Here is a 144,179-nt window from a genome sequence, read left to right as displayed (position 1 = left end):
GAATTGAAATCCCTATCCCTCCCTATTTTTGAGGTCTCAAGGTTGGAAAGTGTGACACCGGCTGATGTTACAGCTGCACAGCATGCAAGTCTCAGTTGTAACAGCGTGAACTACGGCTGTAACAAACAGCATTAAACAAATAGTTTTCATGGCAAATCAGCAGTATTTCAATCAAGCAACTGTTTCGACATTGATTTCATGTGAAGGATGTGATCAGATACTGTTATTATGAAAACATATGGGATACACCAGGCAGCATATTTGCATCTTTCCTTTTTGGCAGTACACTGATTAAACCTACTTTTTTAGCAAATCTGATGGATGGAAGTTGTAAAAATACTATATAACCCTGATCTGATTTAGAATATAACTGTGACGTCTGAGTTAGCACAGAGCAGATTATTGGCCAGTACAGCTCATGTTGTTTTTGGGAAACCCAGAATAATTACGCACTGACCCTGTTTTACAAATGAGCTGCTTTTTGTGCGCATGCTTTGGCGTCCCTTACAGATCAGACCTACCTTGCTTGACATGTGCAAACTACACTAACTGATGAGGAACAGATACATGCAGCCAACTGTGAGGATTTTAGCTGGACCTTAATTTTTAATTAAGTTTTGCTAAACCAGTTTTCTGGCTGCCATTCCCTGCAGAGTGGACCAGTCCTGTTGATATATTTCAGGGATGTTTAGTACTACACTGGCTCTTACACAGCAAGAGGAAACCTGTGTGTTACAACTGTAACACGTTACATTTTGTGTGCCTGGAGAGTAACAGATTACCTGTAACAGAGTTACATAACTGGGATACAAAAAAGCTAAATATATTCCATTACAGTTACAGAAAAATAAATCATAAACAAATTACAGTTACACTCAGTAAAATGGGGATTATTTGCATGATTGCAGTTTTCTACACAGCTCCTCTCTGCTCAGTGGTGCAGCTTAGTGTTTGTCTGCCTGTGACACAGTGTGTCTGTGTTGACTGGCTTGTGCTCGTGACCTCTAACCAATCAGATAGTGCTATGGGCGGGACTACAGAGTGTAGTAGTGTACTATACTGTAGAGTGTATAATTAGCTACAGTATTATATGTGCTATAGTATATACATAGTACTGTATAATACAGTATAGTATTCAAAGTATGCTGTAGAGTATTATTATTATTACAGTGTAATATATACACACACACCTCTTTTTTTCTTTTTTGCTGATCTAAAAAATGATCCGATCCGTGACTCAAAACTGTGACGCGATCCAAACCAGGAATTTTGTGATATGAAGTTATTGAGTACTCATACCCGCCCCTATATACTACCATGCACTATGCCACAAATGTTAGCTACACAAACCAGCTGCTAATGTTAGCTACACAGAAGTACATTTACATGCGCATACTCACAGCTATTAAAGTGTATATTCACACATGGACAAACAATTAATCATGAATTATGAAATATTATACAAAGTGAAAGAAACTTCATATGGTTTTGCGGTGATCCAAAATTAGTGGAAAGTAATCAAGTTATATTACTTTAATAATGTAATACTTTGATTAGGTTACTGACAACATTTTTAACAGTTAATTAGTAACTGTATTTGACATGGTATTGTACATTTTTCAAGTAACCCTCCCAACCCTTACAATTAAGGCGACTCTCCTCTACTGTAGGCTCATATCAGTTGCAGACATTTTCTTCATCTCTTCATTCCCTTATTTATCTCACTGCCCTCCCTGTTTTCTTCAAGTTTGAAATCCCCACAAGACAACGGGAGATTGACGTTTGTTCAGCAGAGTTCACGGTGGAGGAGCTGGCGTGATGCACTGAGCCCACCCAAAACTGTCAAGGCCGACAAACAGCTCGTCTCCTCGCCGACGCCAGCTGAGATATCACCACGCGTGTCACTGCAAATGGACCACATCCTCTGTGTGTGTGTGTGATAAGGCCACTCACCTCCATATGACCTGATCTCTCTTCTCCTGGCTCCCTCTGTCTTCCTCCCTCATCCTACATCCCCTACTTTTTGTCACTTTAATTCAATATGCCCTCCCTCCTCCCCTCCCTCCCTCCTCCTCGCCGCTCCACGCTGCTGCTCCTGTCGCACGCACACACACATGCAAATGTTTAAAACTTCTAAACCTCTTAGATAAGACTCCCCATGCCAATCACCCCTCGCTACTTTTACTCGCCGTGACAACCTTCTGTCCATCAAACGCCACAATTGTCGCCTTATGTCTGATGGTGTTCGGTGTCACACACCAGCTTTAGCTTGTCACACTGCATCTGTCTGTCAGCCTGTCGCTCCTCTGTGGCCCCGCTTTCAATCAAGCCTGTCAGTCAGCTTGTCCCCGAGCCGTCTTTTTGGTCTCCCCGTCCGTCAACCGCCAATTTAATTTGTTCATCAGTTTCTGAGTCCTTTCGCCGCTTTCCTCTCAGTATCATGGGACCTACTTGAAAACAACCATACGCGAGCGCTTACATAACGGGGGCGCAGAGCTACCAGGTAGCTCAGAGCACAGGCAGGCGCTGACTGACACCCCATGATTGAACCTATTCAGCGGTGACATGTCCCAGGCTACCTTGATCTCACGGCTGGTTTGGGAAGTGATGGAAGTGGGCGGGAGGAAAACTTCATTCCCTTTCTCTCTCTCTCTCTCTCACCCCGTCTCTCTCTTATTCTGTCTCTCTCAGTCTCTTTTTTTAATCTAACTTTGCGTGTCAAAACGTCAATTCCACACCAAGGGGATGTGACAAGCTCCAGGGCCCGGGGGGGACGGCTCCAAATAGAGGGCCCTGGTACAAATTGATTTTGATTTTCCTCCAAATCAGTCAAAGTGTTTAGCTTTAATGCGAGCTGATCAGAGAGCCACTTGGAGCACGACAGGACGAGGAGAGTGGGACAGTAACCGGGGAGATTAGCCCTGTCACTCCAGAGATCAGTGCCCGTCACTGCTGCTCACACACACACACAGGGACACACACGCTAAACATTCTTGATTTCTCAAAAAAAAATACCCTCACACATCCAGTAGCACACATGACATTGTGATTAGTTACACCTATGGTTTTAGCGCTCTTGTCCAGTAAAGATGCACACAAATATTGTGATTTTAAATTCACACGACTGCATACTTACACAAGCACACACTTTCTCTTCTTATCACTGTATCTGTCAGCTGTGTAGTGCAGACAACAAGGTAGAGCAGTTTCCAAAACCCTACTGGATCTTTTACATAACACCACTTAAAACTGCAGAAGAGTCATGCACACAAACACACACACTGTCAATGCAGAAGACATTGGGTAAAGTAAGTGAGCAGAGTATAGCACTGCTGACATTGTCATCCATATTCAGAGAACGCTTATCTTGTAAGAGTAGTTTGTTTATACGGAGAGTCCACATGAACACATTTAATGCTTTATTTAACCCTGCAGGTGTATTCAGAGAGCATTCTCACAACACTGCTGTGTTCATTCATTTTGAACTGTGTTCAGGTTTCAGACTGTTTACTGTCTCACTCTTCTGATAAAACGCGATCAGAAATGTAAACCAAAAACTGTTTACAACAGTGGTACCCTAACATTTCTTGCCAGGGGCCACATGGAGAAAAACAAAAAGTGTTTAGCCCTGGGCCATTAGCCTTTTATTTTAAGAGACGATCTTAATGAGTGAGTTTTAAGCACTTCCTGCTGTACACTTGATTCTGCACTTTATCAGTATTAAAGTTCACTCACCAGTAAATATCACCCCTAGTCAGAATAAGTGATGCCGAGGTTTGAGCTGCTATCAGGTCAGATGTAAGTTTTGTTGTTGTTATTTGACGTACATCACGGTGGTCAGTTATCTTGAATGTCAGTCCACTTTTTCATTTTCGTGAGAAAAAATGTTTGCTCACATATTTATGTGCAGGCAAATAAATTAAGCACAACTTGGTGCGTCCTCGGGGGAAATCTGGACTTTACCCCTGTAGAACTGACAGTGAGAGCTGCTGGTGGCGACTTTGAAGTGTATCATCACATTTCATTTCAACAAACTCTGCCAGCAAGTCCTCTTAATTTAGATTTAGATTTAGATTTTTTTTTAACTTTTAACCTTGTTAGCCCAACTGGGTTGTTCTTCCTTGAGTCCTGGACAAAAGAACATAACTTTAGTGACATACACAGAAAAAAAGCACTTGTACAAGTACAACAGAGTACAACAATTAAAATCCAGCAGAACACCCCATGAAACATCATCAAGTCTATCTCAGTGGAAGCTAAATCTTAAAAGAACATTGAATATCATGCTGCTGACTAATCATCTCGGTATTTCTAAATGCAAGGTAGTTCCTTGAACAATGAAAATGATGCTTTCCTTTCATTCTTCTCAGTGGTAAGCACACAAATTCTGCATGTTGTGGCCTTAAAGACTTTGGATTGGTTCTGCTTTGCTGCTTTTTAAACATTCTGATTGTCTCCACCCAGTTTTAACAACACAAGCTGGGAGATTGTCCTCAGTTTCTGTTGAGGGAAGTCTTAAGAGACAGACTTGTGAGTCTAGAAATTTTGCTTTATTGCAGTCACTGATTTACCACTCAAAAAGTCAAAGCTTCAGAAATAAATAATTTCATGTGTGCATACACTTGTGCCAACCCCAGCTTTTCTTGTAAGTTTTTTTCAATGTGGTCGAACATTGCTCAGATCAACAAAAAGATAACTCAGGGTTGCTCAGTTCAGAACAGCTATGACCTTTTTCTTTCAAAAAGAAAGATCTCAGTGAATAGAACCACTCCAGAACTGTCCCACGACTGAGCCAGCAAACATCTGAGGAGTAGATTACCACCCCATACTGCACATCAACTTGCAACAAAAAAGCCCAGAACACTGGTGATTAAGTGCTCTTGATCTGATGAGAGTAATAGTCACCCAGCAGTGGATAATGCAGTGCAATTTCACAGTTTCTCCTCCGGACCCCCTTAACTTTATGTACACCAGGGATGCCACACCATTCCCTTCACTTGTCATGGTGCGATCAATTGTAACCCCACACTCTGTAGTCATTTTGCCACCATGTCTGGAATCTCTTGCATTCACTGGCCACTTTTCAACTCTCTTGGTACTGTCACTGTGTCTAGTGTCTGTGCCTGGCAAAGAGCATGTTTCCACAGACGCAGATGACTTCAGCTGAACAATGTCGACATGAGGTTTTCATCCAATTCAAGAATGCTTGGTTATTTTCATTGGAACTAACCAGGGAACTGTGATGGTCTCATACTATATAGCTAATCAACAACAACTGGTCAAAACTTTGTGGGTCTAACTTGCACTCCAGAATTTCAGTTGCATGCTTGCAAGTACTTAGATATTACTAGATGATTTTGACAGAACAGGACATACTGATCCAAACCTCCAATACCAAATGGTTCTGGATAAATACATGTACTGTTACCGTTGGTGTCCATGTTTCCTATAAACTCCATTAAAACACGCAAGTTAGAAGACCTTTATCTGAAATTCTCAATACTTGAACTCCATTTGTACCAGAAAACAGAGCACACTTCCTTCCTTGTGCCATTCTTTAACTAATTCTTGCCGTGAAGTATATTCTATGTCACACAATACAAAATGAACTCTAGAAAGAACTACATTTCATCAACTGATTCATGAGGTAAAGACCTTCCCTCTGAATCCTTCATTCCTAGTAGAAGGCGCATGACTGATTGCAGCATACCATCGCTCTGTAGCTGAGAAAGTTTAGCGTCGGGCATGGGGACGGACAAGATGCCCCTGGCCTCACCACTCGGTACATCTCCCTGCGCCGGTGTCTGCTCATTTGCAAGAGCTTGATGGCCTTGAACTCTCTGAGTGGATGGGAAGTGACAGCATCAAAGCCTGAGCTGAGCCAGTCAAACTTCACAGCCCCTCCTGTCAGCAAGAAAATCCCACGGGGAGGGAGGGAGGCAAGGAAAGAGAGAGGGAAAGAGAGAGATAGAGACAAAGGAGAAGTTTTCCAGGGAGGCAGCAAAGCTCAGCCCATCATTACAGTGCATCAAGCAACCCCTTCCCATTACCACGGACCGTGCCAACTTAGTGGCCTTCAAAGACTAAGAGGTAAAAAGCCTCTTGCGTAACAATAACACTGCTCTTTGAATATATGCATACATATTTATGCATATACAGCCATATATTTCTTACTCCTGCCCCTGATCTCACTTTCATGCCAGTTTAAGTCGTGTTATGTTTTTTATAGACTTTAAAAGGCCGGAGAGAGGATCAGAGGCCTGTTTCCCATGAGGTCAGCACTTTCCTACAGCACCAGGGATGGGCTTTAAGGTGCCTTGTAATGTGCAAGGAGACGGGACCTAATAGATTGATACACAGGTTTTGACATGCTATTTGAGCGTGCAGGCCCGCTGTAATTGGCCACGTCATCATGCATTAAATTAACGATATATAGAGGAGTGCCCTGAGACGAGTGTCTTGGCCCGATCCGTCAGCCATCAGTGCAAAGTGCATGTGACAGGCCTCTCTGAGAGGAGGAAGAGGGAGGAGGAGGGAGGTGCTTTTTTAAAGTATTACTCTGATGGACATCTGAGCTCAAACTCTCTTTCTACAATCGCTGGCTCTCTTTCTAGTCATCTAGAAGCCATCCAGCCATCAGGGACTCTTTCACACCTAGCACGCCTGAATAATGCACTTCACTTGCTTGGAGGGTAGAAAGCCAGAGGTATTTTCAGTCTTTAGGAACTACTTCAACTGCTTAGTTCAATCCCGAAACTCAAATGCCAGTATTTCACTTTAAGTTCACTCAACACTTTCAGTTAGTTTGTGGTTTTACTGGTTGAAAGCTTCAAGATGACACAAGGTGATGGTCTTGACTAGAATGTTCTGTGTGGAACACTTATGTAAAGGAGGGTTCTTTAAAGGATTTTTTGCACTTCTGATCAATGGTGCAGTTATGATAACATTGTACTCAACAAACCTATTTCTGGACCCTTAGAATGGTGTGACGATCAGATGATCGCACATGTTGAAATCCCCCAGGTTAGTCAGAAATATCTGAAGGGGAAAATGAGGATGAACAGTAAAATTACAACCTAAACTCAGCGAGTGAAATGTCCCCCATGTCAGACAGCCTGACCTTACGGACTTGACATGGTTTTGCACACGTGGTTATCCTGTACAGCAAAGGAATATTAGTGCATTACAGGTGCGTTCACCTTTGGTGGTTAGATAATACAATCTTGACTTGTTTTCTGCCCTCTGTCAGGGGCCACCAGAAATTTGACTTGCCTTTATACCAGTGCTTGAGCTGAGTATCTTCTGCTGTGCTGCTTATGTTTTCTTTCATTGCTAGGGGCATCATGAATAACCTCACTGCTGTCCTTTTAGAGCTCAGATTCAGACTTCTGATAAGCATGAATTATTTGCATTCGTGGCTTCTACATGCTTGCACATGATGTTGCTGTTATGCTGCTGAATCTGTATTTATTTTTAATATATGTATTCATTTGGATCAATGTTGTTAAAAAAAAAAAAAGAAAGATATATGGACATGTTGAATTTAAATTTTTTTGTGGTGTTGCCTGCAACCTTGTTACTAAAGCCCAAAGTGATAATTTGAATACCCCTGCATGGGATTAATTGGTCTTCAGCCTATATGCAAGCTATTTAGCTAATCAGTAATGAATACTTTACTCAAACTTAGTATGGGTGTATCATAATGGAATCCAATGCTGAACACTTGCTTATTGCTAATTTGGTTTGCTTTAAGAGGGGAAAAGAGGTCTGGCCTTAACCCTCTATGGTACGCATTATGCTGCCACTGAGAGAAAAAATGTTTGGAGTGGTTTTATGTCTCAAAATAGACTAAATAAACATAATCTGAAGAAATTTTGTTTTTATTTTTATTTTTGGAAGTTTTTGGGGTTCGTTGCCTGTAGGCAACATTGTACCATAATGGTGCATAAGTGAAAAAGAACGTTCTTTTTCCAATTTGAACATTATTTATTTCATAAACATATGCAAAAATATTCAATAACATCCAGAAGTCACAATTCATTTTAAATTTTAAATAAAAAAAAGTATAAAAAGAATTTAAAAGGTTTCTTGGCTAAATATTGCCTGTAGGCAACATTGTACCATTTAGGAACAACCCATTGAAATAAATGTGTAAAGTGTAATTGTAGTGAAAAGTGTAAAACTTTAAACTACTTAAATCAACAAAGATAACCATTTGAAAAACAAAAACAAGTGTCAAATTCCAGTGTTTGATCATCACTGCTTCATTTCAGTGCATGTTTTGTGTCAGTCCCCTGTGTCTTTCCTGACATGTGTTGCCATCACTTGTGGTGTTGCTGCTCACTGCTTATGGAACTCCATGAAGAAGTTTTTTTCAGGAGTGAAGCACAGGCAGGTGACACATTTTGTGCACTGCAATTTCACTATACCCTTACATCCAGGGTATTTGCATCTGCCCTTTTTCTCCACCCAAATAGGCCAGTGGTCAGTGTTGTGTTTGCTATAGTGATTCCATAATGGTTCACTGTTGCCTAAAGGCAACATTGCAATTTTCCATGATGGCACGTTGTTGCCTCAGGGCAACAGCTACATTTGAACAAGTTTCCACTATTGAATTAGTAAATAAGTTGCATGAAACTATCAAAACTTAAAGTTTACTCACCTATTAGTGTGAAGACATTTTTTTCCAGGTGGAAAAGGGACAAGAAATAACTTTTTGAGAGTCTTTTTTTACAGCAAGATAGCAGAGCTGTCTCCTTAGAAAAAGCCCGCCAAGAAGGGTTTCAAAATCGTTTCCTGGAGGTCATGTGACAAATTAAAGCATTGTTAATGGTTCCCTATGTTTTTTCCTCTTTTTTAAAGTATTGCATCATTTAAAGGGATGCATTGTGGAGATGTGACAGGGCAAAAATGGGTTTGTTGCCTGAGGGCAACACGGTACCATAGAGGGCCGGTGTCTCTGTACATTTTATACTTTATATAATGTAGGTATATTTTAGTTCTGCAATATTTCCCTTGTATCAAAATACTGTTTATATCTTGAAGTATGTTCATCTAATTGTCATCAATAATATTGAGTGAGGTGAGTAGTGCTTTGCTAACAAAGGAAAATGTAACATTCTTGTTGCTAATATGTCAGTTTAGAATATTTCCCTTGAATTGAGATACTTATCTGAATAAATGTTCATCTGATTCTGTCTGAGCTACTTCTCAGATAAGGTAGGCTTTGCTAGTAGTTAAGGGGAATTACTGTTGCTTCTAGGTACATTTATTATTTAATCAGGATACTAGCATCCCGCTGCGGGGTTATCTGAGGTATTCATTCTCAGATGAGAAAGACTTTGCTGGCATTCAGGCAGAACTGCAGCATGCTGCTGCTTCATATACTTTAGGTAAAAATTATTTAAGAACTTTTCCTTTGTATCATGATACTGTTAGAATCCTGCAGCATGATTATATTAGAGCAGCCAGGATGTTGTCTGAGCCACTTCTAAGATGAATAGGGCCTTGATAGCATTCAAGGGGAAGTGATTGTTGTATAGATTCGGGATGGTAGATTGCAGTGGCTCTGTTGTTTTGGGGGTTCTAATGCACTCCCTGGTAATACTTATTAAGCAGGAAGTAATCGTTTTGTTTTGGGGGCGTTAGCTCTCTCAATAGAACCACTTCACTGCTCAGTTTCACTGAGAGCTTCCTCAAAGATGGTCAATTTTGTGATGTAAGTGTCTGACTGAAATGAAGCATAGTGTTAGTTCAGGCAGAGCTCTGAAGTTGTGCTTGTATTGGCTCACTGACATCAGCTGTTCGCAACAAGCTTTACAATGATTGGCTCATTCACAGCTGCGTGGGTAACATCCAATTTTAGTCATGTGGGTGTGCAGTACTCACATTTCCCAGACACTCATCACTGTTACTCTGATGACCATGCCGCCCCAAACTCCCTCTTATGTTGTATTTTGTGCTGTTGATTTAATTAAGACGTGTTCTGACTCCCAACTTGTCAAATACGGCAGCTTGGCAAGTGGCCCTGCACTTCAAACTGTGACACTATAAGTACCCCTCTAGCCTCCCTTTGGCACGTGCAGGGCTCTGTGGTCAAGCTGGCAACATCCGGGTAGACCTATAATTAAAGGCACTAAAACTACTTGGTTAGCTTTAGGAAAAGATCATGGTTTGGGTTAAAATAGATGCATTATTAATTTGCTCAGTAGCCCTAATGTTATACAAGTTAATAAGAAGTCAGCATGGACTATTGGTTGTCTGTGTTTGTTTGGCCCATCTGTCCAGCCCACTGTTATAGAGGCACTGACCAAGTTTGGACACTTCATAAGACAGCATAGAAGCACTGACCAAACTGCCATATTTGATGCACTGGGGATAAGAATGGGCTGGTATATTAGGGGGCTGCTGCTCTCTCAGCAAAATCCTCATTGCTACTCTGACTCATTGAGAGCTCCTTCAAACACCAGACTCTTTTCCACCAAACCAAACCATTTGCCATAAATGGTAAATTTGCTGACATAAGTGTTGCTGACTGACATATTTTATTTCTTTAGATGACCTGTCTGACTTGGCTTCTGAACTTCTTCTTTTCTAAAATGAGCGCACAGATTCAGATATCATTGAGCTGGCCCGTTTACAGCAACACCTGACCCCGGTCTGGCCTCTATGAACCCCCACTGTGCCTTTCCACCCGTGACTGTATTTTCAACATTATTCTTTTAATGGTGACTGTCTGAGTGACTAACATGCCCACATTCCCAATAGTACAGCAATGCAATATGGCATTCCTGGATCACGGCTATATCACTTCTTACGGTTTAATTTCACTAGTGTCTTTTTCTAGCTGAGCAATGGCTGACCTGAATCAATGACATGAAAATTCTGCTACCAATAGTTTAGGGATGCATATGGTAGAATGTCTTTCCGAGCCAGACTGTGTCATCTCACCTTTTGCTTGTGTTCCCTTCATTGTGTTCTTCTGAAACTCAATTGTGAATTTAAGCCAAGTTTCGACCCGAAGTAACTGGAACTTTTAGTCACAGGAACTACTTTTCAAGAAACTAAAAGGCTCCTTCAGCCCAGGGTTGTTTGCATTTCCACCACAGTCCAAAGATCCACAAAGATTAAGCCAATTAGTCTGCTGACGTATGAAGTGATTGCTCTTTATATATGTTGTTACTGTGTGTGGCTATGCAACAAAATGCGATGAACAGGTCATTCCGGGTTGCCGTTTCCAATTCCTGCTGGATTTCAGCATCAGTCCATCTGTCATAGGGTATTCTTTTTTGTATTACGCAATGGTGATGTGTTGAACCACCTGCAGATTTTTAAAATTGGTGTCTGAAATAAAATGCTGTGAGTACTCAACCAATCAGAGATGTTCAGAGCTGCAAGCCCCACCCCTAAAATTTGAGTACTTTTGGAAAGTACTACCTTTTACACAGGGACATTTTCAGGGTAAAATAATGTTCTGGAAACTTAATTTAGACTCTGGTCTTCTCCAAAGGCTCCTATACCCTGGAGAAAGTTCAGCTATTGTTGAGTGCAGAAATTTTGGCATTTTGGGGGTCCTGTTGTGTGCCTGTTGGGTACCTTTAAGTGAGTCAAGCTTTCCATTGACTTGGATGATGTATTAAAATGCAATGGCTGCTTTTATATGTCATTTTGTGTGTGGCTATACAAAATGATGATTCCATTTCAAATGATGAACAGGTCATTCAGTTCCCACTGGATTCCATCCTCAGCATAAGTGCTCAAGAAGGCCAGGACTCTGTCATCAGTCCATCTCTTGTATGCGTTCTTCTGTAACTCCAAGTTGATGCATTGGAGCACAAAAAAGAAACTGATTTGCCACTGCCACCCTTAAAGTTCTTGTACTTTTTGAAAGTACTATCTCTCATGCACACTGAGTTCCTCCAAAGTTCCATAGTCCCTGAGGATTGTTGCCTTGGTTGAAAAGTAGCTTTTGTTGAGGACAGAAATGTAGTTTTTTGGGGGGGCTATTGGGTTCTACAACAAAATCAAGTACTTTTAAGTAAGTCAAAGTTTCCATTAAGTTAGCAACTGATACTACTAGCTTGTGAAAGTTTCATTAGGCTCTCACACCAATCAATGACAACATCTGGAGCTTCTCAGCATGGGCAGCTTTTAATGACATTCTAATCCGTCAAACAAGGCCTCAATTCAAGGAAAAGAATGGAAATTCTATCATTAGCTGCAATGGGAATTAGAGTTGGACTTTGCTCAGGTATGTGCAAATGGCACTCAGATTAGTTTGCACGGGTGAAGAAATGATTAAAAAGTCTCACCTTGGGCCCCTTCTCGCCTACGGCCCGCTGCTTTATGTGAATGGCGCATGTGCGTGTCCATACGTGTGCGTGCATATATGCCCACCCAATTGTGTGTGTATGTGTGTGCGAGTGTGATGGAAACACTGACTCTTCTAATCTTTAAATTACCTCCGAAAAAGAGAGCGCTGACCTTTACACAGAAGTTATATAAAGTTCAATTTAACAAGCCTCTCCTCTATGATTTATTAACCTGAAATCTGAAGTGGAGCCTATTTCTTTACTGCTGCACCACTCGCTTTGCTGCAAGAACTCTTGTGCAGAGAGAAAAGTATCACCTGTGGAGAACTGTTTGCCGCTCATTCCAAGTTTGCATCGGTGTGAGTTACATGCGCTCATTTTGGTTTTGTCTCAGCTATTCCCCGGTCGAACATTAGCGCTTGTATATTAGCTCGAGTGGCAGCTCAAAAATGACTCAGGCATTGAAAAGCAATCATGAAAAGTGAGTCATGCTTCTGTGCCGTATGTGTCAGTTCATTTCCCCCTCTTTGGTCTTTGGTTTTCTTTGGCTGCTGGTGTCATTTCATCCCCTCACCTCTTTACCCACTCCCCTCTCGTTAAAAAAACTCCTCCCACCCTCCCTCCTCGTCCCTCTCACTGTACAGCTCGAGCTCAAAAGAGCAGGTTTATTTTCTTAAGACGGGAGGAAAAGGAGGGGCACGCTCCTAGAAATAAGGGTTCCAAAAAAGTTTGTTCTGAAGGGCTGAGGATCTGCCCAGAACCATTTGTTTCTGAAGAACCGCTTTTTTTGGAAGAAAGGGCTTGTGAAAGGTTTTTTCTGCAGGACCAAGGGCTGCATAAAGAATCCTTTTCATCCATAGAACCATTTTTGGAGGAAAATATTCTTCAAAGGCTGTTGAAATTATTGAGGAACTCCTTCATCAAAGGTTTTTTTGACTATAACATAAATGGGTTCCCAGTAGAATCCTCTGGGTGGGTTCTAGATAAAACATTTGGGATGTCACAGAGTTCTCAGTAGAACCCCCAAGGGTGGGTTCTAGATAAAACCCTTCAATATAAAAGTGTTCTTGGTAGGACCACCTGGGTGAGTTCAAGATAAATCCCTTGGAAAATAAGAGCTCTTGACAGAACCTCGTGGGTGGGTTCTAGCTAAAACCCTTGGAATATAAAAAGGTTCTCTGTAGAATCCACTGAGTGTGTTCAAAATAAAACCTCTTGAATATAAAACGGTTCTCTGTAGTACCCCCTGGGTACATTCTAGATAAAACCCTTGGAATATAAAAAGGTTCCTGGTAGAACCCCCTGATTGTATAATATAAAAGGGTTCTTGATAGCATCTCATAAGTGGGTTCTACAGAAAACACTTGGAATCTAAAAAGGTTGACCTCTCTCTCTTTATAAAAAAGTTCTCATTAGAATATTCTGGGTGGGTTCTTGTTAGCACCATTTCAAGGTGGAAGGAAAGGGTTCTGGACTGAACCATTGCACCAAGGTTTATCTGTGGAACTTCTTTTAGGCGGTTCTGGATGAAACCTGTCATGGATGGTTGTACAACCCTTGATGTGGGAACTCTTCAGGATTACAAGTAGGACCTTTATTAAAGGTTCTACCAGGAACCATGAAGTGTTCCCCTATGGAGACAAGCCGACGAACGCTTTGTGGTTCCAGTTATCACTTTTATCTCTAAGAGTGCAGTTGTGGAAACAAGTAAGAGGCAGTGAGACTGAGCGAAAAGGACAGAGGTAAACAATTGAGATGAGAGGGTGAATGACACGGAGAGAAAGAGAAAGATGGAGAAAAGGGGAGGGGGGTGGAATGGGAGGAGGGTGATCTCCACAGAGCAGCCGTGCGGTGTTTGAAGCAGGAAGCTGGCTAGACAACAGAGGCAGCTTTATTCCACAGACACAATGAGCGAGCGCCACAATGGGAGTCATGCCGAGAGCAGGCCTGCACTACACCGCGCCGCGCACGCAGGATTAAAGCGAGCACACACTTCAAGATCCACCCCATGAAAGGAAAAGGGAGGGGATATATCTTACACGCAGACACCAACAGAGAAAATAGAACACAAAACGCTATCTGGGGAGCTTCTTTTGATGAAGACATTTTGTGAATAGTGTGATGTTTGCTCACCCTTTCATAATAGCTGTAGGTACATTGTGTCTGCCAAGCACCTTTTTTGGCGCTCGGAGAGATGATCCCAGCATTAGGGTGAATGGAAGGAGGGAAAAAAAAGAGAGCAAACGTCAGAGGTGCTTAAACAAACCTCTTGTCCAAATCGGCTGTTTGTCATTTGGCTGGGACTTTTATTCATTTTTCTTATCCTCCTTCACCTCAGTACACTCTTAGAAATTAAGGTGTGCAGTAGAACCATACAAGGTTCTTTGGCTTGTCCTGATAGGAAAACCTTTTTATAAAGAATTCACTTGGAGCCATTTCAGAGAGTTCTACCTAGAACACAACATAAAGAGTTATACCTTCTCTGGGGTTTCTATCAAGAACATTTCAACCTTCTGAGAGCTACAAGAAACCATCCATCCATCCAGAGGGTTCTACTGAGAACCTTTTTATATTCCAAAGGTTTTATGTAGAACCCACCGAAGAGGTTCTACAAGAATGCTTTTTTTATTCCAACGGTTTTAACTGGAAGCCACTCAAAGAGTACTACTGAGAGCCCTTTTATATTCCATAGGTATTTATATACCAAAGGCCATATCTAGAACCCACCCAGGGGCTTCTACAAGAATCCCATTAAATTCCAAAGTTTTTATGTAGAACCTGTCCTTGGGGATTCTTCTCGGAACTCTTTTATATTCCAAATGATTTATCTAGAATGCTGCTGAGGGGTGCTACCAACAACCTTTTTATATTTCACAGTTTTATCTAGAACCCTCTCAAGGTGTACTACAGAGAACCATTTTATATTTTATATAGTTAAGGTTAGAAGCAACCCAGGAGAGAAACCCAGGGGGTTCTACCATACACCCTTTTGTACACCAAAGGTTTTATCTTGAACCCTCCTGAGAGGTTACTTTGCAAGGCAGCTGGATTTGCAAGAATCCATCCTGCCAGGCTTTAAGTTATCCATTTGTGCCCACATCAGAAGTGGTGCAGCCAATCAGCATCCTAGGAGGAATTATTTGCAGCTTTGAGGGTGGTTTCAGGTGTGACGACAGCGAGAACCATCCATGGTGGTTCATCTGGCATTTTAGCATAGATACTGTGATAGCATCACTTATATCAGAACTGAAGAGTGTTTCCTCGTTGAAAGAAGCGCAAAGAATGACACTGACGGCTTTTCTCCATGGAAAAGACGTTTTCGCTCTCATCCCGACTGGCTTTGGCGAGAGTTTGATTTACCAACTGGCTCCATTGGTCGATCTAATTATTTGAAGTTAGCCTGTGTTAGAGGTGATAGACAGATGGTTCATCCCATCATCTGCAAAGTGTTTTTTGAAAGTGCTTGCCCTTTTCCAATCGGTTTCCAAGGATGCCTTCCCAGATGGTTCAGTGTAACAGAACTTACAAAAGAGGATCCTTTCCTTAAAACATGGGTCTTCAGAAGCAAATGCTTCTGGGTAGAACCCTCAACCCTTCAGGAACAACCCTTTTTGGAACCATTGTGTCTAAGAGTGTGCACCTGGGCCTTGATGCCACTCTCCTGCTCTGTGTCTAAAGCTGTCGAGACAAATTTGCATAGAAAAGCCCTTTGCATATCAAACAGCTGGGACACAGAGCTCACATCATCTCTCATTGATTTACAGGGAGATGCATGTTGTGCTGACACGCTGGAGTGCATGTCCCCTTTACCTCCATCTGCCCTTTGTAGGCATATCTTAAACGATCACCGGTGGCTGTGGCGAGAGCGTGTGTTTGTGCGCGTGTGTCTATCCCGCCATGGTGCAACAACGCGTATGCTCTCCTGCAATAGAGGACGTGTGTGTGTGTGTGTGTGTGTGTGTGTGTGTGAACGCTACCTCTCTCTCACACACACACGCACGCACACACACACTCCCGGTCAGCCCTCTTCTTGACAGGGTGCAGTGTGGCTGCTAATAAGGGTATTCGTCACGCCAGCAGCTCGCCGTGACAGCGCTCTCTCCGACCGGCCGCCTCACAATTGTCCCTCAAATATGAACTTATCATTTAATTACACTTGGGGAGGGACTTGATTGCCTTGTCAAGATGCAGGTTAGTTAAGAGGAGAGAGATCTCGGCTGGCGACGACCTCGCCGTCCTGACAAGCACTCTGCTCGTCACAGGATCATCTGAGCTTCACGTCCCACCCCGCAGTGAGATCTCATTTCTCCGCCTCTTCTTCCTCTCCTGCTCTATAGTTACTCTTAATAGCATGGTTTTTAATCATCACCCTTTTAGCTGGCTCTAAAGGGGTAGTTTGAATTATTTGAAGTGGGTTTATATGAGGTACTTCTCAATAGTCAGTGAAACTGAAGATGAACTTAGCTCGAGTCGTGCAGCAGTAAAACAGTTAAGAAACACTTCCATTTCCTATATATTCTTCAGAATGAAAGTTCCCTGTTATTTTGATATTAAAACATTTTTATTGTGAAATCAACAAATCAGGAAATTTGGGGTTTTCATCAGCAGTAACTTAACACAACAGCAATGCAGGAGAGAAATTAAACTTCAGACCACAGAGATTCAGTTAGAAGCTTCAAAAGTCCTGAGAGCTGAACACACATACTTCAAAATGTGACTTTCTGTCTGCTCTGTTGCTGCACATACATGAGTTGAGTCTCAACACCCGCTTGTTTGAGGGGGAGAAAGGGGTGTTGTCATGGGTCGGCCGCAGCTGGCGAGACTGCTTGGCGGTGGGTCGGGCGCGCTTTGGCCCCACTCCAGAGAAGGTCCATCTCAGGCACGACTTGGCACAGCTCAGCGCGATAAGAATAATAATGGAAGTGCTAATCAGTGCAGCACAGACGCGGCCAAAAGTGGCAATGGATGAGCTCCAAGAATCACAAGCTTGCCCACAATGCATCCTGGTACATGTAGTCATAGCTGAATGACTCTGTTAGTAGAAAAAAACAAAAACTCAGTTTTCTTGGTCAATATAGCACATGCTGAGAATTTTATTGCTTCAATTTACTACATTTAACAAAAATACTCACTCTATTTGGAACATTTTCACTGCTTTACTTTGTCACCAGACAGCTTTTTCTGATGGTAAAACCACATTTACATGAGCCAAATATCATTCTCTCCAAACTACACATACGTCATTGGCAAAATCAGTCATTTTACCACACAGAACACAGGGGTTGCTGGTTTACCACTTCAATGATCTATTAGTTTGTTGGTGTTATTGTGTGACTTCTGTGAATCCGAACTAACCTTTTAAAACACTAAGTCACACAATAATGCAAACTAACAAATCAAGCCAGTGGTAGAACAGCACTGCAAGGTAAAATTCACACATACAACAATACAACATACAACCACACATCAAATAATCTGAATCAGACCTGGAATTTCATAATTTTAAGGGCAAAGCCACTTGGTCTTTGGTGCTGTCTTTTTTTTTGTTTTGTTTTTTTGTTTGTTCTTTTGCGAGCAAGCAAGTCCATCACATATAACTATGATTCTAAGCCAACAGAAAAAATGGAAATAATTTATGATGATAATGTTATGATAGTAATTAAACTTAAGGGTTGAGTTAGTTAGAAATAGGCCTAAAATGTTATGCCAGCTCCTGAGTCAGAAGTCCATGCTCTGCCCTGGACTAATCAGAATCAGTGGACTCATTTGAAGATGGTGATGGGGAGTCAGAGCGACTAGCATTACGTTTGCTAACATTAATGCTACAAACATGAGGTTATAATAGTTGTGAGGCTCATAACACTTCTTTGGCCACCTTTGAAATCTGACTGGCAACCCTAAGTGCCCCATTATCCTCAAGTATGATTGGTTATTGTCCAGTGAAAGGCAGGTCCTTAATTTGAAACAACTGTTTGATGTGTATTTTTAAATATGCTTTGTTTTTGTTTTTATGTAGCCTTTTAAATTTTTTACAATGTTAATTTATTCAATAATAAATTATAGAAATAAAAGTGATTTTCATGGCTGAGAATGGATGAATTAAGTCTCACAGCCTGAGGAAATAGGAACAATGGAGGTATTTTTTTCGGGGGGGGGGGACTTAATAACCTTATAACCTTTAATTATCTCTAACACAATTTTAAACACAGGTATGTAAGAAACTGTAAGATACTGTAAAGTTATTAATTAAATTAAAGGGCCTCACTTGGGCCACTCCATTCACAAAAGTGTAGAAACACCCCTGTACTACTGGTTATTTGCAGTGTTTCACATGATGTCGTCCAATAGGAATTCAGAATCTCAACAAGAAGCACTGGTGTCGTACCAGAAAGAGACAGAGAAGGAAACGATGAAATCAGCTGTGGCAGTGAGAGCAGGGCTTTACGGCCACAGTGGCCTCAGGGTGTATCATTTTTTGAGGGGGCACAGCAGCCACGACCTTCACGGCCTCCGTGAAATTCCTGCCCTGATCCGAACTATCCCTTTAAGAGAAGTTGCCCCCAGGACGTGTGTCGGTCGAGCGTATTTTCCATTGTACCTCCGTGCACTTTCATATCCCCCCATTTGTTTTCATTTATGAATGCAGTTTTGTCTGAATTCAGAGTTGTGCAGTTTGCTGCTGGGTAAGTGTGCGCTGTTTTGCATGTTGAAATCCCATTCCTTTGCTTGCCCTAAATTAGTCCAGTGTCTGAGGTAATGAAATCACTCACGACATTAGGAAGTAACTTGGCATTCCTTTTTATTTCCTGTGCACTGCTTAACAGTCCTCCTGGGGGAAACGGGCTCTTGCCAATGAAAGTTCCACCCTGGCACGAGCAGAGCCTTCACAAATGAAGACATATGTCACTAAGAGAGAGAGAGACTGGAGCAAAAAGGCCTGGAGAACTTTTTAATCCGGCACATACCTCTCTGTTAACAAAAAGGCCTCATAAATTCAACCTTTCCAATGAGACACAAATGAAATTTGGAGCCTGAAGTTTTGGCCATTTCTCTCCTGGATGATTGGAATGAATATGGGGTAGTTAAAGTTTAATATCCTATTATGTGTGTCTGTTTAACTTGCCTGGTTGCCTGGACTGTCAGGGACCTCTCTCTCTCTTTTTTTTCTTTGTCTCTCGCTCTCGGGGATTTTTCAATATTTTCCAGGGCTTATGAACGTTTGTAACAGCCCAAATATGCTTTTTCATTCAACACGTTGAGCCGCCAGGGTAAGATTTGTGTCATTTAGAGGGGTTGAGTCTGCAGCCGCTGGTGTGACAGAAGTGCATGATATGTAAACCAGATCAAAATGTGCAGCTATGTTTCAATTGAAAAATGGAAAATATTACACAATAACTGACAGAATGTATAAAAATTACAACAAACAATCCACAGCAGAAACTGAACAGAAATGCATCTTATTTGATAAAACAACTGTGATAAAAATAACTGTTATATGCATTACACTTTTCAAAACAATCTTATAAAATGCTTCACAAAAAAATAAACAAACAAAAACAACCTACGCACAAAGATTAATATAGAAAAAGTGATTAGTACAATATTAAGCAGAAGATAAAAGTAACATAGCATGTCAAGACCACTTTATGATGAAAAGAAGAGAGAAAATTAGTTTTTAAGTGGCGATTTAAAGGACTGTTCTGCAGTTTTTAAGGCTCTTTCAGGAGACTGCTTGCACCATTTTTGTGTGATATCTGATGCTGAGTTCAGATGTATTTCCACACAAAAGATTACAAACGTGTGCTGGAGACAGAACATAAAAATGCTTTAAAAGTAATGAGTGACCACTTTAAATCTAAAGTCAACTGGAGGTCAATGCAAAGAGGCTAAAATATGTGTGTGAGAGAGTGATCTCTCTTGTTTGTTTTGAAAAGTATGATGCATATGATTTTTTTAATATCACCATGGCTGTCTTATCCTACAAGTTAAACACAAGGCTGCAGGCATACTGTTGACTTGAACAATTTAAAAAAATAAACACACTAAAACCAACCCACACATGAAGATAACAGAGCAGAAATGATGAGTACAACATTAGGTAGAAGTTAAATGTGTATGGCGCATGAAGACCACTTAATGAAGAGATAAACGCAGGTTCTAACAATGCATTTTTAGTCAAACGTTAAAGGACTATTTCACAGTTTGGGGCCCTGACAATGCGTGCACTTGCCTTAAGTTTTAAGTCTAGATCAGGGGACTGCTAGCAAAGTTCTATTGCAAAATATGAGGTTGAGTGCAGGTACATATGAGCAGAAAAGCTGACAAATGTGTGCTGGAGCAGGACCATGGAGTGCTTTGAAAGTAATTAATAAAATCTTAAAATCAAATCTAAAATCAATTGGAGGTCAATGCAAAGAGGCTAAAATGTGTGTGCGCCTTATCTCTTGTGTTTGCTCAAGTTAACAAACTGCCTGTGACATTGTGTGTAACTTCTGGATACAACTTGTTTGATTTATTTGAATGATATCATGATATCTTCTCTTAAATATGAAATATGGAATTCTGTGGAACTATGTAGTGACCAAAATATGTGAAAACAATGCAAAATATATTTTGCTTTTTAAGAATCTAAAATAAAAAAGATTCTCACAAATTGTTATCTATACCTTCAATGTATGCTTACAACTGTTTGTCATCAGATTTTTTTCTTTGTGTGACAGCAGAGTGTCAGAATCATTACATATAGCAATTTAACACAGCAGACTTGTTATTTCATTAATGATAGGACTAATACTGAAAGTGAAAATAAGTAGGCTGCAGAAGTATGAAGGATGTATCTATTTTCACAGCTGACTTTTGTAAACTTCAAATGCATTTGTGTTCTAAGGAAAACGATAAAATAAGACATTGTTCTAAACTAAGGTACAGAAATCTGATTACTGACCTAATGTGTGTGTGGATTTACTACAGTGCAAGTAACTTCATTTTTCATGTGCATGTAAATGCACTCATATGCCAATACCAATGTTCAGCTCCAGCTCGACTTATTGTGTCAAAGTTAAAGCAGCCTAATGGTGTGTTGAGACCAAACGTGAAGGGAATTTTTCACATGGCAAGATTACATTAAGGCATGGATAGAACTGTGCAATGTGAATGACACGTATATGCAAGACACATGTGACGCTGTGTCGTGGAAGCCTATCGGCACCGAGGTTCTCCCTCTTTCCCTAATCTTGACTGATCCAAACTCCATACAGAAAAGAAGCATTTTAAAAGTTGTTTGCTTGTCATGTTGCAGACAAGCCTGACAAAGCATGAATTCAGATTTTTTATAAATGGGCTTCAGGATGTAGTTATTTCAGCATCCTTTTGATACATGTATTGCAATGAAATCACAGCAAAATCAAAGTGTGCACATATACAATTTAAACACAAATGATCCTGAGCACCTCCGTGGCCCAAGAACAGAGGCCGAGTACCAGCCATGGGTCCCATTCCAGCCTGTCAACCTTCTCCTGCATGTCTGCCTCCCTTTTCGTGTCTATCTACAGCTGCCATATCAAAGACAAAAAGCCTAAAAAATAATCTTCAAAATAAAAAAAATACAAATGATCTTGAGTCAAACTGGTGCAAACAACACATTCGCTGTATGTTGTGTCTGAGCACACCTTAGCTTGTCTCTTAATTGATGGGCGGACAAGAGTTATTCTTGTTGTTATTCTTATTATTCTTCAGACACTCCTAACGTATTAACGCTGTCTTCTCATTTCTTGTAATTAATTCTTTTTTATATATATACCTGGGCCTCTTCCCTCTCCCCACCATGACTGTGATAAACCTGGTAATGCGCTGAATGCACCGTACACACATTCCACATCTGCATCACATTCTGATGTGACAAGCGTGGAGGAGTAATTGATTACATTAATAGCTAATTGCTGGCTCATAATTGGATCTGACTCAATTAAAAAACCTCTGGGTGATAGTAATGAAACAGGGCGCTGCGGCTGAGCGGGCGGCGTCGCGACTGCGCTAGCTGGTGTGCCACAGGCAGAGAACGAGGGAGAGGGAGAGACGAGGGGGGGTGGAGGAGAGAGTGAGCTCTTGATACACCTGCAATGCTAAATCATAAGCGCCTCGCTAGATAGAGGCTGGCCTGGGAATGCTTTGTGCTGTTTTTGCAATTCCTCAATGCGGATTTATATCTTTTGCTTTGGGAAAGGTTGTAATATTTCACCGGGTGTGCGGCGGTGGGAGTGCACATGCAAGGATTTGGAGTGGGGGGTGGGTGCGGGAGGGGTCGGGGCTGCTGAAATACGGTATCAGCATATATTGTAATTTCATTTTGATAAGGCCATGCTTATAGCCTGGTAAGGCTCATCTTGAGCGGAGTGAAGCGGGTGTTATTTTACATATTCCCCCAGCTCAGGGACACTGCTGCCATCATTAGCACGGCTGCACTAAAAGGGGATAGGATCTGCAAATTAGGACAGGTGCTCAGCTAGCGTCGCTAGCACAACATGCTGGGATGCTGTGATAACACACAAAACTGGCTTAAAGTCAGTGTATTTCCTGAAATGCAGATTTGATGTGTTCTGATATTTATCTCTGTACATGTTTAGCTGAGTTTGCATGCAAATAGGTAGACGTTAATATTCCTGCACAAGTGTGTATCTTGTGTCTTAATCTTTACGTGCGTGTCAATGTGTGTATTTCTGTGTCTTCCATTCTGTCTGCATGCATGCATGCGTGCGCGTGTGTGTTGCGTTCCCTACCTCCGCCGCCCTGTCAGAATTTCTTTTCAAAGCCGTCTGATCGGGTCGGGCCTCGTCAGCCTGTCACCGAGGCCGGCGTTTCATTAGGGCTGCCGCTCTCCGTCCGTCCGCCCCGCCAAGCACAAGAGCTCAAACACATGCGCAAATTAAATCGACATCCAAACTCACTCCCATACACAAAGCAATTTAAATGATATTCATTAGAGCGATGACAAGTCCTGATGAGCCTTTCAGTACTGCAGAGAGGAAGGGAGAGGGAGACGGAGAGACAGAGAGAGTGAGGGGATGGAGGACTCTTTTTTTTTTTCCCATCAGCTTTTTGCCAGCTCTGTTTCATGGGCGCTCAGGCGTGGCGCCCATCAACGCACCTCCACTTAAATAAAAGAAGAGACAAAAAAAAAAGGAAAAAGAAAAGCAGATGCAAAAAGAGCTTCCATGTTCATCTCAGGTACTCTCAACTGTCCACCTCATTCCATCTGAGCCTCTCATTTCATCCTGCAATGTCTTCATTTCTTTGCATTGAGCGGCATTTCCTAAAAACTTATCCTCAAGCTCATTGGTTCTTACAGAATATTTAAAACGTCAGAGTATTGTGTCGCGCACCTTTCAGGCCACAAAACACGCTTATGTGATCCAATATTTTTAAAAAAATGAGCTGCACAAAGAAAATTAAGAAATGCCTTTACCAAACTTACTGTTACTTATTTTAACAATTAGTAAATACAAATCTTCAAACATGTATGTTTTATCAGTTGTAGAAATAAAAAGTGACCTCAAAACAAGTATAATTAAATTAAACTGTCAACCAAACTGCAGCGATGAATCTTGCTAAAAGTCTGCAAGGCTAACAAGCTAAAAGCCCATCTGACTCCATGGTACCTGTATTACCTCAGAAGCGGTTTCTTCGGTATTCTTCCTCTTGCGGGCTGCAGGTCAGCATGTCCAGGAAGTGCTGCAGCAGCTGAGTCAGGTCAGTTTGAGTCGAGCGTATGGGTTTGGAGTATTGAACTGAGTTGTTGTTTAGTGTGGCTTCTAATGTCATTTGTATCTGCTAGAGACAGTAAACTTTACAACTTCACTTCGATGTTAATCAAAGACATACACCAATTCAGATGTCCGGTGTGTAAGATTTAGGCAGGGCTCTGCAACCTTTACTCTCAAAAGAGCTGTTGTGGTCAAAAAACTAAAGACAAATCTGTCTGAAGCCACAATTATTTTTATATTTTCCTTGGACTGTCCTTTATTTGGATTTGGCATCCATATCTAGTCTACGAAGACTAAAGACTAGCCACCAGCAAAATGTAGCGGACAAGGCACCAAGCCATGGATGCAGGCTATAACGGACATTTTAGTAGATGAAATATTAAAACAAATTTTCAATATTTGGTCTACAGGCTGCATATTTTTTCTCAAAAGTGAGAAAGAACCCCAAGGCACTCTCTTTTAAAACAATTTTTTTGTTACAGCATGGTTATGTTAGACCTCAACACTTTAAGGTGCCCCTATCCAAAGAACACTGAAAAATGCACTTCAAGTCCAGGACATTTTTCTGATTTACACTTTTTTTTACAATTGGGGAATGTAATAATTATTTTAGACCTACAACAATTATAAAGAAAAATTTAAATAAAAAAAAAATAATGTTATTTATTTCCATATTATTTTTTGTCAGAGCCGCAGGATAAGGGCAAAAGAGCCACATGTGGCTCTGGAGCCGCAGGTTTGCAGACCCTTGATTTAGGGGGATCTATTGGCAGAATATGGTAGAAATTGAATATAATGTTCCTAAGTATGTTTCCATTGTGTCACCTGAAAATAAGTATCACTGAGTTATTTATGTTTGCATAGGGCACAGGCACATGATGGTGAAGTGCCATGTTTCTATGGTTGCCCAGAATGGACAAACCAAACATTGGCTCTAGTTTGGGTCTTCCATGTTTTTCACAAGTTTTGTGGCTACCATAGTTTCTTTAGTTGGTTAATCCACAACCACACTGGTGGTTGCCACTAAATCTTACACAGTGGTTGTTTTAAGAGTTGTTTTTTTTTTTTTCAACTAACAGCACCCTGTGCAGATGTGTCAATGGCCTCCACACTTTTCGCTGTTTATTGCTGCTCATAAGAAGGTGGTGTTGAGCAAAAGAGTAACACCTGCATGCTAGTCGGTGTGCACCCATTGATCTTTTCATTTATGCTGCTTTCCAACATCCTCGCACCTACATTTGTTATGTGTGTATAATTACGCGGCAAGGTGATGTCCTTCTTTTCATCTACAAAACTTGAAGTGGATTGTTTGGTTTTCCAACCATGCAAAGTGTCTTCATTGAGTACAACACCAGACCTATTTGGAACGATAATTACTACCTTGTGGTCAAGTCGGGTCAAGTTGCAGTTCACATCCTTGTTTGTCTAGACTTATATAATGTAGATAGTGAAGACTTCTTTTTTTTTGGCAAAATGGAAATTATCACTATAATGTGTGGTTCCAGTTAATAATTTCCACTGAGAAACATGCTATTTTTACATAAAGACTATATTTAGGACAGAGGACTGATGGTGAGCTGATCATTATGATATCACAGTGAAGTTGACCTTTGAACTTATTTTATCCCATTAGATATTTGTGTGAAATTTTGCCAGAATTACCTCATGAATTTTTGAGTTTATGTTCACAAGAATAGGACAGACAGACATACAAAAAAACCCAAAAACAAACTGCCTCCAGCCACAACTGATACCAGCGCAGAGGCATAACAATTGGAAAAGTGAGGGGCAAGGCCTGGTCCAAGGTCTGGTGTCTGATACCTCTTGAACTAGGCTAGTGCCAGTGGGGCAGGGTGGTGTTTGTGGGACTAACTCAAAATAAACTACACAACAGTGTGATGTGGACAACATTGAACCTCTCTGGCACAGAGGAATAAGATGCATCAGGCTCTGGATAAGCACATAATAGTTAGTGGGTTTGGTGCTTTTGGTCTTTCCATGAAATTTGTTGGCAATATTAAATAATAGGGAATATTTCCAGCCTTGTCCTTTAACATCTGCAAGTCATTTCTGCCCATCAAACACTACTGATAATTATCATACATACATACATAGTTATAGCCATGGCAAGTCAACACTGTCAGCTGATTCTGATGTATGAAAACGTCACAACCAGTCTCTCTCCCCCTCTATTATTTTCTCTGTCTTTTCAGGCACAAGCCAATTAATTCAGTCCTCTCCTCACAGCCCCTAATTAACCCCTTCAGGACTGAAATTATGCTTAACACTGGTGATTGAGGCCAAGCCTGAAATTACCCATCCTGCTCCGTCGTAATGACAAAATTCATGTCCTCGGTTTGAAGTGTGTGTCTGTGTGTGTGTGTGTGTGTGTGTGTGTGTGTGTGTGTGTGTGTGTGTGTTTGTGCTGCCACGCAGGCGCTTGTCTTTTTGTGTTTGTGTCTGATACCTCTCGATTACCACTATCCCTTTGTTAAAGCTACACACACATGCATTACCTCCCCTCTCTCATTAGCATGTGCACAGAAGACATGCACACACACAGACACACACCGGGGGTAGTATGCTATACATTGTGTGGCATATGTAATATGTTCCTGCTGCCATTAGAGGCCTGCAGGCCCCACTGAGGGCCAATCGCCTTTTGTTCCTGCACAGGCCAGCCACACACACGCACTGGCTCTGATGTTGTAATCAATTTGTGCCAGACGTGGTCTGGACGTGTGTGTTAATTAACGTTCTTGTGGGAGGAAATAATTTAACCGCAATAATGAGCTTGAAGCAGAGCAGTGAGAGGGGTGTGATCTCTGGGATATCAGGCAAACAGAATAGGGAGCGCCCTCACCCTCCTCCTCCTGACTTCAGCTGATCATGAGGAGCACATGAGAGGTGAGTTTGGAAAGTGGCTGCAAATAAAAACTGGCAGTATTATTATTTATTTTATTTTTTTCATGGTTGTATTAATGCTAAATTGTCAAAAAGATAGCAATGTTTTTCATCTGGTTAAGGCAAAAATAGCAGAAATTTTAAGAAGATGGGAAGTTTGCTCCCTCCATGTATTTTCTGGGCCTCTCTGGGTCTCCTTTACCTTGCGAGGCAGCTGGATTCATCTCAAAGACAACTAGAGAAACTCACGCACAGTGTCTCATTTTCTGCTGATGTATTTATTAAATATCGATGTTTTGGTCCAAAGGACATTCATAAAGTATATTTGAGTTGAATTTTCCTCTGATGCATCTGTCACACATTCAGGCATGCAGAGTCTGCGTTCTTTTCTCGTTTTTCAGGCAGCTGGATTTGCCGTCATGCAAGAATCCATCTTGCCAGACTCCAAGTTTGTGTTTCTGTTTGTGTCTGCACCAAAAGTGATGCAGCCAATAGGAGGGACAACTGGCAGCTACAGGGGTGGTTACAGGTGTGACGACAGTGACAAACGTCTCATCTCGAGCAAACAATGGCAGCTCTTGAAAAGTTTAGCGTAGATAATGTGATAGCATCAGTTATATCAGAACTGGAGAGTATTTCTTCATTGAAAGAATATCAAAGAACGACACCGAGGGCTTTTCTCAGTGGAAAAGACATTTTAGCTCTTTTTCCGACCAGCTTTGGCAAAAGTTTGATTCACTAGCTGGCTTCACTGGTTGATCTGATTGGTTAAAGTTAGCCCATGTTGGGGGTCACAGACAGATGGTTCATCCAAATACCTGCCATGTGAGTTTTGACTGCATATTTTGGCCTTTTCCAGATAGTTTCTAGAGACGACTTCCCAGATGGTTCTGTGTAACAAACCATCTGGCATATCAAGTTAGGGTCTCCTATTACTTGGCCATATCTGGAGCACCTCTGCAGAAGGGTAAGATAAGACAAAATTGTATTATTCCTTAAGGAGATTGCTTTAAATTTACAATGCCATAGGAATAAAAACAGTAAAACAGTATTGATATAATATATATAATATATATATATATATATATATATATACACACATGTATATATGTATATGAACGCTATATTGAACGCTTGGCCGCCACAAGCCAGTTATCCCTGTAGTAACTTTTCTGACTGTCTAGTGGACGTCCAGGTATTTGTATTCCTCAACAATGTCCAACTGTTTCCTTGATGCTGACTGGATGCAGACAGGTTCTTTTCTTCCTAAAATCACCCACCAACTCCTTAGTCTTCGTGATGTTGAATCGCAGGTGATTCAGTTCACACCACTCCATAAAACTGCCCACAACTGAACTGTGCTGTTCAGATGATCAAACCACCTGAACTTGTTCCTTTAAGCAGAAGTTCTGCTCTCTGCACCTTTCAGATATTTATGCTCCCCTGTCCATAAGAGTGAGCCCAGATTTCCTAAGAAGACAGCCGATTTTGGCTGCTTGAAACTGTCACTTTATTCTTTAGTTTCACTACACAAACCTGTGACTTTGAACGTATCTCTCATATCAACATGACAGTCAATCTGCTTGTGGATCTCATGATCCTTCGTAACTCCCACCCAAGAAGACACTGGAGGGTGTGGACTTTAGTCACATGACTCGGACTCGAGTCAGACTTGAGTGACAAATGTGATGACTTTAGACTCAATTTGGCAAAATCAAAAAAGACTCAGACTTGAACACCAGTGACTCGTGGTTTCACTTAGACTTGAGCCTTTTGACTTAAGAGACTCTATGTTGCCCCAAACCCAAAGATTAAAAAGTCAGTTATTTAAAAAGTGTGCCAAGAATCAATTAATTTCCCTTCATTTCCTGAATCAATTAACATTAATGCTATTCATTTCCACCACGTCGACACTTATTCCCAGATCCACTTTGTTTGAACCAATCCAACAGCAGCCAATCCAGCTGCAGGAGAGAACCATGAGGAACTAACCTTGCGTTACTGAGCACCACTTCATAAGAATGATATAAAGATAAAAAATGCAAGTGTCAAAAATAACAGACATTTGACATTTGAAGCTGTACAAAGAAATGGCAAGTTGAAGCTCTGTTGTTAAAATGGCATTACATTTGATGAAGACTTGATGAAGCATTATGACTTGTTTAGTACTTTAAACTCATAGTTTAGGACTTGAGACTTGACTTGGTCCCATTTCTGGCATGAACCAGTTCATTCGAGAACTCATTCAAAGGATCATAAGTGTTAGATATCACAAGTTCATTCATGACCACCTGAGATAGCAGATTATCTGACTTCTGATTATTTTCAGTTTTGATCTGAATTTCTCTGCAGCAACCTCATGACTCATGTCTGCATGAGAGATAATCATTGCATAAAAATGCTTGGAAAATATTGGGAAAGAAGTGATTTTCCTTTTGTCCCAGACCAAACAGACACCCAACAAATTCAAGTGGGCCAAGTCTTTTCAGTTTTACTTTCTTCTCCTCCTCATTTTTACATGAGTAGTTAAAATGTTGTTTGCAATACACAAAAAATATCCCATGTGAGATCATGGTTGTAGTTTCATCACAGTTTTCCAGTGCCGCTTCATTTTCTTCACTGATAATGATTCTTACTTCTCAAGTTGCCTTAACTGATTAGCCTTAGCTTAGCTTTAGCGCTGTTCACTTGTTGGTACATTTTTTACATCATTTTTGCGTTATTAAAATGTTGTTGTCATTATGTCTTTTACGTAATTTTATCATGTCAATGTCTTTCACTTTTTTTTGTCTTGTTACATCTTCACTTATTTAATGTTGTTATCATCACGTCATTCTTTTTTGTTGTTTTGGTCTGTTACAACATGTTTGTTGTTTCATCTTTGATGTCATTTTATCTTGTTCATGTCTTTCATGTCTTTTTTGTTTGGTTTCTTCTTTTATGTTGTTTTTATCCTGTTACATCTTTTACGCACTGATGAATACAATATTAACATCTTTTCTGTGTTATTGTCACATCCATTTAGGTTGAAATTGGTCTTGATGTTAAAAGTAATCAAAATGAATCAATAATTCCCTTCAAATGCATTAAAAATAATATAAGAGCCTGTTTTGAAAATGTAAGGAATAAAAAGTGCAGATATGTGTTAAAATGTAGGGAGTACAGATCTGTGAAAAATCTACTGAAGTACAGTAACAAAGTATTTGTACTTAGTTTTCAGGATTTGATCAGATGTGGGAAGTAACTGTCTGTTGTTCCTAATGTACCTCCTTCTCCTCCCATTCTCGATTGCAACACCACCTTCTAACCTCAGATAATTTGCTGATCACACAGATCAAAGCAGTGTGTTTTTATGTTTTTTCACCTCAGGGCTACCTACTAATAATCAAAACTAAACTAATCAATATCCACTCAGATCTTCTCTCCCTACCTTCAAATGAACTCCCATAACAGCATTTAGAACATGCATTTGTTTCAATCTTAATGCAGGAATTTCCTTTTAATGACAAACTACAAACTTGATAAATTAAATTTCAAGATTAGAGCAAATCTAATTTGCACTAATCTGCTGATATCGCAGAGAACGCCAGTCTGAGCATGAAGCGGGGGCTCTGTTGTGTCTATTAAAGGAAAACACAGCTCATCCTTTTGAATGGGGTCACACATTTGACCTCATAATGCAGCTGCACTATCAGTGCCGAGGGCTCTGCTCGGGGAGGTCGAGGTCCTTGAGGACAGCTATATATACACACACACAGACACACACATATGCATTTACAAACACGTTCACGCATGAGCACATACATGTAACACTGGGGGCAGACCTGACCACTGATGTGATCTTATTGAGGGTCACTTATAATGACACTAAGCACTTTCTCTTATCACCAGGGCCAGTTTGTTTCACCTTTGACCCTATTAGATACTTCCATCATCAGAGGCTGAATGGCATCATCACAATGCTGAAGAGAGTTTAAGACCAAACAGCTAGCAATACTAGCTATTCCCGAGTGACCATCAGCACTGGGACTGAGGCCAAGGCAGATGAGGTGTGTGAAAGTCTGTGTGAAACAATAAATATGTGTTCTGAGTTTGTTACACCACAGAAACATGTGTTTTTAACCAGTCTGGCACATTTGAATGATTCAAAAATCCTGAAGTATATAAAATTAGGTATCAGATTATTAGAACTGAAGTGACAGGTACCTGCTGGAACTTAAACACATCACACAACTGGGTCGACTACCATGAACAGCCACAGCAGGGACAGAGCAGGAGGCAAAGGGAAGAACAAAGGCCAGCAGGTGCCTTATATTGCCTGGCCCTGATTAGTGTTTAAGCTGGGGGAGGAGTCAGGCCAAGGCTGCATTCACCCACTACACAACACATCACCTGCACTAAGATAATATTCCCCATCACATGTGTATGTCCACTGAGAAATTACCCTCACCTGTTTTAGGGGAGAGTCTGGGATGCCCCTGTGAGAAAACATGTCGGCAATGTTTCTCAAGTCTGCCTTCTGCCACCTTTCAGGTCACTCTGGTCTGACTCTCCACATACTCGAACATTATATTTTGAATAAACCACTTCGCCAAAGAACTACAGAGCTATATTCATGTGGTGGTAAGGTTTAACACACATACAAACAACACACAACCATTACAGCTTATCTGATGAGTACCATAGCAAACCAATCCAAGAGCAAGGAACGCTTACACATCCTCTCTATTGTTCTTGTAGGACCTGGGACAGATAGCATCTCCACAGAGAACAGATTATATTTGGTAATGGATAGGGTCTGAGCTCACTTACCTGCAACCCTCCCTCACTCAGGACAGCTGTATTCCTGATTACACCATAACTGCAGATAAAACGGCACAGAGTAATCTTTTACAGCATCCCAGCATCTAAATATCGTTTAAGTTGAGGAATCTTTCAAGTCTTAGACATTCACGTACATTCTAAAATGACATAATTCATTCAGAAACATTTGTGTGTTTTTGGTTATAAATCTTTTCAGTTTTTGTTTTCAGACCAGGTTTGACACCCAAACCGATGTCCCAGGCTTTTCATTTGTCTTTAATGTAAACCCATCCATGGCTGTATTGGACACCACAGGCTGTTGACATAGTATAAAGAGGGAGACTACACATGGAGGAGGTGCCTTTTGTCACATGACTTTCGTGTTGTGAGTCAGTCTTCAGTGACATCACGTGACATGCCTAACATAACATAGTCTTGGTAACCCTAAACATGGTCTTATCCTAAGCCTAGCCAGGTAGTTGTTTGTGCTCAAGCCTAACCAGGTGCTTTTAGCGCTGAAACCTAACCAAACTGTGACCCTTTCATAGTGTTAATCACATGTTTAAAACAGCTTTCTGATTGTGTCAGACACAGCAGCCAAAGGTACCTTCTGCGTCAGTATCAGACGCTGAGGGACGTTGAAACTCGTCACTATGTGACAAGTTGGGATGAGCGCTGGAGATTTAGAGCATCTTCAGGAGTCAGATTAAACTTATTTCATACTTTTATATCTGTTATATGTGTGCTTATGTGCGTGTGACAGCTAACACTTTTGTTTGTCTTAATATTGTTATACTTAACTACTCTGGTGAGGAGAGGAGCAGGACTGTCAGCTGATCAACACCTGGTGGTAGCTGGGTCAGATGGAGGAGAGGCTGCCAGACAGACCTGGTAAACCCAAACATGTAGTGATGGTGAACTGGTAACATCTGACTGAGGCCCCAGTTACTGCAGCATCACACTACTTAACCTCCCTGGGACTGGCTTATTCCAGGGTGCTGGAAAGGAGGCTCCAACCATTTGTTGAACAATTCACAATCCAGATTCCATCCTGGTTGTGGAATAGGACTCATGCAGAATTACTGGAGGGTAATTAAAATTGTCCGTCTAGTCCTTATATAACGAGCTGTGTATGTATTTTCAGCAGAAAGTCACTGATGCTATTTGTGAGTCTCAAGGCACACCCAGGAGGAGGAGGGTGTCTGATTTGAGGACCTCAGAACTGCATCCCTGCTCTTTGCAGATGATGTGGTTTTGTTAACTTCATCAGCCCGTGACCTCTGGGCTGGCAGGCACTGGAGTGATGTGCAATCAAGTGTGAAGTGGTCGGGAGGCCATGGTTCTTTGCTGGAAAATGGTGGATTGCTCCCTCTGGGTTGGGAGTGTGTTACTGCCCCAAGTAAAGGAGTTCAAGTATCTCCAGGCCTTGTTTATGAGTGAGGGTACAATTGAGTGTAAGACTGACAGACCAGTGCAGCATCAGCAATAATGCAGACATTGTACTAGACAATGAATGAGAGTGAGTACAAGTGAAATTTCCTTTCATGAAGTGGCTGGGCTCACCCTCAGAGATGGGGTGAAGGAGCTCAAATATCTGGGGGCTTCTTTTCATCAAGAGGAACCAGTTGAGATGCTTGCAGCGTCTGATCAGGATGCTTCCTGGGTGTCTTCCTGCAGAGGTTTGATTAGAGACACTGAGGTATAGGCCTATCCAGAACACACTGGAGAGATTGTACATCTGGAATGTCTGGACTTCCTTGTTTAGCCTGATGCCACCTCAACCCAACCCTAGATAAGTGTTAGAAGATGGATGGATGGATAGATGGATGACGTAGACCTGCAAAATTACACATGCAGTGCCTGAAAACACAGACACACACACACAGAGTAAATTCAGTCATTGTCTCTCAACCATTCACACACACACAAGCACACACAGTGCACACATTCAGCATACATCTTCTTGAGTGTATGTGTGTCAGAGCGTGTGACTAGGATTCTATTTGTGTCGGTGAAGTGGCTGAGCTGTGTTTGTAGCGTTTAGAGGAAATTACCCTGCGAGCGTTGCCTCGGCCACAGTAGATAGCGGGTCGCCTCTCTAGGCTGCATGGCATATTGATTTCTTGTTGTGAGGAGTGCTGTTCAAGCCCCATTTAAGATTTCCATCCAGCCCACAGCCCTGAGTACGGCAGCCAGCCGTAAATTAGGGAAATTGCACATTCATCACACGCGTTATTTTAAGATACTTTGGAAACGTGGGGGTCCAGAGAAGATCTACGGTGTTGCAGGTAACAGCATACACAATGACTGACTGACTCTTCATTAGAGCAGTGAAGCATGCATTAAAATTCATATGACAGGATATCTTGAAACATGGTAGTTAGCAGGAGAAGTGATAGCTGTCATGGAAGAAAAAAAAATCAGGGGATAAACACCTAGCAACAAATATGGAGGCAAAGTTTCCAAAGAGCTTTTGTGAATTATTTGCCCCAAAATTCCCCTCGCTATGCCCCACCTCCAAACAGCAACTGTCCAATCATAGCTTAGCAACCGTAACTAGAGCTGTCAAGCTTTCCATTTCTCTACATGTTGAAACAGTTTGCAGGAGGCTCTGACAAGAGCAATACTCCACATTTCATGAGTCTGGACAGTGAAGTCTTCTCTGTAGTTTCTCAAAAATGTGAAACACCAGAGCGGTGTGGTGAATGGATTAAACTCTGTCTTCATCTACTCTAACTTAAGCTGCAAAAGTTAGTATGTCCGGCTAACTAACACTAGCTTATTAGCTGCAGTAACTTTACCTCCAGCCAAACTTGTTACATACCACTTCATCTGCATTTGTTCTGTGTTGGGGGTTTGAGGAGGAGGATGTGGGCTGATACATAATCAAAGTGGGCTGATGATAATTCATCTCACTCTGGCTCATCGTCTCAGGTCTAAGCCGGGTTAGTTTAGCTCTTATCCCAGCTGTCTTCTGCGATCGCGGTCCGGCTGGGTGAAGGTCTCAAAGTCCTTGCTCTTCCTTTTCCCACATTAATGAGTGTATTCCTGTCATCTATCATGTAGATATACCTGCCATATTTCACCATCCAACCAATGTTTGCTGAGATGTAAGCTAGCTTTAGTCTTAGTCTTTTAACTTTGTTATATCATGCACACAACTCTCAGGTAACTTTACATTTATACTTTCTCAGTATTCTTGTTTTAAAATGTGTCAGATGGAAACATTAAAATGTCAACTTGTTGACGGACTTTTTGGCCGACTCATGGAATTAGCAGTATCAGCCAGCTACACTTATAAATCTGCTTGTGTGTCATTATCTTAGCCGACAAAATCCACCATCATCGGATAGAAATGAGAAGCTGCTTTTGTTTACATCCGTAAGGATTCAAAGACCTCGTGTTTCAACAATGACCCCCAATTTTGATGTTAAATCTGCAACCATTATCACTGTAAACTACATAAATGCAGAGCGAGAATGGACGGTTTGGCAGGCTAGCAACAGTAACTAAGGAGGGCAGTGCTTAGCAAAGGGTCAGTTGCACATCAAAGTTCACCAAGAGCTAACCCCCCCCAACAAAAAAAGGGATATATAGCCTTTATATACAGGCCTAATGACATTATGATGATACATCATCCAAATATAATATATAAAATAACATTCAACAAACTATATTGTGTATATGTGTTTGGATAATGTAAATAAGTATGTTGGCCCGTTTCTGTTCTTTCTCTAATGTGCACCAAAAACAGTCCAAGAAGCACTAGGGCATGAAACCTTAAAATTAACCCTTGTAAGGATTCTTTAAATATTATATTTTTTAAAAAGGCAAGTAAATGTCATGTTTCTACCTTCCAGCTGCTTCTGATGTTTGACTTTGATGTGCAACTTCCCAGTCTCTTGGCACACTTCCCATAGTCTTCTTAAGGAATCTCGCCCAAGAACCTCCTCAGACAGAATTTACATATGCCATTCCCATGATCTGAGACATCACTGGTTGTACAAATGAATACCTCTCTCCCAAAGCAAGACATTAGCAAATCAAGGCCCCGGTAATGTTACCAAGAAGAGTTGTTCTGGTGAATTAACGACGAAGAGACTTGAAGATGGAATCAGAGTTTTTTTGGGGGGGTTGGGGGGATCTCATAGAATGTTTCTTTGATGTTTTACAGCCGAATGAGCTCAATTTGAACGGCAGGTTGTTATTGTAAATCAAGTTTTGGCATATACAAGCAGATTAGTCACAAATCATCTGTTCATGAGAATTGGGACAAACCAAAAAACTTTAAAAATGATTAATACCAGCACTCTAATCCCAGATTTGGTGAAAAAGTATTCTTGAAGAATTTATAAAATGTTTTGGTTTACATTATTTTAAGTTCTAAATTTGATCTGTGTCAGAAAATACACTTGTCCCAAACAAGAATTTGCAACTTCAAACAATTTAACAATGTGTTAAAATCTAAAACAAACTACTTATTGATAACTTAGGTGTCAAAGTGTAATTATCTTTGTTTTAAATCATTTTTTATGAAAATGTTGGTCCTTTATAGATTTCCATTTGCACAAAACATAAAGCATAAAAGAGCATAAGAACACAAGCACAAGCATAAAAAGAGTTAGCTATACCCTAAGGACCCCTGTCTGACTTCCTGGTTTAAAAAAAAAGTCAGGAATTCTACTCAAGCACAGGTAAACTTTCAGGTTTCTGCAAATTAATTAAATTATATTTCTATCAGATGTGTCTCAACCATAACATGTCAACTCTTTAGCCATTCTAAATTAAAGCTAAATAGGAATTATGGTTTAAAAACGTGTATTTTGATTAGCATTAAGAGATCTCTTTGAAAAAAAATAAAATGGCTGCTCACTACGACTATGCTGTGAAATGAAAAACTAACATTTTGACAACTCTGTAAGACATCAACTCCAAAAGATAAGTTTAATCACTGGCAGTTTGATCCGTTATAAGGTTTAATAGCCAAGAGTTTTATCTTTTGAAATATTTTAACTTTCCCAGCATAATTAAAGAGTAAAACTCAAAATACACTTTTATTTAAATTCTTAAGAATGAGTGAAATATAATTTAGGCTTAACTTTTTCTTACAATAAAGTGCCAGCAACAGTGGAATGGCTGCAGTGTTTGCAGCCTGTATTGAAAAACTTTTGCAAGTCAAGATGCCAAATGGGAGAAATCAGTGACCACAAAGTATTTCCACATGTTCTACTTGTAATTATCACTAAACTGACATAAACTCTTTCCCCAATTGACAACTTGTATTTATGGAATTTTGGATATGATTAAACACAGCATCATGGCTCATATCTCTATATTTATATAATTAGCGTGTGCTGTCAGTGCATCCCCAGAAAAGTCCCTGTGATGACACAGCCTGAGAATTCTGGTTTTGTTTGATTGTAGATGGTGTAGGATGAGGTTGTTACAGTCCATGGCCAGATCCATGGCACTACATGTGAATTTTAGGAGAATGCCTTTAAGTAAAAACAAACTGAAAATCAATCTGGATCATTTCAGGTCAGAGAGTAGACCAGTTGAATCTGATGGTGAAGCAAGTCAGACTACCCTTTTACAGCCTCTTGGCAGATATTTGTTAGGAGGCCCTCTTTGAGTTGAAACTCCAGTCAATCAATATCAACTGAATATACAGGTTAGTTCAAGCTGCATTTTCTTTACCTTTATGGAGAGTAAAGGCTCAATAAAGTGAGGGGGGCCGTCAAAATATTAAGTTTTCCGTGGCAAGCATAAGGGTGGTGACTGCAGCGACGACTTGTGATGTTATGTGTTTCCTTCTTACCGTCACTGTATCTCCCTGGTTACAAAATCCCAAACGTATCTCCACAACACTGGAAGTGTCTCCTTCTCAGAATAATGTTTTGTTTGACTGACATTGTTGGCAAAGAGCCAGAGCAGCTGTAAATTGAAAGAAATCCTGCCCCTCAATGCGTGCCTGAGTGCGAGTGTGTGTAACTGTTGTGATTTTGGCTGTAATATGTGTGATATGCACACATAGTACTGATACTTGTTATTTTTAATAGCCCCAACAATCGCTCTTTCATGCAAGAACTGGCTTGTGAGAGTCATGAGACTGAAAACCTAGTCCCCAATTCACCTTTATATTATTATGATGGAATCCTATGGACAAAAATGCCAAAGTTAGACTGAGTTTTGTTATTTAGCTTGTTCACAATGTGTCAGACTGCATCTACACAGCCCTGATGAAACAGATACACTGAGTTTTTAAATTAACAGCTGTGGATGTTTATTTCTGAAGTTTAACTTTGTTGCTTATGTAGTCATAAATATTTTATGCTGCAGTGAAATTTTTAAGATATTAAATTTTAAGCGTTTTAGAGGCTTTTACAGCCATGCAAGTGGCTTTGTGAGTAGTGAGATGTCATCAAGCCAATGTGCTCCCAATGACAATGCTAATATGCTGATATGTAGCAGCTATAATATTTAACATGTTTAATATGGTAGTTTCGGGTGTTAGCATGCAGGCATTTGCTAAGCAGCACAAAACATGAAGTACAGCTGAAGCTGAGGAGAATGCTATTAGGTTTGCAGTTATTTGATCCTAAACCAAAGAATTGGACAAAATAAAAACTGGACCTGATGATAGTGCTAGAGGAAAGATCAGGGGTTTAGAAAAGTTATTGGGATCATGTGGGCATCACAGATATTGAAAGTTTCATGGTAATCCATCCAATAGATTTTGAAGTATTTTAGGTGGATCGGCCGTCTGTTCAGTAGACTAACATTACCATCCCTAGGGCCATGCTGATGTTTCTTGGCAGAAAAAGATCTGTCATGACTTAGTGATAGACCACTGGGAGAAGTTAACATTCAAGGCTCTCTGCCAGAAAGCCTCTCCTGGTTATATTTAGGGTGGAAAAAATTTATGGTTTAGGTTAAAGTACTAAATGCCAGAAAGGGCTATCTGGCACAAAGTCCTGATGGCCAACATATGCAGAAAAAAAGGTAGTTTTTCTTTTAAACATATTGCTGAAAACATGTGAAAAGACTGAGAACTATGTAGTTAGACTGTTAAACAGTTTTTCATGATTTCTGTGTTCAGGAGTTTTTGAGTGGACCGTGGAGCCATGTTACCCAAACGCTATACAAGCCCTCTGAACCAACACATGAACAACACCGCCTCCCCTCCCCTCACCCTCACTAACGGTCAGTTACAAACAAACTATCAGCAACCCTTCCAGTCCAGATCAGCCCAGCAGCTCACTTCAGTTCCAACAACCCGACACAGAAGAAAAAATACCATCCTATCACCATCCTCTGGCTCTGGTGATCCAAACATGACTGAATGTGTCCAATAAAGCTGCTACACAGAGCCTCCATGTTTTACGTTGTTTTCATGACGTAGTGGTGTTTGATTCTGATTTTGAGACTGAATTTTATATATTTAATGATTTTTAATCATTCAAATTTGGCTGGGTGGTTGATTACACATTTCTGTTGTGTAACAACTTCAAAACACATATATTGTTGCTTTCTTTAACCCTTTCCTCTAACCCTTCTAGCAGAAAGGCCCAAAGCTTTCTGGCAGAAAGGCCCAAAGGCAAACTTCTCCCACAGGACATTTCATCAAAATATCTACTGATTGAGTTTAGTGATCTTTTCTTTTCCTTTTCAGGAACTGGTTGTCTTTGTCAACTGGTAATGGAATCAGCCAATTAGACCTGCTCCTACAAGAGATGGATGAGGCCCGCTCGGAAAATGTTCCATTATTTGTTTTTTCACACTAAATGGCATAAAATATTTCCAATAACAACTATATAATGTTTAAGGAAAACAAATAATAGGATGTGTGAGGTAGGGGCCTAGTCTGCCTATAGGTAGTGGTATGTCTGTGTTACTGTCTGTGTGGAAGTGAAAGAAAGAACAGGAGAGAAGAAATGGGAACAGAAAAAGAAATGGAGAGAAAGTGAGATGGACAGGGTGCTCTCGGTGTGTCTTTGTGTGAGGAGTGTGCTTGCTTGTACCCCGGCTTTATTTGTGTTATGCCGTGTGATTCCATTGTGTGGAGTAGATCCACCGAGCTTGTATTCCCACCCTCCCACCAGCCCCCTGCTTTAGATAAAGCTATCTGGATCTGCAGCACACCTTCCTCAAATGCATGTGAGCAGCTTACTGTTGTGGAGGCTCCCTCTATGTTCCTGGGGGATTCTGACGGTTGCATTGTGCGGGCTACAATGAGGGTGTGGTATGTTGGCACATAGCACCATCTCCAAAACCACTATTAAGATGTTAATGTTCACTGGCATTGCCGGCTTCAGGCAGTGCAGTCTTTTTACATCTCCGAAAGTCTACTTCCCATTGAAAATTCTACATAGCTCACAGAGTGGGGCAATCATGTTTAATTGCTATGCATTTTTCAAAGCACTTGCACATATTATTGGCTTCCTTAGGACAGGGATAGAGCTGCAACTAATGACCTTTTATTATCTGTTAAGCTTTTGATTATTGTTGTTTTAATTTCATATCTAATAATAACGAAACTGTTTACAGCCATGTAGTGGTTCTGCTAAAATGTGCACAGTGAACATGCTAACATGATGATGTGTTACAGTTTTAATGTTTGTTATGTAAATCGTTGCAGGTATCTGCTAGTTAGTGACCTGGAGGAGGGGTTTCATACTCAAGTTCGTCTCAGCCACTTCAGCATTATAATTGCATATGTTATTGCATTAGTAATAAGTTAATAATTAATAGTTAGCTCCGCAAGCAAAAGGCAAGGAAAAATATTGGTAAGCAGACACCGAAGTTTACAGCTATTATACAACTTATTGAATTAAGTATTAAGTATTATAAGTAATGCAGTCAAAATAACAATAAGGATTGTTTCAGTTTGTGAAGTTTGCGAGTGAGGTTTCGAATGCAAAATGCAATTTGCTTAAAAATGAAGTGACAGAAGTTGTTTTTAACCTTGCAAGTGTAACACATGAATACAGCTACATGACCCTGCCCTATGAGGCCTGGTTCTCCAGCTGAATGGAAACTGTGCCCTCTCTTACTAGAAGTCCCTGGTTCAAGTCCCAGTCTTCACATTCCTTGATGTTTTGACCCTCAGCTTTTCGGGGTGGGGGTTCTAACCAAGCTCAGACACTTCATTGATGGCAGCAGTGGGATCTCTCCTGTGATGTTGCGGATTTCCCCCACTTCAGTCTCACTCCTGGCGAACGTGGACATGCGTCTAGCACAGGATGTATGTAACACATGAATACAGACCCTTCGCTGAATGAATACTGCTGCTGACTGTTCAATTTCATGTTTACACATCCCTTGAAGGTTTGGCTCTTTGGGGTGAGCTCTAACCAAGCCAACGCTACACTAGCTACTGCTGATTGGCTAGAGTGCCATTGGTGGCTGGATGCCATCAGTGTGTGGATAAAATGGGACCGTACTTCCATAACACGTCATAGAATTGTATTGCACGGATTATGTTATTTGTCAGCTCTCACAGGCTGCACAAATGGAGTTGTCGGGCTGGATTCAGCCCACAGGCCTTGAGTTTGGCACGTGTGTGTTTGAGGAAGATTTAGGAGATCAATAAAAAGAATCCAGTTCAGCCTAAGAAGGATGTAATTGTCTGTATGAAAATGTATGGCAGTCCATCCAACAGTTGTCATGATATTTCACAAATATTTACCTCATGTTGTCTTTCAGGAAAAGTCAGTTGATCTCCAAAGTCAGCCGGATTCATTCTCTGGATATTTGTACAAAATTTCACAGTAATCCATCTAAAAATTCTTGAGATATTTCAGTCTGGACTAAAGTGGTAAACTGACGGACAGACTGACATTACCTTCCAAAGAGCAAAGCTGCTAGCATTGCTAGTAAAGTCCTGAAAGCTTTAAGGTACCAAGTTTCTGATGGGGGTTAAAAGCAAAAATTGAAATGCTTGGACCAGCCAATGTTTGGCATTTTGAGCTACTATTGCTACTGTCTGTCTTTTTACTTCGCAGATTAATCACTTGTCTTAATTAATCAAATAATTGACTAATTGTTTCAGCATTAGACACATGCTTGTAGCTGTGGATGACGTGGACCCCTCTACAGTCAAGTTAAATGCAAAATATTTAGGATGCCCAACACATTAAACCCATTTCTTCATTATTTATGGTCAACATTTTTCGAGCAAAAACATACAGTATGTATTGTATTCACATTACGTAAAGTTTCCTGTAATATAACCTCCTAGCCCACTGCTTGTTTGCACTGTAATCAGAAAACATTTGCTCTGCATTTCTGACTTCAGCATAAAGGTGTGTTAACTTCCCCTCGTTGGGGCAAGCGTTATTTTAACTGCAACTGTAGCAGTAACCACAAGTGTTTTCAAATCAACCAGGACTAGATTCTTCAAGATTTTTATTTTAACTTCCCCTTTTTTGTATTAATTTGGATGATAATCACTATTATCTACATTAATGGAGCACATATTACCTAATATTACACAGAGGATGGCCTTTAGAGTGCTATCTAGTGGGCCACAGGGGCAGTGGTACTATCAAATTGTTATTTTTTTTTTTTTTTCTTTTTTGATTAAAAAGAACTATCAAATTGAAATGCATAATTGCAATGGTCAGCTATGGTAAAAATTCAACATGCCAATGATCAAAAATCCTGTTACAACCCATTTTATTGTCTCTGCTTTGTTTCATTTAATTTAATTTTATTTGTTAATTGTTTTGTCAGGTTATGTTTTTTTCCCTTTGTGGTGGAAGGTGGTCTTCAGACATTTTTTACCAATCAGAAGTGGGCCCTCTATTACAAAAGGTTGAGAACCCCCTGGTCTAGACCTGCTCTATATGAACAGTGCCCTTAGATCACTTCTGTTTGGGTTTGGCACTATACACATAAAACTGACTTGACTTGACCTGACACAATGGTGTTGTGTTAAACTGAGATGAAGTGAAGTTGTATGAGTATAGAGTGCTTTAAAGAAAAAAAATGCGTCAGGATGAACGGTGTCTGGAAGTGAGCATTTACTCATCATTTTACTTCACTGACTGTAACCAATGCGGTTTAGTGGACGTTATGATTATACTGCGATACATACGTAGTAAATGCATTAATGCGAAAATGTTTCTCTGTGTGTGTCTGTGTGTAGTGTACACATCCCAGTGGTGGTGCCCATTGTCTCCCGCAGACTAGCTTTGAACCTTAATAAGCCCTTGCCTGTGCTCGTCGGATGTGAAGGCAGGGGGAGAGAAAATGGCTTTCTTACACTTCAATTTCACGCATATTTTCTTTGAGGCTAATGAGAGCCTTAAATACGGTGCCAGACTTCAGGCTGCACTGTTGAAGGCTGACATTTTCACACAAAGTGGCACCTTGTCACTGCGGATGAAGTCCTTCTACCTGGCTGTTGAGAGGTGTGTGTGTGTCCTGGCCTTTTGTGCGTCTATGTGTGAAGAAAAGAAGATCATTTGGTACAGTGGTCTGTACAATGAAGAGTCGCTGTGTGTTTGTGCTGCGTGCAGGTGTGTGTACTTGACCATGCATTGTTTCCTTCTGCATTGTGTATTCAGTGGGAGAACGTAGTGGGAACAGACGGCACTGTCTCACTTTGCTATGCATTCTTAGCAATAAAGGTCCCAACTAGAACCATAAAGGGTTCTTTGACTTGTACCCATAGGAGAGCCCTTGTTGGTCCCCTTTTATTAAGGTTCCACCTGGAACCATCTCTGAACGGTTTCACCCAGAAATCCCTATGAGAGCTTCTACAGAGAACCCTTCTCTGATTAAATGGGTCTACCCAGAACCCTGGAGGTGTTAGCCAGAACCTTTCCACCTTCTAGGGGTGGTAACAAGAACCCACCAAGGGTGTTCGTCCAAGAACCCTTTCATTTTTAAGAGATTTCATCTAGAACCTGCCCAGGGTAATCTCTGGAGAACCTTTATACCACCCATGGGGTTATTATATTCCACTGTTTTAATTTAGAACCCTACTGGGGTGTTCAACCAAGAATCCTTTTATTTTCCAGTTGTTTCATCAAAGAACCAACCCAGGGAGTCCTAACAAGAATCCTTTTATATTCCAGTGGTTTCATCCAGAACCCTCCCACAGTGTTCAGCTGAAAACCCTTTTATATTCTAGTGGTTGCATTTAGAACCTACCCAGGGTGTTCTACCAAACACTCTATATATGTCAAGGATTTCATCTAGAACCCAACCAAGGTGTTCAACTGAGAAGCTTTATATATTGCAAAAGTTTCATCTAGAACCTACCCCAGTGGAGGTAAAAATATATTTTATAAAGATTTCAGCTTTCAGCTTCTTTGGATGAAAAGGTTTCTTGATGGAACACCTAGTCTTACGAAGAACCGTTGATGAACCCTTTCTTCCAGTACAGGTTCTTCAGTAGCAAATACTTCTGGGTAGAACCTCAGCCCTTCAGAAAGAATCCTTATTTCTCAGTCTATTATGTGTGTGCTGTGTATGTTTAGGCAATTCACTTGTTTGAGCAAATTTGCATGTATTTTGATAATAAATGTTCTAGTTCTTGAACATTTCTTTCTCCAGCTACCAATATATTCTCACTCCCTTATCTGTCCTGAACATATACTGATTCTCTCGTAGATCTCCAGACAGAAAGCAGCTCTCGTAGGTCTCCTCCTCCTGCTGTAGGCTTCAACTCTTCGCTTTATCTATATCATACTGTTGTGCAGCACATATCATCAAATTGATAGCGATACAATTCCTATTTAATCACGGCTCTGGACAGGAAAAATTATGAATAAATAAACACTTGAAAGGACCTGCTCATCTTGTCAGCATTGTTGTCATCTCCCATGAAGCCTAAACAAATATGCCTGCCAGGTTTCTTACCTTGCGGAGAGTAGTCACAAAATGGACGTTGGAGGTAATTATAGAGCTGGAGATATGGAAGGGAAACTTGTGTGTATGTGCGTGTTTGTGTGTCTTTACACAGAGAAAGAAGGTGACTATGGAGCTCAGTTGCTCTCTGGTTATTTGATTGCTCCACTGCCCCCTTACAATGGGTGAAATAACTTTTTGTCATCTGATTGTTAACTGTTTCTGAGGCTGTTTCTTTTGTTGCAGACTCAGTCTTATATAGTTTATGCAGTCTAAGCCACTAGGACAGCAGAGGAGGCTACTGGGAGAGCCCAACAATGAGGTGTCTGTTTGCATATAAGTGTGTGTGTGCGTATGTGCGTGTGTGTGTGTGTTTGTCTCCCACACGGCCCCACTACTGCCACTCACTGTAAACTAGTCTGCAGCTCGTCACAGACAGACGCTGACACACTCCCAGTCTAATGTGCTCATTAGGGACTGCACAGCACACACATAATTGATAGCCATGACACAAGATGCACACACACACATTATTGCAAAAAACTGTTTCCTTTTTTTAATGCTGCAGTAGAAAACAAGGTTATATGAAGTCATATAATGGGGGTTCATTGTCAAGAACAACAACAACAGAAAAACGAGAGAACGAAATGAAAAAGACTAACGGCACAGAATGCATTACAGTATCTGTGCTGTTTACATGCCGATATTTTACACATAAGGATTTTTTTTTTTTATTTCTCTACACTGGCAGCTGTCAGTTACTTCAGCAAATTAACTGCCAAAAATGTAGCAGAACTTGTCACTCAAGAGGTTAGTGTAACCATGGTTACCTTTCATATCCCAAAAAGATAAAGCTGCAGTGTGGAATCATGGCAGAGTAATTAGACAGAACAAAAAAAAAAAAGAAAAAAGAAAAACAAAATAGGACCAATCGAAAAAGGCATTCAACAATATGAAACAACCAAGAGTGCTTATAAATAACAGTTTACATGTGAAATATCTTCATAAAGTAACATCTTTTTTGTACAACCTTTAATATCTTTTTAGTGTTCATACAGCGGCACATGTAGAGTAGTGTCTGGTAAAAAGAGTCTTTAACCCTTTGAGCACGAGTTGGGAATAAAAAGATTCACCTGTTGTCGTCCTTTTGCTACCTGTCTTTTTTTGTATCCTTTGATTAAATAACACATTTATAAAACTATTGTGCAAAACAATTTTATTTATGTCTTCATATACTGTGCACCAGCAGATAGTCATAATCCTTTTAAATTAAAAATATAGAAATGATGCATAATTTAGACAGGAATTAGTTAATATGTTTTTATATACATATTTTACACAGACCTGAATTAATATAGGTCCCTGATCGACCAAAGTAAAAGACTTCAGATTTTTTTCTTTCTTAACATATACTGTAGCTACAATGCTTGTGTCAAGTCCCATGAGCATCTCCGAGTCAAATATTAAGCCCAAGATGAAAACCTCGCAGTGAAGAGAGAGATGCTTTCATGTCTAGGATTAGACTCAACATACTGTATGTCTGGGAAACAGGCATTGCAGACACAATGCACACACTGTCCATCTAATTCTCAAAATAGCTTCAGTAATTCCCAATCTTAAATCTTGCGTCGATAATGTTTGGATCTTAGGTGTAGAAGTGCTTTGACGTACTCAGAGGGTTAAATTTTTAAATGCTGACTCCAGCACAAATAAAAGAAAGAAAAACAAGATAGAGCGAGCGGAAGAGTGGAAAAAAAAGAAAAGAAATCATGGAAAGTGCACCAGATTTAGTTATAAAATGTTTAACTAAACTGTTTCATTTATGCATGCAGCTTATCACACCCCAGTGATGCCAAAATATAAAGGACCTTAATTCCATTTACACAAGTTTCAAAATACACACCACTTCATTTTAGAATCTCTTTTTTTAAACCTTCATATACTATATCTTCTCCAATGACAACAGCCCCGATCTGCACATTTTGAAAAAAGTCACTATTCCTGTCCTGTCTTGGGCCAGAGTGAGTCTACCTCACACAAAAACAAAAGAAAAAAAAAAAAACAACTGCTACAACACAAAATTTAAAACCATGTGCCAAAACTCAAAGCAGTAGTTGTATGTCGTCTTTGTGCAGTTCCTTCACGTCAATAATCCTTTCTTTCCTTTTGAAAGAAATGTCCGTGAAATGCTTAAGAGAGACAGGGCAAGAGAGAGTGAGCCATTACAAAAGAATGCAGCATTGTCCACAGTCAGTGCTACTGTTTCTCCAGCTCACACACGTACATGAGGTGGTCCTCGGGGGACTTCCCATGAGTCTTGCTCAGGTGAAGCTTGACCGCGTGCTTGCTCGCAAAAGTCCGGTTGCAGAGCTTGCACTGGTACATGGCCCCACTTTCGTCGTCGTTGTCCGGGGAGGGTGACGGAGATTCAGCCGAGGGCAGGGAGGTGGTTAAGGACGAGGGAAGGGAGATGGGTAAGGAAGACGGTAGGGACGTGGGTAGGGAGGAGGGTAAGGGGTGGCTGGTTGGGTGAAGATTAGAGAGCAGTTTTTCAGATAGTCCTTTGGTGTGACGTTGATGATGTTGCTGTGATATCTGGCTGAGCAGCTGCTCCCCGGAAAGCTTGGCCAGATCTCGCAGACGGAAGCCCAAGTGGGATTCCAAGTGGCTGACATAGGTGGACGGTGAGCGGATCTGAGAGGCGCAGTCGCTACAGAAGAAAACTGGGTGACCTGAATCCAAGTTTTTCAAGAACTTGGTGCCACCGGTTCTCCTCAGCTGGTACTTGACATTAGCCAACCAGTGGGATATTGTAGTCATTGAGAGGCCAGTGAATCGGGAGATGTGCATTCTCTCCTGCGGGCTCAGGTCCGACATCATGTACTTTCCATCACTTGTTTGTCTCAGACTCGAAGCAAACTGGGCTTGTAGGATGAGGAGGTGTTGAGGGTTCCAGTTGGACTGGCGGCCTTTACGTTTCTGGGCTGGTGAAACGTCCTCTGTCTCCTCCTGTGTGACACCTTCAATATCAGAGCGCTCAGACAGGCTGGTAGGCGTGGAGGCCTTGGAGACCACCTGACTCTCCGTCAGGTTCCTCAACATATCAGAGATGTCTGACAGCGCATTTTCTCTCAAAGGTGAGGTGGCCATAAAGGACGCTACTGCAGCTGAGGCTTTGGTCATAGTGACAGTGGAGGAAGGAGAAATTGAGGATGGGGTGGAGATGGTAGAAGAAAGAGCTGCTGAACCCAAAGAACCACTACTGCTGTTTTTGTCAGCATTTTTGCCTTTGGTGAGATCTATGGGTTGGTCGTTGTTTAGGTGTTGCTGGTAAAAGTAGCGGTCTAAGTGGTCATTACTGGGCTTTTTGGTCTGTGCTGGTGGGGTGGAAGCAGCCACTGCTGCTTTCTCAGCCAGGCTGTTGCTCATCTTGAACAGCATGCTCATGGGGTCAAGGGAGGGCAGGGCAGGTTTAGCGGCCTTCCCCAGGTGGACGTTCATTACTGACTGCAGTGCGCTGAGAGGGTTGACAAATGGTTGTTCTGGAGGTGGATGATCTGTGATGATAGCTGTGCTGCCACAGAGTGAGGCAGGCAGGGGGGAAGTCACAGCAGTGGACTCCACTCCATTCTCCACAGACTCTTTTATGGAAATATCTCCATTTGAATCTCTGTGATTGGTTCCACCTCCATCACCAACTACCTTTTCCACTCCAGTTGTATTCTCAGGAGTTTTACAGCCTCCTGTTCTATTGTCTTTGGGGGACTCTCCTCGTGCTGAGTCCCCTGCCTCACTGTTGCAGGGTGAGGGTGTAGTACGTCTCAGAGGTGATCCCCTCACTACACTGCTGGGGTCTCTCATTTTCTCCTCGACCTTGGCCACTTTCTCTGTCACTTTCTTGACCAGTTCCTCCATCGCATGGAAGTTGTTTTTTGGCAGCGGGGAGGTCTGGCGGCTGGAAGGGGACATCAGAGGCTGACTCTTTCCAGTGGGGGAGAGGATCTCCCCTCCAGGGAACATGTATTTTAGGGGAGAGCTCTTCCCGGAGTTGCCTAAAGAGAGCTTCATTATGTTTGGGAGCTGGTAGGCAGCATGGATGCTGGGATATCCACCCCAGCTTGGAGCTCCATTCTGTGCCTTGTTGATGGCTGAGGTCACTGTGTTCTCCAAGGACTTTAGGATGTCAAGACCACCTTTTGGACTTTCATCCAGATCCTCCTCAGTCAGATAAGTGTATTTTGATGAAATATCAAACTTCTCCTCTGCCTCCTCCTCACCTGCTGCTTTTTTCTCCTTGTTGAGATTGCTACCATTGTTGATGGTGGACTCTTTAGTGCATTCTTCTTCCTTCTCCTCCTTTTTTATCTCCACAACCATGGCAGTGGGGGAGATGCTGGTTGGAGGAGGCACTGGTGCAGGCGGAGGGGAAAAGGTTGTGGCAGCCAAGGGAACAGACTGGACCTTTTCTTCCGCTGTTGGATTAGACGTGGGGGCAGGGGTGGATGACTCTGTAATGGGTTTGCCTTTCTTAATGGCAGAGTTGGTGACTTTAATAAAGTGTCCTGTCACCATCATGTGAGCGGTTAGCTCCTGCAGTGTGTCATGAGAGCTGCCACACTCCATGCATTTGAGGATTTGTGACTTCCTGGATTCAAACTGCCAGGCGTAGCTGGCACCATTCTGGTGTCCATAGCGGTTGTTAGGTGTGATGTAAGGGTTGGTGACCTTCTGGAGTATGTCATTAGAGTCACTGAGGGAGGTGGGCTTAGGTGTGGTGCCTCCATTTGAGTCAGGCGAGCTAGGGAGGTCTAGGTCTATAGGGGCTCTCTTTCGAGCCGAGGAGATAATCTTAGCTGCCACTGGGGTAACAGGCTCTTTCAGAGGCACTTTCTGGTAGTGTTTCGTCTTGATCATATGGACGCTTAGATCCTGAAGGGATTCAAAGGAGTGTCCACAATACATGCACTTCAGAACTTTCTGTGCATCTTCCTTCCCCTCCATCTCCAGCAAGGAACGCTTTCTGGGTTTTGACCACCGTTTAGCACCCTCACCATCTGTCTCGTGGTTATCATCGCGGTAGTGGCCTGTCTCATTCATGTGCACCGTGAGCTCCACCAGTGTGTCGTAGGCCGCACTGCAGTCCTTACAGCGGAACTTGCTGGCACCAGTGAATATAGAGCCATACAGCTTGGAGCTCTGCCGGTACAGCTGGACGGTACTAAAGAGGTTGGGTTCTGTAGATGCTGTGGATACAGCCACTGGGGGATGTTGGACCAGGCCCAGTCTGTTTTGGTGGTTCTGTGAGGCTTGCTGGAGGGTTTTAGCCATGGCTGTCTGGTGCCAGTCATAGCCTCCACTTCCACAGCTACTGCTACTGCTGCTACTGCTGCTGCTGCTGTGACTGCGAGGGGGTTTTTCTGCAGGGGGCTGGCTCAGGTTCAGGTTCAGTGTGGACCAATAGGAATTGGTCAGGAAAGAGGTGTAAATGGCCTTCATCTTCTCCAGGCTGTCAGCCACCGACCCAGTTGGGGCTAATACGGCCTCATCTCCACTTACTGGGGTAGTGGCATTGGCAACAGCCATCATGGCAGAGGAGGAAGACAGGGACAGGGCGTTTGAGGGGTCTTTAGAGAGGAGGACATCCTCCTCATTTTTAAGCGAGGAGCTCTCGAAGTCAGACATTCTGTCACTGGATTCGCTCAGGTGAGACTCACTGTCCAGCTCCTGACCAGAAAAGTCAGCAGGGTTAGGGGAGTCATGGAAGCCAGTGGATCCTGGCCTGTCCTGACATAGGAACTTGGCAGCAGGCTCCTCCCCTTCCTGAGCCGAGTCATCTCCATCCAGGTCCTCATCCAGCAGGGCTGCTTCCTTCTCATCTTCAGGGACGTATGCTGCACAGACAGAGACAAGAAGAAAGAAAAAGAGATTTGTTAGAACTATACTGACAGCATACATAATGATGGAGACTCTCTTGTCCTGTTTCCTTAACAAGATACAGGCATTCACATATTCTCCACAGGAAACAGAGGAATCATTAGGGCTGGGTATCATTAAAAAAATACTATACCAGTACCAATACCAGCACCCTTAAAGCAATACTGGTATCAATGGAGTACTTCTTGTGTTAGCTTTTTTTTTTTTTTTTTTTTCTTGAAGGTTCTTCCTTATGAAGGCCATACAGTCATTTCTTTCTAGATCGGGGTACCAAATACTTCTTGGTACTGGGTTATTTCAATCCGTTACTTAAGGTACTGAGTGCCGATAGCCAGCCCTAGCAATCATCCACTGACATTCACAGACAAAGTATTTCCTCTCATAAACAGTTGGAGTAATTCTGTTCTTTCCTTTTACATTGACATTGTTTTCAAATTGGAATCAAGTCTCCACCCCCTACCGTTCTCCCTCCACCCCCAGGTCTTTGTTCTGTACTGCAGAAAATCAGAGACAGCCAGAGAGAGAGAGATGGAGGATGGAAAGAGAAAGATAGAGGGAGGGAGAGGGGAAAAATGTCTCTTCAAACAGAAGTTGCCACCTTATTCTTCTCAAGGGGCAACAGCTTGAAATTAAAACTAAATTTGAAATTAATGAAGCACATTCTGGCGGTGGCATTCGTTTCTGAAGTAATAAATTACTTGTATCAACCTCGGAGACAGCGGTTCCTGTCTGTCAATTAATATGTCTTACGCTTCTTCTGCAGACTCTAATGCATTCCCTAGCAGACACACTCGCCATTTAAATTAAGCATGCATTTTCACTCATTACACTGCTCAGCCCTCGCCTCCTCGTAAATAAAAATGAATGTATGTACGTTTGCCTGCAACAAATCTCTCCCCGCAAAACCCATTTGCTTCAATTACCAAAGATTAGAAAAAGTTTAGAGTTATTATTTACAGTTTAGCTTCGGGGAGTGGGCTTGAGGCTTTCAATTTATATTCAAATCCCTCTAGTTTAAGTATAATACAATGGAAATCATACAGAGAAAATATGTATCAAGACAAATCACAGTCTCGCCTCTTTGTACATCTATGAATGTTTTCTTTTGTTAATAAGTCTATCAAAAGGATAAAACAGCATCAGATGAGAAATGCTGCATGTTCACACTTTGTGATTAAGGCTGGATTTCTGAATAACAATTGTAGCACACACACACACACACACACACACAGTAGGCACACAGATACGCAAGCCTTGTTTTAGCAACTACCATGGCAAAGATGATGAGCGTGTGTGTGAACGTCAGTGGCCTTGTGCCTAGCATTCCTTTCTGCAACAGGCCATCACTCATCTAAGCTGGTATGTAAACAGAGTAAGCCGGTCAGTGAGATGGGTGTGGCACGGAAGCACATATTCTATCACAATCTACCACTTCAAAGGACGCACAAAGGTTAAATAAAAGGGGGGGGGGGGGGGTGGGGTTGTGTTATCTATGGTGGAAATGTACAGTTGAATTTCTGATTAAGCTTTAACTGGTGTCTGTATTCTGGTGGATAGGGTCATTTGACAGATTAGTGGACGGAAGCATTAAGTGGATGAACTTTATTCCACTGAAGGGGAGATGAGTCATGTACTCAGGTCATGTGACCTCATGCCAACATTGAAAACTATGCTCATCATTTGTATCAAATCTTCAAAATGGAAAGGAAGGTAGACAAAAACACTAACCAAGATTTAAGATGTTTTCATAACTTTGATTATCAGACTTTGAATGTTTGTAGGATACACTGCCCAAATAAGGATATAAAACAGGGACAATCACTTATAGATAAATGTATGTTTTGAGGCCAGTACTCAGATAATCAATAATATAAAGGTGTGAAATATTGATTGCGTTTTATTTCACTCATAAATGTGTGTTATTGATTAATTCACCAGCATACGCATATTTTTGCATGGTCTCTGGTCCCAGTGCTCACAACCTTCTCCTGTTTGCTCACCTTCCATTGCCTATAAGATCATGTTAGTGTAGAGGAACTATACAGGAAATGGTCAAACAAAAACAGGAATATGATGTTTTGGTTTATTATGCCATGATTCAAAACTTATGTGAAAAACTATTGTTCAATTTTCCACTTTCAAAAGTTTTTATGCAAAACATGGAAGAAAGTAACTAATTATTTGTTTATACAGTGTTTTAAAAGTTGCCAAATTAAGTTTTGGTTTTTTTTTAAATAAGGAAGAATGTTAAATTTATACTATAACTGAGAAATGAATCTTGGGAGATACAGAGAGTAAATTGTAAACTAAAGTCACATTTTAAAAGAGGAAAAATCATGAGATTTTGTTATTTTAGCCTTGCTACATTTGGACATAGCAGTTCATTAATTTTCCAAAATATTTATATGTGACTGCCAATTTAAGGATTAACAAAATAAAGAAGAAACATGCGCAAGGCAACAAGATTGAAAACAAAGCTACCGAAAATATTGGCTTGAAAATGCATACTTAAATGAGTAATATTTAAAGAACTTGCCAGCCATATCATACAACAAACCTCCATCTCTAACTGAACATTGTGTGTGTGTGTGTGTGTGTGTGTGTGTGTGTGTGTGTGTGTGTGTGTGTGTGTGTGTGTGTGTAATTTGAACTTTGCTGACTTGCCCAAATTTTTAGAAACTTATAATTTTGAATAGTTTGAAGCAGTCTGGAAACTATTCCCTGCTGTTATTTTATTTACTTATTTATTTATTTATTTATTTATTCATTTGTTTATTATGCTAGGGTTATTGGTTGTAGGCACAATGTTGGTTAAATGTTAATGTTTATATTTAGAGGATCATTGTGCAAAATGTATCTAGATTTATTGGCAGAATATGTCAGAAATTAATATATTAATAAGTATATTTTTATTTGTGTGTAATCACCTGAAAATAGGAATCATTATGTTTTCGTTAAGAAGAACCTTTAATGTCTGCTGTTTCATGGAGGTTTCCATGTTGCACCACCATGTTTCTACAGTAGCTCAAAATGGACAGATTAAAAAATTCCTTATTGGCAACAGAAAAGAAAAACTAGTCAAGGTAACTAGATTAAAAGCAAAACTCCAAATCATGCCTACAGTTTTGTGAAAATACAGGCATGAAAACACAAGGAAATATGTGCTTCCCCTGTGTGTGTGTGTGTGTGTGTGTGTGTGTGTGTGTGTGTGTGTGTGTGTGTGTGTGTGTGTGTGTGTGTGTATTTGTGCATGTGCTAGCAGCAACACAGAAAGGAGTCTCTGTCATTGTTAGGCCACTGGTTGCCATCGGCGATGATACAACACCGCCGTGGGACAAACATATGCACGGAGACACAGATATCCCAGAGCCCATCACACACATGCACACACACACAGACACACACTGGCACACACCAGTTGTACTGTAACTGCTGTAGTCTAACAACTCTTTGCCTTCAGGCGATTTCAGGAGCTTGTGTGTTGAACATGCAGTCTGTTCCAGCGTTCAGTTGAACAAAAAGGATCCATTTGAACCACTTCAAACACGTTATCTTATATTAGACGCCGTTACATGTGATTCAAAACTGCAGGGTCATGTGACCATCAGCCACGCAATGCATGAGGCTGTCTTTTATCCCACTGAAGTACAACTATTCTAAAACCTTGGTGATCCATTTTAAATGCATGTTTTAACATTTATGGATATCAAACACACACACATACCTACATCCCCGCCTTTCTCAGTGCTTCCCCATCCCTCCCCCCGTCTCTCCCTCTCCCCCACTCTGTCTCGGAGACACATCCACCCGCCCGCACATACGTGCAGCCGAGCAAACCCACATGTACATGCCATCTGTTCTGAATCAGCCAAAACGACAGCTGTTTAAGAGAACAATGCTCTGGCTGAGGAAACAGGCGAACACAGCAGCCCGGCGCTCTCATCAAGGCCAAACATCAATGTGAAATCTCCGTTAAAACACAACGTACACACTCCACTTCAAATTAGCTGCCTTTGTGTGACAAGAGCACGGTGTGTGTTTGTGTGTGTGTGGGTGCCCATCTGTGTACCTGCAAGTGTGTGATATGTATAGAGACGCATGCAGAGGATCAGGGAGAAAATAGTGTTTGCCAGCAGGACCGGTATGTGCTGAATGAAACCTTGGTGTGTAGGAACATCCACCTACATGAGCATGAGGCGCACGACTGATTTCTGGACTTGTTTGAGGCACAGGATGCTGAAATACCGGAAACATTTTGACATTTAATAGGTGCAGCGTTACAATGAATTGACACAATGGCTCGCATTCAATATGCTGCACAGACAGTTTAGGTTCAGCTACAGCTGTCTGCATTATTTGTGACATCATGAAATAAATAGCCTGTTGACTGCAGTTTCAGCAGCGTCAGTTTTAATATAAATATCTAATATTGGATCAGATATTCAACTTTTGTGTTTTTTAATTGTTTCCTAACCTTTTTTTTGTCTAACAACCCTGTTAGATGAGCTCAAGTACCCCAGTACCCCCAGTGTTACAGTGTAACAACTAGTTACATATAATTAAAATACAAAATAAACTATTTTTAATTGTGATTTTCATCCATCACAGTTACTCAAGAAAAATTTAATTAAATTACAGTTAAACAGTCTAACAAAGGGGTTATATCTGAATATATTATTTTCAGTAAAAAGTTTTTATGTAGAATATAACATTCATTCTGTGGCTTTGAATCTTTTTGGACAACAAGGGTCAGGAAAGTTGTTGGGGAAAACAGCAAATATGGTAGGATGGCTTAAAAGGAGACGTCTGGACAGGCTCCATTCACTGGGCTCAAACTTTGCTCCTCGTCTGCCAATCAGATAAATGCACATTTCTTTGAGCAAACAGTGCCAAAAATTTACCGATTGTGTTCCTTATTATATCAGGAAAGTGCTCTAACATTACTATACAGTATAACGTTTGTTTCTTTGTTTGTTTGGAAAGATTTATGACAAACTAGAGGGAACTTTACACATGAATTAATGTAACTGCAATCAGCCACATCAAATAAAGTTGTTAAGTTTACACTACCTGGTTTAAATGTATGATTTTAGGACTTTTCTTTAGTTTTATTGCCCAGTTTAAAACATTTGAAAAGTTATCAAAAAGTAATGTGGTGCTCAACTGAAAACAAAGGAAGAAAATCTCCAAACGTGCTGATTAGCCAAATCTGTTTTGATGACAACACAATTATTTTGATTTTTTTGTAACAAATCAGAATTTCTATCTTTCTTGAATTAGTTACTGTCTGGGAGCTGCAGAAGTACCCCATGGTTGAGAATCGCACACTAGCTAGTTTTGCCCTAATAAAAACCTCACTGTAACGGGAGTGACTGGTTCATTGTCTCACTCTCAGGTCTTTGGGTCAAACTTTGCACAACATGGTCTCACTGTGTTTGTGTGTGAGGAGTGAAAGACGGGGGAAAGGGTCACTCTATTATCACCTTATCCATGACTGTATTTATTGTTGTGGCTAATGCAGTCAAATAAAAGTAAGGCTGAATTTATAAACCAAAGAGAAGAAGGAGACATGAATAAATGTGGTGGAAGGAGAAGAGACTGAGGGGAGAAGAGAAGGAGGAGGAGGAGGAGGAGGAGGGAGGCAGGAGGCAGGGCTTGGAAGGAAGTCAAGACTGGGGCCACACACACACACACACACACACACACACACACACACACACACACCAAACATGAACATGCAGAGATGATCCCCAAGGCCACTGGCTTAGGTCCAGGCTGTGAGGTTCACAACACTATAACCCCGGATACTGAGATAAATATGGAGATAAACACACACACACACACACACACACACACACACACACACACAGAAAACCGCTGGAGTAGAAGCAGCCGGGGCCGAACACACACCAGGTATACAGGTGCTCTTTTAATTAGCAGAGAGAGAGAGGGAGAGAGAGTTCCAGATGAATTGTCAGCAGGGTGGAGGAGGTGGTTTGATCTCATTTTCGGGCCGGGAGAGATCGCTGATTTTGAAACCAAGCAGGCGCGGTTGTTTGTGGGAGAACTAGAAGGGCCTGGAAATGATTCCTGACATCTGAACAAAACTACTAATCCCTGCTATTATAGTAGATCACAAATCGTGTCCTACCATATTTAAAAAATCATTAAGACTAACACTGAAAATTTATTCTTTAAGGATTTATATGTACATGAAATATATGTAAGTTAAGAAATGTTTTGGTTTGCTTTATTATTGTAAGTTTAAAAATGTGTGAAAGGCTTTCAAAAACTAAAACTAGCAATACTTAATGATAACATGGGAATAAAAATGTGCTATTTTAATCATCTCTATCTTAAAATTCTTTTTATGATAATGTTGGCCCTTTAAAGTTGTGTCACAGGTTTCTATCAACTCTTTTCAACAACTTTTTCAGGCATAAAAAGGTTTAGCTACACCCTAAGGACCCCTGTCTCACTTCCTGGTTTACAAAAAGACTGTTTAAGGAAACTGTTTAAGTACTGGTAAACTTTCTACTTTTTACAAGTTTATTGAATAAAATTACTTTTAGGTGTGTCTTAACCATAACGTGCCAACTCTGTAGCCCTTCTAAATCAAAGATAAAAACAGAAATATGGTTTAAAAATTTTGATTATTTATTTTGATTAGCTTTTAGAGAACATGACTCCTCACTACGATGATGCTGTGAAATTAAAAAATGTAACATTTTGTCAACTCTGTCAGATTTTCCACCACAACTGAAGAGTAAAAATCAAAACCCCTTGAAGATATGGTTTTGTCCCAATTCTTAAGAATGAGTGAAAAAATTCTAATAATAGCGGTAAAATGGAAAGAAATGGAAATTTTTGGATTTACAGTCACATCACAACACTTAAATAGAAAGATTGTGGTTCTGAACTGTGTCTGTGTTCCTGTGTGTGTGTAAAGTGAGGAAATGCTTCTGCTCTCTGCAGATGTTATGATGTTAGGAAACAGTTTATCATGCTTATATAACCACTTAACAGCCCTATCAGACACACAGGCACGTCAGAGCTGTCTGTTTACACTTCTGCTGCTCGGACCGTGCTGTTTCTGTGTGTGTGTGTGTGTGTGTATGTGTGTGTGTGTGTGTGTGTGTGTGTGTGTGAGAGAGAGAGAGAGAGAGAGAGGGACAGGCTGTCCACATCAGTCTCATGCAGGGCAACATTTTTCTTAAGAAAAAGCTGAAGGCCTGAGATGAAAGCAACCCCCATCCTGATTCTCTCTCATGATTTACCCTGTGTGTGTGTCTGTAAGTGTGTGTATACATATTTGTGTGTTCCATGCATCCATCCACCCCCCTGCCATTCCCCACTTGATGAGATCCTATAATCTCCACCCTCACCTCCCTCCCTCTTTTCCATCCCTCCCCAATCACCAGTGCAACCCACGTTAATGAAGTTAATTGAATCCGAGATCGATAATGCTTAATTATTGTGATTTGACATACACAGACAAATTGGTGGGATGGCTTCTCTGTGTGTGTGCGCGTGTGCGCAGCGAGGGTGGTTAAAGGGGCATGGCTGTCTGCAGTGACTGCCTTGGGATTGGCGAGGCGTGCTATCGATCCCAGGAGGTGTTCGATCGACCCAGACGCCTGACGAATGGAGCTCTTCCTCCGACCAGCTACATGGCTTACCAGAATTGTAACATATTTACAGTATCTTTGGAATATGACGCACTAATTACTTCTCCACTGGCACGCCATGTTGCCTGAAACATCACCGCAAATATTGTATAATGACTCGTGACCAAATCACCACAAAAACTAGACTGTGTATGTGGTAATCAAAAGTAACATTGCAGTTACTCTACTCAGGTTTTTATGACCTGAATACTTGAATATTCTTGTAATACTACTCAAAGCATTTGAAATGTACTCTACAGTGTTCTTAGAGTCATATATAGATTTCTACTTTGTTTTACGTACTCACTTAACCCCTTATAGTGACTGTATTGTACTAATCTTGCACGATTTTATAGGCTGAAATCTGATATTTAAAAATATTAATAAGCTGGTATTTACTGTGACTAAGGATAAGAATAAAAGGGAAAAGTATGAGCATAAACTGTATTCTTACACTGATATATATCTTGAGAAATGTTCTTTTTAATTTGAGGCAAACTGCTATTTTGTCAGGTATAAATTGTACTTTTATGGCTTCAAATGCACACACTACAACAAGTATTGAGCTAACTTTTTCTTCACACAATATGTGATTTTATGTCAAAATATTAAAAGAAATTTTACCAACAACTTCAAGGAAAAATCTGGATAATTAATTTAAGAAAGATAATAAATACAGATGCCTCAATGGGCACCAGAGGTCACTGAATAGTTTGTTGAAAATTATGTTAATCTTATACTTTGGCTGTTGTCTCCATGTAACAAAAGTCAACACTTATGGGAGATTTTGCACTCCACTGTTATCATAAGCACAAAATAAGGGAATATACAGAATAGTGTTTGTTCGTCCAGCAGAAGTCCAGAGACAGTCTGTGCCAAGGAGAGTTAAAGCTCTTCTGGCAGCAGGCGGTGGCTCAACACCTCACTGAGACACTTCATGTTGTTTTTCCTTTAACTGTCACCCATGTGTTTGTCATGACATGATAAATCTCTTGGAAAAACTGTTCAGGAATCAGTAGTTTCAAATGAAGTCAAGTATTTAATCACTAATCAATCAACACACACCAAAACTGATGTAGAAAATTATTGCAGTATTGTCCACAAAATAATATTAAAGGGAAAGATACCACAGAATATATGGTGTGGCAAAATCTCTAACAGCACATGATACTGTATTATCTCATGTATCGCCCACTCACAGTAGGCTCAGTGCTAGAAATCTGTCAATTGGAGTATAATGCAAAATTTTATCATAGTGATTAAACAAACCTTGTCATATCATTCTTCAGTGTCCTACAGTATCAGTTTCCCTGCAAGTAGCAACAGTTTTCTATGCAACACTGAGTTAATTCCTTAAAATGAATGATGCACAAACACTGATTTATACTTTTCAGGTACAGACCATTTGACTTAAGGGCTTCAATGCTGAACTATTTTGATAATCGATTAATCAGTTCAAGAAATGTTCTGAGAAAAAAAAGTGAAAACTCTCTAACTTTAGCTTCTTAAATGTGAATATTTCCTAATTTCTTTACTCCTCTCTGACAATAAACTGAACATCTTTGGCTTGTGAGTAAATCAAGACATCTGAGGACGTCATTGTAGACTTTGGGAAACACTGATCAACATTTTTCTCCATTTTCTGACATTTTAAAAACAAGAAATAATCGTTAGTCGAAGCTCTATTTGAGCTAAAATTTCCTGGGGAAAGCCCTTCATCAGGATAAAAGACTTGTAATCTTGTGGTAAACACATTAATAAAATAATATAATAATAAAAATATATTTCCTACAGTCATATAGATTAATACCTAATGCAGTTATTGATGTTTATCAATACACTGTATATGCATGCCCATAAGCTTCTGTTGTAGTTTTACTTATAGCTGTGTTTTTATTTTTTTCCTTGTAATAACATGGACATAGAAATAAAAATTCAAACTAACAAATGGATTTTCTCAAAACTTTCTTTTCTTGGTTCAGTTTGACTTTTATTACCTGTAACAGCTGTTAGATACATCTGTATGTAAATAAACTGTATGTTTTTTTTTCTTTCTCAGGCCTGTATCTGTATATATGTAGGTTATATGAATTATTTTTCTGTGGAACTTGCTCCGTGCTGATAAGTGGTAATGAACAGCACGATAGTCCGAAATATGCAAAAAGCCTTTCAAAAACGCTGCGATAATATTAGCATATACAGCACATAGTGGCAGTGGTGTTGGAGACGGAGAGGAGGATGAGAGAGCAGAGATTAGATTTGGAGTGGCAACAGTTAGTGTGTCTGTCTGCAGCACACTGAAATACTGCCATTATTCACAAACACACACGCTGTTGTTGCACGCTCATAAATGTTTGTGTGTGTGAACGGTGTTAGCCTGGCTAATCATCTCCCCATGCCACTCAGCTGGGGAGCTGCTGACAGTGTATTTACATGCTGCTGTTACAGTGCCAATACAAGAGTGTGTGTCTGGGATAGAGAGCTGCTGACACACTCGCTGATGTGTGCGTGCGCGAGTGTGTGTGTGCTGTATTTACGCGTGTGCAGTATTTATTCAACCAAACAGATGCAGTTTTGTACAAATCAAATGCAGCACGGTTTGAAATTAGTTTGCCTGCTAGATGAAGTCAACTTACCACAGAAGCACTGACTTTTATCTGTGGGAATTAGTGTGCAAGCAGCCATGTTTGGTTATTTATAAAATATGGAAACAAAAGTGTAAAAACTGTGTGCCAACTAATTATCAAGTCAGTATTTCCAGCTATGTCTGAGTCTTGGCGTCCTAAACACACATGAGAGAGGTGAATATTTTACACCCTCTCACACACACATACACTCTTGTCATCAGTAGCGCTGAGCCTGTATGTGACCTCACTCTGACTGTAAAGCCGCTATAGTTAATTATGGAGGAGCTGTAAAGGAATAAGTCAAACAGTATAAAAAAAAAAGAGTCTAATTTACAGAATAGTGGATGAGAAATCAATCAAGAGGTGGACAGAACAAATATGACAAATGCAACACAAAATAGATTCATGCTTTTAAAGGTAATTAGTCTGACTGAGTCTGACAAATTCAGATGATGCTCCTCGGCTATATTATAAATGTCAGGCTTGCTATGGAAAGTGAAATTGTGACGAGGCTAGCGCCAGCGTGTTGGCTGCAAGAAACCTCTTTCCCGGGTTCAGAGAATGCTGTAGTGTTTAAAAAAAAAAATAAAAAGAATTCTTAATTACTTTTTTTTTTGCTTTTTTGTCTTTACAGCTGAAGTGAGGACAGGAGAGGGGGGACAGAGAGTGGAGGCTGATACGCAGCAATGGGCCACAGACGGGAGTCAAACCCACAGCCGCTGCTCAGGAACAGTCCACATGTTAACAGGGAGCTGCAGTTCAACTTACAGTAAGTTCATCTTCATTTACTAGCACTTCACACGGACAACTAGCATTAGCAGTATCCAAGCCACAAATTTAATGCTTGAAGTGGCATTTAGCACAAAATATGGGTGTAAGAAAATATTGATACACTTGACTATCATGGTATTATGTTCTGTGATACTGTATCGATTCTCAAAATACTGCATCATGATATTGTGGCACTTTGTGTTCTTTCTACCAATCAGTCAATCAATGACTGTTCTGATTGCATAAAAAAGCAAACTTTTGACTCAGATTTCCGTGCATATGGTGGTGTGTTCTTTATACTATGAGAATTGTCCTCGATTTAAAAGTCACAATATTTCACCCTGCTTGTTGCGAAATACTGAATCGAACCTGTGTGTCGTGATACATGTGGCGTCACCACATTCTCGCAGATACACATCAATAACACAAATCGTGCAAAAGAATTGCTCTTTTGATCTCAAACTCAATGTAATCAATGTATGCCAATGATCGAGAAATGTACCCCTGACACCTCTGAAGGCATCTCTGCAGAAAGACGTTTTTTGAGAAAGCTGTTAAAGCCAACTGAAGCTCACACAGCTCCACATTTTTGCCTCCTCTTCTGGATTGCTTTAGCAGGAAACTTGCTCAGCATTTGCAATGACTGCATCAAGTGTATCTGCATTAGAGTTGTGAGTGAGTCAGAAAGTGTGCAGCGTTCAGTCGGACAGAAATAGAATATAAGATACTTTGTAGTGTTGAACACTGGACCAATTAAAGCACTGAACAACATAATGTATCCTAAATGTTAGCACAGAACTACCTGCGCATTTTTATATTTTCCACTTTTGTGTTTTCATTTTTTGTTTTAGTTTAAGTTCAGTTTTGTATTTGAGGGTTAAGACTTGGTTTTAGGTTTAGAGTTAGGTTTAGGTTAGAGGGCTAGAAGTATCACCCAAAAGAGTCATAATATTGCTCTGGTTCAGGTCATAATCATGATAATAATTATTATTTTTTTGTTTATGTGCAGCCCCTGTGACATCATGTTCAAAAGGAAAAATGAAAAAAAAAAAAATAAAAAAGAGACAGGGGAAAAAAAGATTATGTTTAGTATTTTCAGAGAATGAGAACTGGACTTAAAAAGAAAAAGGTTTATGCTGAAATAAATCAATTTTTGAGATATTATTAAAGTTGACTCACTGCTGACAAGTTATTCCCACATTCAAAAAGAGGGTAAAGGTTACAGAAAGTGTAAGAAGCACAATGGTTAGGTTTAGGGAAGTAGCTAATAATTTTCTCCACCCCCCTTTACAAGGTGAAGGTTAGAAAAAAAAAACAGGATTAGACTCTGAAATATAAATATAACACTGACAGAAATCAACTGATGGTAATCTAGATGACATTAGGTTTAGACATGATTTTTGATATTAAAGATGATTTCCTCAGAAGTCATTCCCACACTCAAAAACAGGGTTAGGGAGTTCATTATGTTAGTGACAGGTACCATAATAAAACAAAATAAAATGTGCTTAAAGTATAGATAAATACAATGTATGTGCATGTGTGTGAACACACACAGAGGCACACACAGAACAATATCTTGCTCGCGCTACACAAATATTATTAGTAGGTAACTTTGTCAGTAAATGATCCTCTGACTGTCCTTTGCGATTCAGATAACTTGCACTTGGAGTCTTCACTCAGGGCAACCTGGGGTCATGAGCGCTTGTCCCAGGGGATGAGTGGAGTGTGTGTGTGAAGGTGTGATTGTGTGTGTGCAGAAGGGAAAAAAAAAAAACAGCGGGATGTGCAGAGTTAGCCAAGCAGAGCTGAGCAAGATCCATCATTTCCACCATCTCCCATTTGTTTCTCCTCTCTGAACTCCCTCCGTCCTTACCTCCCACCTCCTCTGCTCTTCCTCTTACTGCCCCTTTCCTGCCTCCTCCTCTCTCTCTCCCCTTCTGCGTCCATCATCTCAAGTCCCCCTCACACACACACACACACACACACACACACACACACACACACACACACACACACACACACACACACAGGCCTGCTCTTTTATCTTTCACTTTCGCTAATTAGTTCCTTTGTTTTTGCTTTACTTTTGCTTTCATATTTTGTCACAGGCCTGAGTACCAAGGAGGCACACAACAACACAAGAAAATACTATAATGCAGGGATTCAAACAATGCGTTTAACACACACATACACACACAGTTTGCAAAGGCAACTGCAGCTGTGTGTCAGCCACAATTATGCAGTAATGTCAGTGCTTTTGCACTTTGAGCAAGATTTGCTAAAATAGAGAGTAGAAATGTCTGTGTTTTCTGTCCCCCCGCACACAAGCGCTCATGCACGCTATCAGAAACACACACATACATTCACACAGTCTTTGCAGTGCAGTCTGGTTAGTTGCCGGGTATCTATTACCTGCCAGTCTGCTCTGATCTCTTTGGACAGCTCTGATCAAAAGATGTCATCCGACCTACTCGACCGGGCTCGCTGGGGAAGTTAGCAAGGGGGAACGTTTGTGTACGTGTGTGCGTGCGCATGTGTGTTTGGGAGTAAATCACACAGTGGTCTGGGTGTAAATAAAATGACAGGATCACTTTAAGGTCCTGTCAAGTAGGCAGGAGGCGATTATGATAACGCCCGCTCTGTTCCAACGCAAACGGGCACACTTAAATTCACCGGCCGCCGGAGCATAATATACATGATATAGCTCTTTTTCTGTCTCTTCCTGCCTCCTGCCTCTGTCGCCTTTTTCTTTTCCTTTCTTTTTCCTCCATCTCTTGTGCACTAATACCTTTTCTTCTTTGTTATCACTTGTACAGGCCTGACGTGCCTCTGCTGAGAACTGATTGAAAGCAATTGTCAGTCAAATGCATATTCAGCCTTTAAAGATAGTTCAGATTATATTTTTCACGTACTGTATATACTTTACAATACTTACTATGCTTATTGATATACCTATTCACACACCAGTACTAGTATTAGTATTGCTATGATCTGTTCTTTATTATTTATTTATTTATTTTCGTCTCATACCTCTGCTGCTGTGAGACTGAAATTTCCCCACAGGGGTAAATAAAGAACTACCTGTGTAGAAAAGCCTAACAAGGGACTGTGGTTGAAGAGGTCGTCTTGGCAAGAACCCCTACATGCAATACATCTGTACCTTGTTATCCTAACCTGCTACAGTGTTTCTTGTATTGTTCCTGGCATACAAACATATAAAAAAAATAATTAAATGTGATGTAAGATTGTATGAGGCGCTAATTAATCTAATCAGCATGCTCCCTGTTTGAAGAAGCAGAGAGAGACACCAGCTCAGAAGCCAAGGGTCTGCAACAAAAGGTATTTTAGCCACATACAAAAGGTCTGCCTACAGAAATCAGTATTAGTTTAAGTGTCCACTATATTAAGAATACTTCCACCACTTTACTTTGCCATCAAATGGCCTTTTTTTCCAAAAGGAAACCACTGTTATATGAGGCTAATATGATTTTCTCCAAACCAACCAAACTCCATAGGCAAAATCAGTCATTCTAACTCACAGAGCACAGGAATTCCCAGGCTACAACTTCCTCAATCTTCCTGTTTTTGTGCTGTTGTGTGACTTGGGTGAATCCAAACTAACCCTTTAAAACACTTACGTCACATGATAACACAAACAATGTAAAAGATTGAGGCAGCAGTGGACCAACAACTCATGTTCTGGAAGGTAAAATTACTGATTTCGCCTCTGGAGTTTGGTTGATTTGGAGAGAGCAGTATTTGGCTTATATAACAGTGGTTTCCTGTCTAAGGTGGACATTTTTTATACCTTTTGATCTCATACATTGCTTAGCATCTATGCTGCTACTGCTCTCTGCTTCTCCAAACTGACCACCATCTATTGTACATAATACACTACACAACTATATGGATACATACCTCATACAACCACACATCAGACAGCCCAAACTATTCCTTTAAATCTGCATGAGGCAAGAGGGATACATATGTGTCAACTCATCATCCACACACAGACATTTAGATTTACATGTAGACACATGCTCTCACTGCAAACATCCAAAAATTCAATGCATCTCCTCCACGAAAGAGAAATAAAGAGAATTCCCCAAAAATGAATTTGTAAAACAAAGCGAACACAGATGTAAAAGAGCAGAGGCGAAGCTCTGTCTGAGCAATAAAAGGTGTAAATTGTGAGGGGTTTTAGAGGAAAGAAAAACGGCTGGCAATAAAGCTGGAAAACAGCACTGCTCCGAGGCAATTTAGACTGCAAAACACAAACCATTAAGTTTGTGCATTATCTTTTAATTTAATCTTGAATGATTTATAATCCATCACGCAAGGCTTCAACCATATCCAATTATTCTCTGCTGCTTGATTGACAACAAAGGTGATTTATTAAGCTAATAAAAACTGATGTGCTCTCTCCACTGAAAATAACCAGCCGGACCGAGAGCTTAAAGACACACTCACCCACAAACGCACCTACACACACCTCCCTCCGTAAGAGGTAAAAGATCAATACCTTGTGTGTGCATTCTGAAGTGTGTGTTCTTGTGTACGGGCTTGTGGGAACCCTTTGAACAATCACTTAAGTATCTCTTTACTTAAAAGAGAAATCAGTCTCCATCTGTCCCTGCCGCTCTCTTGTTGTGCCAGAAACGTCGGAAATCAAAATGTCAGGCGTAGTGACGAGCGATGGTTTTTCCCTATGCAAGGCCGAGTGATTATATTAGGCTTTAATTCCTCCATCCACGGCATATATGTCATCTTAGTCTCCGCTTTATCTGCTAATGTTACGCTCAATCACTTGATATTAATGGAAAAGAGAGCCAGGGGGCCCCGTAATGGTGGCGAGTGTGCGTGCGTGCGTGCGGGTGTGTGCGGGTCTTTGTTGATGAGCGGCGGGGTGGGGTGGGGTGGAGGGGGTTAACAGCCCCAGAGTTCACATGCATATCAATGTAGGAGAGTGCCATTAAGAAATATTAGCATGTTTACAGCGCCGAGCCATGTATGAGACTCATTTAATGAGGCTTAGAGTCACATTCACACATGTTTTAATGTGGCGCTACACACACACACACACACACACACACACACACACACACACACACACACAAACACACACTACATGGCCTGTTTTCACTGACACTTTTTTCTTTTTTTAAACATTCAGGTATCGTCTTCATGTGTGCTGACATGTTTGCAAATGTAGACTTCATGAAGTTGGGGTTTTGTATATTACTCTCTTATGTTTTTATATTTTATTAGAGTTTTTTCTTGCATATATTTTCTATATTCTCCATTATTCTATAGATTTTATATTAGATATATAGAGAGTGAGACTGATCTTTAATTTTGTAGAGTATTCCTAGGATTTTCTTATACAATGTACTCAACAATTTTTGTTTTGTTATATGTTGGGGTTTATTTTTCTATCTATTTTTCTGTTTTGGTGTTTATGAATATATTCACTGTATACTTACTGTCTACGTGCTTTGTAAGATATTCTTAATTAGTCCCACAATGGGGAAATTTACAAAAAAAATATCTGATGACTTGCTGCAGCAATATCAGAATTTCCCACTTTGGGATCAATACAGTACCATCTACCTATCTAGTTAACATTTTGGACATATTTTCAAAAATATTTTGCATATATTTTCCATATATGACTGTCAATTTTTGCATTTTATTTTATTTTAAAGATCTGTTTGATACTTTAAGACTTGGTTGGACTTGGTTAGGGTTAGGCACTTAGTTGTGATAGGTAGGTTTAGGGCAAGCTGCTAGGGGCCCATGAAGTATATAGAATTCATGAATCATTGTCAAGTTTGTTCATTTGGACTTCATGAAGTTGGATTTTAGGGCATCTGTCTAAGTTACATTTGAAATTCTAAACAAATGTTCTCAAAAGTGGATCAGGATGAGAATAATCATATAACAAGAGGGAAGTTTGCCTCTCCAGAACTGTAAAGAATCATTTTTTAGATTTGAGACAAGGTTTGAATATCTTAATATATGTACAACGGTATTGCGATGTGAAGGTAATCCAAAAACCTACCTGACTCTACACAGACACATAATGACCGATTACCTGGCTGATGTGACAGAGCTGACAAAAATCTTGACAAGAGCCAGACACAGTGAATATTTTCTCTGTTCACTGTTCCCACAGTTCCTTTTCTTTCTAAACTGCACACATCACCAAACAGTAACAATCATATATTTTCAAAGATTTCAAAATAAACCTGGTCACCATGTAAAGCCATATAATGATGACCAGGCAGAGAGGACTACTGATGCCATGGATACAGACAAAACACCATCATTTCATCATTCTCCAACATCAGTTGTTGAATTGAGTCTTTGTACTCATTCACGCCCTCACAATTATTTTCTAAATGTATCACATATGATATATGTATCATATAAGACACTTTGTCTTTAGGCATACGTTGAAATGTCCATAGTGACATCACCTGCCGGTCAACGCACTCAGCCAACACACACACTTCTTTGCAGTTGGTTGAGGCTAGGCTTGTCATGATAGCAGGATTATAAACTTCAATACTACAATATTAGCATGCTAGTATAATATAATGATTCTTGGTACCTTTTCCCATACCACAACTAAAAGAAAAAGAAGTCCTAGGCACACAAAATAGATTTTTTTAAAGTAACAATGTGCACACAGTGCTGGTACAGAAAGTTACTGAACACAGTCAGGTTTTGCTGTAAAACAAATTTCAGGACAATAAAAACTGAACTGAGGTCTTGACTGAGCACTTATAGATCATATTTTCATAGCTTCTGTACTTTCCATACTATGAAATGTTGGTATTGTATTGTTTTAAGCATGTGGCATTTAAAAATGATCTGTACTCAAACACTTTTGACAACTTTAGTTGAGGCTGTGACTTCACTGATCCAAGTTTAACTCCAAGATGCAAATTTGAGCATGTGTGATCACACCCCAACTTTCAGAGACGAGCAGCAATAGAAAAACACAATTAAAAAAGACAAAATAAATTAGATAAATATGATTAGGCAGCATCCTCTATCTATATATCATAAATAAAGGCCTTGGTCTTCAACATGGGGTCCACTAACCTTAGGGCTGTCCTCAGAGTTGCTGCAATTTCTTCTCCAAAATTAAAATACGTCAAAAAATACACAAAAACATAACCCAACATATTACTTGCAAACACACATTGGCCTATCCGTAAAGACAACGAGAAAAACAAAACATTTAATATATACAATATTGACAAAGGCTATCCATGAATCTTCATGCAATAATTTGAGCATGCTAACATGCTAAATCACTGTGTGGCAGCTATCCACAATAGCAAATGAAATAACTATGAATTATTGAAACATATTGACCAGTTAGCTATATTATTATCCCAAGTGGTTCATTTTGTAACTTCACAAGCAAGAAACCCTCACATCAGACGTACGCTCACATCAGAAACCACCAGTGATATCAGTGTGAGGCTAACGCAGCTAACATTAGCCATGCTAAAACTGCTGCTGACTTAGCAGCTGCAGGTAAGAGCAAACAAGTGAACATATTTGATGCAAAGTATTTACTAGGGAATCCCTGCTTTGTCTCTCGATCTTAAAGCAGCGGTTCTCAACCTGAGGTTGGGGGCAAGCAGCGCTTAGTGACATCAGTCCCTCAAAGACTTTCAACTTAAATGACAAACACTAAAAATAAAATGGAGCTTAGTACCTTTCATGAGTTATACAATAGTCTCTAAACAATTTCTGGCAGACAGAGAGGGTCACGAACACTAACCTGATTATTTTTTTTGGGGGGTGGCACCTTGAAAAGGTTGAGAAAGAATGAACTAAGTGTTCCATAGCCTGATAAACGTTGAAGCCCCCCAAATAAAGGCAAATATAACATAAATGCTATTTATTCTTGTGTTTAGATTTGGCAACAAACACTGCTGCATATGTCAAGCCAATAAACAGAACATAAATTACAGAGATACAAGAAGCTGCATCCTGAAATGGAACAAAATAATTGAAAAGTTGCCACAGTGAGTTTCTATGACTACTTATAACACACATACACACACTCAACACAAAGATACTGACACATGCAGCATCATTTGGTCCTAACACTGTTCTACAATGGCATTTCAGCACATTTTAAAGCTGAATTTCAAAACCTGAGGCCTTCATTTAGATTAAAATATCAGAGGGGATTTCATAAAATGCAATCCCACAAAGTCGTCTGTCTCTTTTATATTGTTCCATAGTTTCAATAAAAGTTTTTATTAGATGTTGATACTGCAGCTCTGGGACCTTCTGTACGTCTCCCTCCATCAAAGGCTTTCATTTGACTTCTTATAACTTCTCCCCTTCTTCATCTTTGTACTAACATGAAATTAAAATGTAATCTGAGAGTTAAAACAGGTCCGTTCCCTGGCTTTGATTTGTAGTTAGTGTGTTGTTTGCATATTAGTGTGACTGCACGCACGTCACATGATGTATGTCTGGCCCTCGCCAAGCCATCAACACCTTTCCTCTTGTCCATGGGGTGCAGAGTGTGTGTCAGGGGGAAAGATGGGTTTTCAGTTTCAAAGCACTGGATTTGTGTGTCTGCGACTGTGTGTGTGTGTGTGTGTGTGTGTGCATTTCCAGCAGGGCGGTAAACACACAGACAGCAATGAATTATGCCAGGAAGGAGACCGCCATTTTAAATCATGTAATTAGAACCGAAGACCAGCAAAAAGGAAAAGAACTGTCTTTTATGTCATGCAAAAAATGTCAAAAATGCTACCAGTGATGTGTCTATGTGTGTGTGTGTGTGTGTGTGTGTGTGTGTGTGTGTGTCCATCTGTGTTTATCTGTAAAAACACCTCAGTATACCAAAGAACCCCCAAGACATGTCACCCAGGTCCTGTCTAACTACACAACCTCAGAGTGCTGTTATGGCAACCGAACCTTAAGAGAATACAGACGTGCACATGAAAACACACACACACACACACACACACAAACACACACACATACAAGAGATTAAAGAGCTTAAAATACATAGAGAGATGTTGAGAAGGTGTGAATGAAATTGTGCCTGTCTCGTCTTTAAAATACTGTCAGTTTTTTTTTGTTTGTTTTTTTAATTCCTGGTCATTCTTTTCCGAAACACTTTCTATTTCTATGGCTATGGTGCATTATAAACATACTTGGAATGATTTATAATCTGCTATGATTATAGCATAAGCACTCCTTGCAAAAAAATGCCAGTGAGTGACCAGCAATTATGAAGGCATCATAAAATTCTTTATATGCAATAAAGCATAATTAAAACTTATCAGTGCTTAAAACTATAATTATATAGTGCTATAAGCAGATTATAACACATTAAGTAAGTATAAGTGTGTTTAAAATAGGGTGACAACTACTTGCAACAGCAATTATGGATTTATGTTATTGTGTTTTGTCCATAAAATGCCAGAAAATGATGAAAAATGTCAATCAGTGATTCCTAAAATCCAAGATGACATCCTCAAATGTCTTTTTTTGTCCACAACACAAAGGTGTTCAGTTTTCTTGTCACAGAGGAGTAAAGAAATCAGAAAATATTCACATTTTAAGAAGCTGAAATCAGAGAATTTTGACTTTTTAAAAAAAAAATAAATAAAAAGTGACTGAAAAAAATGTTTTAAAACTCAATTACTAATCAGTTACTTGATTTATTGTTGCAGCTCTGGGTTATAATGCATTAGAGACACAGACATCAGAAAGTGTACTACCCCATGTACTGAGGCTGATGTCCTCTGCAGCAGCCCAGGTTCAATTTTGACCTGCAGCCCTTTGCTGCGCGTCATACCCCTGTCTCTGTCCTCCCACTTTCCTGTCTACCTTTGGCTGCTCTGTCAAATAAAGGCTCACCCCCAAAGACCCGGGTCGAATGTGCACCTCTGGCAACACAACTGGTGCCGGCCGGCTCTCTCCATAAAACTGGCATAGAACTGCCACTGTTTGGCATTTCACACTTTTATATATTAATGGTTTCATTCTTTAGATTTATTATTGAAAACACACACACTTACATCAGAACTGTCACAGACGCCCAGTTAGTGAGTGGATAAATGAATGTTTACTTATTTCAGATATACTGATATTTCATTACTAAACTGATATATTTTTGTGGAAAAATGTTACAACAAGAAGCAGGTCTGAGCACTTTTTTTGTTAAAGATTTTTGGTATAAAATGACTTGATTTTGCAATTTATGTGAACAAATACACTTTAAAAGTACTTTAGTACATTGCTACATCTATTAGATGCAACTAATGACATTTAGAATGAATTGTTAAAATAAAGCTTTGAATATTTGCCATTTAATCCAAAATAAAATCCTCTCAACATCGAGAGACAACACTCTGAATATGTGTTTGTGTGCCCCTTAGAATAAAACAGCAGCTTAAGTGGAAGCTCCAAGGAGAAAGCGGTCACTGTATGCATGTTTGACTGCAAATGTCTTCCAGGAATAAGTCATTACACTAGTGACACTAAGCTAACCCTAACCCTGATGGGCCATAGAGCGACTGCAGTTGGGCCGTGGATGGCCAGGGGAAAAATGTGGAGTGAAGAAAAGTTGAATAAATATGATTTTATGGAGAGAAAATTAACAAACAAGAGTTTGTTCATGCTATCATGCTGACCTTTATTTCACTAAAATTCAGCTGGGATCTTTTTTTTATTTGTTGCTTTCTAAATTATTGTTAATTATTGGGAGAAAAAATTTGGCTTCTTTAGGGGTTGCATGCCAGAAAAAAGTTTGAGAACCACTGAGTAAAATCCTTAATGACAATACATAGTGTACATGGTGAATGAATGTACAGAGATTCATATTAAAACATGCAAACTGACTGTGTGTGTGTGTATGTGTGATGTGTGTGTGACCGAGTCAGCTCTTAACTGTATATCAAACCATTTCAGCGCTGCACCGTATCATATCATGAGGATCCTCCATGTTACAGCCTCGCGCAACTTACGCACACACACATCAACACAATACATGCAGTAACCATGGTGTTGGAGACACATAACTGTGATTTGTGACAGCTGTGAGCAGGACATCATGTGACAGCTGCACAAACACACGAATGCACACGCACACACATACACACACACACGTTCCCTCAATGTAAAACAGACCGTCCGTGATGTCTGGCATGCCTTGACACAGGCCACAATTGATTAGTGTGATTTACAACATGTCTCCCTCACACACAGACACACAGTGCACACACATGCAGACTCTTTCTGTTAGTGTGTGTGTTTGCATGAGTGTGATCGTGTGTGTGTGTGCTGATCTGCCTTTGTATCAGGCCTGTGGAATCCATAAACACTGCGTCTTGTCAAGACTTTGCCTACAGTGTTTCCTCTATCGACGGGAAGTGACAAACTTTACTCTCTGTCTTGCGCGCACACACACACACACACACACACACACACACAGAGTCACCAGTCACATCCCTGCAACGCTGCTAAAAAGCCTGTTTATAAAAATCAGTTCCCATGCAGGTTTTATTTTGAAAAATAACCCCTTTGTGTGTTTCTAATTACAGACACAAAAGTCCTGCGGCAATATTACTCTTTTAAAGGGATAGTTCAGGTTTTTGAAGTGGGGGTGTATTATCTACAGTCAGTGTGTTACCTACAGTAGATGGCAGTCAGCACGCGCTCAGTTTGGAGAAGCCATACAAGTACTAGTGTAGGAAGTTACACTGCTATAGACAGGGTGGGCAAAGAACACATTTCAGCCACCTGAAAAATCAGTATCGGTTAAAGGTAAAATCTGCAACATTTTCCTAAAGTAAACAATATATAGATTCATATTACATAATCCCTTTCAATAATCACTTATGACACACTGTATTTCCTTACTTTTTCCCATTGTTTTGCTGTGCTCGGGACATTTCGCAAACCCAAAACATTGGGAACACTGGGATGTCCTGATGCGTATCCGAACAACTCGGATAAATCCTACTGACTCTACCTTTAAGTGTCCAACACTAAGAATATTTTCTCTGTTTTACCTTGCCATCAGACAGCCTTTTCTGACAGGAAAGTGCTGTTATGTAAGCCAAAAATCACACTCTCATTCATTTCACTAGTCTACTGCTGCCCCATCTATTATTTTTTTGTGTGTGCTGTGTGACTTTGGTGGAGCCAAACCAACTTTTAAAACACTGTTTCAGGCCTGTAGAATCCACAAGCAGCATAGCGGTAGACCTTCGATTCCTGTGTTCTATGAGGTAAAGTTACTGTTTTTACCAATGGAGTCTGGTTGCTTTGGAGAGAGCGATATTTTGCTTGTATAACGGAGGTTTCCTGTCCAAAAAGGCTGCCTGATGGTAAGGTAAAGTCGTGAAAATATTCTTAATACAGTGTACACTTAAAGATTGTGTAAAGCAACAAAAAATGTGTATTCTGAGTTTGTTGCACCACAGAAACATGTGTTATTAGCCACCCAGCTGAATCTGAATGTTTAAGTGTATAAAATTAGCAGTAGCAGTTTTCTCTGCTCTGAAACACTGGTGGCGTGTCCACTCCGCTGCCTCAGTGTCAAACACCACTACAGCCTGAAAGCAACCTGAAACATGGACGTTCCGTCTAGCAGCTTTATTGGACATGTCCAAAAATGTTTGAGCCGCCAGATCCAGAGGACGGAGACGGGATGTTTTTTTTCTTCTGTGTTGGGTAGTTGGAACTGAAGTGAGCTAAAAGTCCCTTTTTCCTTTACATGGACTTTAAACGGACAGAAGTACATTGCTTAGCTTCCTACACCGGTGCTCCTGCTGCTTCTCCAATCTAGGGTCATGCCAACCTCTAATGTACTACACAAAAACTGACTATGAATGAGTTGAATACCTCATACAACCCCACTTTAAAAAACAATCACATGGTGTTTAACCAAAAATTCCTCAATTAAACTAAGTTTTTACAGATTTGATCACATTTTCTGGACAAGTGGGGGAAAAAAAATCCAACACCAACACCACACAAAACTACATTTGTGCCCCATCACCCTGGGCGCTGGGAACAAAACAATGGGTGGTATTTACGGAGAGATCTCGCAAAATTTGACTGGACAGCTTAAAAAAAAACAGCGGCTGCATCAAAAGGAGGCAATTTAGGATCTTTGGATAAGCTCAAATTGAAGGGATGTGATGTTACAGATGTTGCTGAATGAGACGTTTCATTCAAAAGCTGAACTTAATTTGGGGGGGGACATGGTTTGACGTAGCTTCTGTCATTTCAAAGAGTGCCAGAAGTCTTTTTAATTTTATGCTTTGTGCACTAGCAAACAAAACTATCTCATAGTCAGTGCTCATTAATTTTAATATACAAATATTTACATCTTGTACGTTAAAGCCTCGAGATGCTCCATAACTTCAATCACATTTCACAGTGAGTTTAACTTTGAGTCTGGCTATCATTTTCCCTGAATTTTTTCCAAATAATGGATATCTCATTTCTCTTTCATTCCAAAGTGACACAGCTCCAGTTCCCCATGATGGAAGTCAGAGTAGATGAATCCATCAGTCTTAATCGCAGGCTGAGATATGCAATGGTTGCTTTGGCTTAAGCCACGTGGTGACGATCCATAGAGAACAGCCAAGTGAAATGAAGCCCATATGACATAAGGGAGTCGTTTAACACACATTATTGAGATTGTTTATTTTAAAAATCATGACAGATAAGAGTTCAGGAATGCTGAACGATTAATAGATTCTTCAGAAACACACACTTTTTTTGTAGTTTCAACAACTTGGTCTGAGAAAATATTTAATTCAGAGACAGAATCTAGAGGAAGATTTCTTTTTTCTTATGGAAGCTAGTTTCCACCAGTACAAATTAAAAAAAAAAAATCCCCATGGTAAGTCATCAGTATGAAATAGATTAATGGCCAAAATTATGAGATTCAAAGTCATAATTATGAGACAGACATTCATAATTATGAGGTAAGAAGTCATAATTATGAGATAAATATTAAAAATTATTAGATACAAAGTCATAAATTGTGACAAAAAGTCATAATTGTGAGATACAAAATCACATTTATGAGACACAAAATCATATTTTTGAGATTAAAAATCATAATTGTACCATATAAAATCATATTTGTGAAAAAAGTATTAATAGTGAGATCAAAACTCAACATTATGAGATACAAAGTGATAACAATGTGATAAAAAGTCATAATTATGAGATTATAGGTCTAAATTATGAGATGCAGTCTTATTTATGAGATAAAAAGTCATAATTGTGAGAAACAAAGTAATATTTAAGAGAAAAAATCATAATTATCATATAAAGAGGCAAAATTATTCGATAAAAAGTCAGATTTAAAGGAAATTGACTTTTCATCTCATAGTTTTGACTTTTTTAATCTCTCTTTTTTAGATATGTTGACTTTTTCATCTCACATTTTCAACTTTTTTTTAATCTCATAATTATCATGGCGATGTTTTTTTCATTTACTGGCAAGAATTGGCTTCCATATTTTTTAGAGGTTTGGAGAGAAAAAAAAAAAGTCAAAGTGAAAGAGACACGCAACCGTAAATGTTTTCTATTTCCAGGCCTTCAGATGCGACTGTGAAGTGTTTCAGAGTTAATTCCACTCATACAGTTACACTTGTAGCTGTGTATTGGGAGGCGTTTAACACTCGAGCTTATAATGGTCGATGAATCAATAGCTACATGTTAACCAATCAAGTGTCTATTGACTGGGTTATAAGTGCTAATGAAAGGCACACACACTCACACACCCCTCCTTCCTCTTTCTGCTCCCCCAACTGTGGATTCGGTGCTCGTGATTCAGTGCGACAACGTGCCTTTAAATAGCCTGTGTTCCTTCATTTAGTTCAATCAAAACAGAGACTTTCATTTCTGTGTCGCTGGGTTGTGTGATGTTTACGAGGGAGAGTGTGTGAGTGTAAGAGACAGAGAAAGGGGGGTGGATGGAGGGCAGAGAGAGACAGAGAGTGAGAGCTGTGAGACTGGATATAACCTGGGGCAAGACTCCAGGCTAAATCATTCCTGGAAGAGTGGCAGAAAAGGTAGAAAGCAAAATGTTAAATGCTGACTGATGCTCTGTCTGCTGCTCCCATCTCTGCCGCTCCCTCTGTCTCCTCCCTGCTCTGTGTATTTCTGTAGCTGCACGTCTTCCTTCCATTCTCTCCCTCTCTCCCTAAGTCTCTGTCAATCTGTCCCCCTATCTGTCTCCGTGTCTTCATACCCACCATACTGTCTTATCCGCACTGCAAAATGTTTGTATCACCAAAATCAGCCTACACACTTTAACTCAAGATTAGTTTAGACATTTATTTCTGCACTTGTATTTAATTTTTCTAGTCCTAACAAACCCAGACAAACTTAATAATCAATGTACACTATAAAAGTGATAACCATCCCATATGGAAAAGAAATACTACAAGACTGCCTATAATAGTTATTGTTGTTTTTTATATTGTATAAGACTTATATGGTCCTACTGTGATTTAGAGCTGCAACAATTAGTCGATTAAGATAAAAAGTCAAAACTATGAGATGAAAAGTCCAAATTATGAGATAAAAAGTCATAATTATGAGAAAAAAGGTTTATATCATGAGATAAAAACTCGTAATTATAAGATTCAAAGTCATAACTATGTAACAAAAAAAGTCATAATTATTTGATGAAAAGTCAAAATGATGAGTCATATTTGTGGGATAATTATGAGATAAAAGGTGGAATTATGAAACAAAAGATTTAAAAGACAAAAATATGTGTAAGAAATATACTTTTCATCTCATAAACTTTTTTGTTTCATAATTTCACTTTTTTTAGATTAGAATATTGACTTATCTCCTCTTTTTGACTTTTTTATTGATTTAATTGATTGGTTGATTGCAAGAAAACTGATTGTCAAGTAATAATAAATAACTGATGAATCATTTCAGTCACTTTTCAAGCAGGAATTCAGTCATTTATGACAGAAAATGAAGAATCTTTGGGTTTTGGACTGTTAAGAAACAATTTGAAGATGTCACCTACTATGATTTACTCATGAAGGAAGCCACTTTTTCATTTTTCTCATGAAACATAATTAGAAGAATTATGTATGAATCAAGTAAATAATATCTTGTTTTTAAGTGAAGTGCATGGCAAATTATGTTTTCTGTACATATTTAAACATATATCACTTATAAAAACTCAAACATCCTTTTTAGATCTAAATATATACAATTATGTTCTTTGTTTTTTATTTGTATGTCTCATAAGTGATATCTTACATGTCTCGTGAGGTTTTCAAACTAATATTTAAGATTTAATATTTGACTTGATACTTACAAGATATGAGTTTCATTAACGGTTGCCAAACTCAGAAGTTTGACATTATTTTTCTGTGCGCTGGCAATTTGTTTTGTTTTATTTTGTTCTGCTTCATTGTGTCTATTTTTGTTGTCTGTGTTGTGGGAAAAAAAGAAAATGCTCATAAGAAAAATATTGAAAAAAAACAAGAATATTGTTGATGCTTTGACAGTCAGATACATCACCTATAAGTCCCCGCATTATAAAAGTTTCATGTTACACAGATTTACTATGGATCTTTTGCCTGGTTTTACTGTCATATATATTACTTCCCTATATAAACTTCAAGTTAGTAAAATATATAGTTATCTTTTCTATCCCATCTTTGGGTGTTTAAGTCTGTTGGTAAGTACTTTAACAATGACTAAAAATGTAAAATCATTTAAATAAAGTCACGTCAAACTATGTGAACAGCCCTTGACATGACATATGAACCAGCTGGAAGTTGGACTACCCCCAACCCCCTCCCTTTTGAAACACTTGCTACTGGATAAAGAAAAAATATGAGCACTTAAAATATAACAAGTTATGCAGCTATATCAATTTTCACAACTTGTAAATGTAGTGTTAAACTTAAAAACAGAAAATCCATACTAATATTTAAAAAAAAATCAGAATAAATCTAATTTTAAATTGAGTTATTTACCAATAAATAAGAAACAGTGAAGATGAAATTCCCACAACTCAGTTTTACCGCTTTAATGAAGATAATGATGGCAGCTTGAACATTTCTAAAACTTTCAGCTCAATCACAGCTCTGCTAATCTGCTGTCCTTCATTCTGGATTTGCTCTCACTCTTCCCTGTCATGTTCTTGTAAGTGCTCCTTTTCTTGACCCTCAGACATCTTTTAGCTCTCACCTTCTTTTAACATGACACTTCATGACAGCTCACTTCTTGGCACTTGACAGTTGATTCTGTTCCTGAGCTGAGACGATTCTTTTGTGCGAACACTACGGGCTACACTGCACTTACTGGACACCGCTGATGGTGACAAACTTTAGTATAACTGTACACAGACAGATAGAAAAGACAGATAGAAAATAGCTCGTTTGGCAACATTTAGGCTTAAAACAACCCCTAAAACACTCCTTTAAAGTAACTCAATGCAACACACAAAACACACTTGTAACATAAAAAAAATCTCATATAATATAAGACGACACCAGTTATTTCAAACATAACAGAAAAACGACTAATCCCTGCAGGCAAGAACACCTTCACACAAAAGTTAAGTTAGTAACTGAGGTAAACACTACTGTTTTTGAGAGAATTATACCTTTAATTTCTATCTGTTCATCTGATCAAGGAATTTGATGATATTTTCATAGCTACGTCATTCATATATTGCATTTGATAAATATTTATTGCAGTAATGTCCTGCTTCAAGCTAACGTCTGCTAACAAATTCTGAAAAAAAATCCCTTTTTTAGTAAAAAAAATTATAAATGATCTCCTATCGCTCTCCCATGGTGTTGTTATGTCTCAAACCGCAGCTGGTTGTGTGTATAGAACGTTTGGTTCCACCGGTGTGCTCGCTCTGTATAAACTCCAGATAATAAATGGTGGTGAGGGACGTCAAAACACACGGGGACTGAGCCTGGAGGATCAAAGATGTGACGTGAAGGAGACGGCTATAGAGATCCTGTCTTCACCGCTGATGGAAACGCACACGTGAAGGCTAAGAGGAGCACGCAGGCAAAGTGCACACACCAGAAACATGCAGGAACAGATTGAAAAATCTTGATAAAGTGACTCTTTTCTGTTTATTATCAATCTGCAAGTCATTCTTATTCGTAAAAATACCAATATAATCAGATAATTTCACCATAACCAACGCAAATCACCTTGTTTTATGACATTAATGTCTTTTGGAAACAAGGTTTTTGGGTGAAATATAGTACAACAAATGTGTTTCATCGAAGACAACCAATAAAAGAGTTTTTAAACATTTACCAACTTACTAAAAAGTTGGTAAATGTGCAGTACTTAATTTCTGCAGCTAGGAGCCTCCTAAGTAAAACGATAACAAATCGGGGGATCATGGGAGTTGCGGTCTTCATAAACAACCGTCATAGCTAATGAAAATCTGACTCACTCAGAAGTCACGTTCACTTATGAGGCAATGTATTCAGATTACATTTAGTCATGTTCACTGGTTTCCTTTGTCACTCTTTGATGTATCCTGTGTTTTCCTGTAAGTTATAAGCAGCTCTAACCTCTAACCATCACCCTAAAGAGGAGGGGGTCATGTGATGTGATGCTATTGACAGACGACCAAACGAAACATAATCCTACCTTGAATTAAATTCCAGATTTCTCTGGGTTTGAACATTGTTAAAAAAAATTGGGATAATGTAAGTTAACAACTCAACAATTAATATATTACATAGATATGGTTATTTTTAGATATTTTAAAGCAGAAATGTTATATATTATAGCTTTAAATAAAGACTATTTCCCACAAGCCCTAGATAGTTGCAGGTTTAACATCACCTTCAGTGATTCACAGACCAGTCAACTCTGGGTTGGGATACTACTGTATGATTCCAACAAAGATAGAAAATGATAGGGTTGCACAAATAAAGTAGATGGCTGCAGAGATAACAGCTAAAAGGTTGAAAAGATCAGAAAAGAACGTGGGTGAATACTGCAAGGAGAAACCAACAGTTCAAATGTGCATTGCCATGCTTTAGGAGCCGTAGTTTTTGGCGATTTGTGTTGTTTTTTAAAACTTTTTCAAAATCAGGAAGGTTCAAGTTCTAAGTCAAGTGATATAGTAGTCGGTACTCCTTTATTAGGATGGAGAGTAAACTTCAGGAACAGATAAAAAAAATCAGAACAAATCAGACACAAACCCTACACAAAGTAGTAGAACCTCAGCTGGCAAGACTGTCCCTATCTCTTATAAAGAAATGATTCCCATTGTAAACTGGATACACAGACAGTATGCTATTTATTGGTTTAATATAGAACTTTTGTAACAAGAAATAAAGGTGCCAAAAAGGCATTGTGAAGGGTTAAGTATGTTCAAAGTGAAAAAGTTAGTCTAACCACATCAGAAGGCAAAAGTGCATGTTTGTAGATGTTCTGAGGCGAAAAGCCCAGCAGACAGAGGGAAAAGACGCAATGAATTTTTGGGGATAAAGAGCGCACACTTTCAGACAGTCCCTGCTCATTCACAGAGCTGAACTTTGGTGCATGCAAACAGTGACAGAAGTGGTTGAGTAAAGAATGTAAAAAAGACCCCGAGTTTGAGGGAAAAGCATTTCAACGCTATTTGGCAAGCTCTTCGCTCGAAGCACACTGACACCTTAGTTTATCCGCCTGAATCAGACATTAAACCTCACGTCATTCCCTCCTCTATTTTCTTCTCCCATTTGTCTCCCTCGCGGTAAAACTGTCCAAAAATGTTAAACGCCAAAAATAACCAATCTTTGAAACAGTGACCGAGGCGGTGGTTATCACTCAGTCTGGTTTCTGCATTTAGCTGCGCAAGTGCAACTGGAGGTGACGGATGAATCCACACCAGTTTGAAGAGCTCTTTCATTCTCTGTGCCAGGCCTTTTTTAAAATCCTTTCTCTCCCTTTTCCAGCCCATCTCCTCCTAATTAAATGGAGCAGTGCCACTGACTAACAGGAGAGCCTGTTTTATCAGCACTCACTCATTCCACTCCTCCGTGTCCCTCTGAGTGTTTGAGGGAGGGAGAGGAGGCGTCCAAAGCTACGGCAAAGTCTGCAGTCATCAAATACAAAGATTTGTTAGAAGCGGAGAGAGAATCATAAAGACACTTGAACCATTTGAGCGTGATACTGCAAAGAAGCAGCAGTGACAAAGGAGGAGTCCTCTTCCTCTCACCTTTTCTATTCCTCCCCTCCTCCTCCTCCTCCTCTTCCTCCTCTCCTCTCTTCCTGGGCAAACCCAGGACCAAGTACCAACAAGGGTCATATCTTTTTAATTATCTTTCCCGCCTTTGATTAATTATTCGGCGTGACAACGGCGCGTTCGTAATGCTTTTCACCTGCCGCCGCTGACTGACGGCCCCTCTGTTGAACTCAAAAGCAAACAGCTGCTGCCATGATCGCCTAGCAACCGGCCAGTGATGGATGAGTACAAGAGATGGATGGCCACAATAAATCACCACGTCTGCCTTGGCGCTATAGAAACCTGGGAAGGGTGAGAGAGATGGAGGAGAGGAAAGTAGAGGAAGGAAGGAAGGGAAGGAGGGAGCATACCAAAAAAACCCAAATGTAACTGTTCTGATTTAAAATGGTTGCATGCATGTGGAAGGAGTTTTGAGAATGAGCCACACAGTTTGTTGGCGTTCCCTCTTCCTTAGAGTGTTCAATTGTCTTGATAATCCAGCACAATCTAACGGCAGTTTGCAAAATACTCATGAAATTTACTTTATTAGAGTTGTGTACATGGACCCAAATTTTCCATTTTTATTCATGACAATAGCATAACTTTCAAACTAATGTCTGGTTACCCTTTCAGAATTAAGGTCTTGTGTATTTTTTAGAAACGATTGTGGCTTGGATAAAGGTAGCAATAATAATTGATTAAAAGGCAAGTATATCTTTGGCTTTGTCACATTACACTTCCAAAATAAAGGTTTTGAACAGGTTTTAGGCATTAAAGCTTGGTTACGTTTTTAGTTAAGTTTAGGAAAAGATCGAGGTTTGGGTTGGTCTAACATGAGACCCACACTCTGTTGTAAAAATCCTTTGTTTGTTTGACCCATCCATCCACCCGACCACCTCCATACGTGGACTTTCTCACTCTTTATACAACGTTCGTCCTTATTACTTTGAAAGTCATGCACATGCATGCACATGCAGCCTGTCACTAAAAAAAACTGCCAGCATGCTGGGCTGGATAATCAGTGAGGAGTGAAAAAATACTAAAATTAAATCACATCAAATTAAGGGTATTACGATTATTAAGAGTCTAGAACTTGTCAGGAAAAACTATTCCATATCAAACAATAGCAGCTGATAATCCTGACTATAGAAATACATCACTTTTGACCACCAGCTATTTAGTTATTTACTACATGCACATGCAGCCTCGACAAGGATCTGTAAAAACTACTGCTGTAATGTTTGTGCAGTGAGGCCTTAAAGGTTTTTCTGTATAATTATCTTCCACTGTTAGCATGTTTGCTACATGTCTGCATCATACACATTGGTAGACAAATAGCCATTAGGCATGGTGGTTGTTTAGTGTAAGGATGGCACTGCCAAAGCTCTAAAGCCCCAAATGATTATAGCCAGTAATCCACACAATGATATTGTCAGGCAGTGAGCCACTACTTTAACTTTTCAGCTGAATACATTTACAGACATGTCAAATCTTAATCAGGCTACTGCTGTATTTTGACTGTATAAATTGTCGTTAGAAAATAGAATCCCATTGATTACCACAATCAGAGGAAGCACACAGTAACGAATTAGTCTGCTCAGTCATATAGCAATTAGCAGTGATTACCAACGACAGCGCTCTTGGAGTCGAGAGGACATTCCTGTCATGTTAAACCTGCCAAGATTTTAACATCCTTATGTTTTTACACAAGTTTAGACCAACAATTAAAGGAATGCATGGAAGCCTCCAGGAACAACATCGGATGTGAGGCTGCGAGCTCGTACTGATGTAACGGTCAGTCTGAATTACTGGTCATGTGACACCGAGTCGCCCAAAAACAATCGCTACAAAAGACAGACGATGGTTTAAAATAATAAAAAAAAAAGAAAATATTACCAGAATTTGATTAATTAGGTCCAACAAAATCAAAAAGGCGTGTCGTCGTTAAACTAATTTGTGGCTTTCGTGTGTGGGAAGCTTGCAGGATGTCAGCCAGATCAGTCAAGGGAGGACTATAATGCAGATGCTCTCTGGGACAAAAAAAAATATGGAAGCCTGCTCATTTCTTTCTAACTCAACACCTCCAGCTTTTTTTTTTTTTTCAATTTTTAAACTTGTAGTCTTTGGAGACAAACCTACAATTAAACCTGTAAATGTTCCTTGGACTATGTAAAAAGTTATAAATCAGTGACCGTTTGGCCATCTGGAAATTGAGCAAATGCCTAACTATCTAACTAACTAACAGTCTATACCGAGTGGTAGCCAAAGGTCAAGGGAGGGCAGGAACTTGCCAGGCTAAAAGGAGATGTTTCGATGGATTTGGTGGTTTGTTCTGTGTTAATCAGTGTGTATAGTTTTATTTCAAGCTTTTTATGTTCAGATTTGAGTAAGGTTGTTGTTGGTTTTGAAAATAGGTAACATGCAAATGCGGAGGCAGTCCATCACTCTTCCAAATATTACTTAATCTGATTCCTTCAATACCAGACTTCTTTGACAAAAACAGTAATTTTATCTTGTAGAACATGAATGTTGGTGTTGGTTGACACTAAAGATGCACAATAACACAAAGAATCTGATTGAAGCAGCAGTAGTAAAATTGCTGTTTTTGTCAACAGAGTCTGGTGGCTGTGAATAGAGTGATATAACAGCTGTTTCTAGTTAAACAAAAAGGATCTTACTCTTTAACAAAAAGGTGTCTCTCTGTAGGGATTCTTTTTCATAATGTTGTCAGACACTAGAATAACAGTCTGTCGGCTGAGGCGATGTGCTGGACCAATTCAAAGTCAAACCAATCCAAAACTTTGTGTAGCTATTAATCATTTAGACATCAAATGTGTAAAAGTAGGACCCAAGCTTTTAAAGAAAACTATTAGGAATATTATTGTGCATATGAATGTACATTGCCCTGAAAGAGGACAGATAGAAGAGAGGTGTCCATTAACTTCTATCATCACCTCTTACCTTTGACCTCTCTGGACCCTTAAGGCTATTTTACCTTTTGTTCTCTTTTGTGTTTTAGATAACACTTTATAGTGAAGTGCTTGTAATAAGTGTTAGGTAATAAGGCCCTTATACGGTGCTAAATTAACATTAATGTGTTAATAATGACATAATAAACATGTTTATTGTTAGATTATGTGATATCTGTAAGAAGTCTTATGATAGTTTTTTTGACTTTTTGAGAATAAAAAATAAAAGCTTAATAATTAGCTTTCTAATTATTGTTCAAAATAAAATTACAAACCCATGATTTATTTTTAAATCTTACTATTTTCAGGCTTTTTTCCTACTGCTAAGAACTGCTATTAAATGCATATTGAAGTGGTTCAGAAATCTTAATAAAGGAAGAACAAAAGCTTTGTAAAGATTTAACACTGACAGAGTTACGTTAGTCAAACTCAATAAATGAGTTTGTAATAAAAATTCTAAGAAACTCATACGGATTTTATTAAGATTCTTAAGCAATCTATAAAGTGTTAACAACTTTCTTATATATGCTCATAAATGTCTTCTGATCTAGCAATAATCATGTTTATTATGCTATTATTAACATGTATATAGTCTTATTAACACATATTAACGGTAGTAAGCATTATTACCTATTAGCTAATACTTATTACAAGCATCTTAATATAATGCATGACCGTGTTTTATTTGCCACATAATTTCAGTCACTTCTTCTCCTCTCTTCGTCTTCACTGTTATTCTTCTTTCCCTCCCTTTGTCGAGACCCCGACTGTCCCCTCTTCCTCCCGCCCCACTCCCCCTCTTTCACCTCCTGTGTCCTCACACACTCACACACGCACACAAACACACTCGTTGCTGTAGCTCAGGTTACAGCTCTGTAGCGATCCAGTCTAAATAATACAGCGGTGATGAATGGCAGGGCCAGATTCATATCCATCAACGGGCTCTTTTTTTTAAGGAGCATCCATCTTCTATAAGGCCTCCCTTTGAATCAGGGAAAAGTGAAGAGCGAGAGAGAGACTGTACTGCCCGAACCCATGGGAGAGACTCGCGCACGGCTGTGAGTTTGTGTGTGTGTGTGTGTTAGATAAGACATCGTGACTGATACACGCCTGCAAGCAACCCCCAAGACACATGAGCATGGAAGAGAGACATACACAGATTGTTATTGACACACAAACACAACAGCGTGCTGGCACATGCATCAAGGAGATTAATGGAGGTGTGATTTACAATCTATACTTATTTATGATGTGAAATGTGAGTAATTGTGTGTAAAATACTGTTTAAAGTTGCTGTATCAATATCTCTCGCACTGAACACTGTTTTTCTCCCGATCACCCATAGGGGATATGGAAAGTAACGGTGCCAAAACATTAGAGAAACTAGTCCAGCCGATTTCTTCTTCTACTCCCCCAACTTCTCACACACTCACTCACTCATTCAACACCCGTAATCCTCCTCCTTCTCTCTCTCTTTCTCTTTCTCACTCTTCATCCCTCACTCCCGTCCTCCTTCCCCCGGAGGAGTGGACCTCAGAGGCAGGAGGAAAGGACTGCCCTACACACCAAAGCACACGTATGTGCTTGTATACACACACACACACACACGGCTATGCACTCCCACACACACATGTGAGGCCCTGGCAAGGCCCTGTTTGATAAATGACACACGTCATTGTGTCAGGAGAGAAGGGTGGGTCTGTGATGTATGGTGCGGACGATGAGAGGGGGAAATCGACTGTTTGGCAGTGAGACGGCGCTCGTCTACTCGCCGCTCTCCCCCCTCTTTGGTTTCTGGAAACCTCCAAAAGCAGAACCAAACACACACACAAGCATCCACATTAGGGATGTTCCTGGTGACTAATTTCCCTGTCGAATAAACGGAAATTTTAATTTAGACTAGCTGACTAGACTAAAAGAAAGAAAACATTGTCCAAAAAATATTGTGTGTATTATGAGCCATTTGAAGTTAATGATATTCCTCCATAGCCAAATAGTATTTTAAATACAGATGATGGATGACAGCATCTTAGTTAGCAGTGCCAATGGCAGCAGTGTGCTCTACTTGCGGGTTAACGTCCACATGGCGCAGAAAGTAAGAGGGAGAAATCAACTTGGCAATGAGATGGCACACATATGCTCAAGATTCTCCCCCCTTTTGTTTCTGGAAACCTGCAGAAGCACGTTCTAAACATGCATGCATCCACATTTAGGGATGTTCCTGGTGAGTAATTTCCCTGTCAGTTAAACAGAAATTTTAATTAATACTAGCTGACTAGTCTAAAAATAAGAAAACACCCGCAAAACAGTTGAAACTGAGCACAATTTATTAATTGTCCAACATTGTCTAAAAAATAGTAAGTATATTAAGACCCATTTGAAGCTGTTAATCATATTCTTCCACAACAAAATCATATTTTAAAACATGATAACAACTCTTTTCAGACCTGGCATGATCACAGTATCTGCAGGAAAACAACATCATTTACCTGCAATGTTAACTGCCACACCATGTGGCTAATATTCGCAGTGCTAGCACCAGCAGGTTCATGTCTACATGCCTGTAGGTCTGGTTATAGTTCAAAGATTTTCGATAGTTGTACTGATACCTTGGCTTCAATACTAGTTCCTGAATGGCACTTTTTAAAATACCAAACCCATTTCAACAAAAAGAAAATTATGTTGCACAGTTCAATACAATTACTCACTTTAAAGGAAGAGTCTGTTCAAAGACCTGGTGGTAAAGAAAAACAAAACAGTGGTCCCTGTCTCAGCATGCCCCACTGACTTGTAACATTAAAAAGCAAATCACCATCATGTTAGATCTCGGTACAAGCATGCTGCATGCTTATATCCTCAGTGACGCTGGTGAGATTTTGTCCTTTGGTATCAAAATTTGTTACTGAATGACAAGACATTTTTTGATACTCAATAGTATTGAAGCAATTCAGTCATCACCATAAAAGTATCTGAGTCTGATACCAAACCCTACATTGTCTGTGTTGAAACACATTGCTCCAGTCGAGTTGATACATGTCAAGTTTATTCTGACACAGCCCATTTGCAAACTTATTTCTGTTTTTTAGATCAAAAAGCTGCCAGACCACACTATTTTTGTGAGCTGTCATCTGGGCCACTTTGCTGATAACAACATCCGGGAGATACAGGAATTAGCGAGGGTAGGGGAGTCTGCCGTCTAGTGGTGGGCAGCTGTGTAACATCTTAGAGGCAACAGTTACCCGTCGTTGTACATTAATAAAATATTATTCAATAGCTTAACCGTCTAGTATTGGTGTGGACTAGCGAGGAGAGCGATGTTTAATCATTTAGTCGGCTAATGGCGCACATATCTAATCCACATACACACTTGCGAACACACCACATTAAAGCACATTCTGATATAGAAGCTCATGCATGCATGCATACATTCATCCAGACATATTCTGTCTGGGTGAAAGTGTGCGGGGCAAAGAAAAGGTCGTCTCTGCTTTTCCTTTTCAGTTTCTCCTCTTTTTGTGCTCTTTCTTTCTTCATGCACCACTTTCTTTTTTTTTGCGTTCCCTGGCTGAGTTACAGAGAGAAAGAGTTCATCGAGTAAAAAAGAGAAGAAAAGGAAAAGAGAAGCGACTGCTGGATCCGGGCAGGCGAGCAGCGAGGGGGGGCGCGACGATATCAATCACAGTCCCGTTTGGCAACAGAGATACTAGTATTTCAAATAAAACAGCCAAACCTAGACAAATAGCCTTAACATGGGGCTGTAACCTGAGCCCCCCACCCCCCTTGCACCACCCTGAAACTTCTCATAAAGTGGAGAAACAGAGGGCGAAGGCTTCTGCTTTGTATTCCTTTTTCCCCCCTTCTTTTTCCTCGTCGACTATCTCTCCACTCTCCTGCCTCTTTTCTCTCTTTGTCGCTAGCAGGCGAGGTGGCTGACATCTGCAGAGTGCATTTAAAGAGAAAAAAATGTGTCAGAGGAGTGTGATGCACTCTTTTGCACGCATGCACACACACATACACACACACGCAGGCGGCCCCCCTTGCTCGGTTTCATTAGCTCACTGGCAGGGTGGCACTTCTCAAGCTCATTACTGAGGAAGGATTTATGGCGCGGCAGCCAGTGGCGGAGAAAAGGCATCTGTCAATAATTGCAGGGAGCAGCAACTCCCATCTCCACCAGCTTTGAAATCTCATTAGGTATGCAGTTATCAGGCATAAAGATCAAAAACATTACTCAGCTCCGACAGAAACCGACCAAGAAACATTAATTAGCAACAGGCCCTCGCAGTATAAAATAAAACAGCCTTCCTCCTCACTCCTCTCATCTCTCTCCCCCTCTCTTTTTTTCTCTCTTTCAGCATGGTTGACTGTCTCGCTTTCTCTCTTTTTCTCTTACCTGCCTTCTGCTCTTAACCCTCTTTGAGAACACACACACACACACAACACAAAATAGACAGAAAACACAGACAGACGGAAGCATGCTGTTTCACACACACATTTCCTACCACACCCTTGTAAGACCACACCATATCAAACCATGCATTCCCTGGTTTGACTCATAAACCTTCAGATTACACACACAAAACAATCTATGTTTTACTATATTTGTGAGGACCCATTATTGGCATAATGCACTCCGGTGCACCTAACCCTAACCCTAAAACAGCCCTTTAAACTTGTTGGGGACAGTATTTTGGTCCCCACAAGTACGTGGGCTACTTGTGGACCCCACAAATATAGCTAAACAAGCACAAACATGCATGCACACAGTTGTGGTGTTGTAGAGGATGAGGATAATTCCCAACATCTGAACCCTAACCCTAACCTTACGAGTTTCAACCCTCAAACAGCTCTTTAAACATGTGGGGTCCAGTATTTTGGTCCCCACAAGTCAGTGGGCTACTTGTGGACCCCACAAATGTAGTTAAACAAGAACACACATGCACGCACACAGTCGCGGTGTTGTAGAGAGTGAGGATAATTCTAAACATCTGAAACGGATCAGAACATGAAACAAGAGGGAGGAAAGGCATGTCGGACTGTCTTGTGGCAGTGAATGAGTAGTGACCGTTCAGCCGTGTGTGTGTGTGTGTGTGTGAGTGTTTGTGCGAGGAGAGAAGAGGAAGGCACTGTCAGCTCGAGAAGGATGTCAGCTCAGGCTGGCCCTGATTACCAGGGCCTCAGACAGGTCCTCACTGGCTCCCCTGCCTTTCATCACAGCCACCGTCACACACACACACACACACACACACACACACACGCATACACACACACATTCGAGACTGATGGCTGCCAGTCTCGTCTTGGTTCAGCCAAAGCCTCCGTGGGAAAAGGGAAGCGAAGGGGGCTCTGATTGTACAAACGTGCACACAAACACACACACACGTCGCAGACATAAAGGCAACCCCCACTGAGGGTAAGAAGAAACCCAGACCTGGAGCCGAGCCCAGATGACACTCAAAAGATACACACACACACACACACACACACACACACACACACACACACACACACACACCTCGCCTTGACACTGTCTCATCGTCCTACTGAGCCTGCAGCTCCTTAAACTCCATGAGCCTTTTCTACACACACACCCACACACACACACACACACACACACACATTAGCCCCTGTCTCCTGAACATGACAGCAAGTATAACAGGCTGTACATGCTATAAAAATATAGCTAACCATAAACAGAAGCAACTTGGAAACAGAACTGACTAACTGGCTGACTTTTAAACTTTCTCCACATTTCTTAAAATGACTGAAACCAAAGATCCACCCGATGTCATTCATAATTTACGCCCAGTATTTGACGATGAGTGCGACCTGTTTGATTTTAGGACAGGCAGTATTCTCACGAGTCCGAAGCCAGACATGGACCACCCCAGAAACATGTTTTTTAAATAATACACTACAGCAGGTCTGGTCGAAGGGATCACAGCAGTAAATACACATATATCTGCTTTGTGTCAGCACAGGAAGTGTGTGTGTGCACGGAGATCTCGCTGCACTCACTCCATTTCCTGTTTTAGCCATTTTCCCAGCGTGCCCTTTGAATCAGAACTCACAGCGAGCGGCTGCCGCTTGGATTAGGACCAATAACCTTTGATCTCTGTTATTATAGGTAAGTCTATTACAGGCCATGAATTTTATTCTGACACAAAATACTTAAAACATAATTAAATGAGTAGCCATCAACATTTTGACTCTCATTCAAAATACAAACAGCCATAGATTATAGAGCAATACAGTTTTACTGCCCTGTATATTTGCTCTTGTGCACTGAAACAGGTCTAAAATGTTATTGTATACTTTGACTTACAACTTGAATAAATATAGGCCTTTTCTGCCTTTTTTTATGCTGAACACTTGTGCATCTGACCTCGACACACTTGACAATATAAATGATAACATTTTATTATTTTACTGTAAAAAGTATCAATACCTCAGTACTTTTTCAGTACTAGCTGTTTGAAATGATACAATATCTGTTAATTATAGCACTGAAAATGCAAAAACTATTAAAAAAAAGATCTAAGTGCTATTTCAGCACCTCACTTCCATCTTTATGGTCCTGCCTCAAATTTGGCTTGCAGCAAAACCAGACAGACTTTTCCTGTAGTAACACTGTGTGCACATTGTTAATTTAAAAAAAAGAAAAATAATCCTATTTTGAGTGCCTTTATTTCTTTTTGCCTTGATATCGAAACAGTTATAGAGTGTTTTTTTTTTAATACTAGTATTAAAATTCCGGTATTGTGACAACTCTATTATGCACTTGTCTTTTTAATACAGTCTTAAGAGTATTCCACCAGGCATTTCAACGCACAATTTTAGCCTTTGCAATTTTAATTGCAATCAGAATACTTAAAGTTATTTTAAGGTATTTTCTCAGACTTGTTTGCTACATTTATAAGGATGTTTTTAATAATAATATAACAAACATGTCCAAAAGAGAAACAAAGTAAAAAGCGACTTCTTTTTCTTCCTCCTCCTCTCCTCGTTGTTATTGGAAACATGATCCAAACTGTATTTAAATTAGGGCTGAGCGATATGGACAAAATAAAACATGATATTTTTATTGATATATAGTATTTATATTCATCTATACTGTGACAATATTATAGGGATGCTGTTTCACAAAATATTAATACAATATTACAGTATAGTTTTTGCTGAATAATCATCAGTAATGTGGATTATAAAGAGGAAAAGACCAGGAAAAGACAAAACATATACCATATCACAATATAATCAAAATCTAAAATTTTCTATAGCGATATTTAGTCTTATATGACAATATTGATGAAAGTTTAAATGTTTAGTTTTGTGTATCATGACATTATTTATATGTATATGATCACCTTAATTCACAATTAGTGGGAATGATCATTTTTGCATCACAATTTTAATTTTTCAAGAAGAAAAACAATTCAAATCACGATGATGTGACATTTGTAGTAGTCAACACCAAACAAACATGTTTTTCTTACATTTGGAGAACAAGATGATTTCTGCAGCACTACAGTACTTCATTATAGCGCTGTGTAGTTTCACATTTTATCTTCCGCGTTTTGGATATTGCACTTCGCCATTCTGAGATTTTGATAATATTTTGATTAAGCCCTGTTTGCTACACATAACTCCATTCCAAAAATAATAAAAAAAAGAACAGATGCAAATTCTTTAGCATATCTGTCTGTATGTGTCCTGTGCTGTGCAACCTCTCTGGCACTGTTTGCAGCCACCCCTCTGCTCACAAAATAATCTTTGGGGAGGAGAAGGAGAACGGGGAGGAGAAGAGGAGAGGAGGAGAGAGGGAGAAGAATTGGGGGTGGGGGGGGAGAAAAAAAATGAGGAAAGGATGCAGCCTTGTGAGCCAATTTAAGAAATAACTGCTGATGCATCAGCTATTGACTGTTTGAGCGCTCGTGATAACGCTCAAGGCGAAACTGGGAGCAAAATGACAGCATCAACTGCCTGCAATAAAGTGCAGTGCGCCAGACCAAGGGAGCTCTAATTGACAGCTGTCAACCTAATGGGAGCCATGACGGAAGATTCTGGGAGAGGGAGGGAAAGAAACACTGTTTATAAACCATCAGCCACTTATCCTCAAGGAAGGGAAGGGGGGGGGGGGGGGAGGAGGAGACGAGGGAGCTCTAGTTCCCCTCCCTCCCCTCCCCTCTTCCTCCCTCTTCCTCTGTCTCGCTCGCTATGATTGTCGTTTGTCTACTTGCTTGCTTTTTCATTTGCTCCTACTTTCTCTAGCCTGTGCACATAATCTTTTTTACAATCTCATTACCTTTCTGTCTTTCCCTATGATAGAATATTTAACTATGCAACAGTTCTCCCACTTTATATCTCCCCTCTCTCTTCGTCTCCCGGTTCATTGTGGCAGAGCGTTGTGGGGCAGGAGCACTGAGAAAAGCAGACGAAGGCCATAACTAATCACAGTGTCAGTTAGCTGCCTGGGAAAGACTCACTCGGCGCAAAGTAATGCGGGGAGCAGGACTGAGACCGGGATGCAGAGACTGACCGGGAATCAAAGTGTTTTCAGCTCGGCGTACATGCAAAAAGTTAGGAAAACATGGTTGGTGAATGAGGGAAGATTTGGGATTTAGTGGAACATTTATTGGAGCCAGCTAACCACAACTTTAAAGGAATAGTTTGGATTATTTGAACTGAGGTGGCATGAGATACTTATCCATAGTCGGTGGATGGCATGTCCTCAGTTTGGAGAAGCAGCAGGAATCCCGGTGCAGGAAGCTAAGGAATGCACTGCTAAGGACAGGGTCAGCAGCAAACATATTTTAGCCACCTAAAAAAGGCCTCTGCCATTTTAAATGTATGCTTTTTAAACATTTCACTGTTTTTCTGACTTTAATATAAGCCAAATATCGCTCTCTCCAAACCAACCAGACTCCATTAGCAAAATTAGTCATTCTACCCTACAGACTATGGGAGGTGCTGGTGTACCGCTGCTATGATTTGTAAGTTTGTTTGTGTTATTGTGTGACTTAAGTGTTTTAAAAGATTAGTTTGGATTCACAGAAGTCACATAATCACACAAACAAGCTAACAGATCAAGGCAGCTGTAGTACAGCAACTGTTTTTGCAAAAGGTGTCTGGTTTAGCAAGAGAAGGGGCAATATTTAGCTTATATAACAGCATCTTCACATTGGAAAAGGCTGCGTACACTTGATATCAATTGTTTTAGGTGACGAAAATAGGTTTTGTTGCCAACCATGTCCACAGCAGTAAATTGCTTTTCCATGCTAGTACTGCCGCTTCTCCAACCTGGGGAGGAACAAGCTCTACTGTAGGTAATACACTGACTGTGGATAAGTACCGCATACCTTTAACTTGCCAAGTTGGCTTGCCAGTAAACCTGCATGCCATTTAACAGTGGTTCCCAACCTTTTTTTCTTGTGAGCATTTAAGAAAAAAAAAAAGAGTATGACAGAATCAGCTTAAGATCAACCAAAAAAAAATCTGAAAAACAAAGTACACTTAAGACGAAAACACATTGTGTTTTCATGCTTCCATTATTTTGCTTCCATAACATGTTGTCTTTCAGACAATGGAGAGGAAACATCCAAAATACACATTTAGGTGTTTTATTTTTAACTTTGACTGTTTGCATCTTTGGATGTCTCCTTATTTCACCAAAGTTAGCATTAGATGATGCCTTATTTGCATATTTGCACATAAAATTTCATGAAACATACAGAAAATAATTGTCTTAATTTAAGTTATCAGCTGGGGATGTTTCATTGTGCTAGGCATTGGTTACAAATGTTGCCATATTCACTTGAAGTGTCTGTCTGGATGATTAAGACAAATGAACAACAATATAAATCTGATTACGACCCTGACAGCCACTGCAACAGATTTTTAAAAGATGGAAAGTCTGCACCAAGTCTGCAAGTTTAAATCTTTACCCTCCACCTGAGCATCAGAACATTCAGGACGGTGACAGTCAGTGTCCCTTCTACCTCCAGAGCTTTTGATAAATATTTGATCACTACAATTCTATCCCATGCATTGCAATATGTCATACTATAGGAAACAAAAGCACAACTTTTTCCTCAGTCATCTCAGTAGATACTGTTCAGATTTAGGAAACCAAGCTTCATTTTAGAGAAAAGTCCCCAAAGTTTTATTCCTCCTCAGTCTGATCTGTCAGCTGGTGCTGGTTACATGTGAGAGTGACCGGACGAATGATCAGTGCATTTCAAAAAAGAAAAAAAAAAATAATAATACGTATTAGCCTGAGTCAGGTGTGAAGCAGTTGGAGCACGAGCATTAAAGAACCACAACCTTTTAGATGAATGGACTGCAGATGGAAAACTCTGAAGCGCTGCTATTCAAATACGTCCACTTCATTAGAAATTAGAGTGGACGACTTTCACTTCGAGGATGACTAACCTCTGAATTTCAATCTTCCAATGAAGGACTTGAGTAATTCTTCTTCTACCATGTCTTAAAAGGTCATTTCCAGGCGACGAGGCTTTGAAATGTTTCAGAGGGATACTAGAACGCTAAAGACAGAACTCAAAGGTGGTAAAAGTTTTGGGACTGAGAGGGCCGATGCAGGAAATTTTTCCTTCTCCGAGCAATAACTCTCTACAACACACGTCCTCTGTCTCACACTTCAGCTTCTTTCTCCACTAAACCCTTCTTTAATGGTTAATTTACACATCATTATCTTTATACACCTTCTCAAAGACTTTCACACTTGTATAATGTATGGACTGTATTATCCAGTTCATATTACATTTTAAATTTTAGTATATTTATTGTGTACTCTAGTATATTCCTTACATTGTGTATTCTATAGATATTATATGTATCTTATTATAGCACTAAATTGGGACAATTCATGTTCCTGACAAAAAATGACAAAAAAAAATACAATTATTAACACCAACACTCTAATTTAAAATTTTGGTGGTCATATATATGTTATTTATGAAATGTTTTGGTTTAATTTCTAAATTTGCTCTGTTCCAGAAAGTCCTTGTCCCCAACAAGAATTCACAACTTCACAACAATTTAACAATTTTTTTTTTTACAATTTAAAAGCCTTCAAAATCTAAAACTAACAATACCTAAATAGGTGTACAAATGTGCTATTCTAATCATTTGTTTTAAAATTGATATTTTTATGAAAATGTTAGCCCTTTAAAGTTGTGTCCCAGATTACCGTCAACTCTGTCAAATTTTTACACAAACCTGATTTAATCAGGCATAAAAAGGTCAGCTATCATCAAAGGATCCCTGTTTCACTTCCTGGTTTTAAAAAAGGTGTGAATACTGCTCAAGCATGGGTAATCTTTCTGCTCATGGACAAATTTATACAATAATATTTCTCTCAGATGTGTCTCAACCGTAACATGTCAACTCTGTAGCTCTTCTAAATCAAAGCTAAATAAGAATTATGGATTAAAAATGTGTATTTTGATTAGCATTGAGAGAACTCTTAGCAACTTGAAAAAATAAAATGGCTACTCACTTCAACTATGCTGTGAAGTGGAAAAAATGTAACTTTTTGTCCTCTCCATAAGACGTCAACTCTATCAGATTTTCCATCTGATGGAGCTGACGTCTACATTAAATAAAAATAATTAATCACGAGGAGGTTGGCCAGTTCCAAGGTTCACTAGCAAAGGTGCAAAGGAGCAAAAATATATTTTTCCAGCATAAGTGCAAAAATCAACCCCCTCCCTAAAAATATGTTTTTGATATATATTTAATTCTTCTTGTGCTTATGTATATTACTGTGTATTTACTGTGACACCTGTGTAACCTGGCGCGGTAATACACACACACACACACAAAATAAATTTATCCCAGCTACTGTAAGTGAACTAAACATGGCTAAAGAATATATGTGAGTGAAAAGCACTAAGAAAAGGCAATGGGTGAAGTATAATATAATATTAAACAATATTGTATCATTTCCCACATTCTTAGATGACAAAAAAGACATACTTGTCAAATTATAGCTAATAATGGTAGCAAAGTAGCAAAGGGCTGTGTGAAAGGTGCTGTTTACAAAATCATTTTTCACACTCATCATCACACACTCATTAACACAATTGTCAATACCATTTTAAACGAGGTTAATTAGTTTCATTATATTGACATGTTTCATTTGATCCCATCCACTATGCAGGAATATGCTCTGATACAAGGTGCCCGTATATTATGATGTGTTGTATTTTACACAAATAAAACAATTTTCATAGAGATCACATCTCATAATAAATGTACTTTTATAAATTCCTGGTAAAAATGTGTGCAATGTGTGTATCTGTATTGTGAGTGTGTATAAGCAAGTGTACCCGCTCCTTCCTGTGAGTGTGTGTGAGAGCGTGCACGTGTGTGTGTGTGTGTGTGTGTGTGTGTGTGTGTGTGTGTGTGTGTGTGTGTGTGTGTGTGTGAGTACATCTAAGTGGGCCACTGCATCTCGACTTAGATCCACCGCGAGTGCAACGTTAACACACATCAAGCATGATTAATCTCTCGCTCTCATCTACAATCAATCACGCACACACACCGGCGGACATACACACACACACACACACACACACACACACACACACACACGGAGGCAGAGAAATCACAGAAATCAGCTGCTTTTCCTCCTCGGCTGCCATCTATCTCCTGTTGGACAGAACCAGATCTGTCTTGATGTTAATATTTACATAAATCATGCTTAGCCTCTTTGGACACCATGCTGATGATAGGTGTTTCTGAAAAATCAACGCTGGTGAAAAATCCTCCCACTCCGGGAAAGTGTCATTGAGTAGCTAATAATGACCAGTGTCAACGTCATCAATCTGCAGTGGGCTCATAGGAGGAAAGTACACACACACATGAACACACACACAATGCAGCTGCTACTAACTGCTAAACATCCTTTGACTTTTACATAGCTTTGAAACAATAGATTTGTAGTTGCACATGTGAAAAGCCAAGCAGAATTTGGAACTGTGAAAAAAAATGAGGTAAGAAAATATACGGGATGTTTGATGTTCAAGCTTCCTCTCCCCTAACAATGATCTGTTTGGTCTAGCCTGGCTTTGAAGCCCTCAGACAAAAGCCCGACGCTCGCCTGAGCTTTGTCCTTTCCTGATGTCAGGAGCGCTGAAAAAATAAATACCCTCGCTCAGCAAGCGGTGTATGTGCGCACGTATACATTGTGTACATAAATAAGCCAGTGTGGCTTACATAGGCACACGCATAACGTCATCGTCCGCAAAGTATACTCGTCGCTAATTTTTGGAGTGACCCGGATTAGCTTTCTACCCAACTAGCGCCGTTCACGCTCGCACCACGCCACCACCGCTGTGCAAAACCTCACCTATGGTGGGGTTAAAAAAAGGGGAACTCGGGGGGGAGACGAGGGATGGGGGGGGCAAATGAGGACAGTGTAAGATCAAGTTGATTACATCCAACTATGCCACAGACCTAATTGGCGAGCGTGACAGTGTGCGGAGCTTGTCATCTCCAATCATTAGTCCTGTCAGAGATCCATCAGATGCTCGGCTAATTAGGAGAACGCTAATGAAGCTGGCAAAACAACTCCTCTTTTTAGACAGCTGAGTGCGCTCCGTTGCCGGGGTGGGAAGTGTGTGTGTGTGTGTGTGTGTGTGTGTGTGTGTGTGTGTGTGTGTGTGTGTGTGTGGTGGCAGTGGTGAGGTTTGTTGGAACAGAGAGAGGAAGAGTGTGTGGGATCACGGGAAGGGTAGACATAGTTGTGGAGTTGTGTAAAGTAGAAAATTGGTTATTTCTTTGTGCTCATGCACCAGAAGAACCCTGCAGAGGAGTTAACAGTGATGCCATGTTCAGGCTTTCAGCGGTCTACCAGTTTCATGGTATACCACGGTATGACAAAGGACAGTTACCAAACCATGTACATGTGTTCATCTATGCTAATGAATTCTACTGTATTTTCCCTACTTCCATTTTAAAAACAGCGGCTTTATATTTGATGTCTGTCACAACATAATATTGTGGGAAATTATAATAACGCTTTCCTTCAGCCCAAAAAAAACTCCTCCATGGGTCATTGTAACTGATAATACTAATAACTTAATACTGTATACCGTGAAACCAGGAATTGTTTTGTTTTGTTTTGTTTTGTTTTTGTTATTTTACCATAACAATCTACATATTGTCTGTTTTGGTAATAAGCAATAAAAAATCCATAATGGCTCCAATTCAGTAGATTTAAATGATATTTTTTAATACACAGAACTTTAATGGGATTTATGGTTTATTTCTCTATACCATGGTATACCACCACGAAACCGTGAAATTTTCTGAAAATATGAATATCTCATACCATTGTAACCCTATGTTCAAGTGGATATACATTTGGTCTGCTATGGAAATAATAAATAAAAAACATGTAAAGCTCAAACATTTAATAAACACACAGACCTTTAATCAGATTTAGAAGTTAATAGCATTTGTACTGTGATATTGTGAAACAACATTTTCTGAGTTATTGTACTGTGGAAATCTCTGTTGCAACCTTATGTTCAGGTCTACACATGGTCTGTTTTAGTAACAACCAATAAAGAACACAAAAACCTCCTCAGGTTTAATGAACTTTTTGATGAACACACTGACCTTTCAACAGATTCACAAGTTAATGTCATGTGTAATGCTGTATACTGTGATGCTGCAAAACTGTGATATTTTCTGAGAAGGTTATCGTACCATAAATCCCAACCTTTACGTTCAGTTTGGTCTAAATGTGGTCTGTTATGGTTATTATCAATAAAAATCAACATGAAAAGCTTCATTTTAGCAGATTTAAATATACTTTGTTTGATAAACTTACTGATTTTTAGCTATATTTACTATATTTACAAGTTTATTTAATTCGCAATACCGTATACCGTGCTATTTTCCTAGACAGTTATCATACCTTGGAAATCTCACACTGTTGCAACCCTGTGTTCAAGTGGATCTACAAGTGGTCTGTTTTGATAATAACTCATTTAAAAAACACAAAAAGCACAATTTCAGCAGATTTAAATGAACTTTTCCATACAAACACACTGTCCTTTAACCAGATTCACAAGTTAATGTCATTTGTATACCGTGATTTTTTTCTGAGACGTTATTGCACCGTAAAAATCTCATACCGTTGCAACCCAAAGTTTAAGTGGATAAATATAGTCTGTTTTGGTAGTAACCAATAAAAAATCAATTAAAAGCTCCAGTTCAACAGATTTAAATTACATATTTGATTACAAAAAACCCGGTCCTTTGACTGGATTAAAAAGTTTCTGTTACTTGTAATAATGTATACCGTGATACTGCAAAATCGTGACATCTTCTGAGACAGTCATCGTACTGTGAAAATGAACTTTTCGATAAACACCCTGACCTTCAACCAGATTTACAAGTTAATGTCATTCTCACAGATTTGATGGTTGAATGAATCACTGAAGCTCAGTTTAGATGTACCTGCTGTCTTTAACCGCAAAACCCTGCAAGAACCCTTCATGTCCTGGGTGCACAATAGAGAGGCCAAATCAGTGGCATAAAAGAAAGGAAAAAGAGAGACAAGAAAGGGAGGGATTTTACTGTGAAGGAAAAAAAAACAAACCTCAAGGTTGGGCGTACTCTGCACCCCCCTTCTCCCCAAGTTCCTAATCAAGGCCTATCATTTGCCATCCTCCCATAACTCTTGCCATCACTACAGCGCAATCAATTTGTCATCACTCTTTGTGTGCCATGCAGTTCCCCTCAACCTTATAACTTGCAGCTGTGAGCGAGGGAGGGAGGGGAGCACGGAGACAGAGGGGAGGAGGAGGGATGAGGGGTAAAAAATAGGAAGCTGCCAATAGTCTAAAATGAAACTCCTCCTTCGCCTGCCTCGTGTTTGTTCTCGTCCGCTCATCAAAGAAATAAATGCCTCATTTTCTCTACCGCTCTCACTGCCGGCACACTCCCTCGCTCATTCCAGCTGAATAAAAGGGCTCTCAGTCATCTCCACTGCGCATCCATCCATCCGTCTATCCGTCCATCCATCCATCTATCCGTCCGTCCACCCATTTCTTTGCCCCCACCCATTGTGTCCATTAGGGCTAAAACATTTTGATCAAGTAAGGCCCTGGGCTGAGAATACATAAGACTCTCTCTGTGTGCCAGCCTCTGATTGACCATTAGGGCCATTGATGAATGTGGCTGTCAGAGGGCAGACAATTAAATCAAATATGAAACAAAGTCTCTCTGACGGGCCCTTCTGATGGAGCAAACCAGTCTTCCGCCTCGCGATTAGGCTAATAGTTACATTTTTCATACCACTCCGTGTGTGCGTGTGTGAGTGTGTGTGTGTGTGTGTGTGCGCGTGAAAAGTATTGCACGCTGGTTTATATGTACTATAAAGTCATTGCAGCATGTCTTGTGTGCATGCACCGCTGCACATATGTAATTATGTGTGTGTGTACTGGTAGGCAATCTGGACTTCCTTGAGAGTTAAACAAAGTTGCAAACAGGAGTGTGCTGAGGTAAAATGGCTTACAATAAAATGCTAAAGGTCACGCATAAATCACCACTAATTCATTATAATAAATATAAATGTAATTAGTGTTTCAAAGCCACGTTTGTTACAAGACAAAAGCTGCAAGAAAAATGAAGGATCGTGCTTGTTTAATTGAGTCAAAATCTGCAAACGAACACAAATTATTAGTCTCATAAATGATCTGATGAGAACACCAAAACTCTCACTCCGCTCTAATGGGAACATAAAATAAAAAAAAAAGAGCTCGGTTCGAAGAGAGAAAAAAGCTAACAAAAGCAGGGTGGAAAAGGAGATACAAGGATGCAATTAAATGATGGCGTTAATGGCTAGAAGTTTGTGAGGCCAGACGTGACTTCAGCAGGCCCTCCTCTGCTACCACAGTGAGCGAGGGGAGGGAAGGCGGGAGGAGGGGAGGGAAGGGTGATTTATTGACACTTATCGGGAATGAACAGATCAAAGGCTCGGCCAGATGACAGGTGATCAATCAGGCGTCAAATCAAAGATGGCAATTGTCCATTAAAGCTCCTCTTCCAGTATACACTCCCTCCCCGGGCTGTGAAATAATCTTTAGACTAGAAGAAAAAAAGTATTTCCCAGAAACTGAAGGGAAGGAGAGAAAGAAAACAGACCGAACCCTGATGAAAAACAAGGATGGTAAACCTCTACGAAATCTGCAGAGATATTATAGTCTCAAAGGAATAGGTAGTCAATGACTAAGATCAAACTATAAAAATAGATTTTAAGCAATATACTGATACGATGGGGGATAGAAAACACAATAAGGTCCCTAAAACCCAATATTGTGTATCAAAACACATTCCAAATTCCTGTAGAGAATATTGCAACAACCCGATGGTGTAACTGTATCACTCAAACACACACTGGACTGGGGATATTGAAGTAATGTTTCAAATGAAAAAAATAAAGAGAGAAAGATGCTGATCGTGTGAGACAAAATGTGGCTAAAAGAGTTTGCGCGAGCGTCAGAGGCCTCCGTGACAGTCAGCTGACCCCGGGGCTCCACCAAACCTCTCCAGCATGGATCCTTAATTCTACAGTCAGTATCTGCAGGCAGAGGAGGAGCAGGAGGCGCCGCAAAGGAGCGAGAAAAGAGGTAGATCGGGTTCTCGGAGGCGAGGAGAGAAGAACGAACAAGCAGTATTACGCGGAGGCTGACCTGTGACCTTTTTGTGATAGGCAGTAGGATGAATGTTTCAGCTACCGGTAAACACCCAAGCCCGTTTTTTATGATGTATGAAAAATGTTTAACAACCGTATCTATTAATATGAACATTAAAAAACATAAACAGCACATTAAAAAAATTGTGAAACATGCCCGTTACAGTTTTCCAAAGCCTGAGGTGATGCCTTCAAGTGTCTTGTTTTGTTCAACCACCAGTTCAAAACTCATAGATTCAGTTTGCAGGAAGAAACAACAGAGAAAAGCAGCTATATTTGCATTTTTGTACAAGTGGCTGGCAACTGCAAATGTCTGACAATTTTTCTTGAAAAGCGACAAATGATTGGAAATTAAAGAATTGTTTTGTTGTTGATCGACTGACTGTTTCAACTCAACAGTCCACAAAAAGTGTGACTTTGTGGTGTTTCGACAAATTTTACTTTAAGAAAAGTGTGGCGTTCAGGGTTTTTGGAATTCTAAAAGAAAAAAAATGAGAAGGTGATAAAACAGAGGTACTGCATAACATCGTCAAATGTTGCTTTGTCCAACAAGGAGTTCAAAACCCAAAGAGAAAAGCAGAAATACTGTAACTGCAAATGTTTGGCAGGTTTTCTTGAAAAGTGACTGACTATTAGAGATTGGAGATGAATTTTTCTGTTGATCGACTACCGACTAATTGTTTCAGCTTCACCACAGACCACAAAGAAAGACCTTTGTGATGCTTAATAACTGTGCTTGAAGGCAAAAAGAAAAATGTGAATTTAAGGATCTTTTGAGTTCAGAAAACCCCTGATAAGCTGGCAAAACAGAGTTACTGCATAGTGGTTGATACTTCACATGATTATAAAGGAAATGACTATGAAATAAATGATAGAATCGGTGCAGTATGAGAGGTCAAAACTTGTGTGGAGGGCTCTGGAGCTCTGAAAAGTAGATACCATCATTTTGTTCGGAACAAAAAATTTAAAAGTGCCCATCAGTTTCCCAAAGCCTCAAGTGACATCTTTAGATGTCTTGTTTTGTCCCAGAGAGGTTCAATTTGCAGTGATAGGCGCCAGAGAAAAGCAGTCAACAGCTAACGTTGGACATGTTTTCTTAAAGAGAACTCAAACATTAGAGATTAGAGATGATTTTCTCTGTTGATCGACTACTGACTAATTGTTACAGCTGTACTACAGACCACAGAAAGAGTGACATTTGTTGTATCTAGTAATTGTACTTGAACAAAAAAGAAAACGTGGCGTTAAGGATCTTTTGAGCTCTAAAAATCCCTGATAAGATGGTAAAACAGTGATTATTCTTGCAGGTAATATGAGTTACTATGTTATAAATGATAGCAAAGGTATAATATGAGAAGGCAAAAGTTGTTTTGAGATTTCTGGAGCTGTGAAAAGTCTACCCAGAGTGCAGGATGTTTTACAGTACACCAACAAAAGATGTTGTTGCAGTTACGTAAATGTTACTATGTGGGTGAGGGAAATATCAATGAAAAGTAAGTGAATGAGGGAGGAGGAGGGGAGGAGGGGGGAGGCAAATAGAGAAGGAGAGAGAGGGAAGGAGAGACAGAAAGAGAGAGAGAGGTCAACCGCACGCAAAACCGAAGCCAGCTCGTGCTGCTTACCTGCGGCGCGCCGGGGCGCTTGCTGCTTCCTCCGCGGCATGTCGGCTGCGGGGGCCCGGCAGGGAGTGCGTCTGTGGCCCCGGTGATCCGAGGGTGCCTTGGGGGATCCTCGGGAGCTTTGATAACAGTTTTCCCCCCCTGGGTGTGCGCTCTCAGGGCTCCCACATAGATTGGGGTGGGTGTGCGTGTGTGAGGAGGGGGAGGCAGTTTCGAAAATAAATTAGAAGAAGAAGAAGAGCCAGTGGATGTGAAGGTAGTAAAAAAAAAAAGAAGAAGAAGAAGAAGAACCCCCCGGCTGGCTGCTCTCTCTGATCGCTGCTGTCTCGCCCGCTCCGGCTTTGGATGGACGCGGCGGCGGTGGGAGCAGGAACAGAGGGGGCTCTTTCCTTCCTTCCTTCCTTCCTTCCTTCCGCGGTAGAAAAACAGAAGAAGGGGAGGTTTAAAAAGCGCCTCCGTGTGATCCTCTTTAGTTGGCGTCGGAGGCTGCAACAGGCAAAGCTTGAAGGGATGAAACCAAATGATCGCGTCAGTCAAAAAGTCCGCAAACAAGGGGGACAACACATCAAGAGCTGACACAACTGAAGCCCTGCGCCTCCTCTACGGTTCAACCTCTCCGCCGCTGATAGGCGTCACGTAGCTCCCTGTCTCTCTCTCCCCTCTATCTCCCTGCCTCCCTCACCCCCTCTCTCACTCTCTTTCTGTCATTCACTGCCTCGTTCTGGCCCCGATCGCTCCAAACGAGCGGGAGCTTTTTTTGGTTAAAAAATGTGCGTAATGTCAGTCGGATCGCAGATTGATCGGGGCAGACGTGCACGCACATGCAGTATCATTCACAAGCACACACACACGCAGGCTGACAGCGTGAAATGCATACTTACTTTACGGGCTGATCCTCCGCTCCGCCGCGCGATCCATGAGCTCTTCCTCCGCTCTTTTTCCTTCCCGGTGATCAGGCGCGATTCACGGCCAAGAAGAGGTGGTGGACCGGCAGCCGAAACGCGCCTGAAAGCATCTCATAAAATCCACTCGCCTCTGGCCAAGTCCGAAAAAAAAAATCAAAAGCCACATGCAGCTTTTTGCAGTTTGTTATTCTCACAGTAAGCGGAGGCGAAAAGAGGAGGAGGAGGAGGTGGAGGTGGAGGAGGAGGAGGAAGAGGAGGAGGTGACGACCGGGGGACTGGTCGCCCACACGCTGCCCCTGCCTGGCACGGCTACGATATTTTGTCCGAGAGCTGCTTTGAAAAATCCGCTGAGGGCAAAGTCACACACAGTATGTACGCGTGTGCGCGGGTGCGTGTGCGCGCGTCCGCGTGCGTGCGTGAATCGACGAGATACGTGCTTGATTGGGTCTCCCTTGTTGTAATAATGTACAGGAGGAGGAGGAGGAGGAGGTGGGGACGGGCTCAGGCTGCACGCAGGCTGGCTGGCTGGAGCGCACGGATCAGCCGAGCTATAGCGCCGACTGCCAAACACTTAGTTGGCCGCTGACGGTACTTTTCTCCCTTTTTTTTCTTTACGTGGCCTGATAGGAGCTATTTAAATCAGCCACGCAGCGAATCAGACGTGTCTCCCAACGCTGCGCTCCGCTCTCCTTCCTGCGCAAAAAAGCTTCACCAAAGCGCTGTCCCTTTTCACTGGAATAAAGTACTTTTTTTGTTCACAGGTAAGCTCAAACTCCTCCTCAGCTGAGATGTAGGTTATTCAGATGTTTTCTGAAGAGGCCGGTGCTCCCTTTTCCTTTTTCTACACCTTACAGTGAGGAATAAAAGTTTTTTGGATTCAGCTGAGTTGGTGAAGTGGATAAAAATATTCTCCTGTGTTTTTCAGGCAATCCTCGCCACGCTGAAAACAAAGGATAAACGTCTCTTGGAGGGGGGAATGGAAGAAGAAGAAGAAGAAGAAGAAGGAGAAGGAGAAGGGTGAGTTGCCAGCGGCTGTCTGTCTCTCTCCTCCTGTCTTCCTTTGCGCCAGATGTGGTGCTGCTGCGCCTCGTCTCTCACGCTCGTCAATAGCCGGAGAAACAGCCTCTCTCCGTCGCGATCCGCCGAGGGAATCAGATCTCCGCGCCGCTGCTCCTCCGCGGGGTGAACCGGTGAGTCTGTCTGTTCCTCCGGGCTTCGGTGGAAGGATTGGTGATTGGTGACTCTCCGCCGAACGAGGATGTTTTCGCCCTAATCTCGCCGCGACTATGTGCGCCGCTCCACCACTGCATGCCGTTAGATCCGCCCAAGCATCTGTCCGTCTTTCCATTGGCGCATCCATCAGTGTCACACACACACACACACACACACACTCATACACACACACACACACGCAGCTGCCGTGCGCACATTCCTTGCGATACTACAATACCCCCTCCCACCCCACCAGTGTACACTCAAACATAACACTCATTCACACGCGCAAGCGCACGCATAACGCGCGCGCGCGCTCACGGGGCGATGGAGAGCTCTCCTCTCCGGCTGATTGACACAGTCCACTTTCTGAAAAGATCGTCACAGAGCTGCTGCGGCTCTGTTCGGCGTTTTTTACTCAGGAACAGGAGTCTGAGTGTTTCATGATTGTCATTTAGAGCAGAATTTTGTTCTCTTTCTCAAATATCAACAAGAACAAAAACAACCTGTGTAATTTAACCGAATCCTCAGACATTTAGACAACACTTTTAATTCTTCAGCAGTAATTATTTAAACATATTTCATACTTGGTTCAGCGTGGTTTTTAGTGTATTGGATGAAAAAAAAACATTTTATTACTTTATAATTACGATTAAGAGACAAAAAAAGATATGAAAGATTTCTACTTAATACCACGTCAATTTACCTGCTGAGGTGCACGGGAAAATGTGAATTTTGTGTTGTGGTCAGAAGCAAAACTCGTCGCATTTTTATGTTATTAATTAGCTGAAATTAAGAGGTCTCTTCTCAACGTGTGCGCATAAAACTATCAACAAAACAAAGTCTCATTTATTAGTGTAAAAATCTAAAATCCAAACTGTTTTGAATTTATTATTTTTAATCTTTTTAAACAGGTTAATGAGATATAATTTTGATACGCCTGTGTTTTATTTTGTTTTATTTTCTGCGGCACATCTGGGGAGACATTAAGCCTCTGCTCTCTTTTTATTTTTTCGAAATGCAAAAGTCTAGAGTGGCTGAAAATGTTCTGAACCGGACTCATTGTGTTCTCTAATGGGGATGTAGACATGCAGACATGACCCACTACGCCTACCTTACAGGACTGAGTCTGGGGGAGAGATGGAAGGAGAGAGAGAGGGAGACAAACACACACACACACACACAGAGGGAGAAAGAGAGAGGGGCTTTGATTTATACAGTTGCCAAACGCATGAATAGGCTCCAAACCTAAAATACATTAAAACAAAACAACACTTTCTCCTCTTTACAGTCTTTTATTCCTACAAGTTAAAGCGTTAGAAAGTCTCTGATCTGCACTGCGGTCCAGCTGAAGATTTACACCAGTGTGACGGTGAACTGGGTTTAGGTGGGAAAACTTAACAGTTAGTTCGTCGTGCCAGATGTGTTTGAGGACAGAGCATTCAACATTTAACATTTTAAGAGTAACATGATGATAAATAGAAATCTCAGTTAGCTGTGGAGTTTGTATTCTTCTAAAATCACGACGCCAAATAGGTGCGGAGAAACTTGCAAACAGCAGTATTAATATTATATATTACGTAATAAAAAGCCAGTTTATGTCGTTTTATCAGTTCCATATATTAAAACTGTCTGCTTTATTTACAAGTCTTTAATTTTCAAGTATGTTTTACAAACAGCTTACAGACACAAAGTAATAATATTCGTTCTAACTTCAATAATTAATCTGTTTAACATATAGTCTTTTTTTTATTTTACAAAAGATTATGAAGTCAGTAACGTGCAGTGTCCGTGTGTGTGTGTGTGTGTGTGTGTGTGAGAGAGAGAGAGAGAGAGAGTGAGTGAGTGAGAGAGAGAGAGAGGCAGGCAGCGACAGAGCGAAAGAAAGAGAGAGAGAGAGAGAGAGAGAGAGAGAGAGAGAGAGAGAGAGAGAGAGAGTGAGAGAATTACGCAAATTCAGAGGCACACAGATCATCCATCGCTGTTTCACCTTTATACACTTAAATAAAACTTTACAAAACATATAAATGTTGTGATGCATTTAAAGCTTTAATCACTAAGAAAAGACACTGACCAGTTTTGCAAAAAAGTATTTTAATATGTTTCATAGCTTGTAGAGCTGTGCGTCATTTAATAGAAACCGCTAATCATTGATGGATCAAACAGTTTGGAATCGAAGTTTGGAGTATAGAAGACTTTAGGTGTAATTCTGGATTAGATTATGCATTTTATTTGTCTATCTGCTAAATGAAAATATCCATTAGATAATAATTCACTTCATTATTCTCTAATTTGTATTTTTTAAAAGCTTCAGATTGTTTTGGACGAGAACAAAACTTGGGGAAAAAAGTTTTTCGCGCACGAGAAAAGCGCACTTAGCATTTTTTTTCTTTTTTCTATAGTTAAAGACAGTGATGATGTTTTTAAAACAGCAAAAAGAGCAAACCACCATCATTTAATTAGTGTCCTCTTTGCACCACTCGAGACCGCACTACAAAATAAACAACGTATCATTAATTATTGCCAGTAGGCCTATTAGAGGACGAGTATCATATATACGTGTTCCTGCCTGCTGCCTTTCTCATATTAAAACTAAGTTGTTTGAACTCCTTCGCCTTTTGTTGCTCGCAACTGTGACTCTCAAGTTTCACTGATGATGTGAACAGATTTACTTCTTCTCTCTAAAAACAATATGCATCGTACGGCGGAATGAATCTGCGCTGACATAAAGAGTTCAGTGCAACAATTATATTATAGGATTATAGGACGCGGACTGTATAAAGGCGCACAGGAATATTATGACAACGGCGTGCATGACTCATATTTGAGTGTTTGAGCCAAAGACTCTATTTGAGGACGTGGGGGGAGAAATGGTAACAAGTGATGAAGTTCATCATTAACAATTATAATATTGATTCCACCAGAAACAGATCAGTGTGAGCACGTTTAGGTACAGACTCCTGCCATCTATTGTGTGTGTGTGTGTGTGTGTGTGTTTGAGAGTGTGTGTTAAGCCTCTGTTTTACGCATAAAGGTCAGTAATTTATGCTGGTGTTCCCTCAGTATCCCTAGTGTGTGTGTGTGTGTGTGCGTGCGCTAAAGGGGGTGGTGGTAGTGAGGGAATCGGGACTTTGCCTCTGCCTTCTGCCGCTGCTGTCTTTACGCACAAGCCGGAGCTCCAAAAGCCTCTCCACGGACGCACAGAGTGGCACCGTCCTGGCGCTCACAGCTGGAGCGAGTGAGTCCAAATTTGATTCTGTCGTTTTACTATACTTTTTATTTAGTAACAACATAAAGTCGAAACTGTCATAAGTTAAATACATATCTCATTTACGCAAGGACAAACCGCGCGCAAACGTATTTTTAAGATGATATTTTGGTGACCTGTAAAATATAATTTATCACAATAATGCATGAGAAAAAAACACCCTTTTAGGTTTAATTAATACACTTTTTTAGAATGAAATATAAGAAGTAAATGCAAGTTTTAAAGTTACAGTGCCATATTGTTTTTGCTGCAGGGGTTTTGTCACAGTCCAGATTGAGCTTTAGTGAATTTCTGCCCCCTTTTCCAAAACGCAAATAGATGCGCTCGCTTCAGTAGAAACAGGAGGAGGTTTAGAGCACAACTGCTGTGATTTATCTCTGAGCTCCACCACTCTTCACCATCCGTGATTCACTCCTTTTTTCTCTTCCTCTTTCTTCTTCTACGATGATCACGTTGGCGTGGAGAGGCGGCGGGGCGCACCGGCTTCACGGCACACTGGTTTCTAGTAGACTGGATAAAGAGCCAGAGGGAGGGACAGTCCACAGAGCACCTTGGGGAAAAAAGCAGCAAAATAAAAAAAAGAAAGAAATACTGTGACATACTGTATGTCTCCTAAAGCTTAAACTATGACGCAGCCCCTGAATCCTTTCATCCTCTCTGAGTTTGACCAATTTTAGGACAAAAAGTAGGACAATGACTAAACAATATATAAAATCAGAAAAAGTGGGTGACAAAAATAGCTTGCAATTCACACTTTCAAAAATATTTTCTGAACAAACAATTTAGTCTAATTTAGACAATTTTCTAAACAAAAAAAAACTTGAAAATCTCTCTTGTTTTTGGCAAATTCTGAGGAAAAATGCATTTGCTATAAACATGTGCCGTTCCATCAGTATTAATAAAAATCCCACTTGTGTCAAAATAAATTCTTGTGCTAAGTATGTGTTATTGGGGGAAAAACAGAAATGATCTCTCCATTAATGTGGGCAGGCTCAAAGGAGAAGTCCACAAGCCTCCTTTAAACTCCTCCTTTAGTTTTATAAGTTGTTTTTTTTTCCTCCCTCCCAGAAAATCTGCTTTTTGTCACCCTGTTTTTGATTTTCTTCCTCTCCGCCTGAGGCCGTGCCTGTGGCTGTTGGCCAAACCCTCCTGCCTTTCCCACCTCGATTTGAGACAGACTCTTTTATTATGTAGTGTTAAGGCTTCGTCGATATCTGAATGACCTCCAAAACTCTTCCCTAACACACACACACGCACACACACACACTACTGCCGGTGGTGGTATTCACTAAAAAAGAAAGAAAGGGGAAAAAAAGAACAGACACCTATTTGCATGGTGAGGGGAAGAGGAAAAGGAGGCCAGGGTGAGACTCTCCTCAAATAACCTTAAAAGTTACAAACTCCCACCAAAAACAAGATTGACGAGAGAAGCTGAAAAAGATTGAGTGGATGCTCTCTCTCTTTCTCTCTCTCTCTCTTTCACCCCCCACCCCCCACCCCCTTCTCCCCTGTGTGCAATACCCCCCCCTCTTTCCCCTCCTGCCTTGTTGGGTGTGCTGCGGAGCTAGCAGGGTTGAGAGGGCAAGTGCTGACCAGCCCTCTTTCTTTCTCTGTCTGCTGTTACTAGGTCACCACACACACACACACGCACACCAAACACACTCACACACGCACACATGCATGCACACACTCACACACACACACACCTCTCCTTGCGGTCAGTGTTGCCACCAGGGAGAGGGGTAATTTAAGCCCTGCTTGATGTAGCCTATTCATCACTGTCCCGTGGTCGGCGCTTCAAAATTAAAGTCTGATCTACAAAGTTAGAGTGAAATGAGATAAAAAATTGGCAGAGGTCACCGAGGGCCGGGCCAGTCAAAACACAAAAGTTGCGGCTCAGCTGGGCCGCCATGAGGTGCTGCTTTATTATTTCTCTATATATTTTGTGGCTTACTGATGGTGAGCTTTGCTTCTTTTTAAGGGGAAGAAGCCAAATTAGCTGAATAACTTGTTGGGAAGCCTGCAGGGGTCAGTGCCAAGAAACTTGTAGGGGAGGGCCAGTCCTGACTGATGCCTCATTAGCATAGCCTGAATCTGCAGCTATAGATTTACACTCAGTGGCCACTTTATTAGGTACACCAGTGCAATCTAATGCAGGAGTGCCAAGGTCCACACAAAGCCTAATTTGATCACAGACCAGTAAAACCACTGCATAATAATCTACTGTATAAATAACACCTACATTTTTTGCATTTTTAGTGATAAGATGTACATTCAGAAAATGTTCACAATTAATGAACCATCTTCTTACAAAACAGATGATGCACAGCTTGAGGTTTTAAAGAAAATTTCATCAGTTTCTCAATTTTTCTACATCATTTCATGTGCATTACAATCTACAGATCACAGTAGATCTACAAAAACACTAAACATGTATTTTGGAACTGAACAATAAAGTTGTTTTTTTTTTTACATCTTTATGGTTCAAAAGACTTGTCAAGATCTATATTTTAAAAAAATCTTTTTCATACATTTTCACTCGTGTGTCGTAATGCTGCTTCACCACACTACACCAACTAAAGTGGAAACAAATGAGGGCGAATGGGAATTTATCTTCTGCCTTACAAACATTTACAAATCAAAAGTTTTGTTGGCGCCTGAGCAACACAATTCGACCAATATTGTTTCAAGATAGAAATCTGATGCAGATTATTTTGTGCTGAAGTTGCTGGCTGACAGTATTTTTGCACAGTGGTCACTAACTTTAAATATGACCACAGTGAGAATTCATTGTTTTGTCAGAGAACTGTTTTCTGGTCTGAAATGAATAACGTCACCCAGTGGGCCCAATTAAACCCTTTGGCGGGCTGTTTCTGGCCCACGGGCCATACATTTCACACACCTGATCTAATGCAATCGGATATGACTGTCCTGCCATAAAATCCACGTTAATGATTCCCATAGTTTTCAGTTTTTGTTGACACTGTCATGGAGGTGTTAATTCAGTCAGTAGTTTTAGTAGTGAGGTGGTGGATGGTGTTCTACAAGACTGCATTATATCAAGACGTTCATTTATATATGTTTATGCAAGAAACAAAAAAAAAAATATATAATGTAGTCCAGTACAACACCATCACTAAAACTATGATCTCAGTATATATTATTAAATTTACGTTTCCAAAAATATTAACAAAAACTGAAAATTATGAGCTTTGTAAAGATAAATCTTTTGGCACGGCCTTTTATACCTGATAAAGTGGCCACTGAGTGTTTGTGTGTTCTGTTTATCAGTAAGACAAATTTGTAATGAAGTAGTTAATATGATATTATAAACTGGTGCATCTGCTAATATGCTGCTTAAAATGTGATAAAAAACAAATGATTCTTAACACAATTAAGTACAAACAAACAAACTCGATCATATAAAGAAAAGACGTCCTGGTGCGCGATTGATCACAACTGTTAGTCATGATGATGATAATTACAACAGTAAAAAGGAAATATAAAATATTTTACTGGGATCTCACAGTCCAAACAAAATGAGCCACTCCCCCCATCCCCCCCCCCCCCCCCCCCCCCCCTTATCTTCTTCTTTTCGAAAAGTAGTAACATTTGCTTTTGACACAGTCTGGGCCTGCACATCTGATGCAGTCACATAAGCTCTGAAATGACCGTGAAGCATTGTTATTACACCAAATAAGGACATTGTTTGTGTGTTACATGGACTATGCATGCATTATTTGGGATTTGGGAGGGGCAGAGCTGCATAAAAAGTACTGTCAAAGCCAATCATAGATACAGAACATATGAAAATCTATTATATTTAACCACGTTTGCAGCTGGGTTGTCTGGGATGCAAACAAAAGTAATGTGTCATTTTCTCTAGCAGAACATCTAAAATATGTCAGCGGTTCAAAACCATGTTTTTATGGATTCTTATAAAATTAACAAAAGTGAATGCCAGATGCAGATTAATCCATTATAATTGTCCTCACCAGCTATGTGTGTTAGATGTAGTAAAGAGGAGGGCTCATTTTGTCAGTGCACCTGGTCCTGATACTGTCTGTAACCATTAGTGCATATTTAAGAAAACTTCAAAAAAGATTTGTAGAAATAGCTTTATTTATGAGTCACTAGAAAGTGCATAGCAGTGACATGGAAGTCTGATTCTCCTCATAGTTACATGGTCTTTGGAAATGAATTGCTGCATTCCAGTTGAAAAGATCACATAAACTCTCAGAAATTAATATATAACATCTTTCTTAAGACTTGGCAGCTCTGTTTGATCTTTATAGATACTCTGCCAACACCTACATGATATAAAATTGTTACCAGAATAGAATTGTTTACATTTCTTCTCATTATTTTATCTAGTGCTTATTTATATATTCATTTATTTTTTCTTTTCTTTTCATAAATTTCACTACTCTCACACTGTAAATATCAGAAAGGTATTTCGTGGAATCAACTAATCTTTTCTTATTAACTGAATGTAAATAAACAAGTTTTATTTGTTCAAGTTAGTTAAACTTAAAAATTCTATTCTCTTTAGAATATTTCAGAACTCATAAACATTACTTCTTCAAACTTGCAGTCTTTTCACTTGAAATGATGAGCTGAATAAATGTACTGTGAAAAGTTCAGTCAGCTCATTTAATTTAGTTTCCAAAGGAACATGATCAGCTCATTAGAAGACTTCCCAGCATGCATTGTTTGAGAGTCAAAACTGTCCCGAGACTCTTCTTTTTTATAATATAGAAGACATATATGATGCAAACTTGAAAAATGTGAATTAGTTAATTAACAGTTAATATATTAAATAATATAATAAATGTTTTTTTCAGTGTGACAAAAGAGTTGGTTTAACTGAATATCTTATGCATATTGAACAAATGAATAAACCCCTGAATAAATATAAAGTGTATTTGACACGAAAGGTTTATTTGTTTTGATTCATTACAAAATTACCTCTACCTGTCTTTTAAAATCAATCAAATTAAATTATTAAGGCAGTCTGATCATCTTTTTTTAATTTGAAACAAATTTATTTTGTCAATTTAATATCTTCGGCTTATCAAACATGTTTCTGAATTAAGACTAAGTTTGACTGGAAAAGTTTACTTGTTTTGAGTCATTAGAAAATTAGCTCGACTTGGCTTTTCAAATTCAATCAACATCACATTTAAGGCAGCCCAGACACGAACTCTTTCAAGTTGAAGTAAATACTTTGCGGAGTTCATTCTGTATATCTTGTTAAAAGTCAAATTTGAAAATAAAATATTCCAGAAATATATACCAAATTCATTAAGTATCTGGCTGATAATGTTTTTGGAGCTATTTAACTTCTTTGTGCCGGGTTTCCAGGACTACAAACTGAACACGAGGGTTAAAGATGCAGTGAAATATCAACTAGAGCACCTTAAACTTCCTTCACACACAGATTTTAGTTGAGGGAGGTGTGGGACGAGGGAGAAATTAGTAAATCAGACTGCAAGCGTGCACGTTTCTGCACACGAACGACGATACTGCTCCTCCAAGCTTCTATGACTCACAAGCTAATGAGGCCGAGGGTTGTCTTGTGGTGCGATTTGATTGGATAAATTGATGTCTGCGTCCTTGAATGCAGAACGAGATGTAAAAAAAAAATCATCTTTGAGGAAAGACAAAAGAGGCGGATTTTGATATCTAAACACTCTGAAATGCTTTTTTAACACGATAAGAGGAGGATAAGATCTTTATTAATGAATAAAGATCAATAAAGATCATTTTTCTTTTTAGTGCATCTTTGAGCGAGAAGCACAAACAGTGTGTTTAAAGTTGTAAAGTGTAAAGTATATTCACAGACTTAGATATTTTTAGAGGGACTAGGTATTTTGGAGGAAATGTTTGTGTCTCGCGTCTGATGCAAGTCTGATGAGTTACACTGTTTATCAGCATACAGTGTGACGGCGCACTGCTGAGTGAGTCACTGCTTCCTCCTTACTGTGTACATGTGTGTGTTTTTGTGTGCATGTGTGTGCGGAAACCGGGCTGACAGCTGCAGCTCATTACAGGCACTATTACTGATGGGGACTGCTGGGGGAAATTCCTTCTTCCACAGAGCAAACCACCCTGTTTACCACACACAAACACACACACACACACACAAACACACAGGTCTCGCTTATTCATAAACCAGAGCTGCAACATCTGTAAGTGAAACAAAAATGAAATCGAAACATTTACTAAACATTTACTCCGGAGTGAAAAATGAAGAAAAAGGGAGCGATCTTTTGTGGGGCCAAAAAAAGAGGTGACACATGTTACATCCTTCCAGTTGCTGCAGAATGAAAGACATCGCTCACCTGTGCATGAAGTATACTCTTCTACATGTTGTGTAGGTGTGTGTGCGCATAAACACACACACACACACACACACGGAGCCACAGGGTGAGCAGTCTTAAGCGGAGATGAGATCACCAGAGCACTCTAAGCCTCGCTATATTGGCAAACAGCGGCGTCTTACACACACACACACACACACATAGCCACAGAGTATACAGTGTCCAGTGACGTTAATGAGAGGGCTGAAAGCCAGACACACATGTGCTAGAGTCATTAGGGAAGACTTCATAGCTACACTTCAGGCCACTACACTCCATTACTGTACTTCATTGGTTACACCGCTCGAAAATAGCGGTTTCTCAAAGTCAGGTTCAGGGACCACCAGGACTCCTTGGACAGCCCAAGGGAGTTCCTCTTTAAATAGGAAAAAGACCAGTTACCTGTTTTTCTTTATCTCATTTATTTGAAGCAGCATGTTGCAGGAATACGGGGACCACGGTTTTTAACCTTTCACAGGCAGGTCTCTCTCAAGAACCATTCAAAGTTCGGACATAACACTGTTTGTTTCTTAGCAGTTATTTATTTTTTCCTGTCATTACTTGTGGTGTAGTAGTAACATGACAGCCGTCTGATGAAAGACCACAAAGAGGATGCATATGAACAACTCTGTACTCTACAAAGCCAACAAATGAACAGTGAAAATTGTACATTTCAAAGTGTGTTAGTACATCCAGACTCATGGTTCAAATTTAATTTAACAAACTGTATTGCTGAAAAATGAAGTTCACTTAATCAGACATCACAGATACTTCAACACTGAAGGAAACAGCTGGGATTATTTTCTACTTTTTCTATTGTAAAAGGGAATTCCATCTCTGAATACTTTCTACTAACTTTTCTGTCTATGGCAGTCAGTCCTAAGCCAGTTGGTTCCTACTGAAGATGTGCATCTTTTTAAAGGGTCAAACATGTACCGTTTTGTTTAAAACACACCAAGAAATGTTCTTGAAACAGCTGCTGTTTTTACCAAACTTTACTCAAACAGAAGCAGTTTATTGAGTTGTTGAAGGCTTTCAGCCATGGATTAATAAAGCATCAAGGATGTTGATGCTAAGAATTCTCAGAATAAAGTCAGAATTCTGAAATTAATTTCAGAATTCCAGAATTCTGAGATTAAAGTCTCAATTCTGAGACTCATCTTAGAATTCTGAATATAATATCCAAATTCTAGAATTCTGAGAATTAAGTCAAAATTCTTAGAATCAAGTTAGAATTCTTAGAAAAAGGTCAGACTGCTGAGAATCAAGTCAGAATTCAGAATTTAATTTCCAAATTCTAGAATTCTGGGAATTAGTCAGGATTCTTAGAATCAAGTTAGAATTCCTGGAATGAAGTCAGGGATTCTGGACATCTGAGAATCAAGTCAGATTTCTGAACTTAATTCAAAATTCAAGAATCCTGAGAATCATGTCTGAATTTGTAGATTAAATTCAGAATTCTGAGAATCAAGATGAATTCCGAGTTTAATCTCAGAATTCAGAATTCTACAATTCTGATATTAATGACTGAACAGTCAGAATAAAGTTGGAATTCTGAAATCCCAGAATTGTGAGTTTAATCTCAAAGTTCTTGAATTCTAAGAATAAAGTCAGAATTCTGAATTCAATCTCAGAATTTTACATAGAATGTGGGTTGTGTTTGATTTCATTTGATTTAAAAGCAGGTTTGATATTTCTCACTGTCTCTTACAAGATGTACAACAGAGCAGTAAATGGGCGTATCTTCAGCATAAACACAAAGGCTTAACTAGTGCTCACGCCATGTAATTGCAACTGTTAAGCAAGACCAGGCCATGAAAAATCAAGAAATTTATTTTGTCTGCAAAGATTTATTAGAAGCATATTTTCTACCATAACCCAATAACACCAGGCTCTGTCTCTATCCTGTCATGAACAGAAAAGGAGAGAGATAGAGAGATGGCCCACTCCATGCTGTGATGTATCTGTTGCATTAATCAGCCTCTTAAATTGGAATGGGCTGCTTTTATTAATTATGTTCAGCGTTAGGATGGTAGGGCCTCTCCTGACCATCCCTCCCTCCTTGTTTTCACACATGAATCACTTGCAGGAAGAAAGAAAGACAGTAGAGAGAGGCAGAGAGAGCTTCATTACAAGCAAATGAAAAGAGAAAAATGGGATGATGCAAAAGGGAATGCAGCGAAGGAATGAAGGGGAGTGTTTAAAAATAAAATCAGAAGTGACAGAAGGGTGTATAAAGGATGATGCCGTCTTGGTATCTGTTGCTTTAAAACATGAACCTACAGGCAAAATCAGTGCACCCTGCAGATATTACATGGATAGTGTAACAGCATTTAATTTCTAAATTCCTTCTTGGTAAATGGAGTGTTTCATTTTATTTTCCAAAACTAAACTTCCAATTTAGGCATTGCCAAAATGTTTGTGCACATAATTTTTAACAATTTATCAACAATAAATTGATAAATTCAATATGTGTGTACTTGACACTGTAAGAAAAAACTATATGTTTTAAACTTAGTTGACTAAATTTGAAAAGACAAGTTGTTCTCATTTGAAATGATTCAAAACAAATAAACTTTTCTGGTCAAATAAACTTGATATTAATTAAGTTGTACTTGAGAAAACATGTTTAACAAACTTAAGATATTAAGTTGAACCAACAACTTTTCAGTCTCACTGATGAACATTCATACAAAGAACTTAGAGCTGCAGCTGCTCCCCGAGTGACTGAATTCAACACCGACCTTCACCATGGTGTGCAATATTTTCATTATTGTGAAAAGAAACACCCATGATTTACACTGTGAAAACAAAAAAGTTGAGAAGACCTAAAATTCCAAAGCAACTTGCTGCTGACTTTTGAGTTTTGAGCTCATTTCCTTTTCTTTGTCAGATAAACCTGAATCTTTGAGTTTTAGAAACCCCCAAAAAATGTTTTTCAAAAATAATAAATTAATTCAAGTGAGAGTGAATAATGTTCAATATTTTAATATTTTCAGTTAAAACTATTTCATTTTAATGCCCCCAAATAAGGACAAATAAGGTTCACAGCTCACTGTGACCAATGTTTGAAATACATTTTTTTTTTGAGTTTCCAAAACTCAAAGATCCAAGTTTATCTAAAGTAGAAAGGTAAATCATCTCAACTAAAGATTATAGGTAGGCAAAACTTTCTTTCATTTTCATTTTTCTTTTCTTTTCTTTTTTTCTTTTTTTCTTTTTTTTTTGTTTTTACTTCAAACTCAATAGTTTGAGTTGGGTTCAAAACTCAAAAATCTATAGTTGCTTTGAAATTTTCAGTTGTTTAAACACTTTTTACAGTGTATCTAATGGGTCTTAAAGACGTGCAGCAAGTATTCAACATATACATATATTCTTCAGCCTATAAAAAGAAGGATCTCTGGAAAGTCTTAACTCATAGGCAATGCATGCTGGGAAGTCTGCCAATATATCATCATGTTCTATCATCATGTTTCTATAGAAACTTAATTTAGTGGGTTGATTGAATTCTATACAGTACATTCATTTAGCTCATCATTTCAAGCCAAAATATTAAAAATTAGCAGAACTCATGTTTATAAATTCTGAAGTCTTCTGAAAATATATACTAGAAATTATAAGTTCAATTAATTGAACAAATAAAACATATCATGTGAAGGTAATGAAAAAAGATTAGTTGATTCTACTAAAATTACTGTATAATTTTTTTGTGTTTCTTATTCTCTCTATACCTCTACTTCAATACATATCAGAAACAGACATTCTACTTTTTATTCCATTGTATTAGTCTGACAGCTTTAGTTACATTCAGATTACCTTTTTTCATAACCTACCTGTCCAGTAAAAACAAAAAAAAAACACAGCATCTCCAAATATAGTGATTTTGAATGGGAATGTTTGTGACAAACTGCAGGATGATGTGTTCCTTTATGTGCTGAGAAAATCCCCCTACTTCCTCAACTAAATAAAATTAAAAAAAAAAAAAAAACTCTTGGATCAGCTGGAAAATGTACAGTCGCCAATCTCTTTTTAGAGATATGTGGATGTCACAAGACAGCGATGCTACAAACATACATGGATCTTATAGAATATGATGAAATGCTGTAGATTTAATCACCACACAGTATAAGAAGTTAGCTCAACTTTAAAGAGCAGTAAAATGCAACATATGTTCACATTAACGCAGCAGTAATATTGTCCAAAATATCATTATTTAATAGTAACACTGACAGGGACCTGTCTGACTGGCTACTTTTACTTTTGATCATTTAAATACATTTAGCTAATACTTAAATACTCAAGTAAAAGTTTGAATGCAGGACTTTTAGTTGTAGTGGTGTATTTTCACAGTATTAGTACTACTTCTACTGAAGTTAGGGATCTGAATACTTTCCCACAATTGTAATATAACCTTACAATTTAGTGCTATAACATAACACATTGTTTCCAATAATTCCTGTAATTAAAATGAAGCAGTAATGGTCAGTGTTGCTGATTTAGGAAATCAAGCTGGTCATGTATTCATCAACAGTGGAACAAAGTCTGGATAAGAGCTTGTTTAGTAAAAACAGTCTTAGTAAAAACAGACTTCCTCAAACGAAGACAATTGACTAAGTGAAGCTCAGAGCATCTCCAGCCTGTTCCTCTGAAAAACACCAGTCCAGATGTGTTCCAACGTGCATCAACGACAGTGCCATTTTAGCAGGCTGTATTTTACTTGTGTAGAAACTTAAGTCAGAGGAGATCTGTGCATGGCGTCAGACCTCCTGAGCCGCGCACACAGCTGTTGTGTTCACTGTTGCTGACAGACATGTACACCAACATGAAGCACATTTTGGGTTTGGTTTGACACTGGATATTGGGTGGTGGTGGGGGGGGGGGGGGTGTTACAAGCTTTCTCTCAGCTTTTGGAAGATCTGATTACAGGTCTGGTCATAAGAAATTTCCATATTTCATATTGAAGGGTACGTGACCCCTGTCTCCTTCAGCAATTGCATGCTTCCTGAAACCAGTTTTTTTATGTAATTGTGGGCACTTTATGAAGCAGACCCAGTGATCAAATCTGGTGTTCAGACTACTTGCAATTTGCAGTTACTCAGGCCACTGGAAAATATCAAAATAACGGTAATGATTCATATAATGAACCCATATTAAAACCCCTGGAGAATAAATTAATTCCTTTAAATAAGTAGTTAGGTCTCTTTTATTAAATGCACCTTACTAATCTAAAACATATTTGAGTAATTATATTTTTGCATATCAATTCACTACTTATTTCAAGATTCTTTGAAAAATATAAATGCATCATTTACCACATCCTCTTTACTGATTAAAAAAAGAACCCTTTCAGGAAAGCATAACCATGTGCACCTGGTTCTGGACCTTTTTTGGGAATCATTTAAAGGTGGTATTGCAACATCAGTTAGTCACCACTGTTTTCATTTCGAAACATTAAAAGAGAACATTTTGTCGCCAGTTATTTGAACTTCCACTCTGAGCGGACCAAGTTGTAAAACTACAAACATACCTGCTGACAAGGAAACTGTGGTCCTCTGTTCAGACAGGGTGTCCTGCAGTGCTTAAATTTGTGCCTGGAAGTTGAGGTGCTCTGTTGCTTTAGTATATCCACATCTGGACCCCTAAATAGATCAAACTTACAAGTTTTGGGAGGTTATGTGTTCTAGGTGTTGCACACCTTTCAGGCTGAAAGAAAAACAGCATGCTGACAGGCACTCTGCTGCTAAATTATAGGCTATATAATGCTGAAAACTTATGAAATCAAGAGATTAAATAAAAATATACTGCAATGGTGTGGCGGTTAGCACTGTTAGCAATGACAAGAAGAAGGTTCTGAGTTTGAATCCCCCAGCCAGTTGGGGGCTAAGGACTTTGTGGGTGGGAGTTTGCATGTTCTTCCCATGTCTGTGTGGGTTCTCTCCAGATGCTCAAAGATATGAAGATTAGGTTAATTGGTGGCTCTAAATTGTTATGAGTGGTGATTTGTCTCTGTGTATCAGTCCTGTGATAAACTAGAGACCTGATCAGGGTGTTCCCTGCCTCTTTCCCAATGTCAGCTGGGTTAGGCTCCACCCCCTCCCGGCGGCACTTCGAGAATTAGCCATAGTGGATAATGAATTTGAATATTTGGGTTTTTAGCGCTCAATGATCAGCGCAGCAAGCATTGGCCTACGGTAAACCTAGAGTAAAAAAATGTGTCAGTCCTCACTGTAGCTAGAATGATTCAAAGCTTCTTTTGTTTCCATGGTATTCAAAGGGCAAAACTAATTGAACTAATGTATACAGAATATTTTCCTAGCTGGCAGCCTTGGTGTCGCTTGTGCTGCTGGTGTTCTGTTGGTCTGTATCAAGCTCACGCTGAAGTTGCTGCTGCTGCCTCTTCCAGCGGGTCCCAGTGTTGTGTGCCCACCTGCTGCTGCAGCTTCTCCTCGAGCTGAACACGCCGCACAGGCTTCTGACTTTTCCCCCTGCCACTGGCGTCTCTCTGACCACTGCTTGGAGACAGTAGCCTCAGCGTGAGCTGGACATAGACCGACAAAACTCTGGCAGTACAAATCATGTACAGTCATGATGTCGCTTACACAACTTCTGTGTAGTCTTTCTAATTACGTATTTTCACACAAACTGCGACGTTCTTGACATGAAAAATGTTAAATTGACAAACATCACTTGTGTGATTCATGGCACAATTCAGACAGGATGAAAAAAATAATTTGTCTCTTATCTCAGACTATAGCTTATGTTTTTTTTTAAGCCAGATCCGATCGTGGTCCCTCCATCAGGCGGGGTGTGACTTTGCCTTGCTATAGCTTACCATTTGCTAGCACTAACTTAAATGCGCTAGAATGCATTGCAATGTCAAAATCAGCCCAGACTGAGTTTACGTTTGTTTACCTGTCTGCTGATGTCCACAACAATAAAAATAAGTCCAATCCATGGTTTTCCTTTCAGATCCAAACCACCTGAACCCCCGGCCCTGCCAAATTTGAAACCTGACTTTAACCAAAAACCCAAGGCCATATTTTTCTTTATTACATCTCATACTTTCTGTTAAGTTGCCAGGCTAATTAAACTTTTTTTTTTTTATCAGTTGCTCACAGTTGAAAATTACCATACAATCTTTAACAAAGCAAAACACTTAAATAAAGCAGCAGCTCTCAATGCAATGTAAAGAATACTAAATGTAAATTTAATGTTATAGTGCAATGCTGAAAGATGGTTTCTGTTTGAGTGGTACTGATGAATCAGGTGAGGCATTAACAGCCCTGAATTAGCTCCTCTAACTTGCTATGATGATATTGCTGGATATATAGAAACACAGCACTATAGGTTACAGAAACACTCAGGAGTCAAATGCTGTACATTGCAGGATATATAGTGAGTGTGTGGGAGCCACTTCACACTGACAGCCTCCATGGATACAAATCACGGGCCGATACTCCCATCACGTCAGCCCGAGCTGAGCCCAAAGCCACTTCAGCTGCACCCGCGTGTTTATCTTACTGTGACATTCTCCCTGCTGTTACGCCGAAGCCTCCCTCCTCCACCCACATCCAACCCAATGCTACCCCCATATAAGATCCCTGCTAAATGGAAAGACAGACAGATTAATTTAATGGTGGTAGAGAGCTACAGACAAAGTGAAGTAGGGTTAGAGAGAGAGAAAATGAGCAGACATTTGTCCGCTGTGACAGTGCTGACGCTGTCTCACTTATGAGAGGCCCTCATGTGACACAAGGGACATTTGATTCTGCATACGTATGTTAACCAGCTTCAGTGTAAGAAAAGAAGCTGAGTGTGTATGTGTGTGAATTGGGGGTTTGGTCTTTTTTCTTATTTGTGAGGTTTATGTTAGAGTGTTGAGTTAGTATTAATCATAGGTTATGATAAGGTCAGCCCGTCCTCACCAGAAAAATGGGCGTATAGGTTGTCTTTTCGAGGGGCTTATTATGATCCGTATTACATTTATTGTTTGGAGATGACCTCTGGTAACCATAGTAGACAGGAGCAGAGGATGAAGTCAGGTGACGTAGTGCAATGAGCGAGAAAGTCCACGTAAGGAGGAGGTTGAGGTCAGTAGATGGGTCAAACAGACACAGGAATTTCACCCAAGAGACAGAGGTTCCCACATGAAACCATGTAAGTCAAAAAAAGTCAACGATAACTTATTTAACATTTTAAGTAACATTGTGTCATATTATGTTATGTTACATGATGTTATGTTCACGTCACATAATGTCACTTTATGTCATGTCACTTTACTATATGTCACCTTATGCTACATTAGATCACATTACATTATATCATGTTATATTTATATTATGTCACATCACTTTACATTGCATCACTTCACCTTACTTTACGTCACATTACTCTGTCATGTTGCGTTGCATGGCGTCACTTCATTTCATGTCACTTTTCATTACATCATGTTAAATTATGTCAGGTTACATTATGTCATGTTACATAACATCTCATCACTTTACATCACGTTACATTACATCACATTAAATCATGTTCCGTTACGTCATATTACACTACCTTTACATTATGTCACGTCACTTTACATTGCATCACTTTACCTTATGTCATGTTGCATTATGTAACATTACATTATACCTCGTCATCTTACTCCATGTCATGTCACTATATGTTACACTAGATTGCATTACATCGCATGGTGTCACGTCACGTTACATCATCTCACTTTATGTTACATTACCTTACATAATGTCACATTGCATTATGTTTACACTACATCATGTCATGTTCAATTACATCATACATTTATGACTTTGGTTACATGACTTCTGTCACAAGACATTTGGAACACTTTTTTTAACCCAAACCATGATCTTTTCCTAATCCTAACCAAGTACTTTTGATGCCTAAACCTAACCAAACTGTGACAATGTTGTTTAACATCATGTGACTTACATAACGAACTTAAAGGACCAGTGTGTGGCAGTGAAATAGCTTATTTCAACAAACTTGCCGGCCAAGCATGTAGAAGAATCTAAAGTGGCTGCAAAACTTGCACAACATGCAAAAGGCCGTATCTAGAGCTAGACTCACAAAATTATGAAGAAAGAAAATATTCTTACACCTATTGTCTGTAATAAGCCATACACCCATGGAACCTATGTCATGTCACATGGGAAAAGGTTTTAGAAGGAAAATAGCATTTCAATGCCAAATCATATGTACTTGGACCAAAATTTTAAAGTTTGGATTTCAATACATAATAAATACAGCTGGGAAACTACATAATGACATAAAAACAAATAATGAACCCACCCTTTAATGTTAGGTTTTCCTTTTGTTTTGTCACCCATCACCGGAATTTGGCAAATTAAATTAGATGTATATTAACTATTTAAGGTTGAGTAGTGAGTTATAGTGCGTAATACAATCCCTCCTATCTGACATACAATGAACTAACAGGAGAAACATCTGTCAGTTAAAATAAGCTTTAGCATTTCGTGCACTTGAACTGTGTGTGTGTGTGTGTGTGTGTGTGTGTGTGTGTGTGTGTGTGTGTGTGTGTGTGTGTGTGTGTGTGTGTGTGTGTGTGTGTGTGCGCATGACTCCCCCCTCCAAACACAAACTGACCTCACGTTGAACCGACATCCATATGCTCGTCCACACCTCTGCATGAACAGCAGAGTGGATACTGTGTTAAATGCGGGCACCCCGGGGTGCAGCGGCCACACTTCCTCCCTTTACAAACTGGCGGTCAGGTGCCCTTGGGCCCCGCAAAGATGCTAGCTGACTTGACATCCACGTTGGAGCTGCGTCTGCTGCACGCCTGTCTGAATTAGGGCTCCACCGCTGGGCCGCGCTACCTTGGGGGAGGCCGGCAGAGAGGTCAGTATGCTCAAATGATTTCCCCCTTCTGCAGAGAGCGAGCAGTCCTAGCTTTAGGATATTTGGTGACACAGAGGATTGTTTACTGGCGTGATTTTCTAAATCTGTCCCCTGCACCTCAAACGATGAGATTCTCATTGGTGCAAGTGATGACTGATGGTCATGGAAATATGAAGCAGCGTCCTCGACAGTAAACAGATGCTGACCAGCAGATCACCATGAACAGGCCTCCAAGGTTTTTGGACTGTCGCTACACTGTATGTTCCATGAAATGTGTGTGTGTGTGTGTGTGTGTGTGTGTGTGTGTGTGTGTGTGTGTGTGTGTGTGTGTGTGTGTGTGTGTGTGTATGTGTGTGTGTAGTCCAAAGGAGTTTGTGAAGGCTTTCCCTCTGAAGTGTCAACCTCCCAGAGAGAGGATCAAGTGCTAAGCTGGGGACTCAGGAGCTCAGTGCCTGCGTGCATGTGTGTGTGTGTGTGTGTGTGTGTGTGTCCAGCAGCCCCGCACTTGTGGTTTTAGGGATTGAGGAAGTGATATATCCTTTTATCTGTTACTGTGGATGAGTACAAGCCTGACCGGAGTCGGCCCCGCAAAGCTAAATCCACACACTCAAAAGGATGGATCAGTGTGTGTGTGTGTGTGTGTGTGTGTGTGTGTGTGTGTGTGTTTGTGTGCATCTGTGTGTTTGGACGTACAAAGGTGCATCAGAGAGCAGGGCCTTTCTCCTGAGGGGAAAGAGCAGAGTTGAAAGGTCAAACACACATGTGGGGGGTCAGTGAGCAGCCTGGCAAGCGGAACAGAAACGCCATACACACAGAAACACACATGGGTCAGTTACTGTGTGTGTGTGTGCGTGTGTGAGAGAGGCAAACAAGAAAAACATTAATACATATAATCATAGTTTGCATAGGCCAACTGTGTGTGTCTGTGTTGTGTCTAACTTAGAGTGACATTAACTGAAGATCCCTTTTCCAGTGTATTTCCTAACTAACCCTCGTGTCATCATGAGTGTGTGATCTGCATAACAAATTACTGTAACAGCTGTAGTTATAACAACTTGTTTAAAGTTGGTTGTCTTCAGTGTTTTTTAGTCAAGCAATCAAGGTAATTAATGAGAAAACAAAAGTGAAACCAACAATGGTTTCTTAAGTTTTTTATGAACATTGAATTAGACTTTTTCACATATTGTTGGATGGTTTCCATTTTTAAACTCTTTCTGATAATATTATTACACTGATATAGCTTTGACTTTACACATTTTTGTCTTAATGGTTGATCATAGACATATTGTACTACTAAACTGAACTAACTGACAGAGTTCAAGAATGGTAACAGGAGAGCTGCTGGTGTCCCATATGAGTAATTTAAAAAAAGGAAAAATAATATACCATCTTCCATGGAAGGGTTATGGTCATAACAAAGCCAACTCCAGGCAGGATGTTTAATAAGTAAATGCTGATAAGGTGGTTCACAGCCAATTTCGCGTGACTTCTTAAAGGTCCAGTGTGTAAATTTTACATTTATTTATATTTAAAATTAATAAGATATATTGACAGAATATGACAGGCATGGAATATAATATTCATAACAAAGTTTTTATTATATTCTATTTATTTGAAAGTAAGAATCATTGTGTTTTTTTAATGTAACTACAGAAGGAGTGAGTCTTCTTCCATGAAGGCCGCAAAGTTTCACCGCCATGTTTCTACACTGAACTGGGAACATTTACTGCCTTTTGTGTTTTTAGTCAGTTCCACGGCCACTGTAGGTTCTCCTACATGTTTGGAAGGGAGTAAAACAGCGTTCTAACCTACGTCACTGCTAACAGCTGAGTGGGCGTTTCCATTTGGAAAACTGGAAAACGCAGATGGAGTCACCCTTTAATAAAAAGACCTATAACTCCTCAGTTATTATCTGTGTTCTAAAAAATGTAAATGTAAAATATCTTTTGTTTTCTACAGAGCTCCAGCAGAGTGGTCATAGAGGGGGAGAATAGTATATTAAGGTCACATTTTACTACATTTGAATGCTTGAAATGCTTTTGTGTGCACACAAAATATACTTCTTTTCCACCTTTCTGATTAATTAGGCATGACTATGAAATACTACTATGAAAAAATAATCCTTAATTGTCACTGTACAGTTGGTGCACTTAGACTTCATGCATCCTCATGTAAGAATATGCAGCATAAAACATACCTTCCATGAAACTTGAAGCAGGTGCACTGCACTCCATTCTTTTGGGAGAAAGGCTGCTCTGTTGTGCTGGCTCTTTGTATATTAGTTATCTCATGCACACAAATTAAAGGTTGGCATGGATTGTATGTTGTGCCAACGAATTACCTAATAACAGGGGAACAAATTGTATCTTGTGCCCACATCAACCAATAACATCAAAATGAATTGTATCTTGTGGCCAGGAATTACACAAAAATGTGGAAACAAATTGTATCTAGTGTCCAGGATTTAACCAAAATGTTGGAACTAATTGTATCTTGTATCACATTAACTATAATATGGGAACAAATTGTGCCCACAAATTGACCAAAAACATTGGAACTAATTGAATCCACATTACCATAACATGGGAACTAATTGTATCTTGTGTCCACAAATTACCCAAAACCGTGGGAACAAATTGTATCTAGTGCCCAAGAATTAACCACAAAAGTAACAAATTTTATCTTGCACCCGCCATTTAACCATTAAGGTGGGAAGGAATTGTATCTTGTGGCCGCATTAACCAAAACTGTATCTTCCTCTGATTTTTTTTTTCATTTGAGAGACGATGCAGTTTAACATAGTTCCAGAGCAGAGTGTGAAACTGATGTGTTGTGGCTATTGTTAATTTCTTGTGCCCGCATTAACCAAAACGTGGGAGCAGTCATATCTTGTGGCCACAATCATATGTTGTGGCCATGAATTACCCAAAAATGTGAATGAACTACACCTTGTGCACACGAAATTGCATTTTGACTAATCGAAGTAAAACATGGCTTCAATGTACTTTTTTCTCTCTATTGCCACTCTGGGAGTCTTTTCTACTAATATAGAGAAAAGCAAGAATATACAGGCATTTACATGTAATTTATATTTCTGTTTTCAGTTAAAATGTTGGCACTTGAATGAATTGACCCTTGAATTTTTAGGATGTTCTTTCATAATGTTGCATAGTTTTACAGAACAAAAAGACAGCAGTGGTAGCTTTAAAATAAGGAATGTGAAAAAAATGCAGTGCATGTGACACTATTTAACACAGCTAATACTGGTCTCATAAATAGGTCCAGTATTAGAAACTGTGACCAAGTGGACACCGCGGCTATGCATTTTATAATTACTCTATTAGACCGCTCTCTATCTTTACTCTATTTATAACACAGAGCGCGCTCACCCCGTCAACCTACGCAGCCGCGACAGAAGCATGACTTTCATTTACACTTGGGATGAGGCGATCTTCTCTGGAGGGAATAAGGATGTACAGTCGTTGTGATTTTTCCCGCTCCTCGCGTATTATACCGTGGTTTGTGTGGTTGTAGCGGGAGGCAGTTCGTGTCAGGGGGGCTGAGCTACCTGACAATGTGGGGAGAAATGTGTTAAAAGGCAAACCGTGTTTGTCGCTGTGTTTTCACAGCTACGATCTAAACTACAACAAGAGTCGGTGTTAGCGCGGGGGACAAAAGGGCGATGTAGATTGGTACTCGGTCACAATCTCATCTCTGCTCTCTCTGCTTCTTCTTCTTCTTCTTTGTGTTTTTCTACAGGTTTGCAAGATCAGTCCTTATGATCTGGTGTGTTTGATCTCAACCGAAACCAGCAATCTAGCCGGGTATGAGACACACACACACACACACACACACACACACACACACACACACTTAAGTGCAAAAAACACACGCTGAGCAAACACATCACTCTTTACTAAGTAGAAGTTTCACTCATATCTTCTCCCATCTGTCCATGTCATCCCTTACTACTCTACTTTCACATCTCCCATCAGTTAGTCACACACACACACACATGCCTACACACACTCACACTCTCCACATCAGCCATCAGTTTGTCCAACAGACACATAAATGTACATCTTCACATTCACGCACACATCAGATCACCCCAGATTCACACACACACACAATGCATCACACATCAGTTATATCTTTTATGCTGAAGCAGAGAGAGGGGTGGGGATGGTGGGGGTGTCGGCAGCAGGAGGGGTTGACAGGGGAGAAGAGGAAGTACACAGGAAGTACATTAGTTATCACTCCCATGTCTTCTCCACCTTTTCACTTCTTATCACCACCCGATGGCTCAGACCCCAGCCGAGCTGCCTCTCCCCTCTCATCCCACCCCCTTTCCCTTTTCTCTTTCTGTCTCCCTCTTTCTCACACACACGCCTCTAAAAATGACTTCCATGCTCCACTTTAGTGTCGGGCCCTGGGATCTAGATGACACTTGGCAAGCCGCAGAAGCCGCGAGACAACTGGATGAAATATTTAAATGAAAGACGGCAGGGGTAGAAGAGGTGAAGAAAGGAAAGGGAGAAAAAAGGGGGGAATGAAAGAGGGAGAGGAAGGAATACAGGACAGAGGACGAGGGAAGGAGAGAGCGACGGTGTTCAGACGGTGAGCAGAATGTGAAGGATTTCTTTTTTCTTGGCAAAGAGAGGACCGGGTGACAAGAAGTGCAGATGAATTGGCTTTCACCTACAAAGTGGCCTGTAGAGGAATAAACCAATATAGTATGAGATCACATCGCTTTGTCTTGGAATCATCTGCAAGTCTCAGTGTGTGTCAGAGCACTTTGAGCACCGTGCCAGCTCAGCTGCTTAGAGGAGGGCAATGAATCTAAAACAGAACCAAATGAAATGTAACTGTGTTACAGTGAGTCTGTGACCTCAGAATTATGTGGTTCTATCTGACTTTTATGACATTTATCCAACTGAATGCTAATGCTAGCGAGGCAACATGCTCAATGACAATGCTAACGTTGGTTTATTACATGGCTTTGTCGAGTACTCAATTCCGATTGGTCAGTTATTTCTGTATAGCAGAGTGTTGCTATGTATAACAGACCTTTGTTATGAAGAACAGAGTGTTGCTATGGACACAGTTCTGATCATAGACTCTGGAGGAACAATAAAATCATTGTTAAAATCGCTAAAATCTTTTTAAAATTAATATTTTGTGTCAAATTATTGTTTTTTTGTGCATAACCACGTAACATGCTGGTAAATGTACAGTGAGCAGGTCACTATTACAATATAAAGCCATAAAACCATTTTAAAATAAATGTTTTGTGTCACAAATATTTTTTAGTAAGTAACCATGGAATTAGTGCTTCGCATCAGGGTCTTGCATTATTCTGTCGGGATTTATTTCACAATAACAACCTCCTTGATACATAATGTTTACTATATTCATATCCTTAGTTCATTGTGCCAGCATGCGCACACTTACTGGTTATGGCGGATGGCCACCCACCATAAGTTCTGCTTGAGGTTTCTGCCTGTAAAAAGGCATTTTTCCTGACCACTGTTGCCTCAGTGCTTGCTCATGGTGGGCATTCTTGGGCTAGGTCTAAACTTAGATGGACAAGTATGTGTATTAGAGTTCAACTAATAATGCTTCTTAACTGATGATACACATGATTTTGGACTTAAGGCTTTTGTTATATATATATTTTTTTAGAATATTTAGACATTAATGTGTAGTATGGGATGCAAAAAAATCACAGATGAATCATTTTAGGTTTACCCTATGGTAATAATACAAAAAAAGCTCCTATTGTCTTATTTTGATTGTGAAGCAACAAATGCAGGAGAATAAACCAATATAGTATTTGCCTTGCCACTGTCACCCCAATGCTTGTTCGTTGCTGGGTTTAAATCCTTTCCTTAGCTGTAACCAAAGTGCCTCTGTTGGCTAAGAGGTTCACAGTTCTGTACTTTAGCCCAGCGCAGTACCTAAATCAGAGTTTCCCCTAAGAAAACTATTAGGCCTGGTGGTAAGTATCTTTTGACGGGTAGTCAGCGCGGGACAACAACAAAATGATGGCAGCATTAAGGTTGGGCCCTATAGTTTTTGTGATAACATAATGATGGTGGGAACCACAGAACTGATCAATTAAAAAAGCCATAACACAGTTTCCATAGGAGCCTGCGTTAAGTCAGTGCTACAAGCTGACTGGAGATTGTTACTTGTTACATACAACTATGGTTGTGCTTTACAAAGAATATGAAAATTTATAGCCTTGGAATGCTAAAATTTCTTGTTGCTTCGGCCCAGTGGGCCGCTGGGCCTGCAGTACACTGGCAGAAACCCCATACATGTGTTTTATTCACTCAAAGAAACTGTCTCTGAACATAATCCAGGCAGCAATTACGTTTGTCACCATAATTGTGAAAACAATCTAGTAATATACGCACATATTTTCTAGGAGACAGGGATGGGTGGGGATGACATTAGTTTTGCGGGTATTTGGTCACAGATGAAAATGACCTGATTATGCTGGTACAGAAAAATTCAGCTAATCATCAAACTTACTGCAATTTATTCTCAGAAGAACGTGAATGTCCGTACCAAATCCTGTGGCAATCCATCCAATATTTATAGAGATATTTCTCTCAGAACCACAAAATTTAATGTCAACCTCATAAAGACACCACAAGAACAGTCAGAAAATCATGAAAGTCATTAATAGTTGTTGTCTGGAAAACATGAATGCTGCACAAACTTTTGCACAAATCTATCCAGTTGATGTTGAGAGTTTTCATTGTATCAGTTAAAAACTTTGACTTGCTGGTGACACTAGATGAAAAATAAGGGCCTCACCAAAGTCATTAGTATTAATCATCTGTGGATGTGGAGTGTGAGATAAATGCAGGTTTGTGGTTAAATACTTGCAGAACATTTTAGTGATCTGATGCCAACTCTACAGTGCTCCTGCACTGTGCTCTGCTGCACACACACAGTGATGACACTGACAACATTCAGAGCTCAGACACTGACATCGATGACCCGAGTTCGTCGAGCCAAAAAGGTAGATGCAAACCAGTGAGCAGAAGAGACCAAAAGAACAAGGACAGAAAGCATCAGCAGGAATAAGTAGAAAAAGATTTTGTTGACTTTTTTCATAGTTTTTAATTCCACTGGTAATTTATTTATATAATATGTAGCAGTGTTTGTGCTAAAATCTCTTATTACGTAACTCCTTTTAGTAGAATACACTGATTATGTGTTTTAAAACAAAAGCACACTGTCTTTGTTTTTTTTTGGTTTTTTTGTTAAATCATTGCTTTCATTTATGCCTTAGCAGAGAGTCTAACAATCCCAGACAGAAAGTTTGTTCTTTGTATCAGGAAGTTCTATCTGTAAAACACTTGCAGTGGAAAAAAAAATCCCAAAACATTTAAAAAGATTTAGATATTCCTTTAGAATGTCTGTTATTTTGAACAATAAAAGAGAACTTTTGCTATCTAAAATGTGAAAACTTGAATGCCAATATCTCCAATCGCAGATAGAACCTTATAATTCTATTTATGTTTGATTCCATCTCCCGTGCAAGACAAACTATAAAGAACTATACAGAAGCACTTTTAGGGGTGTGTATATTGTCTCAGTCATCCACTCGCTGTCTAAGCTCTCTTTAATTATTTTCGTAGCTGCATGCTGGAAAAGGCTTATTTAAGGTGCATGCATGTGTGTGTGTGTAGACGTTTGTGCATATTTTGTATGTACATTGTACTATACATCTATAAACGTGCGTGCATGAATTTGTGTTATCATTAATGCATCATTAATGCCTCTTTTTGATGCAACACAGGTCTGTCTGTCAAAGAAGTGCAGACTTAAATGTGCAGCAACGCAAGTGAATATAATTTCACTGTGTCCTGTAGTGTCTAAATAACTGGATAAAGTCAATAAAAAATGAAGATTTGATATGCAAAGTGTGTTATTTGTATTTTACAGCACTGCACTGCGTTATACTTCATTTCTCAGTGTTTTTTCACAAACTACTCCAACGTTTGTTAACATAAAAGCACCATTAATCACAGATTTATGAAGATGATGCTTTCAGGGGTGGATATTTCAGTTTGCTGGGACAATAAAGTTGGTGGTGAGTGTCCCTATAAGTATAGTAGAAGCCAGTCAGTCTCCTTCCTGTGGAGCACAGCATGAGGGGACGTTGCACGATGCTGCTGCCAGAGGAGGGCTGACTAAGATTACAGCATGCATGGGAATAAATTATGTCAAAACACTGTAGGGACATTGAGGGACAATAGTAATTATATATATTTCTTTCAAAATTATTACAAAAGACAATTCGGTAGTCTCTAGAGATACCCGGTTCTGCACCCAAGGGCACCTTAAACAGAAAGAAAGTAAACAAAATTGTTTTCACAAAGCATCAAGGCCTGTCAGGTTTTAAAACCAGCTTTTGGTCATAACTGAGTAAGGTGAAAGGCATGTGCACAAGCAAATGGAGGAAAAAAAGTGGTAATATGTACATGTTTTACATTCATACCAACAGTTTCCGGTTATTGTAGCAAAAACAGAGAGAGGGAGAGAAAAAAAATCATGTTCTTCATTACTCTCCAGAACAGATTCTGCACGCAGCAATGAAAATGCTAACGTATTGCCATCCAGTAGTTCAGAGTAAAGTATTACTTCAAATAAACATTCTGTTTCCCAGTGCCGGGCTTGGTGAGTAAATGGAACGGAGAAGGAACAGAGGGGTTTTCTCCTGTGCTGATTGGGTGCAGATGTGAGCGCCGGTCTGGGTTTGGTTAAAGTCCCGCTGCCAGGAATATTCGCTACAATTCAATAAATAGAGCTGTTAGGAGCGAGGCATTTCCTTGTCACCATGTCAAGGTTTCAGAGCGGATGTTTCATATTGGGTGTTTTCACTCTGCCTATAGTGTATCTAATGCTCGGGCCTATACGCTCTGCTCAATGTAAAACACTGTAACTCAAGACTGCTGCTAGTGAAAAGCTGCAGGGCCAGTTTGAATGATAGCTTTTCATTCATAGATACGTGTATCAGAGTTCAATGGTGATACAGAGGATTTTGGACCTAAGGTTTTATTACATTTTTGTAACAATATTTAGACACATTGGGATGCAAAACCATTCCAGTAAAATCCTGATAACTGACATCATTTTGGGATGAACAACAGAACAGATCACCTGATTTCCTCGGTACATCAATTAAAAAAAATCCTGTTCCCAACTATGGTTAAAGTTCATTGTGGTCTCCTCATTTGTAAGCAATCATCATACGTTTCTACGTATACGTATGTTTCTCATACATTCATAATCAGATTACTAATACATTATTCATCTTTATGCCACATATAATTCCATAGAATATGGAAGTTAGCTCAAATAACTCCTAATTTGAGTGTTTGAGGAATATGAACCTATTCTTGTAATTGCTGAAGAGATTTTAACGTTTGCCTCAATACTACCCTAAACTCCACATCTGCACACATATATTCAAAGTCAGGATTATTGGAATTAGATCTCGGGGTGGCCAAACCACGGCCCTGCTGCCTGTTTTCAAAGGGCCCGCGGCTAATTTTTAAAGATAAACCAGAATATGGCTGGAGCATATTTTCTAATAAACTGCACAAATCCTAGTTTAAAGACTCGCTATGATCTTTGAACAGCTACCTCAACCTAAAATGACAATCAGTTGAAGACAACATTTACTGTGAGTACTGAAAATTTCACAAATGTCAAGAAATTGTGTGCTGTGTTTTTGTTTTTGTTAGGAATCTCATCATCTCATCAAGATGACACTGGGCCTCATGCATGAACCCAAACATTTTTGCATTCTTATCTTAACTTTATCGTTCTTTTTTTTCATACAGTGGGCTTATTCATGTGTGCCTCAACAGATTCAACAAATGTTCCTGACTTCAGATATCTCTGTAAATCATCTGCATAAACATAATAAACCACCACCTGTGCCTATTTTGAGTGCACATTCATGAGAATTTTAACTTAGTATAACTAAGGCCCTGTAACTTTACGAGGCTGAAGTCCTCCTTTCAGAGATCCATAAAGGAAAGTCTATTACTCAAACTGCAGACTCAAAGAGAATTATTGCTTTAAAGTCATGGAATACACAATCACCATTATCACCATTAGTGAAAAACTTTCATGACTCCTACAACAGGTCCAGAACACTCAGAAATACCTAAGAGAAAATTCAAAATATGAGAAAATTGGTTAATATTAAGGATGATAATAACAAACTGTAGTCATGTAGCACCTTTCATATAAGACATTCAACCCAAAGACATGGAATGAACATAAATACAGGAATAGAATGCCACTGACCTCTGATAAACCAGCAGCAGATAATTGCAGTGGTCTTGTAGGCAAGTAGGGAACAAGGGAGTTAGCCATGTGGCTTGTTACGAGCCCATCAAGGGCTTTGTACGCAAGGAGAAGGACCTTAAAATTCTAAATACAAAAGGAAGTCTGTGCAGGGCAGCTAGAACTGGACTAATGTGTTCTCTCCTCTTAGTTCTGGTTAATAGCCGAGCTGCAGGGTTCTGGAGCAGCTTTTTCTTGTGTTACAGTGGTCGAGTTGGCTCAAAAGAAATGCATTATCATACTTTAGCTGTGTTTCTAAGGTGGAAAAAAAGATGTGTTCATCACCTTGTTAATGTGGGACTGGAAGCTTAGCTCTTAATCTAGAATAACACCAAGATTTGTAGCCTCAGGTTTAAAAATCCAGAGAGTCTGGAGATTTCCTCAGATTAGTGAATGTGGCAAGTTCTCCTAAATCACTCCTGCAAGCCACGTAAGAACAAATCTGTGTATGACTCTTTCTCTCTTTTAACTTTACTTATATACAAATTTACACATAACCTTAGAATAATTTAAGTGGACACTTCTGGCAGGCAGACTTTTAAAAGTATAGTATTGATTTAAATAAAATTCTGGATATATAGATATATTTTTGTAATATGCAGGCAGGTCAATACTGTAATGTCAAACCTTAAACTGTTTAGTGGTATTGCATTGTTATTTTTATAGTTTTTTCTGATCTTGAAACACATTATATCACAGTGTAACTGGTTGAAAACTTTGCATTTTGACCTGTGTCTCCTTATATTCGTCTTTATATGGCCCACAGTCAAAAAAGTTTGACCGCTCCAAACGAGGGAATCGGTTTGATTTTGACATTTGTGTGGAGATGAAAGTGGTCTGCAGCACCCCCACCCCTGGAAACTGAAGCTTTTTGCATTTTTGATAGACATCTGACCAGTGTTGCCAGATTGGCTTGATGTTTTCCAGCCCAATAATTGCTTAAAATCCACCCAAGTTATGAAAAACTGCCCAAATATTATCTATAATAAACAACACAAATGAATTCAAACACAATAGCAATAATAGTGCGGTTCATAACAATTTTTCAAAATGACGTAATATTAAAGTGGTCAAAATTGGGCTAGAACACAGATAGGAGGTTACTTTGTACAGTGCAACTATGAAATATTTGCCTTTTTTTTGTCCTCTGCCTTAACAATAAAGGGACAGCTCAAATAACAAAAAATATAAAGTCTGATCTAACTTGGTCTGCTGCCACAAACATTGAGAGTATTTCAAATTAAAGTGTACCCACCACTTTCACAAACATGAAGGTGAAAGTCAAGTACAAGCAATCCTGTGTTGTCAACGTTGCAGATCTCTTCTCAGCAGAATGAATAAATCTTGTGCTGAGTGAATGGATGTGTTAATATAACAAAGGAATACAATTTGTAGGTATATTTTTAATATACTGTCATTTTTAATGTATTTTAAAAAATAAATAAAACTAGCCAACTCATGGTAAACCAGCCCAAATTCTGGCCACCCGCTCAAGCCCATTTTAACCCAAACAATGCAACCCAAAGCAGCCCAGTTGGCTGGAAAACCACCCAATCTGGCAACCCCGCTTCTGACTGCAATTTTGTGCCATTTAGAGCCTTTTTATAGCCTTTATCATATCCAACACATTCATAAAGAGAGCTGTCTTTTGTCAATGTGTTCCTGAGACATTAATTACAAATAATTTTAAAGTTTATCTCAGTACTTAATTCTAAAACATCTAAACAAATCTAAATAATAATACTATTCAATGCAATTATGTAGTACAACATCAGCCAACACCTCTCTACTAACATATCACCTGTAATTATTCAATATCCATTAACTGTTTGTGTCACAAATGCATAAACACGCTGCTAAACACTGAAGAACAACAGTGGTCATATTTTAATATTTTGATCAAGAAGTTATTGATAGGGACAATTCCATAATCCCTACTAAATGAGGTGCTACAAAGGAATACTGGCTAATTCAAATGTATTTTTGTGATGCAACTCAAAGACTTGAGGCACTACAATGTCCCAATAACTGTGTCTGCGATGAAAAAAATAATGTTTTACAAAAGAATGTACAAATAAAATAAAATGTTGCACATTTAGTGGCCAGGTGGAGTATTTAAGGGGGACTTCATCATCTGTATCAGGGTCATATCAGCACACAGCACACTCATCTCCTCCATTGCTCCTTCACAGCTCCCTTTCACTAATAATCTCCTTCTGCTTTTCCTCCTCCTCCTCCTCCCCTTCTCCTCTTCTCTCCTCCCCCGTGCCCATCTGCGAGGCGATCAAATCATCGTATGGAGAAATCCTGGTGATCCAAGAGGGCCAGGCAGAAAGGTCACGGAGAGAGTCCGTAAAATGGATGAAGCCTAATGATTAGCTCAACCTTTACCTAATCAATAATCATTTATCCAACAATATCACCGGCAGCCATAGCCCCATTTGCCATTAACCTCGGCGGTGAGGAGAGAGGCAGTATTGTTTCCTCTGGCAGCTTTACGGCACTCGGATGAGTGGTAGGGGCCGGGATGGAAGCTTAAGGTTGGATCTCGATGGCTCAGATCCTATTAAGGGACTGTAGGTATTTTAGTGTAGCAGTGTCATATAATTACCCTTTTGAATGATTGACTGTGACACCGGCTGTTGGAACGGCAGAATCAGATGGCCTTTTTATTATAGGATAGAATGATAGAAAGGTGTCTTAGGTACACGATATTAATGAATAGATTAGCTATTGAAATGTATTGGAAAATATATTGAAAAATACAAAAAAGTGTCATTTCCTTTTGTCAAACAGAATGCTTCCTTTTTCACCTGCAGCCTTTCTATTCTGTGTCTTTGCTGCAGTTTTTTAAAAAAGAAAATGAATAATATCTGTGTATGTTTAATTCAGCTTTTATTGCTTTTCACACACTGAAAAAAAAACTGCAACCTATTCTGCGACATGGAAAACATCTCTCCACACACACTCCCTCTGTCTGTCTCTCTCACACACACATGCAGCAGCAGCAGCAGCAGCAGCAGCGGTGCTTGTCTCCTCTGTGTCTCCATGATGCCATCTTCATCATAACCTCTCCCTCTTTATTGCCTTTAATGACTCCCCCTCTCCTTTCATTAATTCTTTATTGATTCGTCCTGACGTTGCCTGAATTATTTTCCAATTACAGCAAATAAAAGAAAAGGAAAATCCATTGCAAATACATGCCTGCATATGTGTGTGTGTGTGTGTGTGTGTGTGTGTGTGTGGTTATGTACCTACGCCAACATTTAACCGACTGCACACGTAAACTAGATACCTACACATATATATGGGTGGTTGTGGTTATTTTTCAGGCATTGGTAACATTTGATGATACATGAATGTCTGTACCAAATAGTCAAAACCAAAATATATCTTGTCCCAATCATTCATCTGGAATTTCATGGGAATCCATTTAATAGTTGATGAGGTTTTTCAGTCTGGCCTAAAGTCATGGACTTGCCCCTAGACATGCGTTGTCATGGCAGAGCCACCAGCCAAATTGTGGTTGTTACAGTGACTCAGTGATTAGCACACATGATTAGCATTCTGAAGATCATAGGTTTAAGAGCCTGGTATATAATTGTCTTGAAATCCCAATAACACTTGCCAACATTTTAAAGTTACAATGTGCATAAAAGACCAATTTGACCTGTCACTTTCATGTATGCTTAACAAAAACATTATTAACCAATGGCTAAATGCTAACATTATAAAGTTAGGTAACCATTTAGCTAATGACTTAGTTCATGTTAACTTTGCACTATTTATATTAGCTGGTGTTTAATGTTAATAGATGTTAGCTAGCATGTTAGCTAACAAACCACAGCTTTAGCCTAACAGTCAAGAAGAAAAGTAGCCCCCTTGGCGTGGCTTTTCAGCCCTTTAAACTCCTTCAGCTGCCTCCAACGAGCAAACATTCACCCTTGTCTTGCTCCCCCTCAGCGTTGCCAGATGTACGCTAATAATCGTATATGTATCATAATTTTTACAACTGTACAATACACAATCAAAAATTCCAAACTGCTGAATTTACAATAATTTTGATCTTTCCATAAAAACATGACAAAACCTTGTTAGAGAGCAATATTCATAAAAATCATATTAACATTGCACTGATCGAGCAGCTGGTAGAGCAGTGGGACAGTCTAGGGCTTTTATTTTGACAGGTAACAACAGACAGAACATGCATGTAATACTGTATGGTGCACATAGCATAGTTTTGCCACTCAGTGTAGTATCCTGGCCTGTTCCCAGCTTGTTTCTGTATGTATGACAATTTTTGTTAAAATATGATCATTTTAAAGTCACACTGCAATAATGCAGGGTTTTTGTCTGGCAACACTGCTCAACCTTTTGTCCCTGAACAATTGGGATGAAGCCGGGAGCTCATTCTCAATTGCAGCCATGTTTTACAGTTTTTACTGGCAACTACAAAGAGTGTTGCAGCTGATGGCACAATGAGGTACCATGTGATGCCAACGTCATTATACTACCGACACACAAGCCTTGTTAGGAGACACTTATTTCACAATTTTATTTTATTTTCTTAATATTTTAAGCAAAATCATTTACATTACACAAACATTACAACACTTAACAAGTCTCAACACCACTCCGATCCCATCTGAAACCATAGTTAACCTTACAGTTGCCAATTCTTTATCATGGCCTCTAGTGAACAAATGCTTTCAAAATGCTTTTGAAAAAAAAAAAAAAAAAAAAAAATCAATTAAATCAATCAATAAATTGTGCACAAAAAAGGAGGGAACAGCTAACATAAACATTGTATAAGCTAAACTGTTTAGCTATATATTATATTGAGGGAATCTAAAAGTAATGAAAACTAATCAAATGATATTACTTTTATATTGTGATACTTTAATTAGGTTACTGATTGTGTTTATTTCTTGTATTTTAGCTGACCTTTTTTGCAGTTACCTGCACTTATCTACGAGCAGTCATGGTTATTTTTGAGGAATTTTGGTGCATGGACAAGTGGAAACATGTATCCCCCCCCCCCCCCCCCCACACACACACACACACGGACAAGACAGAATGTGAATGTGACGCGGAGAGAGAGCGGTAAAAGGTCACAGGAAGCTAATGGCTCCAGCTATCTTACATGGAATAAGTTCAGACACTTTGGACAGGTTTGTGTGTGTGTCACTGAGGAGTAAGGGCCAAACGTGAGCGGAAAACAACACACCGGAATCACACACACACGCACACACACATCCATGGAGAAGTTTTGAGCCACAGAATTCACAAGGGCAAACACACACACACACACACAGATACATATTACGCCCAGTGCAAACACAAGTGCAATTACAGAATTTTTGAATATGCTGTTTTGAGAGTGTGAATGATGCTACCGATACCAGATAGGTCCACTTGCAGAATTAGCCTCAGATGGCTCCGGTTAATACCCACAGGTCATTAATTACAACAATTATTCACCTTCATATCGCAGACACATATCGACTCTTGTTTTTACACCTCGGCCCGGCTTGTCTGATGATGCACCCAAAAGGGAAAATATGGGAAAATAAATGTATTAAGCATGTGCATGTTTTTGTGCGTGTATTGAGGATGGGGATAGATTTTTTTTTTTTCACCTCTGTGGGAATCTTGAATTGTTTATTATGGGCTGTATAGTGCAGGGGCTCCTCTGTTGTCCAATTAGATCATATTAACTCTGAGGCGGTGTCACAGAAAGCGATGCTTAATGATGTAAAACATGATTCAGATGAGCCTGAAATGTGCATGTGAGGGTTTTTTGCTATCAGTCACATTTGTCTCATGACTTAGAAATGAGCAGCGAGAGGAAATTAAATTAACCTCTATTATGCACTTACCTGGGAAGTGTTTTGTTGTGCTGTTGTTTGCTCTGTTTTTGCAAATGTGAGCCATGTGTTATCTGCTTTGTATATGTCAGTGTAGCATGCTATGTCCTGACCCCTTCTCCCAAAGTGCCTGTATGCTTGTACTCACCAGAGATGGGCAGTAATTCAATTTAAAATATGCATTTAAATACTTTTGAGTACTTCTTCATTTGTATTTTGCTGCACAAAAGAAAAACTGATATAATTTGTAACAAAATAATTTAAAAGCCTGTATTTTTTGTATTTAAACTACTAAAACTACGTGATCTAATATTTTATTTTATTCTCAAACAAGACACTGTTTTATCCCCAGGTTTAAACTATAGGAAAAAAGGTTTAGACTGTAGGGAAAAAATACAAAAAAAAGCCTAATCACAGTCTAAGGCTAAATGTAAGTGAATAATGTGAAATGTCATGTTTTGTCCACCAGCACACTCATACCTCTGGATTTAATTTGTGTCCCTTATGACCAGTAGCTTGAGGAAAGCTTCTTTGGTGTCAATGGTGTTTCCTACATTCTGGTGACTTTTAAAGGATACAAATAACAAAATCGTATGTAGCAGCATTTTTATGTTAAATACATGAAAATTTTACTTTAATTCTCAGAGAAGAATAGAGAATGATTTGCCGTGCATGAGTCTCCTTTAAAACTTTCCTTAAGAAACTGAAATTCCTCTTTTAAGGGTGTATGAAATTTGCTTGAGTATACTCTACTTTAGTGCAAGGAGCTCTCGGAAGCGGCAGGGGCGTTTCCAGACTTTTTTGATTGAGATGGCCCAAGTTTGGCACTGAAATCTCCTCCATTTGGGAGTCCTGGGAAGCATGCCTTAAGTATATTATAATATACTTAAGTCATGTGACATAAGTCACATTACATTAAACACATGCTTAATGTTCTGAAACGGTTGCAGTTTGGTTAGGTTTAGGCACAAAAACTTCTCGGTTAGGATTAGGAAAAGATCATGGTTTGGGTTAAAATAAGTATGTTCAGTTTTGTAAGTGACAATGCGTATGAAATATATCTTAAGTAGCTTAAAACTTTGAAAAGTCAACAGTGGCTTGGTTTCACTGGGTGAAAATCCTGTTTTTGATCCGTCCCTCGCTACGCAGGCTTTCCCTTTCTTTATACTGCTCCCGTAATAATTACTGCAGCCAGTAGAAGTTGCACCCTAACAATAAACGTGAATAAATATCTTGCACAGACGACTTGTACAACCATTTTTCTGGTGACGACGGGCTGTAACCACCCAGCATGCACCCCTGAATTCACAGCCTCCCTCTTCCCAAGATATCCTTATTGGCCACTTCAAATCTAAAGTTCATCTTTTAAGGTCAGACCTTAAAACAGGCAACCTAAAATGTGATAATATCAGTTTGTACTGAATGTATTTGTGTATTTTCAAATGACAGATGACCTGTATTTTAATTAAATACTTTTTCCATACCAGTATTTTCTATTCTATTTAAATAGATTTGAGAAGCAAGTATTTGCAACAAGATACTTTTTCATGTATTGGTGCCCATGTCTGCCTGTGTGCACAGCACAGTATGTTCTGACCTCTTCCACCAAAGTGCCTGCATGCTTGTATTTACAGTATGTCCGCTGCCGTGCATGCTTGTGTGTTAAGATCGTCCCTGTGTGTGTGTATTTGCTCGTGTGTGTGTGTGTCCTGACCTCTCCTGCCCTCTCTCTTCCATCCCTCCTTTGAGAGTGCGTGTGATATACAGAGCTCTAATTGGCAGGTCTGGCCCCCACATTCCTCGCCCCGGCCAGCCTACCAACACCGTGTCACTTTAACAACCGCGAATTATCACCGCGATGGAGATCTCGGCTTCACAGTGGCTCTACGAGAATATAGATACATTTCCTTCAATAAATCGCCCCCCCCTCCACCCTCCAACGCCAGACACAACTTACTACCTGTCCACAGCCCTCCTCGCCCCCTCCTCCGGCACATTCACTGCTCTTTGACTGACGTTTTTACTGCAACATTATTGCGTCTGCCTCAAGATGGGAGAGTCGTCGCTGCACCAAATGTGACTAAAGTATCCAC

The 144,179-nt window shown here is 39.8% G+C and overlaps 1 protein-coding gene across 1 annotated transcript; it reads right to left on the bottom strand.

Annotated features, from left to right (window-relative positions):
* Window positions 1-45,165: 45,165 nt before the first annotated feature.
* tshz3b (teashirt zinc finger homeobox 3b) lies at window positions 45,166-106,047 on the bottom strand. Its single transcript, XM_084722066.1, has 3 exons — window positions 105,089-106,047; window positions 104,211-104,708; window positions 45,166-50,526 (listed from the first exon to the last, which is right to left on the bottom strand). Exons 2-3 carry the CDS (start codon window positions 104,248-104,250, stop codon window positions 46,892-46,894), a joined length of 3,675 nt encoding a protein of 1,224 aa, XP_084578192.1. The 5' UTR covers window positions 104,251-104,708; window positions 105,089-106,047; the 3' UTR covers window positions 45,166-46,891.
* Between the last annotated feature and the right edge of the window lie 38,132 nt (window positions 106,048-144,179).

The sequence above is a fragment of the Lutjanus erythropterus genome, chromosome 1 (genome assembly GCF_056507025.1).
Source record: "Lutjanus erythropterus isolate fLutEry1 chromosome 1, fLutEry1.hap2, whole genome shotgun sequence".
In the NCBI taxonomy this organism is placed as follows: Eukaryota; Metazoa; Chordata; class Actinopteri; order Lutjaniformes; family Lutjanidae; genus Lutjanus; species Lutjanus erythropterus.
This window is presented reverse-complemented; position numbering and strand designations above follow the sequence as displayed.

Bases quoted from the DNA above. Each gene is read 5' to 3' on its own strand.
- tshz3b (XM_084722066.1), bottom strand. From the start codon at position 104,250: ATGCCGCGGAGGAAGCAGCAAGCGCCCCGGCGCGCCGCAG. The intron at 50,527-104,210 runs GTAAGCAGCACG...CTGTCTGTGCAG, and splicing joins AGCGCCCCGGCGCGCCGCAG to CATACGTCCCTGAAGATGAG.